We start from the raw sequence: 132,700 nt of genomic DNA on the forward strand, positions 1-132,700 counted from the left end.
AAATCAATTTTCAAAGTGCCATTAGCAACAAGTTCGCAAACAAAATAATAGTCGATCGCAATATGTTTTGACCGAGGGCGAGCAACCGGATTGACTACTATTAAAATTGCACTTTGATTGTCACAAAGAATTTTGGGTGGTGCTGAGAGTGTAACATGAAGGTCCTGATGCAATTGAGTAATCTAGGAAATATCCGCAATTGCAACGGCTAAGGAGCAATATTTTGCTTCCACACTTGAACAAGAGAAAGTGCTTTGTTTCTTAAAGGACCAAGAGACTAAATTGGCGCCAAAAAAGATAGCATAGCTTGTAGTGGAGCGGCATGTATCAGGACATCCAGCTTAGTCCGCATCAGAGTAGGTAAGAAGTTTATGACTGGACTGTTTATGGAGTTGAAGTCCATGATGAGGAGTGCCTTCTACATAACGCAAAATACGTTTGAGGGTACAAAAGTGGTCCTCGGTTGTAACGTGCATGAATTGGCAAATAGAATTCACACCGAAGGACAGATCAGGGCCTGGTGATGGTCAAGTACTGAAGAGCACTGGCTAGAAAACTAAACATAGTAGGGTCGGAGAACAACTTTCCTTCGGGTGTGAAGTATTGTCCGACAACAAAAGGTGTAGCGATAGGCTTTGCATCAATCATTGAAGCACGCCGCAAGAGATCAAGAGAATACTTTGTTTGACTGCAAAACAAACCTTTCTCATTAGATTGAACTTCAACACCGAGAAAATAATGAAGATCACCCAAATCTTTCAAGGAGAATTCCTTGGTAAGCCGAGTAAATTTCTTCCAGTTATGACAATGTCATCAACATAAAGAAGTAGATAAACAGTTCCAAGTGAGGAGTGATAGACAAATAATGAGGAATCTGCCTAATTGAAAATAAACCCAAGTTTAAGATGAAATGAGCTAAAGCGATGAAACCAAGCTCGAGGGGCTTGTTTCAAGCCATAAATAGAATGCTTCAGGCGACACACGTGCCAAGGGAACTATGGATTCGTGTAGCCCGACGATTGTTCCTTGTACCCTTCTTCATTGAGAAAACCATGGAGAAAGACATTTTTAACATCTAACTAATATAAACGCCATTCAAAAGTAATAGCCAAGGACAAAATAATTCTGACCGTAGCAGGCGCACAACAGGGCTGAAAGTATCACCAAAATCAAGACCATGAATCTGAGAAAATCCTTGAGCGATAAGACGAGCCTTATGGCACTCAATAGACCCATCAGAACGAAGGTTGGTTTTGAAAATCCAATGACATCCAACCACAATATGATTTTGAGGATGAGGAACAAGAACCCACGTATTATTTTTATTTAAAGCTTGAATTTCATCATTCGTAGCTTAGAGCCATTCAAGGTGTTTTGTAGCAGACTTAAAATCCCTAGGCTCTTTGAGAGCAAGAAGTGCCTGAAAAGCCTAAGAAGAAGACAAAACAATCATAGCATGATATAACTGTGGTTTGAATATACCAACTTTACCTCTAGTAATCATCAAGTGGCTAGAAGTGGTCACATGAGGAACCGAAGACACGAGTGGAGGAAGAGGTGAGTCTGGAGCCACAGAATTCGAGAGGGGTTCCACATAAAGAGGAATTTGGGGATTATGGGAAGGATCCGAGGATAGATGCGAAGAGTCACTACAAAGAAAACATGGTGAACTCGAAAACGAATGAGAAGAACCAACATTAGAAGAAGTAGACACATAATCCTGACAATCGGAAAACTGAGTGTAGTTAATGTTGGACTGTAGATTTTGCACAGAGTCACCATGATAGGGAAAATTATTCTCATAAAAATGCACATGTCGAGAAACATAGACATGATGCGTCTTGCTGTCTAGGTACCTAAACCCTTTGTGAAGGGTACTATAACCTAAAAAGAAACATGGAGCAAAATTTGGAGACAATTTATTAGGTGAGTAATCTCTCAAATAAGGAAAGCAAAGACACCCATAAGTGCGAAGCATAGAGTAATCTGGTTGCTTACCAAATAGGAGCTCATAAGGAGTTTTTCCATCAAGTGACGGTGATGGGAGCCGGTAAATGAGGAAGACGGCAATAGAGAAGGCTTCAACCCACAAAGAGAGTGGTACATGCGCATGGAACATAAGGGTAAGGCCAACATTTGTGACATGATGGTGCTTGTGCTCGGCAGTGCCATTTTGACTAGGGGTGTGAGGATATGCCAAATGGAGCACAATACCACAAGAATGCAGATGAGAGCGGAATTTATTATTGGTAAATTCGGTTCCACCATCGCACTGAAAAGATTTTATTTTTGCTGAAAATTGCGTCTTAATGTACCATTGTAAATGGATGAAAGTATTAAAAAAATCAAAATTTTGTTTTAACGGGAATATCCAACTAAATCTGGTACAATCATCAATAAATACTGCATAGTATCTATATCCAGTAAAAGAAAAAATGGTGACGGACCCCATAAGTCATAGTGTAAACGATCAAAAGGCATGACACAACGTTCATCATTTATAGAAGAAGGTAAACGGTGGCTTTTGCCAAGTCTACAACCAGCACAAATTTCAGAACCAATGTTGGCCAATTTATTACTACAAGAAATAGATTATAATCTAGAAAGAGAAGCAATGGTGCGATAATGTGGATGACCAAGGCGAGCATGCTATAAACGAATAGAGGCTCACGGTGAAGAGGATGTGGTGGATATAAAAGCATGATGATGTTGATCCAACATGTAGTGACCATTTTCACATCTTCCGACTCCCAGTACCGTTCTTGTTACCCAATCTTGTATGGTAAAACTAGAGGAAGAAAAGGTAACAAAACAATTATTGTCTTTAGTAAGCCGACTAATCGAAATAAGATTTTTATTAATGCCAGGAACAACTAAGACATTTGATAGAAGAAGGGGACTAGATGGAACAAAAGATGAAATGGAACTAGTATGAGAGATAGCTAAAGACTGACCATTTCCAACCATAACGCGTTCATTACCAAAGTAGATAGTTGGTTGATCCACACCCTCGGAGTCGCTGGTCATTTGGGATGTCGCACCAGAGTTAGGGAACCATTCAGAGCCATTCAGATCTTAAATCAAGTAAGTGGAAAAAGCTTCAGCAAAATTGACTTATTTCTTCTTCTTGAGTTTCAAGAAGGTCCAACAACGTTTAGCCAAGTGTCCCTCCTTGTCACACAACTGATAGTAAACAGGGGAGGTAGATGATGGCTTCAAATTGGTAGAATTTGTAGAAGAAGAGGAAGACCAAATTTTCCTTTTCTTGGCCCCTACCACTTTAGAAACCTGCTGCACATAATAAGCAGAGTTGGAACATGAGTAGGAAACAGATCTTTCAAAAATCTTATGACTCAAAGCTTTTGGAAAAATCTCTTCAAAGGAGGGTAGCAGAACTTGTGATATCATGGTGAAAGAAAATATCTTGTAGTCGGGCCCCAATGCTCGTAAATACTAGTGGACTTTGTCTGTGCCGTCAATGGGATGACGAATAGCAGCCAGTTGATCACAAAGACCTTTAAAGGTGCGGAAAAAATCAGCAATGGACTAAGAGCCACATTTCATCAGTTGGAGTTCATCCTTGAGTTGTAGTTCTCGTGTAACGCCCCGAACTCGCCAGGTGGGGCCCGGGGTATTGTGAGACCATTCTTCCATCTCTGATACCATAATATCTATCACGCCGTGGAAAATAATAAATAACTACCTCAAATAAAATACCAAAATAATATCTATACATCCCAAAAAGTGTATCCATATGTCCACATTACATCACCAGCATTTAAAACATAAACTGTATATAACTATCCTTACAACCACCCAAAATTACCAAAATTCTCAACCCTACCCTAGAGCTTTCTAAGCTTGATCATCTGAAGGACCTAATAATTTGCTGGGATGAGACACTTCTTACTAAAGGATGGAATAAATTATAACAGTGTGTGACAGATGAGTTTTAGTGTATACAAAATATAGTTGTTTGTTAATCAAGAGAGACTGACAAGCCACATGCAGACTGTAATCACACATACATAATCAATATTTATAGCAAAAGTTCTTGAGGATTGGGGAGATTACATGCCCATGCATGTTACACCCCTTTGCTCTGATACCGTTTGTAACCTTATCCTTTTTAATTTGGGTATAACTACATCTGATACTAATAAGGGTACTCACCTTACTCAATAAGCCCTCAGGCGGAGAGTTTGACTTTGCCATAAATATTCATGCTATTAAATTCACACACATCAAATATCAATCATTCCAGAGATCCACGTATTCACATACCATACATCATATCAGAACACATCAACATTCACAACACATTCAATTCGTATGTGTGTACTCATGCCCACAGTAAACAATACATTTCAATCACATCCACACAGGATACTACACATGTATTACACTTTCAGTGGTTCTCAAGGCATTCCTCCTCATCGTTCCCAGTACGTGGCCCACATAGGGCACTGTGTACCTCACAATACGTGGCCCACACAGAGCACTGCGTACTTCACAATATGTGGCCCACAAAGGGCATCGTGTACTTCACAGTACATGGCTCACACAGGGCACTGCATACTTCTCCATTGCCAATGTTATATCGCAACTTACATGAACAACAACACAATACCATGACATAACCAATCATCTAGGTAAATCAATGCAGTCACCACAGAATCCACAACCAAACAGTATTTACAACCATACAGTATTCACAATCAAACAGTATTAACCTCTTACAACCAGATAGTATCCACAACCAGACAGCATTTACAATTAGACAGTATTCACAACCAGTTAATTATGAAAGATTATTGTCACACCTCAAACCCGCCAGGTGGGGCCCAGGGTGTGATGAAACCATTCACCGTCTTTGATACCATTCAAGCAACGAAAAATTAAAAACAACCTTAAATAAAATACCAGATTTCTATACTATTCAACCCAAAAATGTATATCCATTTGTCCATACACTTCATATTACATAACCATAAATTGAAAACATAAATTATACATATGACTATTTTTACAACCACCCAAAATTTCTAAAATTCTCAGCCCTGCCTCGGAGCTTTCTAAGCTTGATCACCTAAAGGACCTGAAAAGTTTGATAAATTACCGGGGTGAGACACCTCTCAGTGAGGAAAGAATAAACTATAACAGTGTGTGGTGGATGAGTTTCAATCTATATAAAATATAGTCTTTTCTTAATCCACTGCAATAGAGAATACACATGCATATCCACGCATACATACATAAATATTTATTGGCGAAAGTTCCCAAGGATAGGGAAGATTACACGCCCATACATGTACTTTCCCTCTGTTCTCATACCGTTTGTAACCATACCCTTTAATCTAAGTGTGGCTAGTCCTGATACTGATCAGGGCACTCATGTGATGCTCCGATTTTCATACCATTTTTTTCCAATAAATAATAAATATTAATCAATAATCGGCCACATCAAAACTCTATTATCATTTAAACATAACCTAACCCAAAGTAGGATATTGGGTAATCAGTTAAACTTATATAAACAACCCTATCAATGGAAGCCAATATATTCGAATCATCCAGAATACAAATAACCAGAGTACTAAATATCCATACAAATATGCATATCTAACACATTACCAAAAATCAATCAAAACTCTAGGGGAATCATCCATCCCTAGCTCAAAACACTCACCCTGTCAATCAGGGTACCAGCTCCCCTCTATCTCGGTGCTCTATCTCTTGGTCTTTCACGATTCTCTGAAATATTTAGATATTTGGGTGAGACACATCTCAGTAAGACAGAATAAATTATTTACAGTGTATGGAAATATAAGTTTCATTATATCATAATATATTCGTTTAAGTGATAATACCATCTGAGAAAAATAATATATCAATTATACTCATAATCATATAGATATAAAACATAAGCTTTTAAAAGCTTTATTTCCATTTTTCAAACTCATTTACATGCAACCCATGTTTATCAGCGGAAGTTCCCGAGGATAGGGGAGGTTACAAGACCATACATGTAGCTCCCCTCTGCTCTGATATCGTTTGTAACCTTGCCCGATTAACTCGGATACGGCTACAACTGATACTTATCAAGGCACTTACCTTACTCAGTAAGCCCTTAGGCGAAGAGTTTTAGTTCGTCTCATTTATTTATGTTATTATACTCACACTCTTTCTTTTCTCTTTCATTTCCATTTCATCATGTGGCACATGAGTGTCCTTGGTAACCAATACATCCACGTCTGTAACTCATGGGTGCCCTGAGGATATTCTCCACGCCATGCTTCCCCCCATGGTCGAGGTTGTGTGGCTCGAAGGTTAGATCTAAAGCATGGTTGGCCTACCCCGTTAGATCAAAATAGGAAATCCATCTATGCGTCTGTAGTACGATTGGCTTGCGATAACCTTGGTTCGGACTCAAGGGACAAAACTACCCTTCTCATTGGCTCAATCAGCTGTCAACACCACACTCACCATGAGACCATGTGGTTGCACTAACACCTCACAAGCAATGGTACCATGCTTTCAACAATACATCCGTTTATCATGGTTCTCATTTTCACATTTCAATATTTCACATTTCGTATTCACATTTTAGTATTCACATTACAGTATTCACATTGCAATATTCACATTTCAATGTTCACATTTCAGTATTCACATTGCAGTCATTTCAATATTCACATTTCAGAATTCGCATTTCAATATTCACAATTTTAATATTCATATCTCATCTCATAATAGTATATTTCACATTTCAATATTCTCATCATTTTTTAATAACACATACCATCATTTCATATTTCCTCATTTATCGTAGAAAACATTTCCATATATATATATATGTGTGTGTGTGTGTGTGTGTGTGTGTGTGTGTGTGTGTGTACCCTATTCCAACATTTTCTAGTAAACATATCTATGTTTCACATTTCATTATTTCTCAGAAAATACTCATAAATATTTATCACTTTTCATCAATTCCCAAATTTCTAATCCCAAAACATCACAACTCAGTGTAAATCATATGCCACACAATTTCATCTGATATTCGTAACATAATAATTTCAGGCAAAATATCATAGTTTCATTTTCACATATTTCCACAACCAGTAATTTCAAAAATAACTGTAATAATTTATTCCCATTACCTGACTTACTAAGATCTTACTAAAATACCCAAATTCTATGTCCGCGGCGTTTGACGCTTAAAACCCTGAAATTCACATTTTTTTCCAAATTAATCAACTCCACTCCCAAAATAATAATTATTTTAATATTTTCTAGGCTCACACACTCTCAATAGCCAATTAATCGTTAACAATAATTAACGGATATATTCCCACTAGCCTACCCTAGCCTTGGAGTGGTGCCTAGGAAACCCAAATTAAAAATTTGCTCTGGCCAACATGACGAGGATTGGAGCTAGGACCCCATGGAGGTGTCCAATCGTCTATTTGGCTAGAGATTTAAGGAAAAATTAAGGAGAGAGAGAGAGAGAGAGAGAGAGAGAGAGAGAGAGAGAGAGAGAGAGAGAGAGAGAGGTTACCTTCCCCCAGGAGTGATGCCTATGTCGCTCTTTATGACAAATCCATTTCGGTGAAAATGTCAGTGGTGGAGATAGGATTCTAGTGATATTTTCTATTTTTCGATCGGCCAAATATTGGGGAAAAATTTGAGGAGAGAGGGAAGGAGGAATGGAGGAGAGTGAGAGAGAGAGAGTTGGCGTCCCAGGGGGAGTCTCAGTTTCCTCTGAGATTGAAATTTCAATCTATATATATTTGTATTATTATAATATTATAATATTATATTATATTATATTATTTAATTAATAATAATTAATTAATTAATTAATTTTTTGAATTCACTACATCCTCCTATAGTAATTATTTTTGGGGCATTACATTCTCTCCTCCTTATAAAAATTTTGTCCTCGAAATTTACTGAATACAACCCCAAGTAAAATCCATCATTAACCTAACAAGTTTTGAATTAATCTTTTAAACCACTCTATTAGAACTGGTAACTAACATAAATCGATGGATTATACACCCTATCCTAATACACCTTACTTCAGTACCAACATACAACAACTTCAATTTTTATCTCGAGTCTTCCAAAGATCTAACATTAACATAACCTTAGAAGAATCAATAGATAACTATCCTTTGATTATGACATGACCTAAAAATTTTGTATTAGTTATTCAGAACCTCATTTACCATTTAGCATATAACTGATTCTCTCATAATGTTTGTAATATTAATCCCAAATGTTGTTCATGCTCTTCTTGAGTCTTTGAATACCCCAAAAGTCATCTATAAAAATTATAATGAATTGATCCAAATATAGTTGAATAACTTGATTCATTATATCCATAAAAATGCAAGATGCATAGGTAACCCTAATTGGTAACATTAGAAACTTATAGCGTATTGTGTACTTAACTCTATCTTTGGGATGTGTAATTCCCAAATCTTAATTAGTGATAATTTAATTGCAAATCAATCTTCAAAAAATTTTGTGATTTTACCAATTAATCAAATAATCCACCAATCCCTGGAAGTCGATACCAATTCTTAATGTAACATGATTCAACTTCCAATGATTAATGCATAGCCTCAAGGTCCCTTTATGTTTCTTAGTGAATAACACAGATGCAACCTATAATGATATACTAGGTCGAACAAATTCCTTATTGAGGAAATCTTCTAGTTGCACCCTAGGTTGCCTTAGTTCAGTTAATGTCATTCTACATGAAGCAATTGACATAGGCTCTATTCCTAGCACCAAACCAATATTAAATTCAATCTCCTCTTGGAGGTAATCCTGATAAATCATCTAGAAAGAATATCTAAAAATTCATCACTTATGAGTAAAGAAATTTGGAATTCATTAACTTGTATATTTCTTTCATTGCTGTTACAACCCCAGACATGTGCCCAAATTCTATCCTTTCACCAGCACTCAAGATGTCAAATATGAGAGCTTGTTAATTAGATAGAAAATCCTCACTCCATTTGGATCTCTGAGTACTATTTTCTTTTAAAAACAATCAATTAGGTGTATGATCAATAGATAACCACCAATAGTTAGCCTCATCTTTAAACAAAGAATTTGCAATAATGACTCATATTCATCAAGGACCATACCTGGTGGGACATCTCAGATCAAGATATGTAATCATTAGCCTATCATATCAAATGTATAAAAGGCACTTCAAACTCTCATCATAACTTGTAATTCGTTGGAATAAAAATTATATGAGCTTCTAAATATTCCCTAGAATTCTAATCACCCAATTCCTTTTTCAGTGCCAAACTAATGTACAAACTTACACTTTTAAATCAGGGTAAAGTATCATTTTCCTACCAAATTGGTTTCTAGATTTTTATTTTTTTTTTCTTGCTTTAAATGGTTTCTTAAGACCCAACCTGTAACCTATGTTGGCAAACATTGAATATCAAAACATAGTTGGAAAATATCCGCAATGAAAAACACGGATTGCAATTATGGCAAATCTAAGTCCTGATATATTGACTTCAAGTCAACCATGATCTTACTCCAGTGACTGGACAAATATGCAATAAACACATATCTGGGTTTTTTGGTATAAAATACAATACAAATGAAGTTATTTAGTCAGCTATGATAAGTGATTGGACATTGTCCAGTGGCATAAATCTTGTGTGAAATAAACCAGGAAGGAAAGGGTGATATTTATTTGTGATAGGGAGTTGCTAAAGGTAGAAGGATTAGATTCTAAAGATGGCTTCAAAAGCCACAATCAACTGCAGATAACCATAGAAGATTTCACATTAAGCTGTATACGAATCAAATCCCAACCGAGCCAATGCCTAAGCAGTTAAATTGGTGTCCCATTGCCAAGTAGGATTCACACGGGATAGAGTGAAAAGATAAAGCTCCGGGTCCTAGTATGTACGGTTTCCTTCTAGATAGCAGATTGCTAAAGGTTCGAGTATCATTATGATTTTTTTTTTTTCTTCTAAGCAAGTTGTTAAAGATGATTCCGTTAGGTGTTACTTAATTCATAGGATCCTTCGGAATACTTGGCAATGTGATGCCCATGACATTTTATTCTCATGTTTTTTTTTAAGTTATGGTGATAACATCAATTCTTAGGGAATAAAGAATTTTTACAAAATATATGAGTCCAATTGTTGCCCACTTAGTATCTTACATTTTTATGGGCATCTTAATTTTGGTATTAAACTATCCCCACTATTTTGGTTGACTTATGAAAATATGGAAATATGTAGTCGATGCACATTATCATTGACCCATCTTTCTTTTTCCCCACCAATACCGGCACTCCCCAGGGTGACATGTTGGGACTGATAGACCCCTTATCTAATAATTCTTATAACTATTCCTTTAACTCTTTTAGTTCTTCCGGTGCCATTCTACCCCGTGTTTTAGAAATCGACGCTATTTCCGAAGCTAGGTCAATAGCAAACTATACCTCATGATTAGGAGGTAGTCCCTGCAAATCCTCAGGGAATACATCAAGAAAATCCCTCACTACCGGGATATCCTTTAACCTCAACTCCCCTTCTATACTTCCTTCACGTAGGTCAAATATCCTTGACAATCCTCGAGTAAAAATCTCCTCGCTTGAATGGCGAATAACAATTGTGGTGGAGTGCGCACACATGACCCCACAAATCTATACTCCTATCCTCCTAGAGGTCTAAACACTACCTCTTTCTGATAACATTTTATACTGGCGTAGTTAGTAGCTAGCCAGTCTATACACATAATTACCTCAAACCTATGCATATCTAAAATTACCAAATTAGCTGGTAAAAACCTCCCCTGAATACATACTGGAAAGTTTTTGAGTACTTTTCTACACAACATTACAGCCCTAGTCGGTGTAAAAACTGACAAACTAATGTCTAACTGCTTAATTTCTATCCTAAAAAATTTAACAAATTATCGGGCGATAAAAGAAGGAGTCACCCCTAAATCAAACAAGGTAGTAGCTTTATATGACAATATTGAAACAGTACCTGTCACGACATCTCCTGCCACCTCAACGTCTCCTAGTGTCAAAGCGTAGACCCATGCTGGGCGGTATTCCTCTGTTGACTGCCTCGAGGTGCCTAGTGACTTCCTATATATGGTCTAAGAGCAAACGCAATTGCTGGCGGTGCTCGGCAATCTCTCGCCATGTGTCTAAGTTGATAACATTGGTAACATATCACCTCCTTGACTTGGCACTCTCCTGGGTGTCTCTTATAGCATCTAGAATAGGGAGGGGGCATCGGTCTGCCCTGTACTACTCGATCTCCAATCCGCTGTCTCCGACCACCTCTGCTATCCTGCCTCCTCCAAGGCCCTCGGCTGGGTCCTTCCTAAAAATCTGGAGGCCATGGCCTTTTCCTCTGACTCTGTTCTGCAACGCCTCTCTGTAGGTCACTCTCAATCACTGTAGTTCTATCAACTATTTCTGAGAAATTCTGGGCACGGAATCCTACAACATGCTCATATAATCCCTGGCTCAGGCCCTCCTCAAACTTCCTCACCTTCTTTTCCTCATTTGGCACTAGGTATGGAGCAAAGCGGGACAGCTTGATAAATCTGACGGTATATTGTTGCACCGTCATGTGTCCCTATGTCAAACTCAAAAATTCTGCTACTTTTGCACGCCTATTAGTAGCAAGAAAGTACCGCTCAAAAAATATCTCCTTGAAATGGCTCCATGCCATCACTTTAGGTTCAGGCCTCTATTCCTCTAACATTCTCGATGATCTCTACTAGTGTTTAGCCTCTCTTGTTAATTTAGCAGTAGTAAATAAGATCCTTTTCTCGTCAATACATGGGAGGACGGCCAACATCTCCTCAATCTCCTAGATCCAGTCCTGAGCCCTAAATGGGTCAACCCCTCTGGAAAAATATGGAGGCTTTATACGCGTGAACTGCTTAATCATACAGCTTTGCTCCCTTAAATTCTTGGTCATCTCTACCATCACTTGTTGGGTGACACTGCATAACACTACATCGGGATCTCCGCCACCCACCTTAGAAGGCCCTACCTCATCACCTCCTACTTTGGTATTACTATTCCCAGGGTCCATTCCTGAAAAGGGAATAAAAATTTCTTAGAACCCTATCATCATAACACAACCTATATACACATCTGACTATAACCCATAAAATATTCCTCTATAATTATTCATCTTAATATACTCAATCCCAATTTAAGATCCAATCCTACTACTCAGAAACAAGAACTGACGATAGTTTACTATGATTTTCCTGAAGTCGTCACCTCAGGAAAATCACACAAACAACCACGGAACTCCTGCCTCCAAGTCTCAAGATAGAACCCTAAACTCCAATCTCATCCTCTAACAATAACTGACTCATATCTCAATCTACCCACTTCCTACTTTCATCAAAATTCATTCCTATACTCTGGTATTGTATTCCACTGTTTACTAAAGTCTGTAGAACCTAGCAACCTAGGCTCTGACACCAAACTTTGACACCCCGATTTTCATACCATTTTTATCCAATAAATTATAAATATTAATTAATAATCGTCCACGTCAAAACTCTGATACCATTTAAACATAACCTAACCCAAAGTGGGATACCAGGTAATCAATCAAACTAATATAAACAACCCTATCAGCGGAAGTTAATATATATAAATCATCCAGAATACAAATAACCTAAGTACTAAATATCCATACACATATACATATCTAACACATTCCCAAAAATCAATCAAAACTCTTGGGGAATCATCCATCCCTAGCTCAAAACACTCACCCTATCTATCAGGGTACCAACTCCCCTCTATCTCGGAACTATATCTCCTAGTCTTTCACGATTCCTTGAAATATTTAGATATTTGGGTAAGACACATCTCAGTAAGACGGAATAAATTATTTACAATGTGTGGCAATATGAGTTTCATTATATCATAATATATTCATTTCAGTGATAATACCATCTAAGAAAAATAATATGCCAATTATACTCATAATCATATAGATATAAAACTCAAGCTTTTAAAAGCTTTATTTCCATTTTTCAAACTCATTTACATGCAATTCATGTTTATTAGCAGAAGTTTCCAAGGATAGGGGAGGTTACACGCTCATACATGTAACTCCCCTCTGCTCTGATATCATTTGTAACTTTACCCGATTAACTCGAGTACGACTACAATTGATACTTATCGGAGCACTCACCTTACTTAGTAAGCCCTCAAGCAAAAAGTTTTACTTTGCCTTATTTATTTATGTTATTATACTCACACTCTATCTTTTCTCTTTCATTTCCATTTCATCATCATCACATGAGTGTCCTCGGTAACCAATATATCCGCATCTGTAACTTATGGCTGCCCGAAGGATATTCTCCACACCATGCTTCCTCCCATGGTCGAGGTTATGCGGCCCCGAAAGCTAGTTCTAAACCACGGTTAGCCTACCCAGTTAGATCAAAATAGGAAATCTATCTATGTGTCTGTAGTATGATTGGCCTACCATAACCTTGGTCCGGACCCAAGGGCAAAACTACCCCTCTCACTCGCTCAATCGAATGTCAACACCACAGTCACCATGAGACCGTGTGGTTGCACTTACACCTCACTAGCAACGGTACCATGCCTTCAACAATACATCCTTCCATCATGGTTCTCATTTTCATATTTCAATATTTCACATTTCGTATTCACATTTCAATATTCACATTGCAATATTCACATTTCAGTGTTCACATTTCAGTATTCACATTGCAGTATTCACATTGCAATATTTATATTTCCATATTCACATTTCAATATTCACAATTCAATATTCACATTTTAGAATTCACCTTTCAATACTCTCATTCCAATATTCACATTTTCAGTATTCATATCTCATCTCATAATAGTATATATCACATTTCACTATTCTCATCATTTTTCCATAACACATACCATCATTTCATATTTCCTCATTTATAGTAGAAAACATTTCCATATATATATATATATATGTGTGTGTGTGTGTGTGTGTTTGTGTGTGTACCATATTCCATCATTTTCCAGTAAACATATCTATGATTCAAATTTCATTATTTCTCAGAAAATACTCATCAATATTTATCATTTTTCATCAATTCCCAAATTTCAAATCTCAAAACATCACAACTCAGTATAAATCATATGCTAGACAATTTCATTTGATATTCGTAACATAATAATTTCAAACAAAATATCATAGTTTCATTTTCACTTATTTTTTCAACCAGTAATTTCAAAAATAACTGTAATAATTTATTCCCATTACCTGGCTTACTGAGATCTTACTGAGATCTTACTAAAATACCCAAATTCTATGCCCACGACATTCGATGCTCAAAATCCTGAAATTCACATTTTTCCCAGATTAATCAACTCAACTCCCAGAATAATAATAATTTTAATATTTTCTAGGGCCACACACACTCGATAGCCAATTAAACTTTAACAATAATTAACAGATATATTCCCACTATCCTACCCTAGTGTTGGAGTGGTGCCTAGAAAACCCAAATTAAAAATCTACTTCGGCCAACATGACGAGGATTAGCGCTAGGACCCCGTGGTGGTGTCTGATCGTCGATTTGGCTAGAGATTTAAGGAAAAATTGAGGGGGGAGAGAGAGAGAGAGAGAGAGAGAGAGAGAGAGAGAGAGAGAGAGGTTACCTCACCCTAGAAGTGGTGTCTAAGTCGCTCCTACGACAAATCCACTCTGGTGAAAATGTCGGTGGTGGAGATAGGATCCTAGTGGTATTTTATATTTTTTGATCGGTTGAGTATTGAAGAAAAAATTGAGGAAGGGAAGGAGGAATGGAGGAGGGTGAGAGAGAGAGTTGGTGTAACGCCCCAGCCCATTATACAGCCCCAGAGTGCTACTACACCTGTATAATACGTCTGTCTTTCATAAACATACATATACCACCCGTCCTTAATAGGGACACACGATGTTTCATAATGATATCTAATCTCATGCACAGCGGAAAACATAAACATCCATATGGAATCTAATAGACAAAACTAGATTTTCTAACTATATCCTCAAATACATACAATCATACTTAAAACATAACATGTTCTTACGATCCCCAAAAGAGCCCTCTGAACTGAGTCTATTACATATACAAACACTTACGTAAGCTAAACACAATATGACCCCCCAAGTCCTTCTATCAACTAGGACCGATGTCCTGCAGGACCTGAAAGAAAGGTTGTATATTGGGGTGAGACACGTCTCAGTAAAGTGGGAGATATTACATTAGTATGTGACAATACGTATTCAAACCAGTAGAAAGCAGTTACATATATAGTGTATTCTCAATACAGTAATATAGGATATATACTAAAACCTGTGACTTTGCCCATTTTAGTTTTTAAATCATAAATATGCATATTTAGAATGTTGTCCAGCTTAGAAACAATAATAACAAATTCCAACACTACCCCTTGGCTCGGGTTGTGCGATTTACTATAGTCCGACTGGAACCACCTGGTCTATTAATCCACCAGTGCCACACTCCAAATCCAGCCAACTATCTTGATACCCACACTGAAATTCAAATGTGTGGTTGCACTATATCCAGTATATAGAAACAGAACTGCGCTTAAGCTTTTTAAGGCTTCATATAACGTTGAGATTTTTAAGGCTCTCTTATAACGGTGAGCTTTTTAAGACTCTCATATAACGGTGAGCTTTTTAAGGTTCTAATATAATGGTGAGCTTTTTAAGGCTTTGATAGTAACAAGTTGCGGTTTCAAATATCATATATACAATTTATGATAAAACAAATTAATTTGTTTCAAATTTACAAATCACCTGCATAGTTCCAGTATTTTCACAAACTCATTCGTTCATACCGTGGTATAAACTGCCGCACACATTCTCTATTTAACTCTTTTCATATATAAAGCTCAGTATATAACTAACACCTGTTTTCCATATTTTTAGATAGAAAAAATGGAGCTCCAGTTCCCATAGTTCATATACATATTTAAACACATTCACATATTCCATTTCATATCATATGTCACACTCATTTGGTCAAAATCCACTATATAGCATATAACTTAATAAATATCATTTAAATGAAAAATAAGGGGTTCAAGCATCTCCTACATTAATATTAATAAAAATAAAGAATTTTTTTAAAAGTTTGGAGATTATACGCCAAAACCCTCATTTTTACCAAAATCGTAAAATCGTACAACTAGCATTTTTACCCGGTGAAACTTTGCAAATAAACAGTTAATACGTGTATATAAACATAAGCTAACTTTTTAGCGATTTAGTTTTCTAAATAGGCTGATGTAAACAAATCCCCTTACCTATTTTTGAATTCCAAAACACGAACTATATAGCTCCTAAAACAGCGAACCTAGTTCTCAAAACCTATAAACCGAAGAACAGTACTTCAACAAAATTCTATTTACTACAGATCTACTGAACCAAAAGTGAACTTAGACCCTTACCTCGATTTGGGGATAAAACCCAGAAGTCCTCAAAACAAAGATCCAATCCGCTGTAATCGTAGAGGTTTTCCCCTTGATCCATATAGTAACATCGGATCATGGATTCGAGTGACGAACAACGAAGGATCGAAGAGAGAGAGAGAGAGAGAGAGAGAGAGAGAGAGAGAGAAAGTTCGCCGGTTCTAGAAAGAGAGAGTGAGAGTTTTGAGTTTCTTAACCCTTAAGCAACCAAAAATGATATTTATATACCCCTTGACCCGGTCAAACTAGTCGATGAATGGTGCGTTCGTCGACGAGCCACAATAGGCTCTTCGTCAACGAACCTCTTCCTACGTCGACAAACCCTTGTCCTATATTTTTCTTATTGGTCGGGATCTCTTCATCGCTGAGGCTCTAAATTTTGGTAATGAACTGTAGAAGGGCCTTTGTCGATGAGAACCTTGGCTTCATCGACGAAGCCTACTAAAATTACCTTTTTACCCTTTTTCTTATTTTACAGTTTCGGCTTTCTACAATCTCCTTTCCTTATAAAAATTTCATCCTCAAAATTTATTAATCGTTTCTAAGCATAACCTTACCTTATAACTCCATTCTATATAAGAGTCAGCAGCCACCCAAATAGCGACTCCACCCAAGTTTATTACATACCCTCACATATGGCGGAGGAATATCGTGGTAACAATGTGATGCTTCGGGAGTTTACAATACACATAAAAAAATTCTCTCGAAACCATATCTAAATTGACATAAACCACTTGTTCTACTATACATACATACAATCTTACTTACCTATCTAACTCTAACTATCTCTAAATAACTGAGGGTACTTCTGGCGTATCTCTGACTCCAATTCCCATGAAACTTCCTCCACTGCGTGATTACGCTATAATACCTTCACTAACGGTATTTCCTTAGTCCATAATTGTTGTACCTTTTGATCTAATATCTATATCGGAACCTCTTCGTATGCTAATGCATCACTGATCTCTATAGGCTCGTAACTCAACACGTGCGAGGGATGTGGCACGTACTTCCTCAGCACCGATAAGTGAAACAAGTCGTGAACTCTAAATAGTGCTAGGGGTAATGCCACTTGATAAGCAACCGGACCTACCCTTTTTAGGATCTCGAAGGGCCCAATGTGTCGAAGGCTTAGTTTCCCCTTCTTCCCAAATCTCATCACCCCTTTCATCGGAGCGACCTTCAGGAATATCATATCTCATGTCTCAAACTCTAACTCTCATCGATGAGTATCTGCATAACTCTTTTACCGACTCTGAGCTGCCCTGATTCTCTCTCTAATCACCTCGACCTTTGCAGAGGCCTGCTGAATTAATTCTAGTGCAAGTATTTGCCACTCTCCTACTTGATCCTAGTACAACTGAGACCGACACCGAAGGCCATACAATGCCTCATATGGTGCCATCTCTATACTGGCCTGGTAGCTGTTATTATGCACAAATTCCACAAGCGGTAGATATCGTATCCAACTGTCCCCAAAATCTAGTACACATTCCTGCAACATATCTTCTAATGTTTAAATAGTCCTCTCAGATTGTCCATCCGTCTATGGGTGAAATGATGTACTGAATGTGAGTTGTGATCTCAAAGCATCTTGTAGACTCTTCTGCATCCTGTAGACTCTTCTAGAATCGAGAGGTAAAACGTGGGTCTTGATCTGAAATGATAGAAACTGGGATACCATGGAGTTGTACAATATCCTACACATATAGCTTTATTAGCCTATTCAAAGAATAGCTAACTCTGATTGGAATGAAATGTGCAGTCTTCATCAATCGATCTACCACAACCCATATAGCATTTTGCCCATGCACAATTGTAGGTAACCCCGATATGAAATCCATTGAGATATGCTCCCATTTCCACATGGGAATGTCAAGTGGCTGAAGGGGTCCTGCTTGCCTCTGATGCTTTTCCTTGACCTACTGCCATGTCAGGCACTGCTCTATGAAATGGGCAATCTCTCTTTTCATGTTCGACCACTAGAAAGATTCCCTAAGATTTCTATTCATCTTCGTACTTCCAGAATGTACAGTGCAAAGCGAACGATGTTCCTCCTCCAAAATGACCTGTTTAATCTCGACATCATTCGATACACAAACCTTGCTGTGGAATCTCAATATCCCATTATCAGAGATATTGAAATTTGATTTAAACCATTCTATACCCCTTCCCTAACTTCTACCAGCTCTTCATCTTCCTTCTGAGTTGTTCGGATCCTCTCTTGTAAGGTCGGATGTACCACCAAGCTAGTAAGAAGAGCCTGGTGATTTCCTTCCACAACCTCTAAGCCCAATCTTTCTAGGTCCATACAGATCTGATGCTGAACTCCCACTGCTAAGATCGATGCATCAACTGACTTCCGACTTAGAGCATCAGCTACAATATTTTCTTTTCCTGGGTGGTAGCTAATGGTATAATCGCAGTCCTTTATCAACTCTAGCCATCTACGCTACCTCATATTTAGCTCATTATGAGTGAAAATGTACTTAAGAGTTTTATGATCGATACAAATCTCACACCTTTCACCATACAGGTACTGCCTCCAGATTTTCAATGCAAACACTACCGCTACTAATTTCATATCATGTGTTGGGTAGTTCTTCTCGTACTCTTTGATTTGACTAGTAGCATATGCAATCACCTTTCCTTGCTGCATTAGAACACACCCGAGACCTTTCTTAGAAGCATCATTGAAAATAACAAATCAACCATCCCCAGATGGAATGGTTACCACTGGAGCAGAAACCAACTGATGTTTCAGCTCTTGGAAACTCAACTCACACTCATATGTCCAATCATATTTCACGTTCTTCCTCGTGGGTCGTGTAAAAGGACCAAATAAACTGGAGCAGCCTTCTATGAATCGTCGGTAGTATCCTGCAAGACCCAGAAAACTTCTGACCTCCTGAACATTCTTCGGTCTCGCCCAATCCACTATCGCTTCTATTTTACTCGGATCTACTGATACCCCTTCTTTGGATGCTACATGCCCTAGAAACGCAATCTGCTCCAGCTAGAACTCACATTTCTTCAATTTAGCATATAACCTCCTTTCCCTAAGCATTTGCAGTATCAATCTCAGATGAACTTTATGTTCTGCAGCACTCCTAGAATACACTAGGATGTCATCTATAAATACCATGACGAACTGGTCTAAGTATTCGTGAAAGACCCTGTTCATTAGATCCATAAATGTCGTAGGTGCTTTCGTCAAACCAAAAGGCATAACCATAAATTCATAATGGCCATACCAGGTTCAAAATTTTGTATTCGGTATGTCCTCTGCTTTCACCTTTAGCTGGTGATACCCAGATTGTATATCGATCTTAGAGAAAATTTGTGTACCCTGTAGCTGGTTAAACAGATCTTCAATCTTGGGCAGCGGGTATCTATTCTTTACCGTCACCTTATTAAGCTCTCTGTAGTCGATGCATATCCTCATCGACCCATCATTATTCTTTACAAATAGCACCAGTGCTCCCTAGGGCAAAACACTCGGTTGAATATACCCCTTGTCTAGTAGCTCCGGTAAGTGCTCCTTCAACTCTCTCAATTCGACTAGATCCATACGATATGGAGTTTTCAATATTGGCGTCATACCTGGTACCAACTTTATAACAAACTCCACCTCACGATCTGGAGGTAATCCTGGCAAGTCCTCTGGAAACACGTTTGGGAACTGGCACACTACAGGAATCCCCTCCAATTTATGTTCCTCTTCCTGTGTGTCCTTCACAAATTCCAAGTACCCTTGGCATCCTTCCAGGAGAAATCTCCTAACCTGCATAGCTGAAAGGATTTGTGGTGCATAACGCACACACGACCCTAGGAACTTGAAATCTTGCTCCCCTGGCAGTCTAAACATCACCTCTCTTCTGTGGCAATTGATACTATCATAATTGGCAGATAACCAGTCCATCCCTAGAATGATATCGAAGCCATGCATGTCAAACACAATAAGGCTGACTAGTAGTACCCTCTCCTAAATTTCTACTGGAAAGTCACTGACTACTTTACTACATACAACTACAGACCTAGATGGTGTAGCCACTACCAGTTCATAATCTAGCTGGTTCACCTCTAATCTACATAGTTTAACGAATCCCCAGGAGATAAAGGAATGTGTTGCCCCTGAATCGAATAATATAATAGCTTTATGAGAAAGCATGTAAATGATACCTGTGACTACATCTCCAACATTCTCTGCGTCGCCTGGAGTCAAGGAATACACCCTAGCCTGGGCTGTACCCCCTTGTTGATCACTATGTTGTACCTACGTATCTCCTCTGTATGGCTGTTGTGGGGCTCCGCTATTCCCCCGCATGCGACAATCTTTCACCAGATGTCCCTGCTTACCACACTGCAAACTAGCCCCTGTAGTCCTCCAACACTACCTGGAGTGCCCCTTACCATACGTAGGACAACCACGATAGGATGTGGTGCTCTAAGATGTAGCACTACTGTTCTTCTTCCAGTTGCCCTGCCTTGCACTAGAAGAAGAACTAGGAGGCGCTGGCCTTTTCTTCAGAACCTGGATCTCTGCGTCCTCCAGCAGACTCTCCTCTGCTACGGTGGCTTTGTTTACTAGTGTAGCAAAGTCCTGCAACTGCAAGTTCACTGTCTACCTCTGGATCTCCTTCTTCAAATCTCTCCGAAACTTCCAGGCCTTCATTGCCTCATCCGGTTTCATGAATGGAGCAAATCGGGATAGCTTCTAGAATTTTGTAGTGTACTACTACATTATCAGTGATTCCTGCATTAGACTTATAAATTCCTCCATCTTCACTTTTCTAACTATGGCTGAAAAGTACTATTCAAAGAATAATTCCCTGAAATGGGCCCACATCATCACTACCGGATAGGTCGATGCTCCTCCATCTTATTTACTGACACCCACTATCTCTATGCCTCCCCTGACAACTTGAACATTGCAAAGGTTACTTTCTGCTTCTCTATGCAATTCAGAACATCTAGGATCTTCTCGATCTCCTAGATCCAATTCTCAGCTTAAATCGGATTTGCACTTCCAATGAAAACAGAAGGCTTTAGTCTAATGAACTGGTAAATGGAGCATCCCACCTCAGTTGTGGGACGGTCTTGCCCTTTATTCGTTTGCACCACCTCAGCCATAAGCTGTTGTGCAAAATCTCACAGTACACTCGTGGAGTCACTGCCAGCCTCATGGTCGGCTCCCTCGCTACTACTACCTCCCACTTTGGCAGAATTATCCCTAGACTCCATCCTGAAGAAGCAGTTTAAGAAAATCAATTAGAAGCTTGATAACCTAAGTATCAGCTAGTACTACAATACTATAGACTCAGTTCCCTAAATTCACATCCCTAATATTAACGTAATCCAATGATTTAACATTCTCATTCTAACTCAAGTTTTTTCCCTCCACTCGGAAACAAAACCGTCAATGGATTGCCGTGATTTTCTAAACCTTTCTATTTATCCAAAAAAACACAGAAGTCTGTCAATGAATTTCTATCTCCAGGTTTACAAAGCTAAACTCAAGATCTTATTTTCATCCTAAACTCTGGTATAGTCTAGTCTACAAAACCTAACAACCTAACTTCCGAGCATTGCCATAACTAGGCAGTATGAACCATATCACACTTCCGGCTAGCTAAGGCTCTGATATCAACTGTAACACCTCGACCCGTTATTCAGCTCCAGAGTGCTACTACACCTGTATAATACGCCTGTCTCTGATAAATATACATATACTACCCGCCCTTAATAGGGACACGCGGTGTTTCACAATGATATCTAATCTCATGCACAATGGAAAACATAAACATCCATATGGAATCTAATAGATAAAAAGCTAGAGTTTCTAATTGTATCCTCAAATACATACAATCGTACTTAAAACATAACATGTTCTTACGATCCCTAAAAGAGCGCTCTGAATTGAGTCTATTACATATACAAAATCTTAGTAAGCTAAACACAATATGACCCTCCAAGTCCCTCTATCAACTAGGACTAATGTCCTGCAGAACCTGAAAGAAAGGTTGTATGTTGGGGTGAGACACTTCTCAGTAAGGTGGAAGATATTACATTAGTGTGTGACAATACGTATTCAAATCAGTATAAAGTAGTTACATATATAGCATATTATCAATACTATAATATATGAGATATATATATAGGGTACAGGCCCATACACTGTACGATCCCTCCGCCCCGGTACTCAAACCTGTGACTTTTCCCATTTTAGTTTTTAAATCATAAATATGCATATTTAAAACACTGTCCAGCTTAGAAACAATAATAACAAATACCAACACCACCCCTTGGATCGGGTTGTGTGATTTACTATAGTCCAACTAGAATCACCTGGTCTATTAATCCACTAGTGGCACACTCCAAATCTAGTCAACAATCTTGATACCCACACTAAAAATCAAATGTGTGATTGCACTGTATCCAGTATATAGTATATAGCAACGGAACAGCGCTTAAACTTTTTAAGGCTTCATATAACTTTGAGCTTTTTAAGGCTCTCTTATAACGGTGAGCTTTTTAAGACTCTGATATACGATGAGCTTTTTAAGGTTCTGATATAACGGTGAGCTTTTTAAGGCTCTAACAGTAACAAGTTGCGGTTTCAAATATCATATATACAATTTATGATAAAACGAATTAACTTGTTTCAAATTCACAAATCACCTGTATAGTTCTAGTATTTTCACAAACTCATTCGATCATATTATGGTATAAACCGGCGCACATATTCTCGGTTTAACCCTTTTCACATACAAAGCTTGGTATATAACCGACACCTGTTTTTCATATTTTCAGATAGAGAAAATGGAACTCCAATTCCCATAGTTCATATACGTATTTAAATACATTAACGTATTCCATTTCATATCATATGTCACACTCGTTTGGTCAAAATCCGCTATATAGCATATAACTCGATAAATATCATTTAAATGGAAAATAAGGGGTTCAAGAATCTCCTATGTTAAGATTAATACAAATAAAGAAGTTTTGCAAAGTTTGGAGATCATACGCCAAAACCCTCATTTTTACCAAAACTGTAAAATCGTAAAATCGGCATTTTTACCCAGTGACACTTTGCAAATAAATAGTCAATTCGTGCATATAAACATAAGTTAGGCTCTGAATTTTGGCGACGAACCGTAGAAGGGCCTTCGTGGACGAGAACCATGGCTTCGTCGACGAAGCCTGCTAAAATTTACCTTTTTATCATTTTTCTTATTTTACGGGTTCGGGTTTCTACATTTGGCATCCTAGAAGGGGGTCTCAGTTTCCTCTGAGATTGAAATTTCAATCTCCTGAAGCTTCTCAACTTCAGAAGAGAGAGAGAGAGAGAGAGAGAGAGAGAGAGAGAGAGAGAGAGAGAGAGAGAGAGAGAGAGATTATATTATTAAATTAATTTATTATATTACATTATATTATTTAATTAATAATTATTATTTAATTCATTTATTATATTATATTATATTATTTAATTAATAATTATTATTTAATTAATTTAATTAAAAATTATTTTTTATTTTTTATTTTTTTATTTTTTTATTTTTTTATTTTTTTATTTTTTTATTTTTTTATTTTTTTTGAATTCACTACATCCTCCTGTAGTAATTATTTTTTGGGCGTTACACCTTACTCGGTAAGCCCTTGGACAGACAGTTTTACTTTGCCATAAATATTCATGCATTTAAGTTCACACACTAGTATTCCCACACATTCACATCAATCATCCCACATAGTCTGCATACATATACACCGCAGTTCATCCACACAAGATACAATGCATATACTTCACACAATCCAATATTAATCATACCACAGAGATCCACGTAGACACATACATGACAACACATCCCCACTGGATATAGTACATTCCACTGATCTCAGTACGTGGCCCATATAGAACAATTGCATATCTCTTAGTACGTAGCTCACATAGCGCTACTGTGTACAACCAAGTACGTGGCCCACATAGGGCTACTACGTACTATCCAGTATGTGGCTCACATAGGGCTACTGTGTATTATCAAGTATGTGACCCACATAGGGCTACTACGTACTATCCAGTATGTGGCCCACATAGGGCTACTACGTACTACCCAATACGTGGCCCACATAAGGCTAGTGCATACTGTGATGACCCAAAAATATATACATGATTAAAGCACGATAATAATAAAATAATAAAAATGGTCATTGAATTAATATCAATACAGAAGTGTTTTTCTGTAGGATCCTTGATTCCATGTTTGATGCCTAATAAAGACCTTGTCTAAGCGAGTGCTTAGAGACCATTGCGGCTCAGTCACTCCCTGGAGGTCGGCCTGGTCAAAATGGAATTTCATAGGATAAACAGGATAGACACTGTTTGTATACGTAAATAAGTATATATATATATATATAAAATAGTATTTTGACAGACATAATTTGTAGAAATACATAATAAGACAATAATAATATAGGTATCATATGTGGGGCCCACAAGACTATGTGGGGTCCACATGAGCCCCGGAGCCACAAGACATTGTTTATGTAATAAGTACATGAAATAATGTTTTGACTGATATAATTTGTAGAAATATATGATAAAATAATAATAATATAGGTATCCTATGCGGGGCCCACAAGACTGTGTGGGGCCCACATGAGTCTCGAAGCCATATGGAGGTTTACATGAGTCTCAAAGTTATATAGAATGCATAAAATCGTATAAGAGTTATTCGAATTACGTAGGATCCATTCGGGTCTCGAAGTTGTGTGGGGCCCACAAGATCATGTGGGTCCCACATGAGTTTTCAAAATTTAAATTTAATTCTTGTTCAAAAATAAATAATAAAATAACTAAATACTAAAAATAGTTTAAAAGTAATAACAATGATAATAATAATGATAATAATGATTAAGAAAAATAATAAAATAATAAAATAATTAATTAACTAATTGATTAATTAATTAGGTAAGTAGTTAATTAAAAATTTATTTAATGGGAATGGTGGCAAGCACTCCCACATGGCCTCCATCCCCATCCCATACTCAACCCATACCTTACCCATCCCTTGCCTATTCTTTAATTTTTTTAAAAAAAATTATAATTTCACCAATCTCCCCACACTTTTATAAATTCCATTTCTTCCCCAAAATTTTCCTATAAATAGGGAGTTCTCAACCTTCATTTTTCACAACAATTTTCCAAGGAAGAGAATGATTAGTGAGTGAAAGAATTTGTGGTGGAGAAAGAATTTTTGAATAAGTTCTCACTCACCCACTCTTTCCGATCTCATTTCTTAAAGATAGTTATTGTGTTCGTAGCACGCGGTAAAAGAAGAAGGTAAGTAAATTTTGATTATGTTAGTTTTTTTTTATTTAAAATTTATACCCGAGTTTATTTTATAAGTAATTTTCAATTATATTAATTAGTTCCACAAAATTTTCATGAGTTTATTTTTACGCATATTTAATTATACCAGTTCTATCTTTAATATACTTGCATCTATTTTTGGGTTAAGAAATGTTCTAATCCTCTCGGGTAAAGTTTCAGCATTTCTTTCTATTCAAAAATAAAATTATATATATTTTTAACACAAAAATTATGTGGCATGAGTTTATTTTTACGTTGCATTTTTTTATGAAAATATGAGTAAAGATGAGATTTTTATGATATTATTTTAAATTGCATAAATTATAATAAGATGATTTTAAAACCCCTTATGGCAACGCAAGTTCAAAGTTACAGATGCTCGGTACCGCAGCTTAAAGTTTATACGGATCAAAGTGCACCCACACTGTTTACAGAGTGGTTATTTATGTTAGTGGATTTCTCCTGAGTGCACACCTGGTTCCGGACCAGGACTTAATAAGGAAAATTTCACTTAAAGTTTACGTACGTTGATTTAGTTTGGTCGGCCAGCCAGCTAAGTCCAGTCTTCGGACCGCACAACCCAGTCATGGGGATAAACATGACTTACGGAAAATGGGCCTAAGGGTGGTTTTTATAATATATGTTTATACAAAGTTAATTACGTGTACAAAGTTACTGATGATTTGAAGGAAAAGTGTAAGTTTACATGAAAAGGATCATTCTAGTACTTAAATGACGATCTAAAGAAAACGTATAAGGAAAAGTATATGTATATTTATCATTAAATATTTATACAGTTTTAAAGTTAAGAATTTAATTTAGCAGTTATAGTATATGATTATAAAAATTTACTGTTGAAATTGATGACAAAAGTTTTATGCAGAAATTTTTAAATTTATATTTATTCTAAAAGCAGTCTTGAAGTTATAGTATTAAATATTGTTTTACAAAATTCTTTAAAAGCTCATTTTGGCCACACACTAATAATAATCTTATTTACTTACTGAGCGTCGTCTCACCCCAATCATATTTTATTTCAGATAACTCTGAAGGACATGTCGGAAATCAAGCTTAGCAAGCATGCGGGTGGGGATTAGAAAAATAAAGATTGATTAGAAATATTAGTATGGTTTTAGATATTTATGTTTGTGTAATTTTTCTTCTTTTGAAATAAATGATTGTAATATAGATGATTAGCGCTCTGGTTTAATAAAAATTGAGTTTATTTTGCTTCCGCTGTAAATTAGTAGTAAAAAGTTAATATCCCAGCCCCATCGGGGTCAGGGTGTTACACATACTATCCAGTATATGGCCCACATAGGGCTACTGTGCACTACCCAGTACGTGGCCCATATAGGGCTACTGCATACTATCCAGTACGTGGCCCACATAGGGGAGCTGCGTACTTCATTGTACGTGGCCCACGTAGGGCAGCTACGTATTTCACTGTACATTTATGTTCGCAACAAACAGTATTCACCCAAATAGGCAATATTTACAATCGAACAATATTCTCCACTAAACAGTGTTCATAGCTAAGCAGTATTCACGACCAAACAGTTTCCATAAGCAAACAGTATTCTCAACTGAACAGTACTCACAAGCAAACAGTATTCACAACCAGTTAATTATAAAGGTTATTCTTATGCCACACGGTTTTTCCCAAATATAAATTATATTCAAAATCATTATTTTTCAAATGCGTGAACTGTTCAAAAAATCATACTATAATTATATGGCTTATATACTCGAAATTAACAGGTTCAAATTTAATAAAAAGCCTGGTATAATTCTATTCCCCTTACCTTTTTCCTGAAATGACCTGAAATGAACAGAAAAATCGAAACCCTAGCTTTTCGAACTACCGTCGAAACTGATCCGACAACCCGTGAGATGAGAGAGATGATCTGAATTCTCTCTCTCTCTCTCTCACACACACACACACACATCCCTCGGGTGAGTGTAGAAGTGAGAGAAAATCACATGAGGGATGTGTGTGTGTGTGTGTGTGTGTGAGAGAGAGAGAGAGAGAAATTAGGAGTTGAAAGAGAGAGGAAATGATTTTTCCTAAAAAAAATGACCTAAGATATATTTATAGGCAAGTTGTCACCATAGAAAACCGTCAGCGATTTTTCTAGCCACCCTAAAACTGTCGATGAAAAACCCGAGTTAGAGAATCCTAAGAGCCTTTCTAGAGGAAATCGTCCCCAAACCGTCGACGATTTTGTCCTATCCTTCACCATTTTTCTTTGTTTTTTCTCTCCTTTATTTTTTACCTTTTCTTTTATTTATTTTTATTTTATTTTCTAGATTCGGGTTACTATATTCTCACCTCCTTATAAAATTGCGTCCTCGAAATTTGCTAACCAATCATTTTTCACGAATTTAGAAGTTAACTAACCACATTTCGCACATTTTAATCTATTTTAGCATATGAACAGGTGGATCATCCAGAATCAACTGAAACTTATTATTTATCTCAAACATAAACACGTTACCTGTGCCTCTAACAGTGTCTGTCTCAACTGGGGCAAGTGTGTAGACACGCGTTGGTCCGCCGCGTGGCACCAAATTGTTCCCTCGATTCTGATCTGGAGTGAGTGCATTGCTTGGCAGTCTCTGGTTTTGACCCAGTGGATCATGATAATCTCGAGCTATGTGGCCATACTTGCCACACCGGTAACACATAGGACCCCTACCCTGGCATTCTCCCCAATGCCTTTGATTACACCTCGCACACTAAGAGGGTGTTAAGTTACCCCGATGGCCTTGATCACCCCTAAATGGCCTTTGATCCCCAGTATCTCTATCTCCACTCCATGGACCCTGTCTGACATAAGCATGGGAGCTGGGAGAGATGGGTCTCTTCCTCTGATCTAACATCCCTACACCTCCTTGTAGGCTCGACTCTGCAACAGTGGCTTTATCCACCAATTCTAAAAAGTCCTATATCTGTAAACATATCACATGCTCATGGATTCTTTATTTCAAGCCCCTCTCAAACCTCCTCACCTTCCGATATTCATATAGGACCATAAAAGGAGCAAAGCGAAAAAGCTCCACAAACCTAGTAGCATATTGTTGCACAATGAGATGCCCCTGAGTCAAGTTAAAGAATTCCTACGCCTTCACATTCCTGGTGGTGGCGGGAAAATACCGGTCATAGAAGACCTCCTTGAAACGCTTCCATGTCATAATAGTAGGTACCACCTGCTGATCTTCCAACGGATTCACTGCTAGCCACCATCGCTCGACCTCTCCTATCAGTTTGAAAGTGGCGAAGATAACCTTTTGTTTCTCAGTGCAATCCAGCACTTTCAGTATCTTCTCCATCTTACACACCCAATTCTCAACTATGATTGAGTCAGCACCTCCCGCAAAAGAAGAGGGTTTCAAGAGAGTGAATTGATCAATCAAACAGCCCTGGTTCATAGGTGGGTAGCTTGATCCCTCGAGGTCCCGCCTCATCTCTTCCCTGCCTTGCCGAGCTATACCTTATAGCAGTATGGAGATTTCAATCTCATCTCCTCTAGAAGCCCCAAATTCATTCTCCCCTCTAGTATCCACGCCTTTACCTCTAGGACCCATCCTGAAGATAGGACAGAGGCAAGTTTAAAATCTCCACATCTTAACATAACTGACACAGTTATAAAAAAGGAAACCAGATTAATATTCAAATCCTTAATTAAATATCCAACACCCAATTAACCATAATCATCAAATTACAATACTTAAATTATCAAAATTCCCTTTCAGAGGTTTATCCTTATAAAGCAACCATCCTTACCTTTAGGTTCTACTTCCAAGTTCATGTCTCTCTGCTTGGAAACATCACCGTCGATGGATTTACCGTAGTTTTCTGAAACCATCGACTGATTCAAAAAATCACAGAAGTCTGTTAAGGGATTTCTGCCTCCAAGCTATGAAACAAAACTCAAATTTCTTATTAATACTAAAATTGGAATAGTTTCCCAAGAGAGGGGGTGAATTGGGCTTTAAAAATTTTATTCCCCTTAGTCTTAGTTCTTTTGAATTATAACAGTAATCAAAATTTAAACATAATCACAAAATTTATCTAAAGTAATCACAATCAAAACAATAAGATCAATCACTCAATCTTTATAATAATAGCCCTGTATTGATATGAAAATTTGTTGAACTTGTTATAAGCCTTGTATCGCAATTATTCTTCTTCCTAATGTTCAGCTTTTAAATAAACTTTTAGATTAACAAGTCAAAGATGATCAACCAATGTAGTCAATTTCGGTTTCCGAAATCAATGCCGATCAACCCAAAACAAATTACCTTCCGGTCTATTTAACAACCAAACATTCAGAATTGAATTTTATGGCAACCACACAGATTATATCTTTTTCTAAAAAATAAAGAGTAGGGAAGAGAAAGAAAAACACAGGGTTTTTACGAGGTTCGGCTTCAACACAGCCTTTGTCATCGCCCTTGGCAAAACCACCAAAGGGATTCACTATCACTGCTCCTTTACCAGGTGGAACAATACCAATTACAACACTCCTTGGGTAAGGCTAGAGCCCGCCTTCTTCAAACAATATCCCCTTGTTTGGTCCAACGATTCAGCACTTGAACCATTAATCAATCCTGTTACAAAGATATAAAACAAGACATACAAGAATTTGCTCCTCAAAGAGCTGATTAGTACAAATTGAAAGACTATGTACTTTAGTAAATTCAGAACATGAATTTCAGAATGAAGCTCTTAAAAATTTATCATCGTAAGTATCTTTCAATGGATGAAAGAATCAACAATTGATGCTCAACCACAGTAAGAAACTCAGCAAAACTTTTAGATATTTTTGTGAGTGATGAGAGCAATAGCACACTTTTAGAATTTCAGTAGGCTTTGAGAGAGTATGAGAGCTGAATTGATTTATTAGTGTGTAAAACAATTATCATTGAGGGTATTTATAGAGGTAGAAAGACTTCTTACTTGTTCCCCAAGTTTACTTGGAGTAGGTTCCAAGTTTTAAATTTATTTAAGCTTCAAATAATTTGAATTTCAAAAAATATGTCCGTTGGAAATTTGAAAACTGCCGCGAGCCAGACGACTGTGAAGTCCTGGTAGTCGTCTGTCCATATATTATAACTATAAAATTTATTGGCAGAGAGGTGGCAGTCGTCTATCCCCAGATTGGCAGTCGTCTGTCACCAGGATAATTTAATTTTAAAACAACTCAGTAGGGTGGCAGTCATCTGTCCATATGGTGACAGTCGTCTGTCCATAAACAAATCAGTTTTTCAATATACACAGAAGATTGACAGTCGTCTGGCAGAACACTCACAGACGGCTCACTGGTCACTGGCAATCGTCTGTCCATTACTTGACAGTCGTCTGTCAATCTTCTAACTTGTATTAAAAATACTTCAAAAATATGTCAGCCGTCTGTCACTAGACATACAGTCGTCTATCAGCTGGTTGTTTGACATTTTTGATTTCTCTCTTTTGTTTAATTGACCTTGGAATTTTAATTTGTTTTAACTTTTTAAAAACATGTTCCAAGATTTTTAAGACTAAGATTTCTAAGTGTCTTTGCCTAATGAGCTTCAAAATGAAAAATTCATATTTGAATACACTTAGAAGTACTTACAAACTTTGTCCTAAGATGGTTTGACACTTTCTTTGCTTCGAGTCCTTTCAATGCTGCTCTTCGATCTTTCAAACTTCTATGAGCTTTCATTATGGATCTTTGGTATTCACATGTGACTTTCCTTGTTCCTTGATCCTTGTAAGCTTTTATGTCAGCGTATATGTAATTTGAGCAAATCATCTTTGCCTGAAATATTATCACTTCAAAATTCATTAAATAACTTTACTTTGTTATCATCAAAACCAAGAGTTAGTAAGCATAACTAGGCCAACAAATACCTTAATATATCCATTTCTACCCTCATCTTAACTCGAACCTATACTCTGGTATTAATCCATCCCAAAGTCTGCATAATCTATAACCTAAAGCTTTGATACCACTTTGTCACGCCTCGAACCCGCTAGGTGGGGCCCGGGGTGTGATGAGAGCATTCACCATTTTAATACTATTCACGCAACAGAAAATAATAAACAACCTCAAATAAAATACCAGAGTTCTATACTATTCAACCCAAAATGTATATCCATCTGTCCATTCACTTCATCTTACATAACTAGAAATTTAAAACATAAACTATGCATATGTTTGTTCTTACAACCACCCAAAATTTTCAAAATTCTCAACCCTGCCCCGGAGCTTTTTAAGCTCGATCACCTGAAGGAACTGAAAAGTTTAATAAATCGCTAGGGTAAGACACTTCTTAGTAAGGAAAGAATAAACTATAACAGTGTGAGGCAAATGAGTTTCAATATATATATATAATATAGTCATTTCTTAATCCACCACAATAGAGAATACACATGCATATCCACGCACACATACATAAATATTTACCAGTTAAAGTTCCCAAGGATAGGGAAGATTACATGCCCATACATGTACCTTCCCTCTGCTCTAATATCGTTTGTAACCATACCCTTTAATCTGGATGTGGCTACAACTGATACTAATCAGGGCACTCACCTTATTCAGTAAGCTCTCAGGCAAAAAGTTTTACTCTGCTATAAATATTCATGCATTTAAGTTCACATACCAGTATTCACACACATTCACATCAATCATCCCACATAGTCTACATACATAAACACCACAGTTCATCCACACATGACGCAATACATATACTTCACACAATCTAATATTAACCATACCATAGAGATCCACGTATACACATACATCACAACACATCCCCGTTGGATACAATACATTCCATTTATCTCAGTACGTTGCTCATACAGGGCAACTACATATCTCTTAGTACGTGGCCCACATAAGGTTACTGCGTTCAAACCAATACGTGGCCCATATAGGGCTACTGCGTACTATCCAGTATGGGCAACTGCGTACTATCCAGTATATGGCCCACATAGGGCTACTGCATACTACCTAGTACGTGACCTACGTAGTGCAGCTGCGTACTTCATTGTACGTGGCCCACGTAGGGTAGCTACGTATATCACTAAACGTTTATGTTCGCAACAAATAGTATTCGCCCAAATAAGCAGTATTTACAATCAAACAGTATTCACTACCAAACATTGTTCATAGCCAAGTAGTATTCACAACCAAATAGTTTTCATAAGTAGATAGTATTCTCAACTGAACAATACTCACAAGTAAACTATATTCACAACCAGTTAATTATAAATGTTATTCTCATGCCACACGATTTTTCCCAAATATAAATTATATTCAAAATCATCATTTTTCAAATGCCTAAACCGTTCAGAAAATCATACTATAATTATACGACTCATATACTGGAAATTAACCGATTCAAATTTAATAAAAAGTTTGGTATAATTTTATTCCCCTTACCTTTTTCCCCGAAAACGACCTGAAACGAATGGAAAAATTGAAACCTTAGCTTTTTGAACCACCGCCGAAATAGATCCAGCAACCCATGAGATGAGAAAGATGATCTAGAGAACAAGAGTAGCTTCGGGTGAGCGTAGAAGTGATAGAAAATCACACAAGGGATGAGAGAGAGAGAAATTCAGAGCTGAAAGAGATAGGAAACGATTTTTCATAAAATAAAAAAAAATGACCTAAGATATATCTATAAGCAAGCTATCTCCGTAGAAAGTCGTCGATAGTTTTTCTGGCCACCTGGAAACTGTCAACAGAAAACCTGAGCTAGAGAATCCCAAGAGCCTTTTTGGAGGAAATCGTCAACGGTTTTGTCATGACCTTCACTGTTTTTTTCTTATTTTTTCTCTCCTTTATTTATTTTCTCTTTCTTTTATTTATTTTTATATTATTTTATGGATTCGGGTTACTATAGTTATTCTTATGTCACACGGTTTTTCCCCAAATATGATTTATAATCAAATATCATTATTTTCAATTGCCTAAACCGTTTAGAAAATCATAGTATAAATATACAGCTTATATACTCAAAATTTTCTAATTTAAACTTAATAAAAAACTGGTATAATTTATTCCTCTTACCTGGTTCCTTGAAGTTTGGCCTAAAATGAACAGAAAAACGAAACCTTGTATTCCAAAATCCTAAATCAATTCGACCCCAGAATGCCTAATATCCTAACATTTCCAAGTCCACACAGTTAAATAACTAATTAATCTAAAAATAACTCCCTTACCCTAGTTTTGGGGTGGTGGCCAAGAACTCCAAATCATGAATCCGCTCCGATTAACTTGGAGAGAATCGCCCCTAAAACTTCATGGTGGTTTCCGATCTTCGAATCGAGCTGAATCCGGGCCAGAATCGAAGAGAGAAGGCATAGGGGTTGTAGCCCTAGAGAGAGAGAGAGTGAAGAGAGGAATTTTTTTTTCATGGATAAAATAACCCATGGCCTATTTATAGGCTGGCACGCGTCAACGAGTCAAAGAAGGACACTCGTCGATGAGAACAACGTGTTCATCATCGATTCTATTAAAACTTGAAATTCGCTGGCTTTTAGGATCTCCTCATCGACGAGCACAGGGCACTCATCGACGAGTCCCTGCTGTATTGCCCTTTAAATTTTTTTCTTCTTCTTTATTTATTTTTCCTTTTATTTTCTAGGTTCGGGTTACTACATCTCGAGTCTTCGACTGGTGCAAAAATGAGATTTCAAGAGTATGCCAAGCCTTGTGAGAATGACATAAACCTAGTACCTCACTCATAGACTCCTATGTAAGAGAAGACTAGCGTAACTAAGTAACGTCTGATCGATATGCAACCAAGAAGTGTACCCCGAATTTGGCTTTGTGGTTCCATCAAAGGCAGGAATCGTGGTCGGGGGAGCCATGATGGTACCATCCAAATAACCAAAAAGTTCTTGGCTGGCTAACGGAGGAACAAAATGATTTTTATAAAATAGATCATTGGAGGAAATTAGTTTAATGGTGTGCATATGCACCATGGTGTTGAGTGGAAGAGTAGGTAAGGAAGAAGCCAAATCAGCCATGGTAGAATTAAAGAAAAAACCGCGCTCTGATACAATAAAGATTTTTAACAAACAAAGAGTAATGGTTGAAATCCCCCTTAAACATATGGAGGAGATAACGTCTTTGTATATATAGAATAATTACACTTATGTGTTCCTATAAAATAGGAAAGAATCAAAATACAAATATTCAAAATATATTTACATATATCTACAATTATATCAATCATATATTGTGGAACCGAAATTGATTTAGCAAATATCATGGAGAATCTTCGATTCTCCCTTATTATATATACAGTAAACTTGTCACTTTACCTAAAGCTAAAATTGTAAATTTATAGGGTATTAATGAGTATCATGCCTCAACACTCCCCGCCACAAGCAGCCTGATTGCATGTGGAGAGATAAGGAAATGATAAACACTATCCATTACGGGGAATTAGCTAATTTTAACAATCAAACAACAAACATTGGTAACAAGATTAGAATCCACTATCTTCTAGTGACCATTTAAAAAAAAAAAAAAAAAAAAGGGGGGGGGGGGGGGGACACCACCAAAATTTATTAGAAAACCCCTCACTTATGGAGGAGGATACCGTGGTTCCAATTTTGAGAATCTTCTAGTGACTATGACTCTGATACCATATGAAATTATCACTTAACTAAAAGTTTAACTTTTAGGTGAGGTCACGACTGTATATCATGCCTTAGCAGAACCCTATGCACTGAGTGTTGCGTCTAAGCATATGTTGTTACTACTAAATCCAATCGAAGCCAAGTTCCATTTGATGAAACATAGGACCAAGGATCTTCCATTGCATTGACAGCATAATTCAAATATTAGTCTCCATAAATCTTCCACAAGCACATACATATGTTGCCAAGAACATGATATGTATGCATTTGATTTTGCGATTTAAGTAAATACATCACAATAAGAATATCTTTCAGTAGCACTTCATTAGTTGTGCATAATTAAAGGGATCCAAACTTAATTATCCATCTCCACCTTACTGCAAAGCCAATCCAGTTTTATTTTCATGCAAAGCGTCCAGTTTGATTTTCAATGCCAACATCTTCGATCAAATGTAAAGCAAGAAAAAAACACAAATCTTATTTTTGTTATGCCCAACCAAGTAGGAGTGTTTTAATAGACAACTCATGAAATAAAATCCGAAAATGATGTGGAAAAAAATTTACATCAAAAGAAAATATTTTGATACCATTGTTAGAAGTGGGGGAGTTAAATACATGTGATGAATACCAACTTAACCCAAAACTAAAATCCCTTGAGTCTTGAGTTTAGTCATGTATATAAGCATACCTCTTCCACTTCATTTTTTCAAAATTCTCAACACTATTACATATGACAAAGTTGAAAAGATCTAATATTATCAATTTGAAGAACCCTAAAAATTTAATATACCCAGTAACATAATAATATGTAAACCGTCTATTTTATATTTGTACTTCATAGAAACAATTATCATGGCAAGTTAAATTGCTACTTGATTACAATTAACGAGGAGTTAGGACTAGCAGTGCTACTGAATCTCAAAATAGAACACGCAAAATGTTGCATCTTAATTTCTTGACACTATTTTCAGCCATCTCCATGAATCAAAACCTAAACAAAGCAAAGCAGAGTTGCCGATTGCGGCGAAAAGACCAAAGCTGAATTTCGTCATCTCTCCTAAGCATGTGATCCGTGACAACCTTATTCCAGGCGGAGACCAGCACGTAGGAGGAGCTTGTCTTCCCATTCCCCTTCTTCATATCCCACCTCTTCAAATTCACAGACACAAACTCACCCAGCACCGGGTGAACAATCATCGGCACCTCCATCCCCTTCAATTTCTTCCCGTCGTGGGAGCGTTCGAAGAGACTCTGCTTCTCTTGTGCCGTCAGGAACTCCGCCCTCGCCTGCCGGAAGGGTATGGAGAGGCGGTTGTGATTGGGATTAACGTCCGTCTCGGAAAGCCTCTTCCGAATGACCAGAACCATGTCGGTGCCGCTGATTCTTGATATGTAATATCTCAAATAATACGGCATCCCAATCTCATTTGAATGCACAGATGAAGGGTTAATTTGACGCAGGGCAGTCGGGTTGCTGGGTTCACCCTGTTCTTGATGCCGCCTCTGTTTCTTTTTCGAGCCCTGCTCTGTTTCGAGTCTGCAACTGCTCTGCGTCTGGTGGGATGAGGAAGCAATACTGGAATCACTGACACAGCAAGGAAAGGGAGCAGGTCCCTTGAGGGACTTCTCGTGGACGACGGACGCGAGTCTGTGCACCACTAGAAGCATCTCAAAAGGGTTCGTCAGAATATCGAAGCCGACAAAGTCTTCAGCACTGAGAAGCCTTAATTCCTTCTTCTCCGTTGCTCTGCTTCTTCTTGTGTTACTTTCACTTTGAATTTATTCGAAAAGCTGAGTTTATAGTCGGTCAGTTTCTACATCCGGCCGGGAGCGCCCGAAGAGAGAATTTACTAGCCGTTATGCATTTTACCCTTGAAGCCGGTGTAGTAAACTCGGAGGTGCCCGGAGAGAGTATATATATATAAATATAAATGAAATGCTAATTAAAGATTTTAATCATAAATTTTTGGATAAAATTTAGTTAATTATTGATTAGTAAATAATTAAAATTTAATTATAAAATATTAAAATTTAAATTTAAATATTATTTAAAGTTTAAATTTATTTAGAAATATTAAAAATGTTTATTACAAAGATTAACTAGAAAATTTTAATTAATTTTAAATTATACAATATTTAAATTTTCTATTAAAAGTGTTATTATTTATGTTAATTAACATTTTATTTGACATTTTTAATTTATTAAATAAAAAGAACATTATTATTGTTTTATAGAAATTTAATATTATAGCTCACATTTAGAGCCTATATTGTCTCAATTATTTCAAATAATCGATTATTAAGTGTTAAATGTCTTAAATTTATAATTATTGAAGATTTTAATAATGAAATATTGCAATGTTAATACTGTAATGAAAATAATGAAATGAGAATATGAGAATGCAAGTATTGTAATGTGAATACTACAAGACATATATTGAAATGTGAATATGAGGAATATGAATATGAGAAATGTGAATATGAGAAATGTGAATATTGCAATGTTAATTCTGCAATATGAATATTGAATTGTGAGAATTGAAATGTGAAGTTCTAAAATATGAATACAGAAATGTGATTGATGAAATACTAATATCACATAATGATTTCGGGTATGTGGTAGCGATAACCCTGATGGATGGATATGGAAACCCTAATAATGGGTTGCGATATTGAGTACGGTACCGTTGCTAGTGGTGTTAGTGCAACCACATGGACTCGTGGAGCGTGTGGCATGACAGTCGACTGAGTTGTATAGTAGAGTTGTTAGGCCCCCTGAGTCTGGATTAGGGCTATTGGTTAGCCAGTCATACTACAGATACGAGATATATGGTATGATAATTTGATCTTACCAAGTCGGCCAACCGCGGTTAGGTCCAGCCTTCGGGCCACACAACCCTATTCATAGGGGGAAGCATGACGTGGAGAGATATCCTTAAGGCAACCATGAGTACAGACACGGATGTATCGGTTACGATGACACTCATGAGCTAGATATGGAAATCAAAATGAAAAAGAAATGGAAATGAAATGAGAATGGAAATGAGAAAGAAAATAAGAAATGAAATAGCATGAGTTAATAATATAAATAATTAAAGCGAAGTAAAACACACCACCTGAGGGCTTACTAAGTAAGGTGAGCGCTCTGATAAGTATCAGTTGAAACTGAACCCGAGTAATCAGGTTAGGATGCAAATGATAGCAGGGCAGAGGGAAGCTACTTGTATGGGCGGGTAAGCTACCCTATTCTCGAGAACTTCGCTGGTAATTATGGGTTGCGTGTGTATGGTTTTAGAAATGAAAGTAAAAGTTTATGAAAGCTTGTGTTGTATATATATATGACTGTAATTGTGGAAATGGTATATATTCTCAAAAGATATTATCACTGATATGGATATATATATATATATATATATATATATATGTTATGATATAATGAATCTTATACTGCCATACACTGTAGATAATTTATTCCATCTTACTAAGATGTGTCTCACCCAATCATTTAAATATTTCAGGAAATCGAGATAAACCTGGTGATAGAGCTCCGAGATAGATGGGAGCTAATACCTTGGTTAGACAGGGTGAGTATTTTGAGTTGAGGAGGTTTGATTCCTCTAGAGGTTTTGTGGTAGACTTGTATGTTTGAATGGTTGGTACTCTAGTATGTGTATTCTCTATGGTATGTATATATATATATATATATATGAAATGACTTTCGTTGTTAGGTTTGTGTATATGAATATGATTGTGTACCCGGTACCCACTTTCAGGTTAAGTTATGTTTATGTAGTATCAGAGGTGTTGATGTGGCCGATATGTGATATATGTGTTATTTATATGGGGAAAAAATGGTATGAAAAATTGGGGCGTTACATCTAACATCCTCAAAATTCTTATCATTTTTTTTTATATCTACATCCATACCTAAGTAGCGGAACACACATCACATAACCATATATATATATATATGTAAATACTATACAATACCAGAATCTAGTATATATCGTCCATATCCATACAAAACAAATTCCTCCATCATTATCTACCCCAAAAATACAAAACTCTATCAAAAACTCATCCTATAACTAGGGTAATCAAAATACTCTCTATCTGCAAACCTGATCTGCTCGCCCAGCTGGCTCACCTGAAAAATGTTAAAGTCATGGGGTGAATCGACGCTCAATAAGTGGAAATATGCTATTATTAGTGTGTGGCAACTAAGTTAAGGATACTTTTAAATAGTAACTGAATTGTAATGCAATAAATAATCTGTAAAGCATATCTTTCTTTCACAATTTAAAATATACTGTATCGTCTATATTTTCCACTTTTCATGCTGATAATATCAAATTATACTTATCATATACTGTAAAACTGTATACATATACATAACTGTGCTTTATCCCTGGGACTCTGTACATCATGATTTGACACCTCGTGACAGGATTGTGCGGACCGTAGGCGGGACTTCATCTGGTCAGCCCTCCAGATAAGTCAATATATTCTACACTACTCTAACCCGGCCAAACTGCATACACTCCTAAGCTCGAAACTGGCTACTACCTCATCAAATCGGCCCGCTCAACCCAGTAACTGGGGAGCTGCATACTCTCCGAGCACGGCTGACGGTACCCACACACTATCTGAGATATGTGGTTGCACTCTATCTATATCTAGCAACGTTACCGTGCTCTATATTCTGTGTCTGTATTGTATCTATCTGTAATCTTTCCACATGGATCTGATACTATATATATATATATATATATGTACTATACTCTTTATACTGTTTTTATTATATTTCCAAAATAGCCATAACACTATATTACTATACTATAAATACCGTAATATCCATAGCATCTTGATGCTATAACTGTGTAATATGCCTGTACTTTCTTCCTATATAATCAGTCTGTACTTTCTTTCTGTATAATCTCTATGTTATGGCATTTAGGAAAACATAACTTTCTATATACACTGTATATACTGTTCTAAATAAATATTTGTATACTGATATATATATATATATATATATACATATATATATATATATATAGTTGTCTGTGTAATCATCTGAATAAAACTGTATATGTGTACATATTCTTTCTGTATAAAATCTGAAATTATCTATTTATAGCTGTATAACTTGAAATACTATAAAACTGCATATCAATAACATGTACTCAGGCCACACATACTTTTAAAATTCACATTCTGTATAACATTTGGTATTCATGCATAATTATATATATAATTTCTGATAATATAAATAAATCTCCTAGCATAGCATATTTCCCTTACCTTATCTCTAAAAAGCCGCTATTGTACTCTAGCTCTATACCGACAGGACTCTCCACTCAATACCCTAAAAACCACATTCCCCAAAACAAAACATTAGTATTTTTTCGTGTATTGCATTTCCTATAATTGAGGGGAAGACAAATACTGAATAAAATGTCTTATCCTGTGATTGGGACGAAATCCAAATCAACTTTTCCAAATATCAGTTCCGACAGACTTGCAGAGAACTTCGCTAGGAGAGCCGTAATGGCCTCAAATCTTCAATTCGGAGAGAAACAAGCCCTGAATCGAAGAGAGAAGGGGAGGAAGTCGTAGGAGAGAGAGAGAGAGAGAGAGAGAGAGAGAGAGAGAGAGAGAGAAGAATTCTGCGCAGAAAATTTGTCTAAAATCTGGGTTTTCACTATTTATAGGGCCAAATTCGTCGACAAGTCCTTCAATAATTTCGTCGACGAACTTCTTCCCTTGTCGAAGAATTTCAGACTCCCAAAAATCATTCTCAGTATTTTCTCGTCGACGAGGCGTAGCTTTGTCGACAAATTCCCTTATGCACTCGTCGACGAACTCCTTGTGTTCGTCGACGAGGACCTATGGAAAATCTTTCGGGTTATTTTTTCCAAAATGCAATGTCATCGATGAACGCTGATGCCTCCTTCTGTTTCTATTTCTATTTCCCTCTCTCTTAATATTTAAATATTATTATTATTTTGGTCATTACATTACACTTGTCCCAACTGTAGTGGATTCATTGATTAAGGGTTTTCTTTGAGACTTTATCCTATGAGAGAAAATTCGAGTTATCTATGTGTGGTTTAGGCTCTTTATCTATCAACAATAAGTCCCAAAATGTCCTTTATCCTTCCCTAATAAGTTTGGACAAAGTATAAACTAAGCAGGGTGATTCACACACCCTTGAAGACTTATGCCTTAAAGGTGCCAACGCTACTACACCATTATCTAATTCTAAGAGAGTAAAGCCTAAGTATAAGGCATGTGAAAGTGCATGTGCTCACATAAGGTTCAAAGTATAAACCCACATTCCATCACATCATCACACCCTACATACACTTGTCCATTCGTTCACAACATTCATAGAAAACATAAAAATTGAATAAACAAGTGAGATATTTATATATACATAGAAATTATTCATATATACAAGTAAAATATCACAGACTAATAAAAATTACAATTAAATTCAAATTTGGGATAATTCATAGTTACTTAATGGCTCGACTCTCTAGTGGTCCCCAATAGAGTTGTCAAGTTATCGTAACATCGAGGAGAAGGGTTCGGAATGGCGATGGGTGATAATATTATTAATGATTTGATGGAATTGTCACTAACCTGTTATTTTCCTAGATGTGGTTAGTTCACCTAATTACTACTCATTGATTGGTCTCTAGACTAATCTTAAGGCCAAAGAACTAGTAGCCTCGATCTACTTTTACCAAAGCTATGATCGAGAGTACAGTTATACGAGGAGAAGGTATTAGTGATCCCCTCCACACACATTCTAAGAACGGTACCTAATTAATTATGAATTATCCTAACTTGCATCATATGATCCTCAATTAACTCCTAAACAAGTCTAATAAATATTGAAATTTTAAAAGAAAATGCAAAATCAAGTGCTATTTAGGAATTTCTAATAAAACCTCCAAATGAGGTGATCTTGTTGGATAAACCCCCTATAACTGATATAAATGTGGATTGAAACACCTCTTTACCCTTTGTTTTATCATTTGAACACTGACACGCACAAAATAAGATATATTAAAATACTATACATATAAAATGATCATATAGATACATCAAACTAAAGCAAAAAAGGATCTTTAAAACATTCTCATATTTCCAAAAGAATTTCAAGAATTTTCTAGAATTTTTAATATTTTTTCTACAATTTTCTATAAATTTTAAAGAATTTTCCCCCATTTTATATATCTTTGAAATTTTTTTTTTTGTTCCCTAAGTAAAAAATGACTAAATAATTTTTATTCTTTTTTTCTGATTTTTACTAATTTTATTTTATTATTTTTTCTAATTTTTTGAATTAAAAAGAAATTATTATTTTTTTAAAATGGGGCGGTCCAGGGATGGGGCTATATAAATGGATCATAGGTCTTTGATTTGACTTCATTTGAACCATGTTGGTTTGGGCTAGATTAGGCTTAGTTTAATTGTGATATGGGTCAATTGAATCTAAGCTTAGGTTGAGCTAGGGTCAAGCCCAATTGGGTTAGAGGAGGTCTAGGTTTAATTGGGTAATGAGCTTGGTTCAAATGGATTGAGTTAGTTTAGGATTTGGGTTGAATAGGTATTGAGCTTAACTTGGATTTGGGCTATTGGGCTAGGGGATATTGGGTTGGTTAACTGGGCTAAGTTAGGACAAATGGGTCTAGGTTATGGGTTAAAGGGTTAGTTAACTTGGACCTGGTTCAAATTGACATGGGTCCCTTGGTCGCGTATGGGGTTTCATGGATTTAGGTTCTTGAATGTGGGTTCTTGGATCAGGGTCATTGGATTTGGGTCCTTAACTTGGGTTCTCAGATCGAATGCTCAAGGTTTTGGGTCAAGTTTACCCAAATTTTTGTGTCTTTCATCTCAAGTTTGATTAGGGTATTTTGACTTAAAATTTTGGGATTGTAAAAGGCTAGGTTGGGGTCTCTGATTCTGAGCCTTCAATTTTGGGTTCAAATTAGAACTGAAGATTTTTTAAAAGATTGAATGGAAAATTAAGTCAGTACCCAAATCAATATTGACCAATTTTCATAAATCAATTCTAATTTTGTAAATAAAACATATTCTGAAATTCTACAAATTGATTTTATCACACAGTTCTCCCTATTCTCAACCATTCTATAACATTTGTTTAATTAAACCCAACTTTAATTAAAGTGATCATAACTACATGCATACAAGAAAAATTAAAGGTGCTTACCACTTGGTCTTTTTTTTTGTGGCCACTATCATTATCAATGGAGCTCTCCCTTCTTTGAATATTTCTCCTTTGGCTTTCTTTTGCTCCCTTTGATGCTTCTTAGCAACTCCTAGCTACTCCTTTTTATTTGAGGACTTTCGACTTTTCTTTCCTTTACCACTTGGTAAAACCTTGCCTCATTTTTTTTAACCTCTTAACCTCACCCTTAGCTTTTCTTTTCTCAAATTTTCCTCCCCCCTCACTTTTCTGGTGAACTCTATTTACAAGTTAGAGTGACAACCACTAATTTAACTTTGATTGATCAATCAACTTTTTAATTAAATTTTAAAATAAATTGATTATTTTTTTTATTTATTTACCAACTTGATTGATCAATCGAATTTAATTAAAGGTCATAACAACTTAATCGAATTTTTTTTATGCCCAAGTCACGTTTCTTAGTTAATTAAGTTCTAACCAAGTAAGAGTGTTTTAATAGACTACCCATGCAATAAAACCTAAAGTGATGTGAAAAAAAATTCACATCAAAATAAAATGTTTTGAAACCATTGTGGGGCCGCGGGGGAGTTGATGAGACTTGAATATATGTGATGAATACCAACTTAACCCAAAACATAAATCTATTGGGTCTTGAGTTTAGTTATGCATGTAAGCATCCCTCTTCCACTTCATTTTTTCAAAATTCTCAATACTATTATATAGCACCTCCATGAGAATACCTCCATGAGAATATTGTGATGGCAGAGTAAAAATAACTAAATATTTTTTCTTGCACATATGATATAATTGAAAAAATCTAATATTATCAATTTGAAAAACGGTAAAAATTTAATATACCAGTAACACCATAATATGTAAACAGTCTATTTTATATTTGTAGAAACAATTATCATGGCAATGTTAAATTGCTACTTGATTACAATTAACGAGGAGTTAGGACTACGAGTGCTACTGAATCTCAAAATAGAACACGCAAAATGTTGCATCTTAATTTCTTGACACTATTTTCAGCCACCTCCATGAATCAAAACCAAAACAAAGCAAAGCAGAGTTGCCGATTGCGGCGAAAAGACCAAAGCTGAATTTCGCCATCTCTCCTAAGCATGTGATCCGTGACAACCTTATTCCAGGCGGAGACCAGCACGTAGGAGGAGCTTGTCTCCCCATTCCCCTTCTTCATATCCCACCTCTTCAAATTCACAGACACAAACTCACCCAGCACCGGGTGAACAATCATCGGCACCTCCATCCCCTTCAATTTCTTCCCGTCGTGGGAGCGTTCGAAGAGACTCTGCTTCTCTTGTGCCGTCAGGAACTCCGCCCTCGCCTGCCGGAAGGGTATGGAGAGGCGGTTGTGATTGGGATTAACGTCCGTCTCGGAAAGCCTCTTCCGAATGACCAGAACCATGTCGGTGCCGCTGATTCTTGATATGTAATTTCTCAAATAATCCGGCATCCCAATCGCATTTGAATGCACAGACGAAGGGTTAATTTGACGCAGGGCAGTCGGGTTGCTGGGTTCACCCTGTTCTTGATGCCGCCTCTGTTTCTTTTTCGAGCCCTGCTCTGTTTCGAGTCTGCAACTGCTCTGCGTCTGGTGGGATGAGGAAGCAATACTGGGATCACTGACACAGCAAGGAAAGGGAGCAGGTCTCTTGAGGGACTTCTCGCAGACGACGGACGCGAGTCTGGCCACGACTAGAAGCATCTCAAAAGGGTTCGTCGGAATATCGAAGCCGGCAAAGTCTTCAGCACTGAGAAGCCTTAATTCCTTCTTCTCCATTGCTCTGCTTCTTCTTGTGTTACTTTACTTTGAATTAATTCCAAAGCTGAGTTTATCGTCGGTCAGTTTCTACTTCCGGCCGCGGGAGCGCCCGGAGAGAGAATTTACTAGCCGTTATGCATTTTACCCTTGAAGCCGGTGTAGTAACCTCGGAGGTGCCCGGAGAGAGTATATATATATATATATACATATATATATATATATATATATATATATAAATGAAATGCTAATTAGAGATTTTAATCATTAATTTTTAATTAAAATTTAGTTAATTATTGATTAGTAAATAATTAAAATTTTAATTATAAAATATTAAAATTGAAATTAAAATATTATTTAAAGTTATAATTTATTTAGAAATATTAAAAATGTTTATTACAAAGATTAACTAGAAAATTTTAATTAATTTTAAAGTATACAATATTTAAATTTTCTATTAAAAGTGTTATATATATATATATATATATATATATATATAAAAATGAAATGCTAATTAAAGATTTAATGACAATTTTTTAGTTTAAAATTTAGTTAATATGATTAGTAAATAATTTAAATTTAATTAAAAAAATATTAAAATTGAAATTAAAGTATTATTTAAAGTGAAATTTTATTTAGAAATATTAAAAATGTTTATTACAAAGATTAACTAAAAAAATTTAATTAATTTAAATTATACAATATTTAAATTTTCTATTAAAAGTGTTATATTTTAATTTCAATTTTTATATTTTATAATTAAATTTTAATATTACTAATCAATAATTAACTAATTTTAATGAAAAATTTATCATTAAAATCCTTATTTAGCATTTCATTTATATATATATATATATATACACACATATATTTAATGATAAATTTTTAATTAAAATTCAGTTAATTATTGATTAGTAAATAATTAAAATTTTAATTATAAAATATAAAAATTGAAATTAAAATATTATTTAAAGTTAAAATTTATTTAGAAATATTAAAAATGTTTCTTACGAAGATTAACTAGAAATTTTTAATTAATTTTAAATTATACAATATTTAAATTTTCTATTAAAAGTGTTATTATTTATGTTAATTAACATTTTAATTGACATTTTTAATTTATTAAATAAAAAGAACATTAATATTGTTTTATAGAAATTTAATATTATAGTTCACATTTAGAGCCTATATTGTCTCAATTATTTCAAATAATTGATTATTAAGTGTTAAATGTCTTAAATTTATAATTTTTGAAGATTTTAAGATGTAATTTAATTAAGTACATATTCTTAATAGGTTTTTATATTGAAAAAATACAGTTGTTCTTCATATATTCGATACACATATGTTAAGGGTATATGATCATTTTTTAAAAATACCTATCACGATTTCCATGTTGAACCAAACATTAAAATGGGAATCTTGTACACATTTTTGAGAATCTTACAACATGAACCAAACATAAACTTTCCCATCAGACTGACATCTTATTTCCCTTTCCATGAAACTATTTTTTATCCCGTGAGCCAGACGTGTAATGACCAGAAGAATAATAATATTTAAATAATAAAGATGAAGGAAAAATGGAAATAGTAAAAGAGGGCAATAGCAGATTTCGTTGACGAACGCGACGTGGCACTTTGGACTCGTCAACGAGGGTGCGCTTCGTCGACGAGAAGATACCGAGAGAATATTTGGACAGCTCTAAATTTCGTCGACGAGAGGGAGAGTTCATCGACGAGTTGCCTTCTAGACCTCGTTGACGATGTGACGTGGCTCGTCGATAAAAGTCAGTGTATAAATAGGCCTAAACTTCATTTTTGGTTGAAATCTTCCGCGCAGAACCTTCCTTCTCTTTCAATTTCTAGATCCATCTGCCGCCGGATTAACAAACCGAAACCACCACGATACTCCTGGGGAAGTTCTCTGCATATCTGCTTGAGTGGATCGTCGATGGGTCGAGTTCAAAATTCATCCCAGATTCAGGGTAAGATTTTCTACTTAATATTTGACTTCCTGACAGTTGTTGAAAGCGTAGTACGCGTAGAAATACTAAAGTTTAGTTCTGTAAAATATCAATTTTAGGGTGTTGAACGAGGAACCTTGCGGGTGCAGGACTGTTTTCTTAAGGGCTCTTTAGGAATCAAGTAAGGGGATAAATTAAGTTAGATGTTTTATGAAAAATAAGTATAATTTTATAACATTTATTTCAGGAAAATATATATATGTATATATATATATATATATATATATATATATATATATATATATAGATGAGTATTATGTTGGAAAATACTGCCAAAAATAATGATATGTTTTAGAGATATATATATATATATATATATATATATATATATATATAATACCTATTTTGTATGGCATGAGTAGATTTTATGATAAATTACTGTTTTTTGAGAATATGATAATGATATGGATTTTATAATGAAAATCGGCGTACGAGCCGAGAATTTTATATATGTTTTGCCAACGTACGAACCGAGTTATGGATATGATTTGCTAGCGTACGGGTCGAGTTATGAATATGATTTGTCGGTGTACGAACTGAGCTATGGATATATTTTGTCAGCGTACGAACAGAGATATTGATATGTTTTGCCGGCGTACGGACTGAGTTATGGTAAAATATGAAATGTCGACATATAGGGCAATGATTTATATAATGTATATAAATATTCAAATTGATGTGATGATATTGATTTGGTAATTAATAGTATGAAATATTCATGTATTACAGTTTGATTATATGTTATATGTTATCAGAACTTGGTTAGCTTGGTTTAAGCTAACACTTGCACAGTACCGCTACTATGTATTCATGATCGTTATGATATTGTGTTAACGTTGTTGTACAGAGTAGCGTGAGGATGGATAGTCGATGTGGTTTCAAGAAGTGTGAGCGCCTCTTGTGTACAAACCAGGTCTGATAGACTCATCGGACTTACAGACTGTACTTTTGACTTGAGAGTTGACGGCCAACCATTGTCAAATCCCGCCTTCGAGTCACACAACCCAGTCATGTGGGGGTAATACATGACAATAGCCAGCTAACCTACCAAGGTTATTTCGTATTATTATTATATAAGATGAACTATACTATGAAAATCCAATATGTTTTGTCATGTTATGATTATACATGTTTTCCCAAAAATAATACAGACATATTTACTTGATATGCTTATATATGCTTTTATGTATAACACGGATAAACTCATGTTACCACATACTAGTATTAGTTTATTTCCCTTACTGAGAGGTGTCTCACACCGAATTATATAAACTTTTTAGGAGCCCCTGATAGGAGAACGGATAAAGTTCTGCTAAGGTAGCTACAGTTGGTTTGCCCTTTCTAAAGGATAAGTGTTTTGGTAGGATCAAATGAATTTTGTGAAAAATGACCCTAGATTTCTTTTTGGTTGTGTATTATGCATACATAAATACAATAAATGTAATAACTCTAATATTATGATGAGTGATATTAGGTTTATGATGTTATATGATTTTATGTTTCCTACTACTTAAGCTTCCGTATTATATTTCTAATGTATCCCTGACACTCACGGGTCTAGATCTATTATGATCTGCTAGGTTTGTCATGTATGTTTTAATATATTATGAAAAAAAGAAAAAATTTAGAAATTAAGCAAATCGTTACAAGACGCCCTGAATCTAAAGGTCATAAGATAAATAAAAAAAAGATAAAATATATGAAATATAATTTCAGTCATGATAAGAAAAATATTAGAGATATGCTACTAGATTTGCATACCTTGCTTTATTATGCTAGGAGAAATTGAAAATGATGTTATATATAAAGTTAAAGCAAGAGGGATGAAAAATATTTTAGGTTTGCTGTGGGATTGTAGTTTACACTTAAGACTAAAATATTGTTAGAAATTGCCACAATTATGTAAATTGTAGGAAAAGTGATCTTTACATCCACGGTTTACAAGACTATTTTACAAAGTCAAAATCATAGCTTTTCCTTTCCATAACCAAGAATACCAAAGTCAATCAAGAAGATCTAAGAGTATATGTAAGTCAGCGTTTCCCGAACCAAATTAAATTAAAATGTTAATTCGAACATTTTAGTTAACTGACAATACATACCATTCAATTTATCCAATCCAAACTAGTTTTCACAATGCCCCACACAGCCAACTACTACAAGTAAGCAATACTTGAAGGTGTCCATGTTTGATTATCCGCACCAAAGTTATAAAAACCAACCTAAATGTGTCAATTTGATGTTCTTATAAACCAAAATTGGTTGCAACACTTCAATTAACCAACGGTACAATTCTCATTATCCCATCCAAACCAATTTTCACACCACCACAATAAATCTTCTACTTAAATTTTGATTTAGTGCATGTAACATGTTTTATTTATATAAACCCATCACCCAAAACTAATTAAGCATATACAAATATGCTTTATGCAAATAATATACACATCATAAACAGACATATATGAATTTGGTTTCAATGACCACCCGTTCATGAGCAGTGTTCACTTGAAGGCTCTCCAAGCCTTTCCTACTAATCACACTTCTTTCAATGACTTGAAGTATGGACCTCCAAATAAATATCACAATTTCAAGCTATTGGGTCATCGAGGACTCTTGCCATCCTTCTCTCACCCAAAGTAGAATAGAAAGAAGCCCAAAATTTATAAAGCAAATAATCCAAACAAATTGCAACTGATCCACTTATAGAATCCTTGATAACTAATAACTATAAATAAAATTTCCAGGTCTTAGCCCCAATTGTGGTAACAAAGTTGGCAAACCAAATTTAAGAAACTATGTATGTTCCAAATTATGTCCCCCCAAAAAGAAAGAAAATTAAAACAACACATTTAACTAAGTATCACATTCCTCACAAATATTCATCAACCGTTTCAGACTGTGATCTCCTCGCCCTTCAGCGATACTACAAACCAAAAGGCAACAGCTATTAAAATCCATTTCAATGAATCAAAAGTAAATACAAATATAAACTACATACTAAAACTCTATAGCAATAAAAATCCAATTCAATTGTCTTAAAAAATTTTGCAATTTCTAAGGTTGGATTCGTAGACTACATATTAAAACTCCATAGCAATAAAACCCTGAAGAGATATCGATAAGAAAAAACTGGACAAACAGTATGGCAACAAAAACAATTCCTCCCCTATGGGAAGAGTGTCAAAAGTAGGTCCCAGTGGACTTAGGACTGAACTGAGATTGTCTTCATAAAATACCAACTCCAGTGGCAATCTAAACATCCTAATTACACAAGGAAAAATCACTTTGTTAAATAAATAATCAATTACTGAGAGCCATAACTGATGAAGATTACCAAATCAATGCTAACATACTAACAAATAATTCAAAGAAATCCCAAAAATTGAAAGTTCGGAGTGATGAGAGGAAAAAAGGAAGAGACTATGAAGGTGAAGAAAAGACTTTCCAGTTAGTACCAATAGGATCTGCAATTCAACAATCAAATATTTATACCTTCAAATTTTTCATTCAAAAAAATAACAGAAAAATATAAGTAAACAAACTGAGCTGTTCAAGGAGAATTGCTCGTTAACAGTGAGCTTAAAATCAGATTCCACAGTCCAAATTGCTCATGGCTCAAAAGCGTAAAAAATATCTGATTGATGGGAAAATCCACACAGAGAAAGAGGAAGAGATGGAGGAAAGAAAGCATGAGTCTCCCATCCACAATTTTTTTGTGTTTTTGCTGGCACATAAAAAATGAGTGTCTGATGCAAATTAAGAAGCCACATGAGCATGCATTAAAATAAAGGATAAAAGGAGCTCACTGGAATTCAAACCCCTGCCACAAGAAGTAGAAAAGGGTTTCCACAGCTGAAGAAATACTTCCACAGCTTTGTGATATACATATAAAAATACATAGAAGGTAACGTTTGGGAGTACGAATTTCAAGGCATGGATTTGGATTTGCGTGAATTTGGAAGAACCTCAATACAATTGTGTATTATGTTTTTGTCCAATTCCACACAAATCTAAGTCCATAACCTAAATCCATGCTCCCAAGCACATGGAAAGAATCCTCTGATCCTCCTCCAGCCTAAATTTAAAAACACGGATGAAAAAATGGCACAACAGCACCACAGTGGTGTTTGACATGCACCAAGGGGTGGGTCCTAAAGAAAAAATAAATAATTAAAATCAACTTCAATATAAACATAAAGAAAGAATGGAGGTCAATTACGACGGCTCACAGAATAGGCACGTATGATTTCCCCCGAACAGACATTAAAGCTAAAGGCTAGACGAGCTTCACTTGTACAAGATGTTATCACAAGAAAATATATTTTTAATTAAGCAAGAAGAGCATGGGCTTGAAGAATAATAAACGAGGTAAATGTCCAATAAAATAAAATTTAAGAAGATACACATGAATATCAAGCCACTTGTTACCAATGAAATTACCTTAATAAAGCCTATTTCCTTGGCATTGCTGCGAAAGCACTGCCTGCAACACATCAGCCCATACTTCCGGATCAACCCATGAGGGTTACCACACACACGACTGCCAAAAGAAGGAACATTATATAAATCAAAACTAGCATACATTATCATATGCAATTGAAAATGATTGCCTTATAAAGTAACTTAAACAATATAATGAACAATAGAGCAGCCACTTCAACAATTAAAACACACCCATAGGGCTAGAAGCAAGTGCCAATTTTGCAAATGTATATGTAAAATAAAAACTTAACATCCATCAGTTGAACAGGTTATGCACAAAGATCATATGCCTCAATAAAATCTCTATAGCAAACTACGGATTTCATTCAACATAATAAATTAAAGTTTTACATTCAAATTTTTTGAGATAACAGCTGTTTTGACCTTTCATTTCATGAGACCCTTTACTCTTCACTTCTATTATCAGTTATCTTTTTATTTTTCCTGTTCTTATTATTTTGGGGAGAAGTCTTATTCACCAGTTTGAATATGTGGTTTCACTAGCAAACTATAGTTCTTTAAAAGGTCACAATTTGAATGATTCTTGGCACGTCAAGAGTTCTAGTCCTGCATTTGCTAGCCCTTGAACAACAAAATATTCCCCACCAAGTGGGTTTCGGGTTTTCTGGCTTTACAAATAAGTATGCTCAGGGGTTATCAGAATATGGGAGAAAGGCAACTGAGTAGGGAGTTTGGGGTTTTGTGGATTCAAAAATACTTATGTCGTATTGTCAGCATATAAGGGAGATGGAATTGAGAGAACGGCAAAGGTATGTTTCATGCATGTGCGGGTGGGCCGGACTCAATTCAAGGACAAGGATTTTGGGCATATAGTCCTTTTGAAACCATTATCAAAATTGGTGATTTTTTCTTCATCCTTTAATGCAGGCCAAATGAGAAGGTCCTCATAAATATTGCAATAAGTTTAGTGTGGAATGGAAATGTCTGCCTACTAATTCTTTTTAATCTTCATGTATGCTTGCTTTTCATCTCCTAGTATTATATATCATGTGAGTTTTTTTTATCAATACCACCATATTCCTCTTTCCCACTGCCAATGATTTTTCTTTTGTATTAAAATATTTCTGAAATTCCAACAAACGTCCTCAAGACAGATTTTTCTTGTGCAGAATAAGTGCATAAAAATGGGATATAAATTGGAATAGTCTGAGGTTGCAACTATAACAATTGTTTGTTTATGTCCTCAAAATCTGTGAGAGTAGTTTAATATATATACCAAAATCCACCATACAAGTCAATGGTAAAAACAGTCATAAATTCTACAAGATCGGAATTCTAATTCAAGTCTAATTATGCAGGACCAAACACAGCCTTACTGTAATTACTAGTTTTTTTCATATGTTTGTTGTCTTTTAAAAAATAAAAGAAAAAGAAGAAAAGAAAGCTAAATACTCACCAAAACCCCAAAGTTCAGAACTAAACCTCGATTTATGTTGTGGACAATATGTAGATGAGGGAAAAGGAACTAAATTTTGGAATATTACATTGGTTTTCTACGGAAAAAAGAAGAAAAGAAAGAGTTGACGCTCCCTCTACTCTGCGTCGATTACAACAACATGGCTACCTAGAGATAAGTTTACATGACTTTCTCAAGAATAATTAAAAATATAAATTTCACAAGTTTGTTTTGTCTCCAGCTAATCAATTTTATCACCCACCAGGAGAAGGGTAGGTTAGTAAGGGCTCTAATCACATAATTGAAGGAATGAATAGCTACAAAATCAACTCAACAGGGCCCTGATTACAGACTAAATAAGTAGCACGAACTCATTCATACCATCAGAACCAAATCAAAACTACAAAAATACCAGAACACTATACAGACATATGATCGAAGAAACAAAGAATTCTGATTACCAGGCGCGAGATCCTGGGCCGTAGCTCTTAGGGTGGGAATTCCACACATTCGAATGCCCCATTTTCCGACTGATTGAAACTCGCAGAAACCCTAACAAGCTTTGCCGCCTCACTAAGCCGAATGACAACCAAAAACCCTAACCGTGAAAACTTCGAGTTAGCCCACGAGAAGGTTTTATAGGCCGGAGCGCAGGGCAGTACTTCACAGTCGGATTACTAGTCAGGCTGAACGTCGTCGTTTTATGGATTATGAAGCACCGCCTTAGCCTAATATATGCCACATATAAAATTACTAAATAAATAAAAATATTCTTCATTAGTTATATTAAGATGAAATATTTTTTTTTAAAGAAAAGCCCAACTGAAAATTAAAATTAAAAATTTTATTTTAAACTGTAATATTTGAATTTTAAAAAATAAATTTTATTTAAGTGTAATTTTGTTTATGAAAAATTCGTGCTTCTTTTGTACTTTATTGAAAAATAATTAATTACTATTTGGCAGAAGAAAACAATGGAGCACTTGATAATGTCGAAAATCATTTTTGGTAAAAATAATTTTGGGTGAAGTCAAGGTTCAAACTTACTAAAACCTATCTTTAGCAACATCATGACTCTAACATTGCCAAAAAAAACCTAATGACTATTTTGCTATATATATTTTTTTGTATATATCCCATCTCTATATTTATATGATACTTTTATGTCTCCCTATACCTATGATATTTCATAATGATATCTCATGTTTTAATATAATTCTTTATAAATAATTTTAAGGATTATTACTTCAATTTATAAATTTAATTATGATAATGCATAGTCAATTAATTTATGTAACAAAAACGTATAAAATATATTAACCAATAATCACGTGCTTGGAAGTGTGGATTTCAAACTTTAGATTTAGATTTTTCTAGATTTTAAAAAAAAATATTACAAAATAATCTTGAGTTTTATCCTATCTATATGAATTCAATCCGAATCTTGAAATCTATGCCCCCAAAGTACATTCTCAAAACTATCCAAATAAATTTAATGGGATGATGTACTCCCCAAAAGGCAAGCCTTGAAATTGATACATGAAGAGAACAACCTTTTAAGTGTGTTTGTATCTATCATTTGGAAAGAATATTGTCTATTATCATTCACCAAGTCAAGGTAGCATGGAAGAACCTATTGCTTCCACTTCTAATGATCTATCATGCGGAAATTTTTATAGTGTTTTGTTATTGTATCGTCTATGCTCGGCATGATGAAAGATGGATGAGTTACTTTGAATAAAGCAATGTTTTCTAGATAACTATTTGTGGGTTGCTCCATAAACTTCAGTAAAATTGTAAAACTATATAGAAGTGGTAGAATGCGAACAAAGGCGATAAACATAATGTAGTGGTTGAAAAGAAATGTCACGCCCCGAATCCCGAAATGAGACTCAAGGGTGAAAATGTAACTAACTTGTCCTTGTATCTGATAAAATATCCAAAGATACAGTACAATGGATTAGGGTTCGAACCCGTGGGGTTCCCAGACACCCTAAACACATCCAATCACAATCATATAGGCAGCGGAAAAAGGTCATTCTATAACAACATATACAATACCATACCAGAGTCTATACAAAAGCAGAACATAACTTTCAAAACGTACAAACAGGTGCCCAAATATAACTCAAAATGGCAACCCACCAAAAATACAGTCCTAACACTTACCCAAGAGCTAAACGTAGTACACCGGCCACTATGCTCCCTACACCAGGATGCTAGTTCCGGTTACTCGAAGGACCTATAAAAATGTAAGTACAACAGGGGTGAGACACCTCTCAATAAGGAAGAACACAGGTTATATCGGTGTGTGGAATTTGAGTGTTATCATGATACAACATACACACAGTTAAATGCATTACAGTACTAATTTTCCACAGTGCATACACACACACACAACACATGATCAGCAATCCTGGTGTCGTTACACCCTTTGGCCCGAAGCCGATCCGCGACAATCCGGCGTTGGCTCGTAGCCAACCCGCGAAGCACGGCGCCACCGGCACATAACTAGTCCCCGACTCCCATGGCATCGTACTGGCGCTAACTGGTGGATCCACACCCTTCGGCCTGATTTGTCGGTATAGGCTCACGCCCTCGAATATAGAGCCGGACACTCTCAGTACCTGGAACAATTTCGAAACCCCATTCCTACTAGCATTTCAATATAACAAACACATGCATGCTCATATAACTGAACAAACCACACCCATTTGATAATCTAAATCATGGTTTTCCAAACAAATACAGTTTAAACAAAGTCAAGGCACGGTCATCCCAATAATACAGTATAAATCAACATATACCCTCCGTTTTCAAAAAAATCAAGGATGCAGCCCGTCGCCCCCTTTTTCCCAAAACTGTAATAATGAAAAACCCATAGTTTTTCCCATTAGATCCCCCTAAATGAGTAACCAAAACACACACAGGACCGTGGACCACAATTCCACCAAGTCTAATTTCAAAAATAACCAATAAACATAGTTCCCCTTACCTTTTCCCCAAATAACAAATCCCGAACTCCAAGTTCCTAACAGCGAACCGAGTTCCAAAACCTACAAATCACAGTACAGAATATACTCACAAGACTGTTACCTACAAAACTATAGGATCAGAATTGAAAACCGAGCCTTACCTCAATTTTTTGCCAAAACCCGAAAACCTCCGAAACGAGATTCCAATCCGTAGAAATTGTAGAGAATCCTTCCATGATCCTCGTAGAAACTTCAGATTTTCGATTCCAGCAACGATCGGCGAAGAAATCTAGAGAGAGAGAGAGAGAGTAGGGAGAGGTTTAGAGAGAGAGAGAGAGAGATATGTTTGAAGTTTATTAGTGAGGAAGTAAATAAAATTTCTATTTATAGCCCTTTGACTCGGCCCAACTCGTCGACGAAATGATATTCTCATCGACGAATCTTTCACTAATTTCGTCGATGAATCGGTGGCCTCGTCGACGAATCTGGAATCTCTAGTTTTTCCGAAACTCCTCGGCTTCTCCTCGTTGACGAGTCTCTGAATTTCGTCGATGAGAAGAACAAACGTTTCGTCGACAAAATCTAGCTTCATTGACGAAATATGCCAAATTCTTAATTTGCCCCTCTCTTTATTTATTTAAACCCAATTATCACAATTCGGATTCTTACAAGAAATGTTGAATAGAAACAAATGAATTCATTAACGTTAAAATTACTTTGCAATTAATGTAAATTATTGCATTGACACTATTATTACATATTAATGTTAAACTTACTCTACAACTATAATAATTAATCGTATAATTATTTTCCTCTTTTATTTGATTACATGGATCTTCCTCACATTGGGGGATAAGCATCTCTTACACTAGATCATTTGACATGAGGGGCCTATGGATCATTTGTAGGTTCTAGTAGATAGTAGAACTCGTTGTCTAGTGCCCAATAATGAACTATAGTTCTGAATACATTTTCAACACTAATTGTAGGAACCCAAACCAAGAAAAAGAAAAGAAAATAAATAAAAGGGAAGGAAAAGCAAGAAAAGAAAGAAAATGATTTGGTTCAGCACCAAACCATCGATGGTTTCAAGTCATCTCAGAAAATCATCAACGGTTAGAACTACCGAGAGGCCACTGAGATGAGACGCGGAGATTTTTGGCTTGACTAAAGCCAAACCATCGACGGTTTCGTTTGGGAATGAAATGCCTATAAATAGATGAAGGGTCATTTTTTATTTTAAAATTTCTTTCCTCTCATCTCTCTTTCCGTCTCTCTCTAGGGTTTCACTTCCATGGCCAACTCTCGCTCTCCCGCACGTCTCTCTCACTCCCACGGCCTCCTGGGACTTCGGCAAGCCCTCTAGATGACTCTCCCTACTTCCTTGGCTTTTCGGCAGCTCTCCCCTTGCCATGTTAAGGAACCCAGGGTTCATTCCAGGGAGCATGGTAGGCATTTTCTTTATAGAAAGGTAAGGGGAATAGGTTACGTTAGCTATTTTCTAGATTTTGAATTGATCAAACTCAACAATATGTTACGTATACACTGTATATGAATTTCTGAACGATTCAGGCATATAAAACCGTAGTTTTTTAATATTATACATATTTGGGAAAAACCTATGGTATGTAGGTTGATCATCTATGTTTGCTAAAGATGTATTTTTGGTTAAATAAAATTGTGGAGATGATCAGACTAGTTTTTCGGCAAAACAGATTTTCTTTTTGGGTAATTTGTCGTTTTACAATTTTATAATTAAAACAGTGTGGCATGAGGATAACTTAATAAAATGATTTAAATGATCCTGTTGAAACTGTTATGGTATGATGTAGAGACTTGAAAAATTTATTTATGTAAAATAATAAAGGAAAGAGAAAGGAAAAGAATATAAAAGGAGGAAAGAAATTTAAAAAGAGTATCAGCAGGGGTTCATTGATGAACCAATGGTCTTCGTCGACGAATGTCCCACTAGGCCTCGTCAATGAAGTACACGTGTCTTGTTGACGAGAAGATACCGAGAGTCAGGAAAATTTAGAGAAATTAAGGTTCATCGATAAACCAGCCTCCTCGTCGACGAAGTGTCTTCATTAGCTCGTCGACGAATCACTTTAACTCATCGACAAAGCCTGGCCTATAAATAGGCCCTCTGTCGTTTTCAGTGTGATTTCTCTCTCTCTCTCTCTCTCTCTCCCTCCCTCCCTCCCTCTCCCTATAGTCCTAACTCCCTCTCTCTTTGATTTTCGCTCCATATAAACCCGTTTTGATAATCAAAAATTACCATGGGGTTCGTGGGGAGATTCTCTACAACTTAACCGAAACGGGTTGTTAATTTGGAGTTTTTGGGCACCACTCCAAAATCAGGATAAGTGAGGTATTTTAGGGTTTAAGTATTTATTTGTAGTATATAGAGCCTAAGAAGTATTAAATGAGAATTATTCTGGGAGATGAGTTAATTGATCTGGGAAAAATGTGAATTTCAAGGTTCAGGTGAGCGCCGCAGGCATCGTTTCGGGGTCCCTGCTGGAGTAGTTTTTGGAAATTAGGTAAGGGGAATAGATTAATCCAGTAATTTTGTAATTTAACCAGTTAAAATGGAAATTATATGTGTATATATATATAATTATCATATGAGTTTTGAAAAGCTAACCGTTTGAACTGTTATTTTGAGCCTAGGGCTGTGTTATTAGTTATTATTTGCGAAAATAGAATGATTAAAGTAATGAATTTTTTGGATAAATTGTGGAGATAATTTAATGTGTGTTTTCAGTGAACCAGATGATGAACATGGGTTGGCTTATCATTTCAGATGGTATAATTATGCATATTATTCAAATCATGTGGCATGAGTAAAGTGAATATACTATGTTGAATTATGATATATTTATGAGATGTTGGAAATATTGAATTGCGTTGAGAATATATATTGTGTGTGATTGTTTAAAGCAGAGCTAAATGTGAATGTTAAATTGCAAGTTATGGTTTGAGAACTCCGGTGGACCATAGTAGGCACAGTATTGTTATGCGTGATTTCTGAAGAACTAGTGTACCCACACGTCTTAGAGAGAGTATGGAGACGAGATGGTCAATTGTGCTAAGAAGGGTAGAGTCTCCCTGGAGTTTAGATCAGTAAGGGAACAACCAATTTGACTTACAGACTGAAGAGGTTGTTAGTGATTTAACTCTGACGGGCCGACGAGGGTTAAGTCCAGCCTACGGGCCGCACAACCCATCATGGGAGGTGGGGGGGGGGGAAGCATGACAGTGTTTATCCATCTGGAAGTGAGTTCTAAATGCATAATTATTGTTGATTTAACCAGTGAATATTATATAACAGTGTATGTGAAATATCTGTGAATACTGAGTATGTGAAGACAGAATATAAGGAATGTAAAATGAGATTATGTAATGTAAAATACTGAGAAATGTGAGAACTGAGATCATGAAAAGATGAGTATTACGAAGATAGCAGATACATAGTAAAAAATAAATGTATTATATATTGTAGTATTATATTTATTTGGGGTAAGGTAAACTCTCCGCCCGAGGGCTTGCTGAGAAAGGCGAGTGCCCTGATAGGTATCAGATGTAGTCATACTGGGCAGCATAACGTATTAGGGGCAGAGGGAAGCTACTTGTATGGGCGGATAATCTTCCCTATTCTCGAGAACCTTCGCTGATAAATAATTGTGTGAATGTGTGTGAATACGAGACAAACTATCCACCTGAGGGCTTACTGAGTAAGGTAAGTGCCCTGATGAGCATCAATTGTAGCCATACCCGGTTGTATAAGGTATTAGAGCAGAGGGGTGCTACTTGTATGAGCGAGTAATCACCCAAATCCTTGGGAAACTCTCGTTAATAAAATACATTGCATGTGTGTGAGTAGGACAAAGAATGATTTTATAATTGTGGATTAATTTGTAAATGATGATTATATTTTGTACACAAACCTCATAATAGTCACACATTAGTATTAATCTATTCCGTCTTACTGAGATGTGTCTCACCCGATATGAATTTCATCTTTTTTAGGACCTCTGCGCGATCGAGCTCAGTGAGCTCGAGGCTAGCCTAGCAGTTTAAAGAGTAAGAGAGAGCGTATAACTTTGGATATATTTTTGGGCTATATTATATTTATGATTTATGAGTTGTATATTTGTGAATATTGGATGTTGGAGAATACTATTTTGGGATATACATATAGAACTCTGGTATGTTATAAAGGATGTTAGTTTATTTTTCCACTGCGTAATTGATGTTAGAGTATCAGATACAGGTAAATGGAACACGTCACACTTGGGCCCCACTTGGTGGGTTCGGGGCATCACATATGATATTGCGAGCATGTGTGGTTAGGCTAATTTATGGAAATATGTATATTTTGGGATTACTGTGAAATCATGAAATGACAGGTCTGATATGATTTTAGGGGCATGACAGTATTAATTCCGTTGTATGATAAGCTATACCTTGCACTGAACTGGGAAATATGGAGTGACTGATTATATAACTGTGTAGAAAGCTTGTGTGGCATATAAAATGAAGGAGAAGGCTTGTGTGGCATATAACTAGCTCGTGTGGCGCATAACTAGCCTGTGTGACATATAACTAGCCTGTGTGGCGCATAACTAGCCTATGTGACATAGTTTGTATGACATATAACTAGCCTATGTGGCATAGCTTGCATGACATATAAATAGGCTGTGTGGCATATAAATTGAAGCAGATGGCAACCTATGCGGAGTAGATTTCCAAGTTGGGGTTCCGGGGCACCATCCCAAAACCAAAGTAAGTGGTGTATTTTAGGGTTTCTAAGTTAAATTGGAGTATATGAAATGTAGGAGGTGTTAAATGGAAGTTATTCTAGGAGTTGTGTTGAATAATTTGGGAAAAATGTGTATTGTAGGTTTTTGGGCTACGAACACCGATGGGCGTAGAAAATTGGGTGTTTAGTAGAATCTCAATAAGCCAAGTAAGGGGAATAAATTATTACAGTTGATTTGAGAAATACTGGATAAGTTATTATATGAAAATGGAATTATGTTATTTTACGTGAAATTTATTATGATATAAATATCAGATGAAAACTTGTGTGACATATGATTTATATTGAAATGTGTACATGGAAATGTGATTACTGAATTGATGAAATGAATTGTAAAAGTTGAAATGAGATTATTGAAAATATGAACTAAGATATGAGATTTGAAATAGGGTGAAAATGTTGAAAGTGAAATGTACTGAAAAATGAACATCTTCTGAGAAATGATGAATATGTGATATAGAAAGGTTTTATTAAGAAATGTGAATTTCATGAAATGAAATATGTATATGTATTTATAAGATGAAATGAGTTGTGAATACTGAAAATGTGAACATTACAATGTTAATATTACAATGAGATTTGAAATGTGAAAATGAGAAATATGATCATGGAAATGTGAATATGTAAAATGAAAATATTGCAATGTTAATTCTGCAATATGAAAACGAGAGATGTGAATATGAGAAATATGATAATGAGAAATGTGAATATGTGAAATGTGAATATTACACCGTTAATTCTGCAATATGAGTATTAAATTGTGAGAAATGAAATGTGAAATTTTGAAAGGGGAATACAGACATGTGATTGATGAAATGCCAATACTACATAATGATTGCTGGTATGTAGCAGCAATAACCCTGATGGATGGATATGGAAACCCTAATAATGGGTTGTGATATTGAGAGTACAGTACCGTTGCTAGTGGTGTTAGTGCAATCACACAGACTCGTAGAGCGTGTGGCGTGACAGTAGACTAAGTTGTATAATAGAGTTGTTGTACCCCCTGAGTCTGGATTAGGGCTTTTGGTCGGCTACTCATACTACATATATGGGATATATGATGATATTTAACCTAACTGGGTTGGTCAACCGCGATTAGGTCTAGCCTTCAGGCCGCACAACCCTATTCATTGGGGGGGGAGGGGGGAAGCATGACGTGGAACGATATCTTCAGGGTAGCCATGAGTACAAACACGGATGTATCGGTTATGGTGACACTCATGAGCTTGATATGGAAATGGAAAATGAAAAGGAAATGGAAATGAAAATGGAAATGAAATAAGAATGGGAAGGAGAATGAAAATGAGAAATGAAATAGCGTGAGTTAATAAATAATTAAAGCGAAGTAAAACACACCGCTTGAGGGCTTATTGAGTAAGGTGAGTGCTCTGATAAGAATCAGTTGTAGCTGAACCCAAGTTAATCGGGTTAGGCTGCAAACGATATCAGGACAGAGGGAAGCTGCTTGTATGAGCAGGTAAGCTTTTCTATTCTCAGGAACTTTACCGGTAAACTTAGGTTATGAACGAATGATTTTGGAAATGGTAGTAAAAGCTTATGAAAGCTTGTATTGTACATTTATATGATTATGATTGTGGAAATTGTATATTTTCTCAGAAAAATATTATTATTATTAAAGCGGATAAATGATATGATATAGAGAATCTCATTTTTCCACACACTGTAGATAATTTATTCCGTCTTACTAAGATGTGTCTCACCCAATCATTTAAATATTTTAGGAAACCGAGCTAGATCCAGGGATAGAGCTCCGAGGTAGAGGGGAGCATATACCCTGAGTAGTCAGGGTGAGTATTTTGTACTAGGGAGGTTTGAATCTCCTAAAGTTCTGTGGTTGACTTGTATTTATGAATGATAGTTCTCTGGTATGTGTATTCGCTGTGGTATGTATGTATGTATATTTGAAATGACTTTCGCTATTACGATTGTGTATGGATATGATTGTATACTCAGTACCCACTTTTGAGTCGGGTTATGTATTATAGTATTAGTAGTTGACGTGACCGACATGTGGTGTATGTATTATTTATATGGAAAAAATGAAAAATCAGGGCGGCACACATACCATGCCAAATTGAATAGCAATGCATTGCGATGAGTGGGCCATTTAGTCACATGCATGCAAGGGTATGATCCATGTGCATGTGAAGCCACTTTGGAATAAGAACCTCACACCTATACAAGATGCATCCGGGTGTAGTAAAGTCAAAATCAAACAAAAATGCAGCACGTGGTGCAGATCTTATAGTCATCGTGTGGCTTGCCACTCAGTCACCTGCACACAATCTTAGAAGACACGTGAAAGTATAGTCAAGTCAAAAACAAGAAGTGCTACTTCGAGGAACATGGCTCAACTCTCAGTGCACCGTGCTTGGATAAGACCTACACAAAATGGATGTGCTAGATTAGTTAGCAGCGCATCATGACACAAAATGGGTAGAACGATTTATACACGGTTCAATGTGGTTTGACGAGAGTCTTTGCATTCAATTATTTCACTTTGTTGTGAGAATTATTCCAATAACTCAGTAGTTCGCCAAACTCATATCACTGGTCAACGTCGAGGAGCTAGTAGAAACTTATATGATAAACTTGCAAAACATAGAGTTAAGCTTAGTTATTTGGAACTCGTGGCATACCTAATTATTGCATCAAACAATTTCAAAAATTAGGATTCCAAGTACAAAACTCTAATTTGCATTCTCATATATAATAATAGCTAGAAGAAAAAGAGGCAAGAAATAGGAGAAAAGATGGATCACATCCATTTCAATGGGAGCTACATTAGCTAATATCTACAGATTGACTGACGGCTCACACACAGAAACATCATATGAATGTTCATTCACATACGAACCCCTCCATTTTCATTTATTTTATTGGGTCAAAATCCAAATTTATAGTAATGTTTAACAGAGTTTGCATACTAAGATGCGCCATACATGATGGGATCAAAAGCTGTGACAGAGATACGGTGCACGCTTGGCCCACTCAAAGATGTTCCAAAAGGGTCTCTTCTTTCTTTTAGCAGGGGAGTGAGTAAGTTCTGTTTCGTTTCTCTTCAGCATCTCCCACATCACTCGCACATCTTCATACTCACAAGTCCTCACATCCTGGCGGAGCTTCAACAGCCCTACGGTTACCAAAAACATTAAGCCCCATTTAAGCATATTTCGTAAGTGATGATGTGAAAAGGACAAGCAAAATGTATGGAATTTACCATGAAATTTACACAATAATACTACTCAATATGTACTTGATTACCTAAGTCTCCAAATCTATTGACCCATGAAATTGCATTGCAAACAAATGAAACTCAATGATTAGGGGCCTGAGCCTAGCTAAAAGCCAATATCATTAGTATTCCTGCATATATGCTCTTTTATATACCCCAAATGGCATCATTCACCTCGCTACAAATACAACTAAGGTCGAGAAAGACAAAAATTGGCATGACAATGTCAACTATATATCCTCTCCTAATGTGATGAAAAGATCAGCCATTTTAGTGGTACAAAGTTGCTTGTCTTGTGAAGTGAGACTTCCAACAAACCTTCATAAAAAAGAAAAATCGTAGAGGTTCTGTTTGGTAGGAAGGAAAATGATAGAAAGCTGGATCAAGGAACCTTCCATCCCTCCACCTTTGCTTTCCTCATCTTTTCCCCGCTACCAAACTAGCTGTAAAAGTTCACCAAGTAATCATTTTAAACTTTGAACCTCACCACTGCTTCCACACAAAACTAGAAAAGAAACTAGACGGCTCGAGATTGACTCCCCCCTCAGGGCAATGCTTAAATAGCGCCTTGCAGATAAATGAGCCATGATCTATCAAACCCTTGAGCTCATTAACTTGTTAGACTGAGGCCAAACTCACCAATTATAAAAATCACAAAAACTTGAACCATATACTCAAGATTGGCTAGCTGTTGGGGCATTCAAGAAATTGCCCAATTAGCCTAAAAAGTTTAAAACCCATTTAAACATGTTCATTAAGTATATGAACAGAGTTTAAGCAGAGCTAATGTAGCCATCCAAATCAATGGCATTTTGGGCGTATCACAAACCATATTATTAGAAAAACTTCTCCATTACCTGGTAAACGTTAAAAAATTCCACTTTCAATTGAACCAAACAAGAACAACAGATGAAAGTAAGCATTGTTCCAAATCATTAAATGAGAATCCTCTCCATAGGCGATCTCTCCAGTACAGATTGATGAGGAGAGGGGAACGAAAAAACACTAAAAAATTAAAAATAATCAGATAGAATTCAGAACGGAGGACTCACCGCTTTTGCGAATTCCGAGACGCTTAGCGACGCCACCCCACACTCTTTGCATGGGGAGCATCATCTTGTCCCACCACTCCATATCCGCCGTTTCGGGGCTAATTCCCCCGTTTCCCGTTCCAATTGACCAGCTCTCTGCTCCGGCGAAAAAGATCGATCTACCGACCGATCGATCACGATTCCAAGATTTCCTGCTCCAAAAATCAACGATCCACACCACATCCAATCAATCCAAAGTTTTAAAAGCAGAATCACTTGCCAAATCAAAAACAGAAACAAAAACAGAATCAGAATCGAATCACAAAGACGTGGCGTATAAAACTAACTCGGCTCCTCTCCTCCGCCAGAGCTTCTCGGCCAGGAGAGCAGGGGCCGCGGCCCCCATTAATTGGTGGCGCGCGGGCATTCCTGACGTCATCGATCCTTGCACAGGCGCCACGTGTCCTGTATCAGTTGGGACCGTTTCGAAATCCGATGCGTCTGTCGCGCCGATTGCGACGGCTTCTCGCCTGTAAATTGACGCGTCGCTGATTTAGCGTCGACGTGGAGAGCTCTGATTGACGCTATTTTTAGGACAGTACGGCCATGTGAAGATATTAAGCATCGCGGGCCCCCGGTAAGCTTCCTTTGCAAATTACTTTCCACGCGCCGTTGTCGCTCTGGAGCCATGGAATACCACCACGCTCCATCAGGCGCGTGCACGTCGCCATTTCTTTTTGGCTCTAAACTCAAATGCAGTTTAAAAATCGTGTTTACTTAATTTTAAGAAACCTTGGCTTGACTCACCCTAAAATAATTATTCTAAATCTCTCCTTATTAATTAAACAGATTCAAAATAACTTTCAATTATTGACATATTTTTATTCCATCTTTCTAGAAAGCCCAACAAAACTTCTTACATTTTTTAGCCATTTTCAAATAACAAACAACACTTTATAATAATTATAAAATTTTTAAAACTGTATTTTTATTTTTTTACAAATTACCCTTTACTATTTTCAAGCACAACAGTTTCTAAAATATCTTCAACATTACATTCTATGAAAATATTTTTTCTTATTTTTCTTACTATAATTTTTTAGAAGGATCAAATTTTAAAGAAATTTAAAATTGTATAACTTTTAGAAAAACATGAATGGTTCTTATCGCAATTATGTTACTCGATAATAATTCTTTTTATATAAATTGGAATACTGTATTAGGTCTAAACTACAACTAGCCTATTGTCCCGTTCAAATTCCTTCTCACATCTCTCATAATTTAATTTAAATCCAAGACTTAAATAAGAATGTCTCAAAATTTAATCCTAAAAGACTGGAAGAGATTGATATTAATACTAATAATATTGTAGACATATTTTTATGATTTGTTTATAATGTGTATATACTATTCGCATACAATAATATTTACTAATAATTTTAATTAAAATACTGACCAATAATAATTTTTTCAATAATAAATAAATGATATTATGATAAAAATTCAATATGAAAATTTATTTTAATGTTAAATTTTGTGTTAATTAATTGAAGTGATAAAATAAAAAATTATAATAATTTTTTAATAATAATTTTTATTATTGTTATTAATAAATGTAGGAATTAAAATTAAAGAGAGTAAATACAATAATTATTACAATTATAAATGACTCTAAATTATTGATGGTAATCAGCATCCAATATTTTATACTATTTATGGCTATCAAAAATTTCATGACCCCCTCGCAAAATTGGAAAGTGCGTGTGGGATGAGGATTCCGAAGCTGGCCGCTGGGACAACGTCAGCAGATTATGTGCTGATTGAGCCATATACGTGTCACTTTATGACAGGTCTGTCGGGAGAATTTCAATGCCCGCGTAACGAGGACGCCACTGAGGTGGCCCAAAGCCGAATCCGACTGCCACGTGTTGGCTAAGCCACTATGCTTCGTATGGAGCGTGATTTTGATTCGGATTGGCCGTTTGGTGGGACCAATTTTATTTTTAGGGTCTAGGGACCGTGAGGAATTAAGATGATGGTTATGGCTACCGTTCCTTAGCTACCAAATGACATCGTTTTAGATTTTTAACCCGCCTTACATTTTTCCCCGTCACAAAAGTTGCCTTGACTCAGGATTTGGGCAGAAAAGTTTAGGGTTTGATTAGACAACTTTGTGTTATGTCTTACAAATTCAAATTCCAAATGAAAGGTCCTATACTTTTTTGGGTACCAAGTATACAATTTCACACGGAACATAAGCCCATTTAGAACTTGAAAAATATTAGAACAATAAAAAAAAAATGTGGGAAAATTTACCTTTTCATATTTAGTTATCAAAAAATGAAAAGGAATAAAATATGTAACATGAGCAAAGTTTTAACTTTACACATCATTAATATTTAATTTTTCTATATATAATGAAAAATAAATCTCATTTTATCCCCCCTTCACTTCCTCTCTACAAACAATCCTTGATTGTAATAGCGCCTTGAAGTACAATTCTATTTCTCTTTGTATCCATTCAAACAAAGGCACTATGGGAATATTAGTATTTGTTACTAATTTAAGCAGCATAACTGTTGTTCAGTGAGGGAAAAAAAAGTTTCTCAGAAAATAGGCATGAAGTAGCACTGCAACACGGACAGTTTCTTCAAACAGGCCAATGATCAAAATGTTCCAGCCAAATTGTTTCAGCACCTGTTTGCTTCAGCAGGCAGTGGCAGAGCTTGTAACATATCTTTTTGTGGGCTAAACAAAAATCATACAAATCTGTGCATCTAAATCATGACCTGAATGGGAAGACTGGAGTAATATCTTCATTAGCCAGAAGGAATTAGTCTCTACTAGTGTCATTCGAAGAACAAACAAGAAAATGGTTACTGTTTAGGTAGGATAGATGGATGTGGTCCAATGGCTAAAGCTCTGCCAGCTTGTAAATCATGACCGAAAGATTTGGCTAGATGAGAAACAGTCTTTATTTAAAAAAAAAAAAAAAAAGGGGGGGGGGGGGGTGGGGAATGTGATTAAAAATATAAATTTACAATCATGCATGCGAAAAATGCAATGACTGTTCTCAAAATATTATGCTCCTGTTGCCATTACAAGTGGAATAAAATTCAAGTTGCAAGTATAAAAAACTGGCTACAGAACAGTAAAAACATTATAATCATACAATCAAGAATATCCCTTTTTTTTTTTTTATAATATTTCTAACCTGCAATTACAGGGCATCTAATTTGGTTGTTTGTTCCTCGCGCAGTCACCAAAAATCGGAGACCAATGCGCTGATCCTTTGAGTTCTAGTGGAGATATCTGAGTTGAGGACATGGCGAATCTACCATGCTTCCTCATGTCCCTATTGTTAGTAGACCAATTTGGAGCTGTTTTCTATAGATGGTTTTTTCTCTCATTTTCTTTCCCTTCTGTTGCACCAAAAATAGAGTTTGAGCAGCATTAGTTTCTGCCACCATTCCTTGGATGACTTCAACATGTACAGATCTCAAACATAGGTGGAGTCAAAAACATAAGCTAATCAGCACCAACTTTCTTTAGGCTTGCCATATATGTCAAATAAATGGTCCACAGGTATGCACATGAACTGTTTACCAAAGGCTGCCAACAACATGACAAACAATTATAAAAAATGATAAGAAACAACTTTCTTTGTCTAGTAACAAGATATGCAGCTCACCATACATGTCCTGTGCTAAAGAGAAGGCATGCAAAACCTGGTCCTCAAGGCTTCCATGCCATGTTGAGAGTTTGGAGAAGTTTGTGTCTGTAACTTACCTCAATATTTAGAGAGGCTGTTTCTAAAACTTGAACCTGTGACTTCAGGTTTGGGTGTAACACCGTTACCACTGAGTTCAGGCTCACATGCCAAAGAAGGTAAATGGAATTTACTACTTAAGGGTGGCCACCTAGAAAACTGCCTAAACCAAAATAAATACTGTGAATGACATCATGTCTTGTCCAGGGTAATTTTTTAGGGGTCTATACCTTTTAAGTTTTAATTTGTGGGTCATCTCTTTCCTGAAACCAACATTCAGTGAATGCATGTAAAAGAATCCTCAACATACCTGTAGATGGACAGGGACATATTTGAACGTAATAAAATCGCAAAACGGCCAGTACGCAAGGCCATTTATCAGTGTCGGGAGCAGGTCTCGCTTCAGCCTGGCGACAATCTCACTTCTACTTTCACCTGAGCTTGGCACCCACAATGGTTACTTAGAAAAGGATATAAAAGCATAACCAAATTATGTGGTACAAGAAAAGCAACACACCGAATTCCATTAAGATAAAATGGTTTGTGAATGCCCTTGCGTGCATGCATGTACATGAGACACAAAGAGAGACAAAGTGACCTGGCCTATGTTTTGAGTTGCCATATAGCACCACTAAAAACTTCAAAGCCCCACTGACGTACTCATCAGCACAAAATTTGCTAACCCTTGTTTACTTAACACTGCTAGAAATTGATAGCTCTGTTCCATTCAATTTTTCATACTATGCTTTTAAAGTAAAAAAAAAAAATATTACCCAACATCGAAGGCTGAGACACCATGTCTTATCAAGGATCTGGGGGGCACGATGTGTGCAACCTGGCCTTGAGATATTGTAGAAGTTGTTTCCATGATTTGAAAATATGACCTTATTGGGTGTAGCACCATTACCATTGAGCCAACTAGCTAAGTATTCCAACAACTTTCTATGAGAAAATGAAAAATCCATTCTTTAAGTTCAAAAAAATATACAGCTTAATACTTCAATCTCCAATTAGACAAACAGTCAAGCTTCCTCTTCATTTCTATTTTTGGGCCATGCAGGGGCATGGGGACAGGGCCAGCATGGAGCTTACCCAGGTTTTTATGCAACCTCAAATACCATTTTCTGGTGTTCAGACAGTGTTTGTGATCTCATTTATGATTTGAGAAAGTTCCAAATCATCAAATGTTCTAAATCCACACGGTTACATCCCAAGTCATTGTTCTACTCTTCTAAGATTTACTCTTCATTTTTGTGAATTAAGTAAACTAGGAACTAAAAGAGATTACCACAGTTTACTTGTTCACAATGATTTAGCACCATTCAACAGAGCTGAGAGAATTTCTAGCTAGATCAAAAATGAATTTTATGGTGTAACAGTTAAAGCAAAAATCTTCAATCAAAATTCAGCTAATAGATTATAAGCTTTTGTAACAGGGACAAAAATTATTCATAGAAAACTATTTTGACTCTTGCTCCTTATAATGCAAATAAGATTACAGTTAGTGCAGCAACCAAAGCACTAATAAAATCTCTTGAGGAAAACGTTCTGTGGATTTTCAAATACCACAGTGCTTTTTAACAAGTTCTCATTGTGAGTTATGACCATTTTCAGTTTGCACAAAGAACGAGCAGGTAAAAAGTGTGTTTAGACAGATTTCTTTATCAATATGTTCTAATTTACCAGTAAAATTGTCTTGCACATGATTGCGATTGATTGAGTGCATAATATTGAATCATATATTGCAACTGTTTATTCAATTTTACAAATAGGTATGTTTGTCAAATAATAAGAACAAAATATGATATTTAGTCATAGTTTATATTTTTCAAAATAAATTGATAATACATTGTTGTAGTCAAAATTTACAAATTAAAGTATCAACACTCAAGCAGTCAAAAATTTCATATAATGTCTACACATTATATTTTCTTTGTGTTACTAAAGCAACATATAGCACTGATAGACTCCAGACTTGCAATTAAAATTTTAGAATAAGATTTCACATGTGTGTACCTACTTTTAAGAGAAAAAAGATCAAATTCAATCATCATATGATTGAACTATAATATTTTATTTGAACTTGTAATTTGTACTACAGTTATCCAATGTATGCATGTTTTAGGCAAATTGATAACACTTAGTTCTAATTAAACTTATTTTCATCTTGATATTACAATGTACATTACTAATAGATCTTTATTTTTCTTAAAATTAAAATTCTAAAAAGAAAAAGTTATATAACTAAATTCAATAAAAAAATTTTAACCCCCATAGTTTTATACTTTCCTCACATTATATTCACAATTTGATGAGTTAAGCTGCTGCTTTAAGCTGGTCTAAAATTTTTATACTTTATTTAAATTTTTTAAATTTAATCTTATTTATTAAAATTATAAAATTAACCATAGACGATAAATAGTCTCAAATAATTATTTCCTAATTTCCATGATCTTAAATTTCATTAATTTTGCCAAATTTTCAGATTTTGTGAATGGTACCAAAGGAAATCAAGATTCCATTCTGTTTTCAAAATTTCACCGAAAATTCCTAAAATTTTGGGTTTTTGGCCAAAATTTCTGCAATTTAAATTAAGAACTAAATAAACCAGAAAAATAAAGTTTGAATTTTTTTTCTAAATTATTCAAAATCAACAATTTTATATTTCCAATGTTTCATTCTTAATTCCATAATTTATTATAAGTTTCCTGTGTTTCTTTAAATCAAAATTGAAATTCCTATCAAACTCAAATTTTTTTTTGAAATTTCTATAAATTGAGACCTATTTCTATAAATTGAGAACTTAAAATTTCCATCCAAATCAAAATTTTAGTCCTTGCTTTTTCCGCTAAAAGTATTTCTTTAACACTAAAAAATATTTTAAGATAATGATCAAAATATAAATAACAAACTAAAACGAATAGTTTTTAACTTTAAAAGGTTAAATATAAAATTCAACTATGATAAATATTTTAAACATATCCAAATAATATTTCATAAATTTACTGAAAATAATGTCATAGTTAAATGAGACTAAAAAATGCAGAAACAATATAAGTATAGAATTTAGAAAACCTATTGGAAGACGGATAGTAGCATAATAAAGTGAGAAAGTTTCAAAATCATTCTTACACATTAACCACCAAAATCTGAATAGGCATGCATATGCCCCCCTAACTGAAGATTAGGTTTTAGGGACAAAAGAATAAATGTAGGTTGGAACACAATATTTACACCTCTACCTCCATCAATCACCACACATACATCAGTACTCCCAAGCCCCACCATACCCTCTCCAAAATAAAAAATAAAATAAAATAAATAAAACATAGGTTACATAAAAAAAACTCCATCATTTGACCACATAACATCAATGCTTTTGCATTGTGCCACGAGCTAAGCTTGTTCAGGGCATTATGCTTGCCTGTGACCGCTTGTCTCGTGTGTTTGGGATGAGTTTCCATCATGTAAATACTAGTGTAGGGTTATTTTCTGCTAGTGGTTTATTTGTATGCCAAATAAGGCAGTATGATTCCTCAGTCGCTTTGATGTTTCCTAGTACCAGGATGATAATTACATAAAAACCTTTTTAGGGGAGGGTGAGTGTTCATCGGTCATTATAAAATTAACTAGCTATTGTCAACGTGTTTAGCCTACTTGCCTCCCTCACTAAACACACAATGTCAACGGAGGTGTTGTTAATGAATTAAGTTTACTTCAATGTTTACTGCTTTCTTGCCACGACTTTCATGAATTGATTACTGTTTCCGCTGCTATTTGAATGAATGTTAATCAAAGTGTTTCATGGATGAATGTTAGTAAACAATAGGCTGGCCAGTTAAACAAGAGTGCTTTAGCTAGCGCTGCACGGACCTTCACAAAGTTGTGAAAATAGTCAGCCCGTGACACATTGGCATGTCTTTCAATGGTGGTATTGAATTCTTCAGAGAGATGTTTATGCATGTATCCAGGTGAAATTGAATTTTTAAGCTTGACAATTTGAACTAGAGTTTTTCAAATTATAAAGTCTTAGGACAAACATTTTTATGTGCTCCACACTTGCATCATTTATCAAAACTTCAAATTTGAAGTTGAGATTTTTAGAAAAATATCCTTTCACACAGGATATAAATTTATTTCAGTATGAGATTGGAATGAACCTATATATATATATCATTTGCCACAGTAGGTCCATATAAGACTATTTTAGTACAAAAAAATAAAAAGTAAGGATATCTTTGTCAAATATAATATATTATAGGCTGCCCAAGTGACAATAGGTCCATATAAGTCTATTTTTAGTACAAAAAATAAAAAGTAAGGATATTTTTGCCCAATATAATATATTATAGGGTAGACCAAGTGAACATATAAAGATATTTTAGTATAAAAGAGTTCTGTAAAAAATAAAGAATGATATTTTTTAAAAAATATACTGTTGTATTCAAGTAGCCATATATAAGGGTATTCTTGTAAATATAAATACATAAGACGTGAGAATATTTTAATTAATTAAACACAATATTTTACACAACAGACTACTTCATATATAGTATGATGGGCAAGCAAGTCAGCATTTACAAGCTTGTGCAGAGGTTGAAACCTCAGCATAACTTCCAAATTTCCAATCTAGATGACATAAAGAAGTGTAGTTTATGTTCTCACTTCTGATATAAAGCAAGCTTTAGTCTCTTCATCCCCACCCTCCCCACTCCCTCCCCCACCTATTTGAATATGCATGCATGCATGAATGATGTGTGAGAGGGGAATAGAGAAGGGAGGAGTTCTACACCTACGCGGCAAGCACAAGCAACAAGTACAACCATTAAAAATGCCGTCCAGTATAGCTTGATTTCTAAAACTGTATGTCCAACAGAAGCCACAATTCATCTTCTAAACCTGATTTTTCGATAAAAAAATGTTTTGGACACTTGAAAGAGGTACATTAACCGTAGTAAGAACCTACATATCATAAACCTAGTATAACCAAGTCCACATGCCATAATCCAGCAGAACACCCCTTCTTTAAGTAAGTTCACCCCTCAGTTCCCTATTCCATACATATTCATACATGTTCTCCAAAAACACGTCACTAAAAATTGCACGTCCAAGATATCTTTTTATTTTTCCTTTTTTTTCCTTCCTTCCAAAAAAAGAGTAAAGCACACCAATCAGTCTGATCTCCCAAAGGTTTGCCAAAGATGCGGACCTATGGCACCAACCCTAAGGTTTCAAAAAAGACAAGGAGCTTCTTGGACATTTGATTTTGGTCACACTTACCCACCATTAACTAAGGAAAAATAATTTGGCTTATGTGTCAAAAAAGAGAAATTTTTAAACATGTTTGCCCTATTGTGCCCATGACATTATTCTAGTCAGGAGAAATTGCATTCTACTTCTAACAAAATAGGGGAAGAAAATAGGTGCGTGGTTAAAGTTGAACTGCAGATCGTGGAGCAATGTAGTTGAAATTATGCTGCTATTACTGTTCAGCGGAGAACATATGGCAACCTCTGTGGCAGTAGGTCATAGCTGCAATGAAAATCGATGATGCTAAGGATAGAGCGGAGTAATGATTACTGAGTGTATGGCTACAGATAGGCTAGGCTGTGAACAATGAACAGCTTCAAGCTACAAGAATACTTTAGTTGACAATCCCATCTCAGATAATTCTTCAATTCCAGGGGGTGCATCCTCATCATGGACATGAATGACAAGTGGTGTTTCAAGAAAGACAAAGTTTTGATCTTTGGAAGTGAGAACACATAAGAAAATTGAATCCCAAACCCTACATAGAGGCTTTGAGTTTTAGAAGGACCCCATGGTGTAGGACAAGAAGCAAGACCTTGGGAAGAGCGATGTTGGAGAACAATTAAGAAGAATTGGGTTAAGGGATTGTTGGGTTTAATTAGTAGTTTATTATGTATTTAGTTTAATCAGTATAATATTATGTGTATTTTGGGGGCTTGTTTGTAATATTTGTGTAAAGTATGCATATGTTTGTAATGTAAGTTTTAGAGGTTTTTATGTAGTTTCATGTAAAGAGGCTTTCTTATAAATAGTGTGTGAAAGGCATGATGTAGGCAGTTGTTAATGAATTTGAAATGTTGAATTGTTGAATTGAATGTGAGTTCCCAGCTTGGTATCTTCTCTCTCCTCCCTTCTCTTTCCTTCCTCTCTTCTATTTCTTCTAAATTCTCCCATGGCTGCAAAACCTTGATGCTGCCCTTCCATCATTTGGTATCAGAGCCCAATATCAATCTCTATTCTTCCATTTCAACACCCCATCTTCCCTTCTCTCTTCTCTTCTACCATATTCTTCTCCTCCCTTTCTTCTTCTTTCCTTCTCTCCTTCGTCTGTAACTTCTCACTCCCTCTTCTTCCTCTTTCCTTCTCCCCTTTGTCTGTAACTTTCACTTCCTCTCAGCTGCTGCTTCTTGTTTCTTCTCTTCTTGTTCTCTAGTTCTCTGTTATGTCCCCATTTTCCCCTCACTCTTCTCTTTTCTTCTTCTTGCTCCTCCTGTCTTCATCTTCCTTCTCTCTTCTTCTTTCTTTTCTCTGTTATGATCTCTTTCTCTGTCTTTAATTCCCTGCTGCCCAGCAGAATTCTACCCTCTTTCTTCTTCTCTGTTTCCCTTCTCCTTCTCTTCTTCTCCTTTTCTTATATTTCTCTCCCCATAATTCCCTTAGTTCTCTCAATTCTCTTTCCTTTCTTGTTTGCTGATCTGAACTCTCCCTTTTTTCTATTCTGATTCTCTGTTTTTATTCCTCTTCCCTCCTTCTTCTCTGTTCTCATCTTCATTCTATGCTTCTCTCACTCTCCTATCTCTCTCTGATTCGAACTTCTGGTTTTCTGTTTTGAAACTTTAGTAATAAAATTAAAAAATTAAAATAAAAAAGAAAAGAAAAAAAAACACATCAACAACAACACTGAAAAGCAGTTTCCAAACTTCTCAGAAAATTCCAGTCAAATCCCATTTTTTGAAACCCTAATTTCCACCCTAGACTCTACAACACCACCCACATCACCAAAAACAGACCCCCCCCAACCCCTTCGAATCTTCATTGCCGTCCAACCACCCGAGGACACCTCAAGCACTGGCCAAAACATCTCCAGTCATCGGCACCTAGAAAACCCTAATCTCCTGTGCTTTTCTCATCACACCACCAACACCACTATACTCCCCATCACTTGATCTCCCTTCGCCCCAAAACTCATCACTGGGAAGTCGCCGCTCTGGGCTCACGCTCCCCACAGTCCAGCAACCTGCAAGTGGGACTCTGCCTGAGTCTTCTCCTGGTTCCAGTTTCACGAGAATTTGCTCCAGCCACGATATTTTGGGTATTCTCCATGATATTTTGATCTACGAGGAGATAATTTGCTCGTGGATGCAACATAATGCAAGCAAGGATGATAATTTGGCATGAAAGTAAGAAACCATCAAATTGTCACTGCCAGCATTAAATATCAGGTTCTGTTGCTGTAATTTGTGAGTTTTCTTTGTGAATTTGTTTCATTTCAGCAGGACAATCAATATCAAAGGTGAATTGAAGATAGTTTTTAAGAAATTGGGAGCAAGGCTGGTGGGAAATTGTGTTAAATGGCTGTTGGTGATATATAGTTGCAGCACATATGAATAAATCCAGCAATATGGTGACAGCTGACTGGAAAAATGAATGGCTTTTGTCATACTCTGAGCATAATAGCAAGCCATTCCATACCTTTCTTAAGTACAGGAAAAAAGTACGTTCATTTTTTATGGAAGATGTCCAATGAATGTGATTTCTAAAAACAGAGTCATTTGTGTGCAACTTTATCGGGAACCCCACCCAAAGCCTTATGACATATATTGGATTAATAATACCACCTTACATGCTTATGAAAGATGTTTGGTTCCTATCTAAATGGGTGAATATTTGGCTAATGTTTGGTGTGATATTATACCTATGAAAATTGGTCATGTACTCCTTGGTTCTCCTTGGTTGGATGGTTTGGGTGTGACTCAAGGACATGAGAACACATACGTCATCCACTCTAATGAAAGAAAATCATTTTGAAGCCTGCTCTACCAACCAATCAGGAAAAAGAATCTGAAATTATCAATCATGTCAAAGTTACCATACTTGAAGACACCACAAGCAAGGCAATGAACGTGTTTGAAGACATCCAAAGTTCTTCAAACATTCCTATTGTAGAGTTTGTCATTCCCGATGAGTTCATTGATGCGAATTCTCAAGTCAAGTCTATGGTGCTGCCAATGAAACATGGGTTCTTGCCTCATTCAAGCATTGGCTTTCGAAAAGTCCAAGTTTGCTTCTGTCTTTTGATCCTCCAACAGTTCAAAATTCGAGAAGAATTTTTTCTAGCTAGGGGAGAGTTGATGTAGGACAAGAAGCAAGACCTTGGGAAGATCCACGTTAAAGAATAACTAAGAAGAATTGGGTTAAGGGATTGTTGGGTTTAATTAGTAGTTTATTATGTATTTAGTTTAATTAGTATAATATTATGTGTTGGCCTAACAAGGCTTACGAATCTTATTTTGATGATAATAAATCAAGGGGACTTAACATGCTTTGGTTAAGTGATGATGTTTTAGGTAACTCAAGTATCAAGCTCAAGTGAACCAAGTGACTTATATCAAAGTGCTTGACAAAAGATTGAACTTAATAACACAAGATCTTATGAAGTTAAAGATGAAGCTTAAAGCCAAGCTCTATATGAAGAATGGAAGCTATACTGAAGACTTACTGATTAGAAGAGTCGCAGTTTTTAAGAAGTCTCATGTGAGTACTTCAAACATTTCAATATGAATGAATGAAGCTCTTAGGTTTCATTATTGACTTAGAGACCAAATTTTGAAAAACCCCGGAAAATATTTTCAAAAGTCTCAAAGCAATATGGCAAGTATAACAGTTAACAAAAGTTTTTGGAAACAAAATTGTAAAAGAATATGTTGTTGCATGATCAGGCGACTAACCTGTTTTGGTCAGGCGACTAACCTTTTTATGCTGAAATAAACTGGGAAAATAGAATAGGCCCAGTCGACTGATCCTATAAGTTCAGGCGATTGACCCCATTCTGACTTTGAAATTTCGCTGGATTTTAAAAGATCAGGCGACTAACCCCGATAATCTAGTCAACTGAACTTCGCAACGGTCAAATTTAAACAGCGAAGAAATGTTTCCAAAATAGATTGCTTGACCCCCAAACTTTATGAAAACCTGGGAAACACTCCAAGTAACTCGGGGAATACGAAAATTAAACTTTTTCCATCTATAAATACATGTTATATCAAAGAATTAAAAACAACAAATTCCTACAATCAGCATTCAAGCATAATATTTTATACTCTTCAAAAGCTTTCTTGCTAAAACTCTTGCTAAAGTTTCTACTGAGAATTTGCTGATTAAACCCTACGGTCCTTTGCATTTCTATTGAGAATTTGCTGATTAAAGCCTACGGTTCTTTGCGTTTCTACTGAGTTTCTTAACCTAAGAAAGAACCCCAGTGACAAATTCTTAAGCTTCATCTTTCTATATTGATTTTGATTGAAGCATATCATGATATTCTCTTGTATTAATCTGCTCTTACTGAAAGTGCTTTTTGTACACAAGAATTGTTCTTGTTTCTCTTGTTGTTTTTTACGGTTCAGGATTGTTGAATCGTTGGACTACCACGCGTGGGGTATCGCTTGGAGAGGAGGGTTCCATCCTACTTGAACGAGTGTGTAAACGGTTTGCTCTGCCCGGTTAAGGGAGCGGTATAATGAAATCCTGGGGTGGTTTGCCTAAGGTGAGGACATAAGCAGGTATATCCAAACCTCATAAAATCTCAATGTCTTTCTCTTCCCTAAAACTCTCTTTAATTTTATGTATATATAAATTGTGTGGATGTTTACTTAATTGCAGGAAATTAAATAGTAATTGGGAATTGTGGAAACCTTGATTGAAGGAAGTATGTTGATTGCGGAAACCTTGATTGAAGGAAGTACGTTGATTGCGGAAACCTTGATTAAAGGAAGTACATTGATAAATATCAAAGTTCATTAACATACTTAAACTCAAGTAACACGTTTGATATCAAAATCTGAACTTTGGAAGCTTGCTGAAATTTCTATTTTATTTCATATTGAGAGATCAAGCTTACCTTATTGATTGGATTGATAAGCTGAATTATAAATATTGAAGTTTTGACCTTTATCAATAAATACTAAATCTTGGATTGAGTGTTGGTCATTGCAAATCAACTGTACTTGTAAAGTTGTTGATAAGTTTAAATTGTGTTGTTACTTGGAGCGTGTGATTATGATTAATTTAATCTCAAAAGGGTTATACTAGATTAAAGTTTCTAAAGAAATTTTAAAAACCCAATTCACCCCCCCCCCCTTTTGGGAGTACACCTTACTTCTCATTATGTGTATTTTTGGGGGCTTGTTTGTAATATTTGTGTAAATTATGCGTATGTTTGTAATGTAATGTGGTTTTAGGGGTTTTTATGTAATTTTATGTGAAGAGGCTCTCTTATAAATAGTGTGTGAATGCATGATATAGGCAGTTGTTAATGAATTTGAAGTGGAATTGAACATGAGTTCCCCCCTGGAATCTCCTCTCCCTTCCCTTTCCTTCCTCCCTTTTATTTCTTCTAAATTCTCCCATGGCTGCAGAACTTGATGCTGCCCCTGCATCACCCCACCAAAGGAATTGCTCAAAAGTATTGGATATTTTCATTCCTTGGCATTAGGGGTACTATGCTCTTCGATACTATTCCTTGTCATCAACCAAGAGAATTCTATGCAGTTCTGTAGCCATGAGGTGAAAATGTAACAAGTGTCATTCAGGTGCAAATCGGAGAATTGTGAGCTCGCCCCAAATGAAGAGAAAGAGCACACTGTAAAGCAATTCTAGAAGCACATTAAGAGACTTTGAAGTGGTCTGAGATCCAAAAGTTAGATTTGCAGCAAAGGTAGGAGCACCCAAGGTCTTAAATTTCGAAGATCCAAAAGTACGGAAATTTCAATGGAAATTTCAATTTCGATTTGAAAAAATAATAGAAATTAGTAGTAAAGCATGGAATTCTTTGTGAAACTTTAGAAATGGTTAACAAACATAATAATATAAGTTTTAGGACTAATATATTACAAATTAAATACATCTATGTTTTGTATGAGTGGAAAAGTTGTAAAATAGTATGTGTATCAAACATATTTTAAGATAATGTACATTAAACATATTCAGTTAATACAAATGAAATTCATAAATCATTTAAATATTATTTATTATACTAATAATGATAATTTAGACATGAATGGTTAAATAAAATGTTACTGTAAGTTTAGTTTTTCATATAATTTCAAAAGCACTTGTAATAATCTTTTGTTTGGATAAAATAAAAAAAAGAAATTAAGATAGAAATTTCACTTCACTACTAAATTTCTCATTTGAATTATGATAAAATTTCATTGTATAGTTAAAATTTCGACAAGCTTCACTAAAATTTCGAGATTTTGATAAATTTCGGGTGACTTGTTGAGCTTTCGACGGAAATTTTGCAAGACGGAAATCGACTGCCATTTCGATTTCGAGGGTGATGGAAATCAGAAATTTCGATGGAAATTTCGACAATTTCGTGGAAATTTAAGACCATGGGAGCACCAGAAGATGTAGCTCCTGAGGAGCTTTTGGCATAACCAAGGTCTTAAATTTCGATTTCGACTCAAATTTCAAAGCTCCAAAAGTACGGAAATTTCGATTTCGATGTCGATTTGAAAAAATAACGGAAACTAGTAGTAAAGCATGGAATTCTTTGTGAAACTTTAGAAATGGTTAACAAACATAAAAATATAAGTTTTAAGACTAATATATTGCATATTAAATACATCTATGTTTTGTATGAGGAGGAAAAGTTGAAAAATAGTATGTTTATCAAACATGTTTGTAAGATAATGTACATTAAGCATATTCAGTTAATGTAAAAGAAATTCATAAATCATTTAAATATTATTTATTATACAAATATTGATAATTTAGACATGAATGGTTAAATAAAATATTACTATAAGTTTATTTTTTCATATAATTTCAAAAGCACTTGTGATAACCTTTTTTTTACTAAAATAAATTAAAAGAGAAATTTCACTTCACTCAAGGTTTCAATAAATTTTGACAAATTTCGCTAAAATTTCGAGGTTTCGATAAATTTTGGATGATTCGTTGAGATTTCGACGGAAATTATGCAAGACGGAAATAGACTGCCATTTCGATTCCGAAGGTGATGGAAATCGAAAATTTCAACGGAAATTCGACAGTTTCGTGGAAATTTAAGACCATGGGCAGAACATCCCACAAAAGGCAGTGGGGTCGAGGGAATCAATGTTGTCAGGCTTCAAGAAGGGGCAGAACCACATCTGAGTGTTGGCAAGGTGGAGGCTGAGATGCTTGCTTTTGTTGCATATGTCAGCCTAAAAGCCAAAGAAGGAGACAAACCAATCAAGAAGGCAGTGTTCATGCATAAAAAAGGGTGATTTCATCACTATAGTATCTACCTTGTACTGTTAACCATCCCTTGCTACCAAGGAAGGTTGGTGTCATTTTTCAAGCCTCAGGCGAGATTAGCATCTACTTGACAAATTCAAGGAGGTCAGTATATATTTTTTTTTCCCAAAAAATGCAGTTTTCTTTCACTTCATTGCCATATACAAATCTCAGTGCCTAAACAAGAGTTCAAATTGAGGAGACAATAATCATTTGTAATCCCTTCAGTGGATGACAACTGACAAAATACAAATACACTTCATGCATATTTAAATCAAGTCGCTCCATCAAATGGCAACCATTCTATTGTCACAACTAAATCACCACAACAGAAGGACCATTGACATATAAATATATGAATCCTTTACATTTGAGAAAAGTAGTGAATTCCCTGTCTAGAATTCAGGGGAAAGAAAAAGAGCATTCTTTGTATTCCCAAACTCTCTCCATTGCACAACTGAACCAGCTATAAATCTAAGTGATACCACAATGCAACCATTTAAGCTGCTCCATAGAGCAAAAGTGCAGGTCAAGTAGTGTCTAGATTCTGAAGGAATTCCAGCACTTCTACAGTGAACACAATGAGGTTGATATTTTGTTATCTGAAATTTTATATGAACCCCAAAATGGAAAAATGCCACTGTCTTTCAATTCTCAACTTATACAGAAATCTTTTCCCAAAAAAAGCCAGGGGGGGGACCATGCATGCCTCACTCTCAGATAATGAAAAAATTAAACTATATAGCAGAACCACATTGAAATCATAATGATCTGCACGTCATTTTAGTGCATCTATACACTCCTATTTCCCAACTTGAATTTCTATCAGAATTCAGAACAGGGTATTATTGCAACCATCTAGGAAGTTGAGGCTCCCAGCACGTACAAAGTAGAACAGTAGCAAATCATTTTCAGAACGAAATAAGAAATTTTCAATTTTTATTTCTTGGCAGAAAACTTCAAAAGTTAGCTTCTATTTCTTGCAGCCTACAAGTCACAAAGCAGAATATCAAGAACAATCACTCGACAAGACTGAAGAGAAATGTATCACAACTATTTGAGTTGGACAATCAACTCCTTTTCCTCCATTATCCCATACACTATAACCAGAGTGAAAGAGCCATATCATCCTTTACTGTTAAAAAGTATGCAGATGAAGGAAAATATAAAGAAGTTTTCAAGTATCAAATCAAACAGCTACCATTGTCCCAATGAATCAAAATAAAGATGAAATTAAATAAAATCTATCAGCCCATAAGACAATAATTTCCTGATAAATCTTTTATTTTTCCAATAACAAAACAAAATGTATTAAGAGGAGAGAGGGAAAAACTGCAATATAGAGGATGACAAGGCATTCTGGAAACTTAAAAAGAAATAAATAAGAGAGAGAGAGAGAAGATAGTAAGAAGAAATCCTGAAGCAACTAATTCAAGAAACACTTTTTCAAGCCCTTTCCACCATTATTAATAGAACACTTCAAATTTTCCTACTCTCTAATGCTTTTCCATCTTGCTCATGCCTAATCCAACCTAATTTCTTGCCCTCTTGGAATGGACAACCACAAGCCCTTCTTAACCATGATTACTTCTTAAGCTTCAATATCCCTTTGATTAACCTCCTTCATTAGACAACTGGTGTAGGTAAAATGCCATCCTCTTTTGAATCAGCCACCTGCTCCTCAAGCTGACCATTAACTGCTTGTTTCTTAATTTCTTCCTTCTCAAGGATAGGCACCCCTTCCACTACCACAAAGTCTCTAACACATGGGAGAAATCATCTATGGCTTCTAAAAGGTCAACAATCTATATCAACCTTTAACACAACCCTGCAAGCCCAGCCCAATTGCACGTAGGGAGACAAACAATCACAAATAAAACCCAGGGAATAAGATGAGACCATACAATAAAGGTGGGCAGCTAAGCTAGAACCCAAGACCTCCCGACAACCAAGGTTCCATTGTTCCAAAAACATGTTAAGCAATCGCTTTACCTAAAAGCATAAGCTGTTAGGTTCTGAGTGATGCAAGATTGATTGGCACAAGAGAAAAGTGCAGGAAAATAAGAGAAAATAATATGAAAATAAACAGGAAAGTAGAAGAGAAAATACAAATGAAGACAAAAGTCAATTAGGCCTGAAACGCTCAATATTCCAATCTGTTCCCTCATGGTTCCACATCAAATCTGTATATAGCCGTTCTTTAAATATTAAATAAGTAAACAATCTCTAGGAATTAATATCAAATCATAATTAATGAAAGATGATATCAAATCCCTAAAAAAATTAAGACGACACATAAATGTAAATCTTTACATCGTAAAAACCCTAGACAATCATAAAGACCTAGATAATCTAATAGTTTATTAGCTTATAAAATCCTACTATAAAATAGGAAAAATCTTTAAAATAAAAAGAGTACATGATTGCCCCAAACCCTAAAAAGGCCAAATATATCAATTTTAATCCTTGAAGGTCATATTGCATTAGAACAATGTATATCAACCTTCACCAGCTTTGTTGAAAATTCACCCTCGCAACTCTTCTCCCCAAAATCACTGCAAGTCCCAAGGTCTTAGATTTCGATTTTAACTAAAATTTCAAAGCTCCAAAAGTACAAAAACTACTATGGAAATTTGATTTTAATGTCAATTTCGATTTTGATTTGAAAAAACAATGGAAATTAGTAGATAAGCATGGAATTCTTTTATGAAACTTGAAAAATGCTTAATAGACATAATAATGTAAATTTTAGGACTTTTATATTACAAATTAAACACATCGATGTTGTATATGAGGTACAATAATTAAACATATTTGTAATATAATTAGTGTATTAAACATATTCGATTAATATAAATGAAATTCATAAATCAATTAAATATTATTTATTATAAAAATAAAGATAATTTAGACATGAACGGTTAAATAAAATGTTGTTGTAGTTAATTTTTCATATAATTTCAATAGCCCCTGTAATTTTTTTTTTATTTCAATAAAAAGTAATAATCTAAGAGAGAAATTTCAGTTTCCACCTAAATCTCACATTTGAATTCCAAGTAAATTTCATTTTATAGTTAAATTCTGACAAGTTTTGCCAAAATTTACACCAAAATTGTGTCTTTATATATTATTACACACAAGGCTGGTATTTTGGTAATCTTATTGAAATACTTGACAAGGTCCCACATTGAACCAAAAACACACACATTGGAATCTTGTTACATTTCTGAGAATTATATACATATTCTCATGCATCCCTCTTCTCATGACGACACCTTAGATTCTGCAAACCAAATGTCAACTTCGAGCCTTTTTCATTTGCAACCCTGGGCGAAGACATTGCTCTTAAAAAATCAACCATGCTTCCAAACCTGATTGCATTGCCTTCAGCAAAGCATCAGCCTTACAAGACCCCACGAAGGGACTTTGTTGTTCAGCATTGTGAGAGGAGGACTTCCGGCCACCTTCCAAAACCCATCAACAGCATGCCTTTTCAAAACCCTTTTTTTCTCAAATCTGAGTGCACCTCCATAGAGCCTCCACTGTCTAGTGATTTGATGCGAGATGCAGGGGACTCATCCATCGCAAAGACAGATTCAAAGGCTGCTTTCATGGATCTTGATCTGTATCTCTATGGACCCATAAATTACTGCAGACCTGAGCTGGATCATGAGGAAATGAGTTGGATAGGGTCTTCAGGATTGGTAGCCCAGCACATTGACCCATCTATCCTGTAGGAACTCCTCAGGCATGCCCCTCATTCTAACCCAACACATTCCGTCTGTTCTTTATGAGAAACTTATTCAGTCCTCTCCTGCAACCAGTGAAACATTTTGCCCAACAAGTTGCCAGATCCAGCATTCTATTGCTGTACCAGATACATCCCAGCTCATTGTCCATCCTAGGAAAACCCTAGGATTTGTTTAGTTGTGGAAAACAGATTCCATTTTCTATTTTCAGTTTTCCAAATAATTACATGCCATCTTGTTTTCCAGCTTTCTAACATTTATACAGAGAATTTGGAAAACAATAAAAAGATGTTTTCCAAGTTTTCCTATACAAACATTGGAAAACTGGAAAACAAGGTGGCAGTTTAGTAATTCTTGGACTGAAAATTAAAAGCTGAACAGGCCCTAGCCTCCTTATATATCTTTTATGCTCATTCCCCACTACTAAACCCAGCCACTGCTCACCCGACAAACCAGCCAGCTGATCTTCCCGCACTCCACCACACTGCATGCAACAGCCATCCCATTTTTATGATTGTGAACTCTTCATCCCTTTCACAACTTCATTCCATGACCAAATAGCCTCCTTCACCATTTTGCACCAAAGTGTTTGGAGCCAACAATTCCACAAATGTTCTCCAACCATCTCTCTCAAACCCCCCCAAAAAAACAAAAAAAAACAAATGATCCTATCCGATGTGCTCGAACCCAATTCAAGAATTTTACCCTTTTCATAGGTCTGATCGTCACCCAATATGGAAGACTACTAAATTTTGTTCAATGAATCATACACCCCACCACCACCACCACCATCACCATCACCATCTGAAAACCAAAGTTAAAACAATCAGAAAGCCATCCTTCTGCTGCCAGGTATATCCATGACAATCAATTTAGAACAAATTTCCTCTCCAACAGAAATGTAAAACTAGATTCTTCAACTTTCTCTAATTTCAGACTAAAAGTTTTCTGTTCAACCTGAGTATATTGCCAGGGTATTTGATTCTGACATGGACAGATTTCACAACTATACTAGTAAAAAGACGAGAGAAACAGGACTTCAAGAGACAACAGGAGAGTGGAAGAGAATAAGAACCATAACTCCTAATGAATTTTTTGACAAACACTTGCAAGAGAACACAACAAAACACCTTCAATAGTATTTAAGAGTCCAAAAACGAACAAGATAAATAACAAGACAGAACAAAAAAAGAGAAAATGCAAACAACAATATAAGCACACACTTATAACACTCTATGAGTTTTGTTTTTACATGTATTAATCAACCAATCTACACTATGAATATCTGATTATTCATTCAATTATTGGGCAGTCAAGCCCTCCAACAGCTTTATAACCATAGTAAGATGAAATGCATAAAGCTTGTCAAAAAGTATTCATAACTAGATAAACAAAAATGATAAAAGAAACTTCCTGAAATGAGGAATAATTAAGAATTGTTTTTTTTTTTTTTTGTTTACCTTGCAGACCAGCATTAAAGGAGAAGAAAACAGCAGCAATACAAGGCCCATATATAGCCTGCCCCATAAATATTTTCTTCAGTGTAGTAACTACATCTCTCTTTGGTAGGATTTTTGATACAAAATTGAACCACAAATGCTGCGTTGGCCCCAATATTAGCAATCCATATGCAGCCATACGTACTGTCCTTACTGAGTCAAGTGAGCTAGCAGAAGACAGTGTAACAATCTGGAGAACAGGTTCATCAGAATTAGTCAATAAGGATATATGATTGAGACAAGTTACCAGTTCAATAAACATACACTGTTTAAACATGTACATTAGGGGCTAAAATTGGAGATTAGCAATCAAAAGTTAGTTCAGTTAAACAATTTTTCACCTTAAAAGGACTCAACATTAAAGACACAAAATGTGGGCTTACTGAACCTGCAAAGAAAGTATTAAAATGTAATTGTTGTAAAATAAATATATATATATATATATATATATATATATATATATATTCAGATACTACTGCTAGCCAATTTTCCACCCTACATGAACAATCCACTGTTATACATTCCAACACAATACCATAATTACAACAGGAGGCAAAGACAAAAAGCAAAATTGAAAACAAATAAAATGACTGCTCAAATTGAAGGAAGCAAAAGATAACAATGAGAATTAAATTTCTAGGGTTTCACCAAGGGAAAACAAGATAGAAAGATTGTAAGCGGAAGCCTTGAATTACATTGAATTAATTTTTTCATATGTACATCCCAATCTTATATAATACAATCACCTATTCTAAACAAGGAAACAATCCCCTTACTGAATAATATCAAATCCCCCACATTTACCCACTTTCCTAATTTGTTTATTATTTACAATGATACTTGGGATTTTAACACTCCCCCTCAAGTTGGATCATAAATATTAATCATCTCCAACTTGCTAATAAGATCATCAAAGTTCTGTCGTCCTAACCCTTTAGTGAAGATATCTGCAATTTGTTTCTTGGTAGGTACATAAGTCATACAGATAATTCCTTCTTCAATTTTCTCTTTGATAAAGTGTCTGTCCACTTCCACATACTTAGTCCTATCATGTTGAACTGGATTGAGAGAGATGCTGATAGCTGTCTTATTGTCACAATTGAGTTTGATAGGAAATTTCACCGGGACCTGTAATTCTTCCAAGAGTTTCCGTAACCACAGTCCTTCACATATTCCTTGAGCAACTGCCCTGAATTCAGCTTCAGCACTACTACGGGCCACTACATTCTGCTTTTTGCTTCTCCAAGTTACCAGATTTCCCTAGACAATGTGCAATAACCTGTGGTGAACCTTCCATCTTCTACTGATCCCGCCCAATCTGCATCTGTAAAGATCTCTACTTGCTTTCACATTTCTTGAAGAAGAGTCCTCTTCCTGGGGATCCCTTGAGATATTGAAGGATCTTGTACATGACATCTAAGTGGGCTTCTTTTGGTGAATGCATGTGTTGGCTTACTACACTGATTGCAAAAGCAATATCCGGTCTAGTATGTGATAGGCAGATTAGCTTGCCAACCAATCTCTAATACCTTTCCTTTTCAACTGGTATTCCACAATCTTCAACCCTCTTTACTGCTTCAATTGGGGTTTCGCTGGGTTTGCATCCAAGTATGCTAGTTTCAATTAGGAGATTAGTAACATACTTTCGCTGAGAAACACTACTTCCCTTTCTTGTTCTCGCAACTTCCATGCCCAAAAAATACCGCATTTGTCCCAAGTCTTTAACTTCAAATTCAGCAGCCAAAACTTTCTTCAATCTCTCCATCTCTACTGTATCATTACTAGTGAGGATTATATCATCAACATATACTATTAGAATTGTTCTCTTACCTCTTTCAGACTGTTGGAAGAACAGGGTGTGATCTGATTGCCCTTGTTGATAACCTTGATTCTTTATTACTTTTGCAAATATGTCGAACCATGCTCAAGGAGATCGTTTGAGTCCATACAAGGACTTCTTGAGTTTACACACTCTGTTTTCTTCACCTTTCCCACTGAATCCTGGTGGTATAGTCATGTATACTTCTTCTTCTAACTTGCCATTTAAAAATGCATTCTTAATGTCAAGTTGTTATAGTGGCCAATCTAGGTTGGCTGCCAAGGACAAGAGGACCCAAACTGTATTTAAGTTTGCCACTGGTGCAAATGTCTTCGTATAGTCAATGCCGTAAGTTTGTGTAAATCCTTTTGCAATAAGTCTGGCTTTATATCTTTCAACTGTCCCATTAGATTTATATTTCACTGTGAAGACCCATTTACAACCCACTGGCTTCTTCCCTCTCGGCAAATTTATCAACTCCCAAGTTCCATTTTTTTCTAGGGCCTGCATTTCCTCTATGGCTGCCTCTCTCCATTTAGGTATTTCTAGAGCTTCCTGAATGTTCTTTGGAATTCTTATCCTGTCAAGGTTAGAGACAAAAGCACGATATCCTGTAGACAAGCTTTTATAAGACACGTATTTAGACTAGGGATATTGAGTACATGACTTGGTTTGTTTTCAGATTGCAATAGGTAAATTGATATCATCAGGTACAGGATTATCAGAAAAAAGCTCAATTACCAGATCAGGATTGGGCGTGGACTAATGGTTATTCGGAGCCATCACCGGTTCCAACACTCTTGGAGCCTCAGGTATGCGATTCCCCCTGTTCTTTGTGTTTGGCTTTCTTGAGTTAACAAGTATGTTTGTGTTATTTTGCTTTCCTGTATCTCCTCCTGAGGTTAAGTGTTTTGTTGTGTCTGGCAGGTCAAGAAGTGATGCAATGGAAGGCTCGATAGATTGATCAGGGAATGAAGCAATGGGAGGCTCAATAGGTGGTACGGGTTCAGTTGACGTGGATTCAGTAGTAAAGAAGTCAAAGAACCGATCTTCACTCCATTTCTCCTCCTGAAGAGAGGGCTTTGGGAAATAAGGAGTGGTTTCAAAGAAAGTAACATCAAGACTAACAAACAGCCTTTTTAAGACAGGATCATAGCATTTGTAGCCTTTCTGGGTAGGGGAATAACCAAGGAAGACACATTTAAAGGCACGGGGATCCAATTTATCCCGGTGGCGTGCATGAACATGAACAAAAGCAGTACAATCAAAGATTTTCAACAGGAGACTGGAGGGGAGTCGAGAGGTAGGAAAGTGTTCCTGGAATTTTTGAAGAGGGGTGGCAAAGGAAAGTACTCGACTTGGCATTCGATTAATGAGATGTGTAGCTGTTAAGATGACATCTCCCCAAAAATAGTTTTTCATGTTGGTAGTGAACATTAATGCCCGGGCTACTTCAAGTATATGTCTATTTTTTCGTTCAACAACCCCATTTTGTTGAGGGGTATCCACACAAGAACTCTAATGAACAATCTCATTTTCTTGAAGATAAGTTCCCATAATAGTATTAAAATATTCCGTACCATTATCAGTACGTAAAATTTGAATGAGTCTGAAACTGTGTATGAATCATGGAATGAAAACTAATGAAAATGGAGTGGACTTCAGTTTTGTCTTTCAGCAAGTAAACCCAACAAAGATGAGTATGGTCATCAATAAAAGTAATGAACCATTTTGTATTGGTGCGATTGAGGGAACGTAAGGGACCCCACAAATCACTGTGAATCATAGTAAATGGGCGAGATGGTTTGTATATGGATGATGGGAAAGAAGTATGGCAGTGTTTTGCAAGTTCACATACTTCACATTGAAACTCAAAAGACATTTTATTTGAACAAATAGAAGATAACAAACGTTTTAAATATTGGAAATTGGGATGACCCATCCTTGAATGTCATAACAAAAGTTCACTATCTTTAGAAATAGATGCAGAATCACAAATTGTAGTATTACATAGTTCACTCAAGCTTGCCTTCTCAAAGTAGTAGAGTCCCTCATATGCCTTAGCAGTGCCAATCATCTTCCCCGATGATAGATCCTGAAAAACACAATGAGATGAAACAAATTTAGCAGAACCATTTGAGTCTTTTGTTAACTGGCTGATGGATAATAGGTTGCAAGATAACTTGGGAACATGTAGGACAAATTTTAAAGTTATAGAGTCAGATATGCGAATACTTCCTCTATCGGCAACTGGTGAGAGGGAGCCATCTGCAATTTTTATTCTCAAATTCCCAACATATGGTTAGTAGGATGAAAACAATTGATAAGAACCAATCATATGATCAGATGCACTCGAGTCAATTATCCATGGAGATTTTTCAGATGATGTAGTATTTAAGGCTGACAAATAATTAACTCGGTGAGCCAGCGAACTAGAGGAAGACTGACCCGATGTTTGAATTGACAAAATCATTTTATACAGCTAATCTAACTGCTCAGGACTGAATGCACTACTTAGGGAGGTATTATTGGTCTTTTCTCCAAGTAATTTTTCAGTTGACCCGTCAGTGTTCACCTGGTACCCATGATTTTTTTGGAATTGTCTCGGCTTCCAATCTGCCGATTTTCCATGAATCTCCCAGCAAGTATCTTTTGAATGGCCTATTTTGCGGTAATGTTTACACCATAATTTACCTTTTTGTGGCCGTTAATTGGATCCCCCTAGGCCTTTTGATACAAGGGCTGAGACATCAGGCCCATTAGTGTCCCATTTGAATTTGGGGCGGATACGGATAGGTCTAGCCGTCTAGCCCGACCCAGTCACCTTGGGGCCTCAGCATCACACGCCTCCTACTCTCCTCCCTCCTAACTTCTGCGAAGACCTCTCGGGTTGAAGGAAGAGGTCGCCGGTCAAGGTTGCGTCCCCTTACATCGTCCAAATCTCGGTTGAGGCCAGCAAGAAACTCGACGACCCTTTCGTTTTCGAGCCTCCTTCGGTATCGTGTGCTGTCGCCGAAGCACTCCCACTCCTCGTCGATGCTCAAATCGAGCTCCTGCCAGAGATGGGTCATCTCCATGAAATACTCCGTGACTTCCCTCTCACCTTGCCTCATCTGCCACAACTGAGATTTGATGTCAAAGATTTGTGAATAGCTCTCAACATCAGAGTAGGTTTCGCCAACGGCATCCCAGACATCCTTCGCTGTGGGTAAGAACAAGTATATTTTACCAATCGCTGGCTTCATCAAGTTAATGAGCACAAGCCGTGACCATGGAGTTTTCGGATCTCCATGTTTGCAAGGCGACAGCATCAGTAGGGTCAAGTTTCCTCCTTTCTCCAGTAAGGTAACCTAGTTTCCCTTTTCCTTCAATCACCAACTTTATGAATTAAGCCCAATCTCGAAAGTTTTTCCCGTTTAATTTCTCCACTGAGAGTGGAAAGGTTGTATTGTCCAGCCCATTCAAACCCCCAGCGGACGTAACCTCGAAATCACTAACGGATTTTCCATATGAGATTGCCCCTTTGCTGGTGCTCCTAGCCATTGTTAGCTAAGGTTAAGAAAACCTGGCTCTGATACCATGTAAGCGGAAGCCTTGAATTACATTGAATTAATTTTTTCATATGTACATCCCAATCTTATACAATACAATCACCTATTCTAAACAAGGAAACAATCCCCTTACCGAATAATATCAAATCCCCCACATTAACCCACTTTCCTAATTTGTTTATTATTTACAATGATACTTGGGATTTTAACAAAGAATATAATGAAGGGAAGAAAAGACACAAACAATGGTAAAAGGAATATTAACTTTAAGTCCAAAACTCTTACCCAATTTGATTCAATCTTGCATGTAATTTTTTTCTGCACACAAGAATTTCTGTGTTTGAAGATAAAAGACAACTGAGGTGACAATTAAACTATTAAAATGCTAAAAAGAAAAATAGGGCCCAAAAAGAAAGCAAAACTATCACTTTCTACCATGTTCTTGACTTGGCACTAAGGTATTGGCATGCTCAATTTTCATATGTCAATATAATCAAGCTTCAAAAAGACCTACACTAAGAATATTGGCCCATTAAAGTTGGACACTAAAATGGAAAATCAATTAGCCAGCAGCTTTTCTTTATTGGAGGGCTAATAAACCTGGTACCAATGTTATTTAAATACAAGGACAGTGGAACTTAATTATAAAATACCAGCTCCAATTAAAGTAATTTGAGCCAAAGTGGTTAACCAAATCCCAATGCCATAGACGTCCATTCCACTTCAAAAGTTTAATCCTTGCAAAAGCTTGATGTTAATATAAATACCAATCTGAACAAGCACATTATTAAACCTCCAATCTCAAAGTTCTTGTACATCATGTACATTACTATCCTACAAAGTAACTTGACTCAAAGTAGTTCACCAACTCCCGAAGTCATGGACTGCCATTCCACTTCAACATCTAATCCCTCCAAAAGCTTGACAGCAATATAAATCTCAACCTGAACGAACCTATTTTGGAGCATTAAACCTCCAACCTCAATCTGCCTGTGCCTACCATACAATATTATACTACAAAGTAACTAAAGTATTTAATACATCTTGAAACTCTAGCATCGCATTTAAACTCAAATCCAATGCTGCAAGTATAAAGATTGACCTGCAACACCAATATCAAATTTAGTCCTATACAATTGCAAGGAAGTTATTTCAGGCAGCCCACAAATACTAATATTCCTATACAAGTGCAGTGAGCCTTCTCTTTTTTTATATTTTCATAGCTAGTCCTAGTCAATAGGTGTGCTCATTAACTTAGCTCCCTTATTTATATTGTCTTCCAAATGATCTTTTATTCGCGTCCAACAAAATTATGATTCCAGATCCACCATCAGAGAGAAACAACACTAATTTCAAGATAGTGTCTGAATCCCAAAGATGTCATGTTCAAGCCATGCCATTAACATGCACCATAAATTCATAAACTGCTATTGTGCAATTTCAAGCATGCCCCACATACATCATGCAATTTTCTTCACTCTCCATCCTGCATATAACCAATCCTCTAAATGCACAAAATCCTTCTAAACAAAAAAATAAAAATGTTTTAAAACATCATCTCCTTGCAATTAGGATCTCAAAACACAAGGGGAATTCCCATGTACACCTCCTTTTCAAGTTGGCCATCTTGAAACTTTACACAAATGAAAAGGCTAAGAAAAATTTTCCATCATTGAGTTGTGTTTGAGGAAGTTCAAATGTTGAGCCTTGGATTTGGATGAAATTCATTACAATTTCATATGTGTTCAAATTCAAACAAATCTATATCAACGTCTAAAATCAAACCTCCCAAACACAAGGTCAAAGTAAAACTTTTACGAGGGCAATTTAAAAAAATAAACAACGACAACAACAAGCCAAGCCTTAAGTCCTTCTAGTTGGAGTTGGCCAAACGAATCCTTTTCCAATTTCCACCAATTTACACGACCATGAGCAATTTCCTGCAATAAATTCAAGGCTATTAAATCCTTATCATCTCATTCCAAGTTATTTTAGGTCTACCCCTACTCCCTTCTACTACCCCTCACAATAACTAGCTCACTTCTACTCACTAGCACACTATTGGCTTACGTTGTAGATGCTCAAACCATCTGAATCATTTCTCCCTTATCTTATTTTTTATAATAATTACACCTAATATATTCATTTCTTAGTTTATCTTTTAACATTATATCACTCATCTACCTTAACACTGTCATCTCAGCAACTTTGCTTTTTGGATATGTTGTTTCTTGGTTGCCCAACATTTTAATCCAAATAACTAGCTAGTCTTATAACCGCTTTATAGAACTTCTCTTTTAATGTTAAAGATATTCTACGATAACACAACATGCTTGAAGCACCTCTCTATTTTACCCAACTTGCTTTAACTTTATGCATTACATCTTCTTCAATTTCTCATTCAACTTGTATAACAGAACCAAAGCCATTTTAAAAAATGTTTCCAAAACTCAATATCTTAAACTAATGGCATAACCTCATTTATCTAAAAGAACTGATAATCATTGCCCCACAAGTTAGCCCACTAGAAAGTATGGACACAAAACACAATGTTGGCTAGGGCTTTGACTGTCATCCCATTGCCTAGGCGCTATTAGGAATTAAGGGGGACCCAGTGCCTAGAGTTCGCCCAATTTGCTGTCCGCTTCCTTCAGCTGGATTGGGGTTCTCCATTCTTTCTCACAGAAAAAATGCAATAAACATACATTCTCATCCCGCTGGATAACCACAAACTCGCAAATAATAAATACTACCGTATCCAAATAATTGCCTCCTCAAGCTTTCTTAATGAAAACCCGATAAAATGTATTGAACTTGCCTCATCGGCTTACAGCTACCACTTAAATGAACCTCAAACTGAGTCAATCTCAAACCCCGCTTGAGTAGCTTGATTCATTTCACAGCCCCAAATAATGATGCATTTCATAAGCAAGCCAAAGATTAACATTATCCAATTTAATGATCAAATTTTAACAAGACGAGGAGATCAATGGTTCACCTGGGCGGTCAAGTCGGAAGCAATGTAAATAAGCGAAGTCGTGACGCTTTTTGTGACGAGAGGGCGAGATTCAAGCACCCCTAAATACCATCCCAGAAATCCAAGCTTCGAACGGGAAGAGGGAGCCGACGATGACGAAAAGGAAGAGCGAGGATACAAAATGAAACCGTGGTGCGAGATTCTGTGCGACCTAATCGTGCCGAATTGATGATGAGATGGAACGTACGCCCTCCATCTCTGCTGGTTTGCGAGAAGAGAGTATTTGGTTGAAGAATCAACGTCGATTACCAGTCGCCGGCCTTGAAGATGACAGCATTTGCTGAAATGTCTCGCAAAACCGCTTAGCATTTTGCAGAAAGCTAGAACACTGCTCTTCAAAATGAATTTCCTACAAGTCGGTTATACCGTTTGGTTTATTCGCCGGGCGCGCCACTACGCCTATTTATACGTCCTTTATTTTTATTTTTTTTCTTTTAATTTTTTTTTTATTTTTATAATTGGTATCTCATTTCATGTCTAATTTATTCTATAATTTGGATTTGTAATGAATTTTTTTTAAATATAATATAAAATTATATTGAAATTTTTTTTCCAAATCCACTTAAATCCAAATTCAATGTCTGAAATTCATGCTCCCGAATGCATTAACATATTTCGCTAGTGCAACATGATATTGAATCCATAACGCTTTACTTTTATTCATTAATCTTTCATATAACTAGTGGTACACACACACACTATGCACATGCTCTACGACTTTTTTAGAGGATTTTATTTATATGATGATATTCATAAGCTTCAAACTCTTCATATGAAATTGGATGGCAATGGTAATATATGATTATTGTGATTAATGGATAGATAAATTGTCATGTAATCTAAAATATTTACATATAGAAATAGTCATCAAAAAATTCATATATTTAATATTTAAATATCATACAATCGAATAAAATTTCAAGACTTGGTTTCAACAATTATACAACATAAATATGAACAAATTTCTTTCCTACTAATCTTTGCAATGTTCCTCTTAAAAAATATATACAAAAAATTATTATTACTATGTGAATATAAATTTGTATTGTGTAATGTAGTGAAGAAAATAATACCTCGTGATCATATTGTGTAGTTCATTAATCACTTTAGTTCACCCTTGTTTATGATTTGAAGAACTCTATCATAATAAGACATAGAAAATTATTTACAATTTAAGAGATGTAGTTAATTTAATTAGGCATATTGTCATACTATTGAAACATACCTATGATGTCAATATCTCAATTTAAGAATGTTTTGCCAATACCAACACGTCCATCAACAAAAAAAAAAAAAATTGATTTTTTATGTTAACTAACTCGCATTATTGTGTCATAAGCAATTTTCGGATCATTATTCAGCAATGAAACTACCATTAGGTCTTCATCTATCATTGGAATCAAAAGTTCATCTTGTACGATTCTTGGTATATCTACATTTTTATTATAAAAATACACCAATATAGGTAGATCATAATCAACCACCTGCTTACCATACTATAATAACAAAATATTTAGGTCATGTAAAAGTGTAGAGACCCGGAGAGAGAGAGAGATAGCCGGCGGCGGTTTTCTGAAATGAAGAGAAAATCGGCGATAGTTTTGTGCAATTACCACATGTCAGTAATGGGTTAAATAGTAAAAATAAGGCTAGATAAAGAGAAAACCAGTGATGGTTTTCTGGAGGGTTGAGAAAACCGGCGACAGTTTTCTCTGCGGAGGTGATATAAAGAAAAGATCCCGCGAGTGTTTCAAATGACATAAAAAATTCTCCTTCCTTCTTTTTCGAAAACCTACGTTTCCCCTCTCTATTTTCTTTGATTCTCACTCCCTTTAGGCTTATTTTGACGATCCAGAACCACTACAAGGTTTGGGGGATCATTCTCTGTAAAGTTATCGGAGTAGATCATTGATTTGGGGTTTTGCAGCATTATCCCAAAATCAGGGTAAGTGAGATATTTTAAAGTTTTATTGTTAGAATGAAGTATATGGAGCCTAGGAAATGTTAAATGAGTGTTGTTTTGAGATTTGAGTTGATAAATTAGGGTTTTTGAATCAGGATTCGGGTGAGCGCCGCAAGTATCGTCTTGGGGTTCCTGCTGGCGTAATTTAAGAAATCGGGTAAGGGGAATATATTAAATCAAGATTTTTGAGGAAATAACTGGGAAAAAATGAAAATTTTACGTATATATGAATATGATTTTGACATGGGTTATGAAAAGCCGATTGTTTAAATTGTAAATTTTTGAGTATAGGGTTGTGCCACTAGATATTATTTGCGAAAATGGAAAGTTAAAACGATAGATTTTTTGTATAATTGTGTAAGAAATTAAATGTATATTTTCAGTATATTAATAATGAATGTGGGTTGGATTATTTTACAGTAAATGTATGAAATATGTTGTAAAATTGTGTGGCATGAGTAAAATGAAGTTTCTGTGTTGAACTATGATATATGTATGAGATGCAGGATATACTGGAAATGTATTGAGAATTAAAATGTGATATGATTTATTTTACATGTGTTTGGTAATATTAAATTACAATGTATGGTTTGAGAACTCTGGTTGACCAGAAAAGGGCACAGTACTGTTGCAGATATGTATGGTAGTGCTAGTGCACCCACACGTCCTAGATAGAGTGTGGAGACAGGATGATCGATTGTGCTGGGAAGGGTAGCGTCCCCCTGGAGTCTAAACTAGTATGGGAATAGCTAATTGGACCTACAGACTGTAGAATGTGGTTGATTTAACTTTGGTGGGCTAATCAAGGTTAAGTCCAGCCTTCGGGCCGCACAACCCATCATGGGGTGAAAGCATAACTATGATTTTTCACCAGTATAAAGGGTTATAAACGCATAATTGTAAGTTTAACCATGGATAATATAAGAACAACGGATATGGAAATAGAAGATATGGGAACAACAGATATAAGAACAACAGACGGAAATGATATGAAAACAGAATATGTGAAAGCAGACATGAATACAAAAATAAGAAATATAGAATGTAATGAATGACATAGAGATAATAGGGCAGTGCAAATGACCTCTCTATCTTCGAGCCTGATATGCTCGTCTAGCTGGATCACCTGAAAAATGTTAAGTTACTAGGATAAGACAATTCTCAGTAAGACGAAATATGCTATTACTAGTGTGTGACAACTAAGTTTACATGAATAATATACTAATAAGTAACTGAAACTGGGGTAACATGTAAAATAAATCTTGGGTAACTTCAACCTATGTGGTGAAAATACAGTTGTAATGAATTAATTATCTAAACACAAAACCGCCATGATTCATGTATTATCTTTCTATAAAACTTAAAGTTGTTTTGTGGCCATATTCAGTTTTGAACTTCTCATCCCATAAAGTTTTCAAGATATATCATGTGAGGCAAGTGGGAGAATGTTAGTGCACATGTTTCGTTTTTGGTGGCACACATAACACATCTTGTTTTATTTGAAAAATACTATTATCTAAATTATTATAATTATTATTTTATTCAAAAAATCAAATATGGGAGATGAGATTTTATAGTAACTACTTGATATACTAAGACTAAATCTCCTAAGACCAAGTCATCGGCTTGAAATTCAAATGGAAGATTTGGATCTGATTTGAAATGGAAAATTTGAATATGATTTGAATGGGAAGATTTGAATATGATTTCAAATGGAAGATTTGAATCTGATTTGAAATTCAAATGAGAGATTTTGAAAACTCACAATCCCTTGATGGTAGGAAATGTGAGAGGAAATCTCTCAGTTGATGGGGTCTTGATCAGTCTATAAATAGGACCTGTGATTAACCATTAAGTCATACATTGACTTACGGTGAAATAGAACTGGCCAAAAATCCTACTCCTTCTACTCTTCTAAAACACAGTGAGAGTAAAGGTAATTCTCAAATCTCTTTCTCTATTTCTCATAGTTCTCTTTCTTATTTCAAATTCCTTTCTTGAAGACTTGAGCAGTTATGACTAGAGGTCAGATCACTGTTCTCTTCTACTTGTAAACAATTGTTGGTTTGTAGTTTCTGAAATTATGCTTTCAATCCAAACCAATTTTCACACCACCACAATAAATCTTCTACTTAAATTTTGATTTAGTGCATGTAACATGTTTTATTTATATAAACCCATCACCCAAAACTAATTGGGCATATACTATTGTGCAACTATGAAGGTATTAAGCATATACAAATATGCCTTATGCAAATAATATAAACATCATAAACATACATGTATGAATTTGGTTTCAATGACCACCTGTTCATGAACAGTGTTCACTTGACGGCTCTCCAAGCCTTTCCTACTAATCCCACTTCTTTCAATGGCTTGAAGTAGAGACCTCCAAATAAATATCACAATTTCAAGCTATTGGGTCATCCCATTGGAGACGAGGACTCTTTCCATTCTTCTCTCACCCAAAGTAGAATAGAAAGAAGCCCAAAATTTATAAATTAAATAATCTAAACAAATTGCAACTGATCCACTTATAGAATCCTTAATAACTAATAATTACAAATAAAATTTCTAGGTCTTACTCCCAATTGTGGTAACAAAGTTGGCGAACCAAATTTAAGAAACTATATATGTTCCAAATTATGTCCCCCAAAAAAGAAAGAAAATTAAAACAATACATTTAACTCTAAGCATCACATTCCTAACAAATAGTCATCAACCGTTTCAGACTATGATCTCCTCACCCTTTAGCGATACTACAAACCAAAAGGCAACAAGTATTAAAATCCATTTCAATGAATCAAAAGTAAATACAAATATAAACTACATACTAAAACTCTATAGCAATAAAAATCCAATTCAAATGTCTTAAAAAAATTTGCAATTTATGAGGTTGGATTCATAGACTACATATGATAACTCCATAGCAATAAAACCTTGAAGAGATATCATTAAGAAAAACTGGACAAACAATATGGCAACAAAAACAATTCCTCCCTATGGGAAGAGTGTCAAAAGTAGGTCGCAGTGGAGTTAGGACTGAACTGAGGCTGTCTTTATTAAATACCAACCCCAGTGGCAATCTAAACATCCTAATTACACAAAGAAAAATCACTTTGTTAAATAAATAATCAATTACTGAGATCCATAACTGACGAAGATTACCAAATCAATGCTAACATACTAACAAATAATTCAAAGAAATCCCAAAAATTGAAAGTTCAGAGTGATAAGAGGAAAAGAGGAAGAGACTATGAAGGTGAAAAAAAGACTTTCCAGTTAGTACCAATAGGATCTGCAATTCAACAATCAAATATTTATACCTTCAAATTTTTCTTTTAAAAAAATAACAGAAAAATATAAGATCCTTTTGTTTTTTAGCCTTCTTCGGTATCCTGTGCTGTCGCCGAAGCACTCCCACTCCTCGTCAATGCTCAGGTCGACCTCCTGCCAGAGATGGGTCATCTCCATGAAATACTCTGTGACTTCCCTATCACCTTGCCTCATCTGCCACAACCGAGATTTGATGTCAAAGATTTGTGAATAGCTCTTAACATCGGAGTAGGTTTCACAACAGCGTCCCAGACATCCTTCATTGTGGGTAAGAACAAGTATATTTTACCAATCGCTGGCTTCATTGAGTTAACGAGCCAAGCCGTGACCATGGAGTTTTTAGATCTCCATGTTTGAAAGGCGACAACATCAATAGGGCCGTGTTACCTTTTTTTCTCTTGTAAGGTAACCTAGTTTCCCTTTTCCTTCAATTACCAACTTTATGAATTGAGCCCATTCTCAAAAGGTTTTCCCATTTAGTTTCTCCACTGAGAGTGGAAAGGTTGTATTGTCCAACCCATTCAAACCCCTAGTGGACGTAACCTCGGAATCCCTGTCAGATTTTCCAGATGAGGTTGCCCCTTTGCTGGTGCTCTTAGCCATTGTTAGCTAAGGTTAAGAAAACTTGGCTCTGATACCATGTAAGAGGAAGCCTTGAATTACATTGAAATAATTTTTTCATATGTACATCCCAATCTTATATAATACAATCACCTATTCTAAGCAAGGAAACAACCCCCTTACCGAATAATATCAAATCCCCCACATTTACCCACTTTCCTAATTTGTTTATTATTTACAATGATACTTGGGATTTTAACAAAGAATATAATGAAGGGAAGAAAAGACACAAACAATGGTAAAAGGAATATCTACTTTAAGTCCAAAACTCTTACCCAATTTGATTCAATCTTGCATGTAATTTTTTTCTACACACAAGAATTTCTGTGTTTGAAGATAAAAGACAACTGAGGTGGCAATTAAACTATTAAAATGCTAAAAAGAAAAATAGGGCTGAAAAAGAAAGCAAAACTATCACTTTCTACCATGTTCTTGACTTGGCACTAAGGTATTGGCATGCTCAATTTTCATATCTCAATATAATCAAGCTTCAAAAAGACCTACACCAAGAATATTGGCCCATTAAAGTTGGACACTAAAAGGGAAAGTCAATTAGCCAGCAACTTTTTTATTGGAGGGCTAATAAACATGGTACCAATGTTATTTAAATACAATGGAACTTAATTATAAAATACCAGCTCCAATTAAAGTAATTTGAGCCAAAGTGGTTAACCAAATCCCAATGCCATAGACGTCCATTCCACTTCAAAAGTTTAATCCTTGCAAAAGCTTGATGTTAATATAAAAACCAATCTGAACAAGAACATTATTAAACCTCCAATCTCAAAGTTCCTGTACATCATGTACATTACTATCCTACAAAGTAACTTGACTCAAAGTAGTTCACCAACTCCCGAAGTCATGGAATGTCATTCCCCCTCAACATCTAGTCCCTCCAAAAGCTTGACAGCAATACAAATCTCAGCCTGAAGGAACCTATTTTGGAGCATTAAACCTCCAACCTCAATCTGCCTGTGCCTACCATACAATATTATCCTACAAAGTAACTAAAGTATTTAATACATCTTGAAACTCTAGGATCACATTTAAACTCAAATCCAATGCTGCAAGTATAAAGATTGACCTGCAACACCAATATCAAATAATAGTCCTATAAAAGTGCAAGGAAGTTATTTCAGGCAGCCCACAAATACTAATATTCCTATACAAATTCAATGAGCCTTCTCTTTTTTTATATTTTCAGTCCTAGTCAATAGGTGTGAACATTAACTTAGCTCCCTTATTTATATTGTCTTCCAAATGATCTTTTATTCGCGTCCAACAAAATTATGATTCTAGATCCACCATCAGAGAGAAACAACACTAATTTCAAGATAGTGTTTGAATCTTAAAGATGTCATGTTCAAGCCATGCCATTAACATGCATCATAAATTCATAAACTGATATTGTGCAATTTCAAGCATGCCCCACATACGTCATGCAATTTTCTTCGCTCTCCATCCTACATGTAACCAATCCTCTAAATGCACTAAATCCTTCTAATAAAAAAAAGTTTTATAACATCATCTCCTTGCAATTAGGATCTCAAAACACAAGGGGAATTCCCATGTACACCTCCTTTTCAAGTTGGCCATCTTGAGACTTTACACATATCAAAAAACTAAGAAAAATTTTCCATCATTGAGTTGTGTTTGAGGAAGTTCAAATGTTGAGCCTTGATTTGGATGAAATTCAATACAATTTCATACATGTTCAAATTCAAACAAATCTATATCTACGTCTAAAATCAAAGCTCCCAAACACAAGGTCAAAGTAAAACTTTTACGAGGGCCATTTAAAAAAAAATAAACAACGACAACAACAAGCCAAGCCTTTAAGTCCTTCTAGATGGGGTCGGCCAAACGAATCCTTTTCCAATTTCCACCAATTTACACAACCATGAGCAATTTCCTGTAATAAATTCAAGACTATTAAATCCTTACCATCTCAATCCAAGTTATTTTAGGTCTAACCCTACTCCCTTCTACTACCCCTCACAATAACTAGCTCACTTCTACTCACTAGCATACTGTTGGCTTACGTTGTAGATGCTCAAACCATCTGAATCATTTCTCCCTTATCTTAGTTTTTATAACAATTACCCCAAATATATTCATTTCTTAGTTTATCATTTAACATTATATCACTCATCTACCTTAACACTCTCATCTCAGCAACTTATCTTTTTGGATATGTTTTTTCTTCGTTGCCCAACATTTTAATCCAAATAGCATAGCTAGTCTTATAACCGCTTTATAGAACTTCTCTTTTAATGTTAAAGATATTCTACGATAACACAACACAATTGAAGCACCTCTCTATTTTACCCAACATGCTTTAACTTTATGCATTACATCTTCTTCAATTTCTCATTCAACTTGTATAACAGAAGCAAAGCCATTTTAAAAAATGTTTCCAAAACTCAAAATCTTAAACTAATGGCACAACCTTATTTATCTAAAAGAACTGAAAATCAAAGCCCCACAGGTCAGCCCACTGGAAAGTATGGACGAAAAACACAATGTTGGCCAGGGCTTTGACTGTCATCCTATTGCCTAGGCACTATTAGGAATTAAGGGGGAGCCAGTGCCTAGAGTTCGCCCAATTTGTTGTCCGCTTCCTTCAGCTGGATTGGGGTTCTCCATTCTTTCTCACAGAAAAAATGCAATAAACATACATTCTCATCCTGCTGGATAACCACAAACTCGCAAATAAAATAATACTACCGTATCCAAATAATTGCCTCCTCAAGTTTTCCTAATGAAAACCTGATAAAATGTATTGAACTTGCCTCATTAGCTTACAACTACCACTTAAATGAACCTCAAACTGAGTCAATCTCAAACCCCGCTTGAGTAGTTTGATTCATTTCACAGCCCCAAATAATGATGCATTTCATAAGCAAGCCAAAGATTAGGATTATCCAATTTAGTGATCAAATTTTCATAAGACGAGGAGATCAATGGTTCACCTGGGTAGTCAAGTCGGAAGCAATGTAAATAAGCGAAGTCATGACACTTTTTGTGACGAGAGGGCGAGATTCAATCACCCCTAAATACCATCCCAGAAATCCAAGCTTCGAACGGGAAGAGGGAGTCGACGATGACGAAAAGGAAGAGCGAGGATACAAAATGAAACCGTGGTGTGAGATTCTGTGCAACCTAATCATGCCGAATTAAGATGAGATGGAACGTACGGCCTCCATCTCTGCTAGTTTGTGAGAAGAGAGTATATGGTTGAAGAATCAATGTCGATTACCAGTCGCCAGCCTTGAAGATGACAACATTTGCTGAAATGTCTTGCAAAACCGCTTAGCATTTTGTAGAAAGCTAGAACACTGCTCTTCAAAATGAATTTCCTACAAGTCGGTTATACCGTTTGGTTTATTCGCCGGCGCGCCACTACACCTATTTATACGCCTTTTATTTTTCTTTTCTTTTAAAAATTTTAAATTGTTAGACATAGACCACCTAAAAATGGAACCCTGTAAGGATAAAAGTGAACCTTCCATTAGAATTCTTCAATTTTTTATTTTCTTTTTTATAATTTGTATCTCATTTCATGTCGAATTTATTCTATAATTTGGATTTGTATTGGATTTTGATAAAATATAATATAAAATTATATTGAAAATTTATCCAAATCTACTTCAATCCAAATTCAATGTCCGAAATTCATGCTCCCGAATGCATTAACATATTCCGCTAGTGCAACATGTTATTAAAATCTATAACGCTTTACTTTTATTCATTAGTCTTTCATATAACTAGCCGTACACACACACTGTGCGCGTGCTCTACAACCCTTTTAGAGGTTTTTATTTATATGATGACATTCATAAGCTTCAAACTCTTCTTATGAAATTGGATGGTAATGGTAATATATGATTATTGTGATTAATGGATAGATATATTGTCATGTAATCTAAAATATTTACATATAGAAATAGTCATAAAAAAATTCATATATCTACTATTAAGTATGCTAAGAGGTAATAGTTAAAAGATATTTTATAATTAAATATCATACAATTGAATAAAATTTCAAGACTTTGTTTCAACAATTATACAACATAAATATGAACAAATTTCTTTCCTACTAATCTTTGCAATGTTCCTCTTAAAAAATATATACAAAAAATTATTATTAATATGTGAATATAAATTTGTATTGTGTAATCTAGTGAAGAAAATAATACCTTGTGATCATATTATGTAGTTCATTAATCACTTTAGTTCACCCTTCTTTATGATTTGAAGAACTCTATCATAAGAAGACATAGAAAATTATTTACAATTTAAGAGATGTAGTTAATTTAATTAGGCATATTGTCATACTATTGAAACATACCTATGATGTCAATATCTCAATTTAAGAATGTTTTGCCAGTACCATCGCGTTCATCAACAAAAAAAAAAAACTGATTTTTTATGTTGTCCAACTCTCATTATTGTGTCATAAGCAATTTTCTGATCATTATTCAGCAATGAAACTACCATTAGGATATATCATTGGAATCAAAAGTTCACCTTGTATGATTCTTGGTATATTTACATTTTTATTATAAAAATACACCAATATAGGTAGATCATAATCAACCACCTGCTTACCATACTGTAATAACAAAATATTTAGGTCATGTAAAAGTGTAGAGAGCCAGAGAGAGAGAGAGAGAGAGAGAGAGAGAGAGAGAGAGAATCGATGACGGTTTTCTGAAATGAAGAGAAAATCGGTGATGGTTTTGTGCAATTACCACATGTCAGCAACAGGTTAAACAGTAAAAATAGGGCCGATTAAAGAGAAAACCGATGATGGTTTTTTGGAGGGCTGAGAAAACCGGCGACAGTTTTCTCTACAGAGGTGATATAAAGAAAAGATCCTACGAGTGTTTCAAATGAAATAAAAAATTCTTCTTCCTTCTTTTTTCGAAAACCTCCGTTTCCCCTCTCTATTTTCTTCGATTCCCACTTCCTTAAGGCTTATTTTGATGATCCCAAACCGCTACAAGGTTTGGGGGATCATTCTCTGTAAAATTATCGGAGAAGATAATTGATTTAGGGTTTTGAGGCATTATCCCAAAATCAGGGTAAGTGAGATATTTTAAAGTTTTATTGTTAGATTGAAGTATATGGAACCTAGGAAATGTTAAATGAGTGTTGTTTTGAGATTTGAGTTGATAAATTAGGGTTTTTGAATCAGGGTTCGGGTGAGTGCTGCTAGTATCGTTTTGGGATTCCTGCTGGCGTAGTTCAAGAAATCAAGTAAGGGGAATATATTAAATCAGGATTTTTGACGAAATAACTGGAAAAAATGGAAACTTTATGTGTATACGTATATGATTTTCACATGGGTTCTGAAAAGCCGACCGTTTAAATTGTAAATTTCTGAGTTCAGGGTTGTGCCACTAGATATTATTTGTGAAAATGGAAAGTTAAAATGACAGATTTTCTAAATAATTGTGTAAGAAATTAAATGCATATTTTCAGTATATTAATAATGAATGTGGGTTGGCTTATTTTACAGTAAACGTATGAAATATGTTGTAAAATTGTGTGGCATAAGTAAAATGAAGTTTCTGTGTTGAACTATGATATATGTATGAGATGCAGGAAATACTAGAAATGTATTGAGAATTAAAATGTGATATGATTTATTTTGCATGTGTTTGATAATGTTAAATTACAATGTATGGTTTGAGAACTCCGGTGGACCAGAAAAGGGCACAGTACTATTGCGGATATGTATGGTAGTGCTAGTGCACCCACACATCTTAGATAGAGTGTGGAGACGGGATGGTCGATTGTGCTAGGAAGGGTAGCATCCCCCCTGGAGTCTAGACCAGTATGGGAACAACTAATTGGACCTACAGGCTGTAGAATGTGGTTGATTTAACTCTGGTGGGCCGACTAGGATTAAATCCAGTCTTTGGGCCACACAACCCATCATGGGACGGAAGCATGACTATGATTTTTCACCAGTATAAAGGGTTATAAACGCATAATTGTAAGTTTAACCATGGATAATATGAGAACAACAGATATGAAAATAGCAGGTATGGGAACAACAGATATAAGAACAGCAGACGGTGATGATATGAAAATAGAATATGTGAAAGCAGACTTGAATACAGAAATGAGAAATATAGAATGTAATGAATGACACAAAGATAACAGCATAAAGGGTAATTTAGTAAAGTATTATCCGTATTAGATATAGTAGTATTACATGTATTTGGGGTGGGGTATACTTTATAACATTCATTAACACCCTTCCATGGTTAGTTAATGGATTACCATGCACGTTTGGCTCCTTTTCGTCATTAAAATCCAACTACTTCACATCCCTCAAAGCTTGCATTTTGTATTTAAAGGGCCAACACTTTTTAATTAAATGGTCTGATGCCCCAACATGATAATCATATCAGGCATTAAGGTCGTACCCTTTTGAGTAAGGAGGTTGAAATGGTGCTCCTAGTATTGGGGCAACTAGCTGACTTTTAATTAGTTGCGGGAACAATTTCATGTAAGTCATCGAGATGAGATGAATTTCCCTTCTTTTTCTCTCCTTTGGAAGTCTTCTTTCTGAGGCCTAAACGTTCTGCTGTCTGAGAGTTAACAATGAACCCAAAGAAATCATCTGCGATTGCACATTATGCTAAATTACACTATTTACTATGGGGTTAAAAACTATGTTATCATTTGTCCATCTAGCATTATTTTCTCTATAAGGGTGATCTTGTATTTCTTGTACTTCTCTATCCTTCTTTTTGCCCATTTTTTTCTTTGCAACCCTCTACTTAGTACCGGAGTTGCCCATCCTTCCCTTATTGAATGTTCCTTCGATTCTTGCCCTAGTAGTTACCAAGTCTGAAAAACTTTGGGGAGTACTTTCAATGAGATGACTAAAGTATGGATCCTTGAGAATGTTGACAAATAAAGAGATTGCCTCTTTATTCTCAAGCGGAGGATGCACTTGTGCTGTTGCTTCCCTCTATCGATAGACATACTCTTTAAAAGAATCATTTGTTTTCTTCTCCATGTTTTGTAAAATTAGCTTGTTTGAAACCATTTTGATTACATGTGTATACTGAAAAATAAAGGCAAGAGCCAAATCTATCCACTTGTGAATCCTTGTACGATCTAGCTAGATTCACCATCTTACAAATGCTCCCGTCAAGCTATTCTAGAAACTGTGGCTAAACAAATTATCATCATTTGAATATGCGACTTTTTTTGGCAATACATCTTCAAATGCGTAATTAGATTCCTAGACTTATTGAAAATTTTGAAATCTAGGACTTTAAATTTCAATGGTAAAACAACATTAGGCACCTAGCACAAATCAAACGAATCTACTGATCTAAAATACATTTGTACCTTCCACAACTTACAAACGTTCTATTAACACCTCATGTTAGCCTTAGAGGCTACGTAAGCTTAATTGTCTTGTTTTGATGATAATAACCCATTAGTGGTTCTAAGTAAGATTATCTTTGCACAATAAGTCTTAGTAAGAACAAACAAAAATGCAAAGATTAAGTAGATTTTTAATAGGTTAGACATCATTAAAAAGGGGGAGAATGTTAGCCCTGTCAGCTACATTATCTTGGTTTATATGTTTTGAAGATATTAACCTATTTGTGGTTTCTAGTATTTTCCATCCTTGCAGATTTTATCTATTACAGGTACAAAGTGTCGGATACATGGAGGTACCAAATCAGAAGCAAAGATCAGGCCGAGTAGACATCAAATAGAAAAATCGGAAGGACACAGACTTAGAAGCACCAAAGCACATCCCGGTGTTTTTATTGTTTATAAATTAATTGTAATAAGGGTTGTGTTACTGAGTGCATATTTTAAATCTTGCGGTGGGTGTCTTGTATGATTTCTGAGTAAGAGTTGAGCCATTGCATAAGCATACTAGGACACATAAGCATATAAGATTTGCACAAAAATAACAAACTCACAATTCATAGTTTTCAAAGTAAAAACAAAGAGTTTGTCAAAATAATCCTATACTCAATTAAGTTTTCAAAATGGGACAAGTGTTAAGTAATATATCATTTATAAACATTTTCAAAACTTGGTCCCGATTTTACAAAACTAGCTCTACATCCTAAAGTCCTAAAAGTCAAGCATATTTTCAATAAAGGACATACTAAGCATATAAGACATCGAAACGAGTTTTAAAATATGTTTTCATAAAATAAGATATCTTATATTTATGGGGAAACTCACTTGGACAAGTTTTAATCTTCATTAGACTCAATATATTTCATATACTTTTGTCCAAGAATGTTTTAAGTCATTAAAAAGCTTTTTGACAAGGAAAAACAAAGTAATCGTCACTACCATAGTGCAGCCTTGAGTCCTGAACACCTTTCGGTATTTTGGGCACAACCTTTTCTATAAAAGTCTAAACGGTACGATCTTGGTGTTCCTAGAAAGCTAAGACAAAATTACACAACTTTCATGTTGATCACTTTTTCTGATTCAGGACCTCATTGACGAATACAGGGGATTCGTCGACGAGGCGCAGTGTATGGTTAGTCGATGAGTACAGGCCCTAGTCGACGAATTCAACAGGCAGAACAGCTCCAAGGGGCGAAAAACGGCTAGTTTATCAAATAAAATAGTTTTTCTTCCCCCCAACGGCTAGTTAACAGCTCATTTGGCTCTTGGGCTATAAATACAAGTTATTAGACTTGTATTAATATGGTTTTGAGCATTGTTGATCATATTTGTGAAAAATATCATTTGATCCAAAACCTAAGCACTTTGCACTTTGCATTTTAGTTATTCTTCACAAGTGCTCAATCCTCTCTTGCTCACTTATTGTAAGATTCATTCCTTGAGAGAATAGAGTGAGGATTTGGTTGTGTTTCATATTGGCTCATTTAAGGAGCATTAAATTGTATTTCCAATCTCTTGTAAGGTTCTTTGTGAACCATTGTTATAAGGTTCTTTGTGAACCGAAGCGAAGGCTCTTGGTGAGCGCGGTAGGGGTTTGTTCCCGAGTGTAGGGATTTGTTCTCGAGTTGTAAGGTTTCTCCACCAGTGAAGGAGTATCTTCAGTGGATTGTGGAATCCTTGACTTGGTGCTAAGGCGTGGACATAGGCTTGGTGCCGAACCACGTAAAAATACCAGTGGTATTCTTTCTCTCCCTTACACTCTTTATTTTATATCTTGTGCATGATTTATATTTATATTGCGATATAATTTCTTGTATCTTGCCAAGAGTTTTTATTTTGTAGAAAAATACGTATTCTACGAAAAGAGTCTATTCACCCCCCCTCTAGACTATATACTTCGGGTTGGGACTTCCAACACCTCATATTTACAATTCACCTCAAAGGTAGCGGCATGTTCTCTAGCAATTTCTCTAGCTATCCCCCTTTCTTCAATGTTGGGAATTATGATTGGTGGTGATTAAGTATTTTCATTTCCAGTTTGTCTAAAACCTAGAGTTGCATGCAACCTTGACACTGCCATTACAAATGGGTGTGAACTTGGGCCCTGACCCATCATCACATTCATTGGCTGTGAGAGAGGGTGTCTATTGATCGGTGTGAACTCCAAAAAAAAATAAAGGATCATCCTACTTAGCTACTGGTTCTGGTGGCTATATAACTTTCCCTTTATTCATGATAGTAAGCATTTCCATTAATTTGTTCACCTGATCTTTTATCTCTTGGACATCTTGACTAACTTCCTTATAGCTTTGCTCAAGTCCCAACATTCGACTTTTTAGATGTTCCCCCATAATTTAGACTCTTTGAGTATTATAAGGATGCAAGGAAATTGATTTGTTCTCCTCAATGTTGAAACCCTAAAATTACAATTTAACTCAATCGTCTTCCTAGCATTGTAACTCTGATACACTAATTCTACATGCAACTGTATAATGTAAGCACGATCCCACCAGCAATGGTTATGTATGAATATGCATGAAATACATGAATGTTTATAAGTGCAATGCAACCTAAAATAACCACTTTGCCAAAACTCTCCACATTTTTTTTTATTACATCAGGTCTAAGAAAAGTACAAAGATGAATTCAAAAAGAAAGATTTTATTTTAATTTTTTTAGTATTTTTTTGCAACTAATTTCATTACAAGAATTTAAAAACAAACAAACACATATTCTTAATGGAAGCGTCTAAACCAACCCAACTTTTGGTGTACATCATGTATAATTTGCAATTTTAGAATCGAATTGTCTAGGATGCACTACATGCTCAACCTGCTTCATTTTATCAGCCATTTTTCTTGCCCTATTAGCGGCTCCTTGTACTTAATGGGTCATCTTAAATGCTTGGTGATCTAGTGCCTGAAACTCGGCCGCCTAATATTGTGTTTTTTTTGTATATAAGGCACTACTTTTTTTATGTTTGGCCTACAACTGTTTATACTCAATGTCCCAACTTTGCAGTCAGACTTCAAATTCTTGTAGGACTTGAGACTTTCCTTTGTTCTTGGCCTCGGTGGTTCTTAATAACTCTCTGTTCATGTCTACTTATGTTTGGAGTTCCTTTCCCTTCTTTCAAAGCTACCATTTCTTCCTCGGCTTCTAGGAACAATTTTTTTTTAATGTTCTGCTAGTACTTGAAGATTATTCATTGATACTTTTATTTCATCAACTGAACATTTAATTTGACCCTTATGGCTACTTCTCCAGCTAAGCAAAGTTTTCCCTACATGTCTACCTTTTCCTATAGCCATACTATTTCTTGAGATTCCTTTCCCATCCAAAATTGAGGTGAGGCCCTAGCAACCAAAGATCCCGTCCAAGGGGTAAAAAGTACTTGAGACCATGATGGTTAGAAGTTTGCGACCTGAAGATTAACCTAGTTAGTGCATCAACCTGACTAGATTACCCTAAACTCCTTCAAAAATTTGATCAAATGTCAACTTTAATCCGAGTTGGCAGCACCACATCAATTCCTTACATCAAATTGTCTCTTTGCTGACTTTGCTTGCCTTCTAAATGTTGTTGCACTTATGTTTCCTATTCTTTGTACACCACTAATAAGCCATCCATGGGGTAGTTTAGAATTAATCTATAATTTTGGCAAAGTAGTGTGTACGACTAGAATGAATGCAACAAAATTTGGTGAAATATTAACGATGTTAAATATACAATGAAAGGGAACTCAAAATAATATACAATAGAAGAATGGACTAAGTTTGCGAAGAAGGAAGAAAGTCTTGTTGTAGAGACCCAAAAAATTAAATAATAAAAAATAAATAGGAAAAAAGAGGTTTTTGGCTGAGAGAGGAGAAAACCGGCGACGGTTTTCTAGAGTGGATAGGAAACCATCGGCGGTTTTCTATTTAACCAGCCGTTTACCGTTCACCTGTTACCGCTCTGTAGTAAAACCCCTAAATCGTCTACGGTTTCCTATCCACTCTAGAAAACCATCACTGGTTTTTTCTACAATGGGCGTATTAAAGAAGTCCTACGAGCTCATTTGGGTTAACAAATTAAAATCACTCACTCACTTACTTACTCACTCTCTCTCTCTCTATCTCTCTCTCTCTCTCTCTCTCTCCCAAACCCTACGAAGCTCCCTCCTTCTCTCTTCGATTCTAGCTCTGTTAAAGCTCTAATTGACGATTAGAAACCACCACGAGGTTCCTGTGAAGATTCTTTGCAAACTACGTAGAGCAGATTTTCCATTTGGGGTTCCAGGGCACCATCCCAAAACCAGGGTAAGTGGAACTTTTGGTGTACATCATGTATAATTTGCAGTTTTAGAATCGAATTGTCTGGGATGCACTCCATGCTTAACCTGCTTCATTTTATCAACCATGTTTCTTGCCCTATTAGCAGCTCCTTGTACTTAATGGGTCATCTCAAATGCTTGGTGATCTAGTGCCCGAAACTCGGCCTCCTAATATTTTTTTTTTTGTATATAAGGCACTACTTTTTTTATGTTTGGCCTACAACTGTTTATACTCAATGTCCCAACTTTGCAGTTGGACTTCAAATTCTTGTAGGACTTGAGACTTTCATTTGTTCTTGGTCTCGGTGGTTCTTAATAACTCTCTGTTCATGTCTACTTATGTTTGGAGTTCCTTTCCTTTCTTTCAAAGCTACCATTTCTTCCTCGGCTTCTAAGAACATTTTTTTTAATGTTCTGCTAGTACTTGAAGATTATTCATTGATACTTTTGTTTCATCAATTGAACATTTAATTTGACCCTTATGGCTCTTTCTCCAGCTAAGCAAAGTTTTCCCTACATGCCTACCTTTTCCTATAGCCATACTATTTCTTGAGATTCCCTTCCCGTCCAAAATTGAGGTGAGGCCCTAGCAACAAAAAATCCTGTCTAAGAGGTAAAAATTACTAGAGACCATGATGGTTAGAAGTTTGTGACCCGAAGATTAACCTGGTTAGTGCATCAACCTGACTAGATTACCCTAAACTCCTTCAAAAAATTTGATCAAATGTCAACTTTAATCCGAGTTGGCAACACCACATCAATTCCTTACGTCAAATTGTCTCCTTGCTGACTCTGCTTGCCTTCTAAATGTTGTTGCACTTATGTTTCCTATTCTTTGTACACCACTAATAAGCCATCCATGTAACGTCCCTCAATTTCTTAACATAAAATATCACATAATAAATAAAATGGTCAACCCGAACCCGTGGGTAGCGGGGACACCTGTCAAACACAGCGGAAAACCTAGCAACAGCAAACATAAAATCTCAAACATCCAATCATAAAACATAATACCAGAGCATTCTATACATCCTCACATACATCCAAATATCTCTAGGGTCAAACACAAAATAACTCTGACGCTATTACAAAATCTTACCCTTCTCACAGGGTAATCTCACTAGCTCAACGGCGGCCCTGACCCGACAGTCTCTCAGGAGCTCCTGAAAAATTAATTAAGTTTAGGGGTGAGACACTTCTCAGTAAGGGAAAATAAACTAAATACAGCTGTGTGGCAACATGAATATTTAATGCATTTGTACGTATACAGTACATTTCATAATTCTATAAACATAATCATATCGTACTGGGTAAACATATATTTTCACATCTGTTAATAAATCATATCATACATAAAATCATATGTTATAACTGTAGTACTGAAAACAAACCCAGGATGACTAGCTAGCTGGTGTCATGTATTACCCCCCATGACGGGTTGTGCAACCCGAAGGCGGGACCCGACAATGGCTGGCCGACCACTGCCGAATCAAATATGTCTGTAAGTACGATGAGCCCGCCACACCCTAGTCCGGACTGTCAGGTGGACGTCCACACTCTACTGAAAGCCACATCGACTATCCATCTCCCATCCCCTCGTGGGACGGTAGCACTAATAAGGCCTCGTGCCAAAATTAACCCATAGCTACGGTACCGAGCTCCTGGTCTGAACTAAACTAACATTCTGGTTGTGAAAACATATAATACATGATCACACGTAACATCATTACGGCCTCATGCCGAAAACATAGATACGGCCTCGCGCCGAAATCATACATATGGCCTCGCGCCAAAATCATAGTAAATATGGCCTCGCGCCAATAATATAAATACGGCCTCGTGCCGATAGCATAAATACGGCCTCGTGCCGATAACATAAATACATGGCCTCGCGCCAATAACATAAATACATCCTCGTGCCGATTACATAAATATATGGCCTCGCGCCAAAAACATAGATATGACCTCGTGCCGATAACATAAATATATGGTCTCGCTCTAAAATTGTTTCAGGTATATATATACTGAAAATACATCATTTATTACATAATCGTCAAAACCATCACAACATAACTCATATTTTCATAATACCTGAAATCATGCTTGGTTCGTAAAATCTTTCACATCATAATACATTTCACATAAAATAATATTCATGCCACACATATGCTGTTAAAAGTCATACTTCATATTCTAAAATCGTGAATTCCTTACATCTCATACATACATATACATTTTAATCATCATAGCAGTATTTTCCCAATCGTACATTTCTTTCGTAATACACAATATAACATATGCTTTTCTGAAAATAAATTTACTCATAATCAATAATAATTTGTATGGAAAATTACTGCTTTAGTTTATTCCCTTACCTGCCTACTGAGAAATTCCTTAGGACCCAAAATTTCACGCCCTTGGCGCCCGAAATTTAATTCCTGCAATTTACATTTTCCTAAGATTAATTAATTTATTTTTCCAAAATAATACTCATCTAGCCTTTTCTAGGCTCCATATATCTCAAATTAATATTTAACTATTATTTAATATCCCCGCTTAATTTTTCAAGTTTTGCCTGTGGGTCCCAAAATTAGACCCGCGGCGCTCACCCGGACCCTAAATTCCAGAAATCCTACTTCAGTCCCAAATGCTTAATATTTTAGTATTTCTAAATTAATACTAATTAATTGAAAATAAACCCCTTAATAATCGCCGCACCCCAAATTTGGGGTTTTGGCCCGACACCCCCACGAGAATTCCGTCCCACTAGACTTGTAGAGAATCATTCCTAGATTCTCGTGGTGGTGTCCGTTTGTCAATTAGGCTTATATTTTGTAAGAAATTAAAGAAAAAGGGGGAAATGGCTTACCTCAGGGAATACGCTTACGCCGCTCCTACCACCGATCCGCTCCGGTAGAAATGATGGTAGTAGCGAATGGAGTCCAGTGGTATTTTCGGATTTTCGATCGGGCGAAAATCCGTCACGAAATCGAGGAGAGAGGGAGAGAGAATGAGAGGAGAGAGAGAGAGAGAGACAGAGTTCAGAGAGTTGCAGGAGAATAAGAAAAGAAAGAAAAGAATGAAGAAGAAGAAGAAGACAATCTGGGGGGGGGGGGGGCGTGAATTTAATTTAGGAATCCACCTGAAGCTTCTTTGAAGCTTCAGGTGGTTTAACATATATATATATATATATATATATTATAATAATAATAATAATAATAATATAAATTTAATTAATATTAATAATAATATATTTTATTAATAAAATAAAAATAAAAATAAATTATAATTAATTTTTTTTCTTTTTCTTTTAAATCCGATTAATTAATTAATTATTTATTTATTTTTATTTTTTTGGAAATCAATCTACTAATCTTTTATATCTCTTTTTGGGGTTTTTACAATCCATGGGGTAGTTTAGGATTAATATATAATTTTGGCAAAGTAATGTGTACGACTAAAATATATGCAACAAAATTTGGTGAAATATTAACAATGTTAAATATACAATGAAAGGGAACTCAAAATAATATACAATAGAAGAATGGACTAAGTTTGCGAAGAAGGAAGAAACTCTTGTTGTAGAGACCCAAAAAACTAAATAATAAAATAAATAGGAAAAAAAGAGGTTTTTGTCTGAGAGAGGAGAAAACCGGCGACGGTTTTTTGGAGTGGATAGGAAATCATCGCCGGTTTTCTATTTAACCTGCCCGTTTTACCGTTCACCTATTACCGCTCCACAGTAAAACCCCTAAACCGTCGACGTTTCCTATCCACTCCAGAAAACCATCGCCAATTTTTTCTACAGTGGGCATATTAAAGAAGTCCTACGAGCTCATTTGGGTTAACAAATAAAAATCTCTCTCTCTCTCTCTCTCCCAAACCCTACGAAGCTCCCTCCATCTCTCTTCGATTCCAACTCTGTTAAAGCCAGAATTGACAATCAGAAACCACCACAAGGTTCTTGGGAAGATTCTCTGCAAATTACATAGAGCAGATTTTCAATTTGGGGTTCTAGGGCATCATTCCAAAACCAGGGTAAGTGGTCTATTTTAGAGTTTTTAAACTCATTTGGAGTATACGAAAACTAGGAAATGTTAAATGGAAATTATTCTAGAGTTGAGTTGAATAATTTAGGGAAAATGTGAATTTTAGGTTTTTGGGCTACGAACGCCGAGGGGCGTAGAAATTGGGTGTTTTAGCAAAATCTAAATAAGTCAGGTAAGGGGAATAAATTATTACAGTCAATTTGAGAAAAACTGATTGAGTTATTATGTGAAAATGGTATTATGATATTTTACCTGAAATTTATTATGATATGAAATATCAAATGAAAATTTTGTGGTATATGATTTATACTGAAATATTTTGGAAATTGAGTTAATTGATCCATATTGAGCATATGAGATTATGAAATGTTAATTGAGATATGAGTTTTGAAATGGGGAAAAATGATGAAAGTGGAATGTACTGAAAAATGTATAACTTCTAAGAAATGGTGAATATGAGATATGGAAATGTTTTATTAAGAAATGTGAATTACGTGAAATGAGGTATGTATATGTATTTATGAGATGAAATGAGTTGTGAGGATTGAATTGTGAAAGCTGAATTGGGAATATTGCAATGAAAATAATGAAATATGAATACTCAAATGAGAATATAAGAATGTGAGTATTGTAATGTGAATACTACAATACAGATATTGAAATGTGAATGTGAGAAATGTGAATATGAGGAATATGAATATGAGAAATGTGAATATTGCAATGTTAATTCTATAATATGAATATTGAATTGTGAGAATTGAAATGTGAAGTTCTAAAATATGAATATAGAAATGTGATTGATAAAATACTAATACCGCATAATGATTGTGGGTATGTGGTAGCGATAACCCTGATGGATGGATATGGAAACCCTAATAATGGGTTGTGATATTGAGCACGGTATCGTTGCTAGTGGTGTTAGTGCAACCACACGGACTCGTGGAGCGTGTGGCGTGACAGTCAACTGAGCTGCATAGTAGAGTTGTTGTGCCCCCTGAGTCCAGATCAGGGCTATTGGGCGGCCAGTCGTACTACAGATATGGGATATATGGTATGATAATATGATCTAACCGAGTCGGCCAACCGTGGTTAGGTCCAACCTTCGGGCCGCACAACCCTATTCATGGGGGGAAGCATGACGTGGAAAGATATCCTCAGGGCAGCCATGAGTACAGACACAGATGTATCGGTTACAATGACACTCATGAGCTAGATATGGAAATTGAAATGAAAAGGAAATTGAAATGGAAATGAAATGAGAATGGAAATGAGAAAGAAAATGAGAAATGAAATAGCATGAGTTAATAATATAAATAATAAAGTGAAGTAAAACACACCGCTTGAGGGCTTACTAAGTAAGGTGAGTGATCTGATAAGTATCAGTTGTGGCTGAACCTAAGTAATCAGGTTAGGATGCAAATGATATCAAGGCAGCTATTCTCGGGAACTTTGCTGGTAATTATGGGTTGCGTGTGTATGGTTTTAGAAATGAAAGTAATGAAAGCTTGTGTTGTATATCTATATGATTGTAATTGTGGAAATGGTACATTTTCTTAGAAGATATTATCACTGATATATATATATATATATATATATATATATATATATATATGTTATCATATAATGAATCTCATACTGCCACACACTGTAGATAATTTATTCCGTCTTACTGAGATGTGTCTCACCCAATCATTTAAATATTTCAGGAACTTGAGATAGACCTGGTGATAGAGCTCCGAGATAAAGGGGAGGTAATACCCTGGTTAGACAGGGTGAGTATTTTGAGTTGAGGAGGTTTGATTCCTCTAGAGGTTTTGTGGTGGACTTGTATGTATGAATGGTTGGTACTCTAGTACGTGTATTCGCTGTGGTATGTATATATATATATATATATATATATATATATATATATATATATATATATATATATATGAAATGACTTTCGTTGTTAGGTTTGTGTATATGAATATGATTGTGTACCCGGTACTCACTTTCAGGTTAAGTTATGTTTATGTGATATCAGAGGTGTTGATGTGGCCGATAGGTGATATAAATTGGGGCGTTACACTTGTCCCAACCGTAGTGGATTCATTGATTAAGGGTTTTCTTTGAGACTCTATCCTAGGAGAGAAAACTCGAGTTATCTATGTGAGGTTTAGGATCTTTATCTATCAACAATAAGTCCCAAAATGACCCCTATCCTTCCCCAATAAGTTTGGACAAAGTATAAACTAAGCAAAGTGATTCACACACCCTTGAAGACTTATGCCTTAAAGGTGCCAACGCTACTACACCATTATCTAATTCTAAGAGAGTAAAGCCTAAGTATAAGGCATGTGAAAGTGTGTGTGCTCACATAAGGTTCAAAGTATAAACCCACATTCCATCACATCATCATACCCTACGTACACTTGTCCATTCATTCACAATATTCATAGAAAACATAAAAATTGAATAAACAGGTGAGATATTCATAAATACACAGAAATTATTCATATATACAAGTAAAATAGCATGGAGTAATAAAAATTACAATTAAATTCAAATTTGGGATAATTCATAGTTACTTATGTCTCGACTCTCTAGTGGTCCCCAGTAGAGTTGACAAGTTATCGTAACATCCAGGAGAAGGGTTCAGAATGGCGATGGGTGATAATAATATTAATGATTTGATGAAGTTGCCACTAACCTGTTATTTTCCTAGATGTGGTTAGTTCACCTAATTACTACTCATTGATTGGTCTCTAGACTAATCTTAAGGCCAAAGAACTAGTAGCCTCGATACACTTTTACCAAAGCTGTGATCGAGAGTATAGTTATACGAGGAGAAGGTATTAGTAACCCCTTGCACATCCATTCTAAGAACGGTACCTAATTAATTATGACTTATCCTAACTTGAATCATATGATCCTCAATTAACTCCTAAACAAGTCTAATAAATATTGATATTTTAAAAGGAAATGCAAAATCAAGTGTTATTTAGGAATTTCTAATAAAACCTCCAAAGGAGGCGATCTTATAGATAAATCCCCTAGAACTGATATAAATGAGGACTAAAACACCTCTTTGCCCTTTGTTTTATCATTCGAACACTGACACACACAAAATAAGATATATGAAAATACTATACATATAAAATGATCATATTGATACATCAAACTAAAGCAAAAAAAGATCTTTAAAACATTCTCAGATTTCCAAAAGAATTTCAAGAATTTTCTAGAATTTTCAATATTTATTCTGCAAGTTTCTATAAATTTTAAAGAATTTTCCCCCATTTTATTTATCTTTGAATTTTTTTTTGTTCCCTAAGTAAAAAAAATGACTGAAAGAATTTTTATTCTTTTTTTTAAGATTTTTTTTTCTGATTTTTACTAATTTTATTTTACTATTTTTTCTAACTTTTTGAATTAAAAAGAAATTATTATTTTTTAAAAACGGGGCGATCTCGGGATGGGGCTATGTAAATGGATCATAGGTCTTTGATTTGACTTCAATTGAACCATGTTGGTTTGGGCTAAATCAGGCTTAGTTTAATTGGGATATGGGTCAATTGAATCTAAGCTTAGGTTGAGCTAGGGTCATGCCCAATTGGGTCCGAGGAGGTCTAAGTTTAGTTGGGTAATGAGCTTAGTTCAAATGGATTGAGTTAGTTTAGGATTTGGGTTGAATAGGTATTGAGCTCAACTTGGATTTGGGCTATTGGGCTAGGGGATATTGGGTTGGTTAACTGGGCTAAGTTAGGACAAATGGGTCTAGGTTATGGGTTAAAGGGTCAATTAACTTGGACTTGGTTCAAATTGACATGGGTCCCTTGGTCGCGTATGGGGTTTCATGGATTTAGGTTCTCGAAGGTGGGTTCTTGGATCGGGGTCGTTGGATTTGGGTCCTCAACTTGGGTTCTCGGATCGGATGCTTGGGGTTTTGGGTCAAGTTTACCCAAATTTTTGTGTCTTTCATCTCAGGTTTGATTAGGGTATTTTGACTTAAAATTTTGGTATTGTAAAAGGCTAGGTTTGGGTCTCTGATTCTGAACTTTCAATTTTGGGTTCGAATTAGAGTTGAGGATTTTTTAAAAGATTGAATGGAGAATTGAGTCAGCACCCAAATCAATATTGACCAATTGTCAGAAATCAATTCTAATTTTGTAAATAAAACATATTCTGAAATTCTACAAATTGATTTTATCACACAGTTCTCCCTATTCTCAATCATTCCGCAACATTTGCTTAATTAAACCCAACTTTAATTAAAATGATCATAACTACATGCATACAAGAAAAATTAAGGGTGCTTACCTCTTAGTTTTTCCTCTCCAGCCACAATCATTATCAATAGAGCTCTCCCTTCTTTGAATATTTCTCCTGGCTTTCTTTTGCTCTCTTTGATGCTTCTTAGCAACTCCTAGCTACTCCTTTTTCTTTGAGGACTTTCGACTTTTCTTTCCTTTACCACTTGGCAAAACCTTACCTCATTTTTTTTAACCTCTTAACCTCACCCTTAGCTTTTCTTTTCTCAAATTTTCCTCCCCCCTCACTTCTCCGGTGAACTCTATTTACAGGTTGGAGTGAGAACCACTAATTTAACTTTAATTGATCAATCAACTTTTCAGTCAAATTTAAAATAAATTGATTGATTTTTTTTTTATTTACCAACTTGAGTGATCATTCGAATTTATAACAAATTGATTAGTTTTTTTTTTTATTTTTGATTTATTTACTAACTTGATTGACCAATCAAATTTAAAATAAATAATTTTTTTTTATTTTGATTTATTTGCTAACCTATTGCTAATCGAAATTTCTCTTGTAATGTGTGTGCAAGTATAAGCATGGAGGAGTTGCCATCCAAATTTTTATTTTTTATTTTCCATGTATTTTTCTAAATTTTTTTATTGCACTAACGAATTTTACAAGAGTTGTTTTTATTAGATAAGGTCCCGCATAAAATGAGGTGTGCAGTCAAGTTGCCACTTTACCAAAAAACTTAAATTGTAAAGTTGTAGACTATCAATGAGTATTATGCCTCAACACTCCCCACCACAAGCAGCCCGATTACATGTGGAAAGATAAGGAAATAATAAACACCATCCATTATGGGGAATTAGCCCATTTTAACAATCATACAATAAATGTTGACAACAAGATTAGAACAACTTTCGGTAGCAATTCATCAGTTGTGCATAATTAAAGGGATCCAAGCTTAATTATCCATCTCCACCTTGCTGCAAAGCCAATCCAGTTTGATTTTCATGCAAAACGTCCAGTTTGATTTTCAATGCCAACATCTTCGATCAAATGTAAAGTAAGAAAAAAACACAAATCTTATTTTTGTTATGCTCAAGTTAGGTTTCTTAGTTAATTAAGTTCTAGCCAAGTAGGAGGTTTTAATAGACTACTCATGGAATAAGATCTAAAAATGATGTGGAAAAAAATTCACATCAAAAGAAAATGTTCTGATAAAATTGTTAGAACTGGGGGAGTTGATGAGACTTGAATACATGTGAAGAATACCAACTTAACCTAAAACTTAAATCAATTGTGTCTTGAGTTTAGTTATGCATCCCTCTTCCACTTCATTTTTTCAAAATTCTCAACACTATTATATAACACCTCCATGAGAATACCTCTATGAGAATGAGTAAAAATAACTAAACATCTTCTTTTTTTTTTTTATTACGTCGGGTGTCCTCAGCCGGCATTTACCAGATTACCCTAGGATGCATCACAGCCAAAACTAATCCCTTGCCCCACGGAACCCACCCCAAGGCCTTGCAAGGTAAATCGAGATTTGCTCAAGGCAGCAAGAATCGAACCTGAGAAACTAAGCTGGGTCACAGGCTCATCCGGGTTGCCCTTACCACCTGAGCCAGTGCTCAGGGGTAACTAAACATCTTTTCTTGTACATATGACACTGTTGAAAAGATCTAATATTATCAATTTGAAGAACCATAAAAATTTAATATACCCAGTAACACAATAATATGTAAACAGTCTATTTTATATTTGTACTTCATAGAAACAATTATCTATTTTATATTTGTACTTCATAGAAACAATTATCATGGCAACGTTAAATTGCTACTTGATTACAATTAACGATGAGTTAGGACTACCAGTGCTACTGAATCTCAAAATAGAACATGCAAAATGTTGCATCTTAATTTCTTGACTCTATTTTCAGCCATCTTCATGAATCAAAACCTAAACAAAGCAAAGCAGAGTTGCCGATTGCGGCGAAAAGACCAAAGCTGAATTTCGTCATCTCTCCTAAGCATGTGATCCGTGACAACCTTATTCCAGGCGGAGACCAGCACGTAGGAGGAGCTTGTCTTCCCATTCCCCTTCTTCATATCCCACCTCTTCAAATTCACAGACACAAACTCACCCAGCACCGGGTGAACAATCATCGGCACCTCCATCCCCTTCAATTTCTTCCCGTCGTGGGAGCGTTCGAAGAGACTCTGCTTCTCTTGTGCCGTCAGGAACTCCGCCCTCGCCTGCCGGAAGGGTATGGAGAGGCGGTTGTGATTGGGATTAACGTCCGTCTCGGAAAGCCTCTTCCGAATGACCAGAACCATGTCGGTGCCGCTGATTCTTGATATGTAATTTCTCAAATAATACGGCATCCCAATCGCATTTGAATGCACAGACGAAGGGTTAATTTGACGCAGGGCAGTCGGGTTGCTGGGTTCACCCTGTTCTTGATGCCGCCTCTGTTTCTTTTTCGAGCCCTGCTCTGTTTCGCGTCTGCAACTGCTCTGCGTCTGGTGGGATGAGGAAGCAATACTGGGATCACTGACACAGCAAGGAAAGGGAGCAGGTCTCTTGAGGGACTTCTCGCGGACGACGGACGCGAGTCTGGCCACCACTAGAAGGATCTCAAAAGGGTTCGTCGGAATATCGAAGCCGGCGAAGTCTTCAGCACTGAGAAGCCTTAATTCCTTCTTCTCCATTGCTCTGCTTCTTCTTGTGTTACTTTCACTTTGAATTAATTCCAAAAGCTGAGTTTATAGTCGGTCAGTTTCTACTTCCGGCCGCGGGAGCGCCCGGAGAGAGAATTTACTAGCCGTTATGCATTTTACCCTGGAAGCCGGTGTAGTAACCTCGGAGGTGCCCGTAGAGAGTAAATATATATATATAAATATAAATGAAATGCTAATTAAAGATTTTAATCATTAATTTTTAGTTAAAATTTAGTTAATTATTGATTAGTAAATAATTAAAATTTTAATTATAAAATATTAAAATTGAAATTAAAATATTATTTAAAGTTATAATTTATTTAGAAATATTTAAAATGTTTGTTACAAAGATTAATTAGAAAATTTTAATTAATTTTAAAGTATACAATATTTAAATTTTCTATTAAAAGTGTTATATATATATATATATATATATATAAATGAAATGCTAATTAAATATTTTGATGATAAATTTTTAATTAAAATTTATTTAATTATTGATTAGTAAATAATTACAATTTAATTAAAAAAATATTAAAATTGAAATTAAAATATTATTTAAAGTTAAAATTTATTTAGAAATATTAAAATTGTTTATTACAAAGATTAACTAGAAAATTTTAATTAATTTTAAATTATACAATATTTAAATTTTCTATTAAAAGTGTTATATATATATATATATATATATATATAAATGAAATGCTAATTAAAGATTTTAATGACAATTTTTTAGTTAAAATTTAGTTAATTATTGATTAGTAAATAATTAAAATTTTAATTATAAAATATTAAAATTGAAATTAAAATATTATTTAAATTTAAAATTTATTTAGAAATATTAAAAATGTTTATTACAAAGATTAACTAGAAAATTTTAATTAATTTTAAATTATACAATATTTAAATTTTCTATTAAAAGTGTTATTTTTAATTTCAATTTTTATATTTTATAATTAAAATTTTAATTATTTACTAATCAATAATTAACTAAATTTTAATTAAAAATTTATCATTAAAATCCTTAATTAGCATTTCATTTATATATATATATATATATATATATATATATATATTTAATGATAAAATTATTAGAATTATGTTTTTATTTTTAACTAGGAAAGTTGTATGTATTTCGAGATTTTACATTTTTGTTCTAAACAAAGAAGCAAACTCCATATTCTTGTGGATCTCGATGTGGAGTTTACCTCTCGTCTTCTCACAACATAGGTGAGATAAAAATTTTAAGGTATTTTTTGTTTTCTTGAATAATGATATCTTAAAGTCTTTTTAAATCAAAGCATTTATTTGGAAAATGAAAGAAAAATATAAAAGAAGTTTATTTTTCATTGTACTTTCACTTTATATTGAATACTGTTAAAAATGAAAATTTTATTCGAATGTGATCAACAATAAAAAAAAAAAAAAGTTAAATGTTAATGATATTTAAAATTAAAATTTTATTAATTTATTTGGTATATTTTTTTGATTTTTTTTATTTTTCTTGATAACCGAAAATGAAAAGGCAAATTCCTTTTTAATTTTTTTTCTTTTTGCTTTTCAAGTTACAAGTAGAACCATTTTAAATGAAACAATAAATTATTTTTTCAATAACAAAACGACCCTCCTACTCATACAAAATGCAAACTTATCTTTTCTTCTCGATAATTTAAAATTAATGAAGAATAATTTTTAAATATGAAAGTTTTGCAAAAGTATTGATAAAATATAAATGAAATTCAAAACACTTACTTCTAAAATTAGACTATTTCATCAAAAACACCCAACAAAATACCGCAAGATCCTATTTTTATTCATCTAAATATTTATAAACAATTTTAATTAAGAAATCGCGAAATGAGACTGCAACGTCTTGCTCTTACTTGTAAAATTTTCATATTACAAAAATATAAATGAATCGAGAGGGTTAATACGGTCTACTTTTTTTTTTTTAATTTAAATATTTATATTTAATTTTAGTTGGGAAGTCTTCAAATGGAACGGTGCGTTTTGTGGGTGGGGAGAAGGAAACTGATGAAGTGGCAGCGGGGGTTTATCCCACATCGGAGAGCGAAGCCTAATTTGACTTCGCAGTGTCATTATAAAAAAGCTGCGTAACCACGTGGCTAAACTATGATCCTTCAGGCAGTTAACGGGATATGATGAGTGGTCGTTCCTCGCTTCTAACGTGCGAGAAGGGTGTCCGCCCCAAGCCTGGTTACGACAATGGGGCACCCCTCTTTCAACCATCTGATCCCTATTATCAAACAATTTAAAATTTATTGTATTAAAGCAAATAATATTATTTTTTTTTAAAAAAGGTTTAAAAGATCTGTTTGGTATTATTATTATTTTTAGTGAAAAATAAGTTAGTCAAAATGAATTATTTTTTTGTTTTTTATTTTATTTTATTTTATTTTTTGCCATCTGAGCCTTATTTTTAAAAGAATTTAAAAATTTTGTTTTTTGGAATTTTCGGGGTTGTTGCCTGTGTGGTTCTAATTTTTAAAAGAAAAAAAAATATAAATTATTTCTAAAAACTCCTTGTTTTTTTCATTTAATTGAAATAATATTTATTTTATATGCAACAGGCAATGTAGAAATGTGTATAAAAAAAATATTAACTCGCATTGGATAATAAATAGTACATTGTCCTCCAACTAATTTTGTAGCCTATTTACTTCATGTCCATCTTTTCGATGCCTAAAAAAGTTACACACATGATAGAAAATTTGCAGAGGAATTTTTTTATTGAAAGGCTTGACAGATGATTTCAAATATCGTCTAGCGAACAGGAGATTGGTATCACAATCGAAATTTCGAGGAGGCTTGGGAATAAAGATGTTGAAGTTTATGAATACAACGTTAGTGGGTAAATAGCTTTGAAGATTTCGCAGGGGAGACAAGGCACTCTGTAGAAAAGTGATTTGTATCAAATACAAGCACAATACCAACGACTAGGTTCCAGTTTTACCTTCTGGCAGTAAGGAGGTTGTGGAAGAACTTTGTCAAGCTGAAAGTATTTATGTGGGAACAAATTACGATTAAAATGGGAGATGGCAAAAAAAAAAAAAGAACAAAAACAAAAAAAAACAAAATTCTGGATGGATAATTAGGCTGAGATTACGTGCTACTCCAACAATAATCTTTCTAAGATGTGTCCTCTTTTCGGCAAGTGAGAGGCAAAGAGGTTGTCCAAATGATCGATTTCTTTAAAGTTTTATATGACATTAAAATCAATAGAGTTATCTATGTGTGGTTTAGGCTCTTTATCTATCAACAAGAAGTCCCAAAATGCCCCCTATCCTTCCCCAATAAGTTTGGACAAAGTATAAACTGAGCAGAGTGATTCACACACCCTTGAAGACTTATGCCTTAAAAGGTGCTAGCGCTACTACACCATTGTCTAATTCTAAGAGAATAAAGCCTAAGTATAAGGCATGTGAAAGTATGTGTGCTCACATAAGGTTCAAAGTATAAACCCACATTCCATCACATCATCACACCCTACATACACTTGTCCATTCATTCACAACATTCATAGAAAACATAAAAATTGAATAAACCGGTGAGATATTCATATATACACAGAAATTATTCATATATTCAAGTAAAATATCATGGAGTAATAAAAATTACAATTAAATTCAAATTTGGGATAATTCATAGTTACTTAATGGCTCGACTCTCTTGTGGTCCCCAGTAGAGTTGACAAGTTATCGTAACATCCAGGAGAAGGGTTCAAAATGGCGATGGGTGATAACAATATTAATGATTTGATGGAGTTGTCACTAACTTGTTATTTTCCTAAATGTGGTTAGTTCACCTAATTACTACTCATTGATTGGTCTCTAGACTAATCTTAAGGCCAAAGAACTAGTAGTCTCGATCTAGTTTTACCAAAGTTGTGATCGAAAGTACAGTTATACAAGGAGAAGGTATTTGTAACCCCTTGCACACTCATTCTAAGAATGGTACCTAATTAATTATGAATTGTCCTAACTTGAATCATATGATCCTCAATTAACTCCTAAACAAGTCTAATAAATATTGAAATTTTAAAAGAAAATGCAAAATCAAGTGCTATTTAGGAATTTCTAATAAAACCTCCAAAGGAGGCAATCTTGTTAGATAAATCCCCTAAAACTAATATAAATGAGGGCTAAAACACGTCTTCACCCTTTGTTTTATCATTCGAATGCGGACACACACAAAAAAGATATATAAAAATACTATACATATAAAATGATCATATAGATACATCAAACTAAAGCAAAAAAGGATCTTCAAAACATTCTCAGATTTCCAAAAGAATTTCAAGAATTTTCAATATTTTTTCTTCAATTTTCTATAAATTTTAAAGAATTTCCCCCATTTTATTTATCTTTGAATTTTTTTTTGTTCCCTAAGTAAAAAATGATTGAAAGAATTTTTATTCTTTTTTTATGATTTCTACTAATTTTATTTTACTATTTTTTTCTAATTTTTTGAATTAAAAATAAATTATTATTTTTTAAAAACGGGGCGCTCCCTGGATGGGGCTATGTAATTGTATCATAGGTCTTTGATTTGACTTCAATTAAACCATGTTGGTTTGGGCTAGATCAAGCTTAGTTTAATTGGGATATGTGTCAATTGAATCTAAGCTCAGGTTAAACTAGGGTCAAGCCCAATTGGGTCCAAGGAGGTCTGGGTTTAATTGGGTAATGAGCTTGGTTCAAATGGATTGAGTTAGTTTAGGATTTGGGTTGAATAGGTATTGAGCTCAACTTGGATTTGGGCTATTGGGCTAGGGGATATTGGGTTGGTTAACTGGGCTAAGTTAGGACAAATGGGTCTAGGTTAGGGATTAAAGGGTCAGTTAACTTGGACTTGGTTCAAATTGACATGGGTCCCTTGGTCGCGTATGGGGTTTCATGGATTTAGGTTCTTGAACGTGGGTTCTTGGATCAGGGTCATTGGATTTGGGTCCTCAACTTGGGTTCTCGGATCAGATGCTCGGGGTTTTGGGTCAAGTTTACTCAAATTTTTGTGTCTTTCATCTCAGGTTTGATTAGGGTATTTTGACTTAAAATTTTGGGATTGTAAAAGGCTGGGTTAGGGTCCTTAATTCTGAGCTTTCAATTTTGGGTTCGAATTAGAGCTGAGGATTTTTTAAAAGATTGAATGGAGAATAAAGTCAGTACCGAAATCAATATTGACCAATTTTTAGAAATCAATTCTAATTTTGTAAATAAAACATATTCTGAAATTCTACAAATTGATTTTATCACACAGTTCTCCCTATTCTCAACCATTCTGCAACATTTGCTTAATTAAACCCAACTTTAATTAAAATGATCATAACTACATGCATACAAGAAAAATTAAAGGTACTTACCTCTTAGTCTTTTTCTCTCTGGCCACTATCATTATCAATAGAACTACTCCTTTTTCTTTGAGGACTTTCGACTTTTCTTTCCTTTACCACTTGGCAAAACCTTGCCTCATTTTTTTTAACCTCTTAACCTCACCCTTAGCTTTTCTTGTTATGCCCAAGTTAGGTTTCTTAGTTAATTAAGTTCTAACCAAGTAGGAGTGTTTTAATAGACTACTCATGGAATAAAAATCTGAAAATGATGTGGAAAAAAATTCACATCAAAAGAAAATGTTTTGATACCATTGTTAGAATTGGGGGAATTGATGAGACTTGAATACATGTGATGAAAACCAACTTAACCCAAAACTTAAATCTATTAGGTCTTGAATTTAGTTATGTATATAAGCATCCCTCTTCCACTTCATTTTTTTTAAATTCTCAACACTATTATATAGTACCTCCACGAGAATATTGTGATGGTAGAGTAAAAATAATTAAACATCTTTTTTTGCACATATGACATAGTTGAAAAGATTTAATGCTATCAATTTAAAGAACCCTAAAAAGTTAATATGTGAACAGTCTGTACTTCATAGAAACAATTATCATGGCAACGTTAAATTGCTACTTGATTACAATTAACGAGGAGTTAGGACTAGCAGTGCTACTGAATCTCAAAATAGAACACGCAAAATGTTGCATCTTAATTTCTTGACTCTATTTTCAGCCATCTCCATGAATCAAAACCTAAACAAAGCAAAGCAGAGTTGCCGATTGCGGCGAAAAGACCAAAGCTGAATTTCGTCATCTCTCCTAAGCATGTGATCCGTAACAACCTTATTCCAGGCGGAGACCAGCACGTAGGAGGAGCTCGTCTTCCCATTCCCCTTCTTCATATCCCACCTCTTCAAATTCACAGACACAAACTCACCCAGCACCGGGTGAACAATCATCGGCACCTCCATCCCCTTCAATTTCTTCCCGTCGTGGGAGCGTTCGAAGAGACTCTGCTTCTCTTGTGCCGTCAGGAACTCCGCCCTCGCCTGCCGGAAGGGTATGGAGAGGCGGTTGTGATTGGGATTAACGTCCGTCTCGGAAAGCCTCTTCCGAATGACCAGAACCATGTCGGTGCCGCTGATTCTTGATATGTAATTTCTCAAATAATACGGCATCCCAATCGCATTTGAATGCACAGACGAAGGGTTAATTTGACGCAGGGCAGTTGGGTTGCTGGGTTCACCCTGTTCTTGATGCCGCCTCTGTTTCCTTTTCGAGCCTTGCTCTGTTTCGAGTCTGCAACTGCTCTGCGTCTGGTGGGATGAGGAAGCAATACTGGGATCACTGACACAGCAAGGAAAGGGAGCAGGTCTCTTGAGGGACTTCTCGCGGACGACGGACGCGAGTCTGGCCACCACTAGAAGCATCTCAAAAGGGTTCGTCGGAATATCGAAGCCGGCAAAGTCTTCAGCACTGAGAAGCCTTAATTCCTTCTTCTCCATTGCTCTGCTTCTTCTTGTGTTACTTTCACTTTGAATTAATTCCAAAAGCTGAGTTTATAGTCGGTCAGTTTCTACTTCCGGCCGGGAGCGCCCGGAGAGAGAATTTACTAGCCGTTATGCATTTTACCCTTGAAGCCGGTGTAGTAACCTCGGAGGTGCCCGGAGAGAGTATATATATATATATATATAAATGAAATGCTAATTAAAGATTTTAATCATTAATATTTAGTTAAAATTTAGTTAATTATTGATTAGTAAATAAGAAAAATTTTAATTATAAAATATTAAAATTGAAATTAAAATGTTATTTAAAGTTATAATTTATTCAGAATATATTAAAAATGTTTATCACAAAGATTAACTAGAAAATTTTAATTAATTTTAAATTATACAATATTTAAATTTTCTATTAAAAGTGCTATATACATATAAATGAAATGCTAATTAAAGATTTTGATGATAATTTAGTTAATTATTGATTAGTAAATAATTAAAATTTTAATTATAAAATATTAAAATTGAAATTAAAATAATATTAAAAATTAAAAATTATTTAGAAATTTTAAAAATGTTTATTACAAAGACTAACTAGAAAATTTTAATTAATTTTGAATTATACAATATTTAAATTTTCTCTTAAAAGTGTTATGTATATATATATATGAAATGCTAATTAAAGATTTTAATGACAATTTTTTAGTTAAAATTTAGTTAATTATTGATTAGTAAATAATTAAAATTTTTATTATAAATTATTAAAATCGAACTTAAAATATTATTTAAATTTAACATTTTTTTCAAAATATTAAAAATGTTTATTACACTGATTAACTAGAGAATTTTAATTAATTTTAAATTGTACAATATTTAAATTTTCTATTAAAAGTGTTATATATGTGTATATATACAAATGAAATGCTAATTAAAGATTTTAATCATAAATTTTTAGTTAAAATTTAGGTAATCATTGATTAGTGAATAATTAAAATTTAATTATAAAATATTAAAATTGAAATTAAAATATTATTTAAAGTTATAATTTATTTAGAAAGATTAAAAATGTTTATTACAAAGATTAACTAGAAAATTTTAATTAATTTTAAATTATACAATATTTAAATTTTCTATTAAAAGTGTTATATATATATATATATATATATATATATATATATATATAAATGAAATGCTAATTAAAGATTTTAATGATAAATTTTTAGTTAAAATTTAGTTAATTATTGATGAGTAAATAATTAAAATTTTAATTATAAAATATTAAAATTGGAATAAAAATATTATTAAAAATTAAAAATTATTTAGAAATGTTAAAAATGTTTATTGCAAAGATTAACTAGAAAATTTTAATTAAATTTAAATTATACAATATTTAAATTTTCTATTAAAAGTGTTATATATATTTAAATGAAATGCTAAATAAAGATTTTAATGCATAAATTTTTAGTTTAAAATTTAGTTTAATTATTGATGAGTACAATAATTAAAATAAATTTAATTTATAAATATTAAAATTGGAATAAAAATTATTATTAAAAAATTAAAAATTTATTTATGAAATGTTAAAATGTTTTTTGCAAAGATTAACTAGAAAATTTAATTAAATTTAATTATACAATATTTAAA

The 132,700-nt window shown here is 35.2% G+C and overlaps 7 protein-coding genes and 1 non-coding gene across 9 annotated transcripts; 1 reads left to right on the top strand and 7 right to left on the bottom strand.

Annotated features, from left to right (window-relative positions):
* Nucleotides 1–36,546: 36,546 nt before the first annotated feature.
* On the bottom strand, nucleotides 36,547–37,230 carry LOC131162737 (B3 domain-containing protein At5g24050-like). The gene has a single exon (XM_058119343.1). The coding sequence runs from the start codon at nucleotides 37,228–37,230 to the stop codon at nucleotides 36,547–36,549; it is 684 nt and encodes a 227-aa protein (XP_057975326.1).
* A 7,601-nt stretch (nucleotides 37,231–44,831) lies between these two features.
* On the bottom strand, nucleotides 44,832–45,590 carry LOC131162738 (B3 domain-containing protein At5g24050-like). The gene has a single exon (XM_058119344.1). It carries the CDS (start codon nucleotides 45,588–45,590, stop codon nucleotides 44,832–44,834), a length of 759 nt encoding a protein of 252 aa, XP_057975327.1.
* A 4,693-nt stretch (nucleotides 45,591–50,283) lies between these two features.
* LOC131161588 (small ribosomal subunit protein uS14z/uS14y/uS14x) lies at nucleotides 50,284–54,202 on the bottom strand. Its single transcript, XM_058117436.1, has 3 exons — nucleotides 53,959–54,202; nucleotides 52,039–52,138; nucleotides 50,284–50,521 (listed from the first exon to the last, which is right to left on the bottom strand). The coding sequence occupies exons 1-3, from the start codon at nucleotides 54,018–54,020 to the stop codon at nucleotides 50,513–50,515; spliced, it is 171 nt and encodes a 56-aa protein (XP_057973419.1). The 5' UTR covers nucleotides 54,021–54,202; the 3' UTR covers nucleotides 50,284–50,512.
* A 9,861-nt stretch (nucleotides 54,203–64,063) lies between these two features.
* On the bottom strand, nucleotides 64,064–66,093 carry LOC131161589 (uncharacterized). Its single transcript, XM_058117437.1, has 3 exons — nucleotides 65,935–66,093; nucleotides 65,609–65,799; nucleotides 64,064–64,454 (listed from the first exon to the last, which is right to left on the bottom strand). The coding sequence occupies exons 1-3, from the start codon at nucleotides 66,024–66,026 to the stop codon at nucleotides 64,273–64,275; spliced, it is 465 nt and encodes a 154-aa protein (XP_057973420.1). The 5' UTR covers nucleotides 66,027–66,093; the 3' UTR covers nucleotides 64,064–64,272.
* A 2,517-nt stretch (nucleotides 66,094–68,610) lies between these two features.
* On the bottom strand, nucleotides 68,611–95,918 carry LOC131161590 (uncharacterized). Of its 2 annotated transcripts, none has more exons than XM_058117439.1 (4): nucleotides 95,504–95,918; nucleotides 87,097–87,325; nucleotides 69,667–69,791; nucleotides 68,611–69,009 (listed from the first exon to the last, which is right to left on the bottom strand). In XM_058117439.1, the coding sequence occupies exons 1-4, from the start codon at nucleotides 95,849–95,851 to the stop codon at nucleotides 68,935–68,937; spliced, it is 777 nt and encodes a 258-aa protein (XP_057973422.1). In that variant the 5' UTR covers nucleotides 95,852–95,918; the 3' UTR covers nucleotides 68,611–68,934. The 2 variants fall into 2 exon arrangements, with proteins under 2 accessions (XP_057973422.1, XP_057973421.1); XM_058117438.1 differs by having other exon boundaries at nucleotides 68,611–69,199.
* A 27,518-nt stretch (nucleotides 95,919–123,436) lies between these two features.
* On the bottom strand, nucleotides 123,437–124,195 carry LOC131162739 (B3 domain-containing protein At5g24050-like). Its single transcript, XM_058119345.1, has one exon. The coding sequence runs from the start codon at nucleotides 124,193–124,195 to the stop codon at nucleotides 123,437–123,439; it is 759 nt and encodes a 252-aa protein (XP_057975328.1).
* A 2,163-nt stretch (nucleotides 124,196–126,358) lies between these two features.
* LOC131163234 (small nucleolar RNA Z279/snoR105/snoR108) lies at nucleotides 126,359–126,462 on the top strand. The gene has a single exon (XR_009139009.1). It is a non-coding gene; the product is annotated as a small nucleolar RNA Z279/snoR105/snoR108 (small nucleolar RNA).
* A 3,841-nt stretch (nucleotides 126,463–130,303) lies between these two features.
* LOC131162740 (B3 domain-containing protein At5g24050-like) lies at nucleotides 130,304–131,062 on the bottom strand. Its single transcript, XM_058119346.1, has one exon. It carries the CDS (start codon nucleotides 131,060–131,062, stop codon nucleotides 130,304–130,306), a length of 759 nt encoding a protein of 252 aa, XP_057975329.1.
* Between the last annotated feature and the right edge of the window lie 1,638 nt (nucleotides 131,063–132,700).

Source organism: Malania oleifera, chromosome 8, assembly GCF_029873635.1.
Source record: "Malania oleifera isolate guangnan ecotype guangnan chromosome 8, ASM2987363v1, whole genome shotgun sequence".
In the NCBI taxonomy this organism is placed as follows: domain Eukaryota; kingdom Viridiplantae; phylum Streptophyta; class Magnoliopsida; order Santalales; family Ximeniaceae; genus Malania; species Malania oleifera.

What these genes read in the sequence shown, in the direction of transcription:
- LOC131162737 (XM_058119343.1), bottom strand. Translation starts at nt 37,230, where the DNA reads ATGCTTCTAGTGGTGCACAGACTCGCGTCCGTCGTCCACGAGAAGTCC.
- LOC131162738 (XM_058119344.1), bottom strand. Translation starts at nt 45,590, where the DNA reads ATGGAGAAGAAGGAATTAAGGCTTCTCAGTGCTGAAGACTTTGCCGGC.
- LOC131161588 (XM_058117436.1), bottom strand. Translation starts at nt 54,020, where the DNA reads ATGGGGCATTCGAATGTGTGGAATTCCCACCCTAAGAGCTACGGCCCA. An exon ending in GGCCCAGGATCTCGCGCCTG is followed by an intron (nt 52,139 to 53,958) that starts GTAATCAGAATT and finishes TTCTTTTGGCAG; the next exon opens with TCGTGTGTGTGGTAACCCTC.
- LOC131161589 (XM_058117437.1), bottom strand. Translation starts at nt 66,026, where the DNA reads ATGACGTCAGGAATGCCCGCGCGCCACCAATTAATGGGGGCCGCGGCC. An exon ending in TGGCGGAGGAGAGGAGCCGA is followed by an intron (nt 65,800 to 65,934) that starts GTTAGTTTTATA and finishes TTTTTGGAGCAG; the next exon opens with GAAATCTTGGAATCGTGATC. An exon ending in TCTCGGAATTCGCAAAAGCG is followed by an intron (nt 64,455 to 65,608) that starts GTGAGTCCTCCG and finishes TGGTAACCGTAG; the next exon opens with GGCTGTTGAAGCTCCGCCAG.
- LOC131161590 (XM_058117438.1), bottom strand. Translation starts at nt 95,851, where the DNA reads ATGCTAAGCGGTTTTGCGAGACATTTCAGCAAATGCTGTCATCTTCAA. An exon ending in CTTCCGACTTGACCGCCCAG is followed by an intron (nt 87,326 to 95,503) that starts GTGAACCATTGA and finishes CCTGTTCTCCAG; the next exon opens with ATTGTTACACTGTCTTCTGC. An exon ending in ATGTCCCTGTCCATCTACAG is followed by an intron (nt 69,200 to 69,666) that starts GTATGTTGAGGA and finishes TGTTGTTGGCAG; the next exon opens with CCTTTGGTAAACAGTTCATG.
- LOC131162739 (XM_058119345.1), bottom strand. Translation starts at nt 124,195, where the DNA reads ATGGAGAAGAAGGAATTAAGGCTTCTCAGTGCTGAAGACTTCGCCGGC.
- LOC131162740 (XM_058119346.1), bottom strand. Translation starts at nt 131,062, where the DNA reads ATGGAGAAGAAGGAATTAAGGCTTCTCAGTGCTGAAGACTTTGCCGGC.